A 144,179-nucleotide genomic window follows, 5' to 3' on the forward strand; every position below is an offset into this window, starting at 1 on the left:
TATACCGATCCCCATGCTGTACCTGTCAGGGAATGGTGGCTGATCAAAGAGGGCCTGGTGGACTGAAGTGCATTTGCTTCAATGCGAAATGTTTTGCAGGTGAGACAGATGAACTTAGAGCTTGGATTATTATTTGGAACTTTGATGTTGTTGCCATTCCAGAGACTTGGTTAAGGGAAGGACAGGATTGACGATTTGACATTCGCGGATACAGATGCTTAAGGCTGGACAGAGGGGCATGTAAAAGGGGTGGTGGAGTTGCACTACTGGTTAGAACAAAGAACAGTACAGCACAGGAAACAGGCCCTTCGGCCCTCCAAGCCTGTGCCGCTCCTTGGTCCAACTAGACCAATCGTTTGTATCCCTCCATTCCCAGGCTGCTCATGTGACTATCCAGGTAAGTCTTAAACGATGTCAGCGTGCCTGCCTCCACCACCCTACTTGGCAGCGCATTCCAGGCCCCCACCACCCTCTGTGTAAAAAACGTCCCTCTGATGTCTGAGTCATACTTCGCCCCTCTCAGCTTGAGCCCGTGACCCCTCGTGATCGTCACCTCCGACCTGGGAAAAAGCTTAAGGGGAATGTCGCAGCTGTAGTGCAGGAGGACAACTCGGAGTGCTCAGACAGCGAAACAATGTGGGAAGAGCTCAGGAATAGGAAGAGTGTAATTACAATGTTGGGAGTTTCCTACACGCCCCCCAAGGGCCTGCGGGAGATAGAGGAACAGATATGGAGGCAGATTTCGGCAAGGTGTAAAAGTAACAGGGTTGTTGTGATGGGTGATTTTAACTTCACCTGTATTACCATGACTCACTTCGTCCTGGGGTAATGGGGCAGAGTTTGTAAGGACCATCTAGGAGGGCTTCATCAAACAGTATGTAGATAGTCCAACTAGAGAAGGGGCCATACTGGACCTGCTATTGGGGAATGAGTCCAGCCAGGTGGTCGAGGTTTCAGCAGGGGAGCAGATCAGGAACAGTGACCACAACAGTAAGCTTCAAGGTACTGATGGATAGAGATAAGTGTAGTCCTCAAGTGAAGATGCTAAATTGGAAGAAGTCTAATTACAACAGTGTTTGGCAGGAACTGAAGGATGTAGATTGGGGGCAGATGTTTGAGGGCAAATCAACGTCTGGCATTTCGGGAGATCGAATGTAAAGGGGAGCTATACAATAAATGGCAGAACCATCAGGAGTCTCGACACACAGAGGGACCTGGGTGGACAAGTCCACAGATCCTTAAAGGTGGCAGCACAGGTGGAGAGGGTGGTCAAGAAGGTATATGGCATGCTTGCCTTTATTGGACGGGGCATAGAATGTAAAAGTTGGCATATGATGTTGCAGCTGTATAGAACGTTGGTTCGGCCACATTTGAAATACTGCGTCCAGTTCTGGTCGCCACACTACCAGAAGGACGTGGAGGCTTTGGAGAGAGTACAGAGAGTACTCGGATGTTGCCTGGTATGGAGGGTCTTAGCTATGAGGAGAGATTGGGTAAACTGGGGTTGTTCTCCCTGGAAAGACAGAGGATGAGGGGCGACCTAATAGAGGTGTATGAAATTACGAAGGGCATAGATAGGGTGAACAGTGGGAAGCTTTTTCCCAGGTTGGTGGTGACGAACACAAGGGGTCACGGGTTCAAGGTGAGGGGGGGCAAGGTTCAACACAGATGTCAGGGGGACGTATTTTACACAGAGGGTGGTGGGGGCCTGGAATGCACTGCCGGGCAAGGTGATTGAGGCGGACACGCTGGGATTATTTAAGACTTATCTAGATAGCCACATGAACAGACTGGGAGTAGAGGGATGCAACCGAATGGTCTAGTTGGGCACATGAGCGGCGCAGGCTTGGAGGGCCGAAGGGCCTGTTCCTGTGCTGTTCTGTTCTTTGTTCTTTGTTCATGTGGGTGACATTGAAGTGTAAGTTGATAGGAATTGAGGACCGACACATTCCTGTAAGGATGAAGGATCAATATTGCACGTTTCGGGAACGTTCCGTAATGGGAGACATTTTGAGCCTCTTCAAAGGGAAAAGAGAAGCATTTGTCAAGGTTAGGAGGCTGGAAACACACGAAGCAAGTGTGGAATACAAGGAAAGCAGAAAGAAACTGAAGCAAGGAGTCAGGAGGGATTAAACGGATCATGAAAAATCATTGGCCTGCAGGATTCAGGAAAAACCCAAGGTTTATATAATATATATATATATATATATATAAATCCATACGTGGAGCCGGACGAAATGGGTGAGGTGTTAAATGAATACTTTGCGTCAGTATCCACCAAAGAAAAGAGCTTGGTGGATGATGAGTGTGGGAAAGGGTGTGTAGGTAGTTTGAGTCATGTTGAGATCAAAAAGGAGGAAATATTGCAGGTCTTGAAAACATTAAGGTAGACAAGTCCCCAGGGCCTGATAGGATCTACCCCAGAATACTGAGAGAGGCAAGGGAGGAGGCTGGGGCCTTGAGAGAAATATTTGTATCCTCACTGGCTGCAGGGGAAGTCCCAGAAAATTGGAGAATAGCCTATGTTGTTCCTCTGTTTAAGAAGGGTAGCAAGGATAATCCAGGTAATTACAGTCAGATGACCATTATGTCAGTGGTAGAGAAATTATTGGAGAGGATTCTTCGAGACAGTTTTACTGCCAATTGGAAATAAGTGGACGTATTAGCGACGGGCAAGATGGTTTTCTGAAGGAAAGGTCGAGCCACAAGATCTTGATGTAGTTTTTCGAGCAAGTGACGAAGATGATAGATAAGGCAAAGGCTGTGGATGTTGTGGACATGGACTTCAGTCAAGGCTTTGACAAGATACCTCATGCTGGAATGGCAAAGAAATGGTGAAGTCACACGGAATCGGAGGAGAGCTGGCAAGATGGATACAGAATTGGCTTGGCCATAGAAGGCAGGGTGTAAGAGTAGGTGGTGGCTTTTCTGATTGGAAGGCTGTGACTAGCGGTGTTACACAGTTCTGGGGCCTTTGTTCTTCGTTGTTTATTGCAAATGATTTGGAGGAAAATGCAGCTGGTCTGATTGGTAAGTTCGCAGACGACGCAGAAATTGGTGGAGTTGCAGGAGTGAAGAGGATTGTCAGAGGATACAGCAGGATATAGACTGGTTGGAAACTTTGGTGGAAAAATGGCAGATGGAGTTTCATCCACATAAATGTGAGGTGATGCAATTTGGAAGGTTTAATACATGTAGGAATTATACAGTTAACAAAATAACCATTTAGGAGTATTGACAGCAGAGAGACCTGGGCGTATATATCCCCCGATCAATGAAAGTGGTAACACAGGTGGATAAGGTCGTCAAGAAGGCAGACGGCAAGCTCGCCTTCATCGGTCGGGGCATTGAGTTTACAAATTGGCAGGTCATGCTGCAGCTGTACAGAAACTTAGTTCGGTCACACTTAAAATATTGATGTAGAATTCTGGTTGCCACACCACAGAAGGATGTGGATACCGTGGGGAGGGTACAGAAGAGGTTTACCTGAATGTTGGTTGCTCTGGATGGTATTAGCTATGAGGAGAGATTGGATGAACTCGGTTTGTTTTCACTGGAACAACGGAGGTTGAGGGGCGACCTGATAGAGGTTTACAAGATTATGAGTGTCATGGATCGAGTGGAGAGTCAGATGCCCTTTCTGAGGGTAGAGACGGCAAGTACGAGAGGACATAGGTTTAAGGTGCATTCTTGTTTTTCCCCAGAGTAAAAAAAATGCCAGGCAAGATGTTGGAATGCTCCTCCTGCAGGATATGGGAGATCAGGGAGACCTCCGGTATCCCTGATGACAGCACCTGCAAAAGATGCATTCAGCTGCAGCTGCTAGCAAAGCGGGAACTGGAGAAGGAGCTTGATGACCTCCATCTAATTCGGGAGAATGAGGAGTTTATAGACAGTAGCTTTAGGGAGATAGTTACACCTAAGCGGCAGAGCACAGGAAATTGGGTTACTGTAAGGAGAGGAAATGGAAATGTGAAAGGACAGACAGAGCAGGGTTCCCCTGTGGCCATACCCCTCCACAACAGGTATACTGAATTGGATACTGTTGTAGGAGATGCTTTACCTGGGACAAGCTGCGACAGCCGGAACTCTGATACTGAGTCTGGTTCTACAGCGCAAAAGGGTGGGATGAAGAAGAGGAGAGCAGTAGTGATAGGGGACTCAATGGTCAGAGGTACGGACAGGAGGTTCTGTGGTCGGGACAGAGACTTCCGCATGGTTTGTTGCCTCCCAGGTGCCAAGGTCAGCGATGTCTCTGATCACGTGCACAGCGTTTTAAAGTGGGAAGGTGATCAGCCAGATGTCGTGGTACACGTCGGTACAAATGACGTGGGAAGGAAGAGTGAGGAGGTCCTAAAGAGTGAGTACAAAGAGCTTGGAAGGAAGTTAAAAAGCAGGACCCCGAGGGTAGTAATCTCAGGATTGCTACCTGAGCCACATGCCAGTGAGGGCAGGAGTAGGATGCTCGGGCGGATAAACACGTGGCTGAGGAACTGGTGCAGGGGGCAGGGTTTCCAATTCTTGGATCATTGGGACCTATTTTGGGGCAGGTGGGACCTGTACAAGAGAGACGGGTTACACTTAAACTACAAGGGAACCAATATACTTGCAGGGAGATTTGCTAGTGTTATTGGGGAGCGTTTAAACTAGATTTGCAGGGGGGTGGGAACCAGAGTGCCAGAGCAGATAGTGGAGCAGGGGTCAAAAGACAGGTTAGTTCAAGCAAAATCACAAATGGAAGAGTAGAGTGTGGTGGAAGTAATATTTTGAGGTGTGTCTATTTCGATGCCAGGAGTATTGTGGGGAAGGCAGATGAGCTGAAGACGTGGATAGACACGTGGAAATATGACATTATAGCCATTAGTGAAACTTGGCTACAGGAGGGGCAGGACTGGCAGCTCAATGTTCCAGGGTTCCAATGTTTCAGGCGGGATAGAGGCAGAGGGATAAAAGGTGGGGGTTTGGCATTGTTGGTCAAGTGACACAATCCCCAAGGATCACTCTAAATCGTGACACAATCCCCAAGGATCATTCTAAATCGTTACACAATCCCCAAGAATGACTCTAAAAAGTGACACAATCTTCAAGGATCACCCTAAATAGTAACACAATCCCAAAGGATCACTCGAAATCGTGACACAATCCACATGGATCGTTTTAAATAGGGACACAATCCACAACGATCACTCTAAATCGTGACACAATCCCCAAGGATCACTCCAAATAGTGACACAATCCCCAAGGATCACTCTAAATAGTGACACAATCCCCAAGGATCACTCTAAATAGTGACACAATCCCCAAGGATCACTCACAATAGTGACAAAATCCCCAAGGATGACTCTAAATAGTGACACAATTCCCAAGGTTCACTCTAAATAGTGACACAATCCCCAAGGATCACTCTAAATGGTTACACAATCCCCAAGGATCACTCTAAATAATGACACAATCCCCAAGGATCACTCTAAATAGTGACACAATCCCCAAGGATCAATCCAAATGATGCCACAATCCACAAGGATCACTCTAAATAGTGACACAATCCCCAAAGATCACTCTAAATAATGACACAATCCACAAGGATCACTCTAAATAGTGACACAATCCCCAAGGATCACTCTAAATAGTGACACAATCCCCAAGGATCACTGTAAATGGTGACACAATCGTCAAGGATCACTGCAAATAGTTACACAATCCCCAAGGATCACTCTAAATAGTGACACAATCCACGAGGATCACTCGAAATAGTGAAACAAACCACAAGGATCACTCTAAATAGTGACACAATCCCCAAGGATCACTCTAAATAGTGACACAATCCCCAAGGATCACTCTAAATAGTGACACAATCCCCAAGGATCACTCTAAATAGTGACACAATCCCCAAGGATCACTCTAAATAGTGACACAATCCCCAAGGATCACTCACAATAGTGACAAAATCCCCAAGGATGACTCTAAATAGTGACACAATTCCCAAGGTTCACTCTAAATAGTGACACAATCCCCAAGGATCACTCTAAATGGTTACACAATCCCCAAGGATCACTCTAAATAATGACACAATCCCCAAGGATCACTCTAAATAGTGACACAATCCCCAAGGATCAATCCAAATGATGCCACAATCCACAAGGATCACTCTAAATAGTGACACAATCCCCAAAGATCACTCTAAATAATGACACAATCCACAAGGATCACTCTAAATAGTGACACAATCCCCAAGGATCACTCTAAATAGTGACACAATCCCCAAGGATCACTGTAAATGGTGACACAATCGTCAAGGATCACTGCAAATAGTTACACAATCCCCAAGGATCACTCTAAATAGTGACACAATCCACGAGGATCACTCGAAATAGTGAAACAAACCACAAGGATCACTCTAAATAGTGACACAATCCCCAAGGATCACTCTAAATAGTGACACAATCCCCAAGGATCACTCTAAATAGTGACACAATCCCACAGGATCACTCTAAATAGTGACACAATCCCCAAGGATCACTCTAAATAGTGACACAATCCCCAAGGATCACTCTAAATAGTGACACAATCCCCAAGGATCACTGTAAATGGTGACACAATTCCCAAGGATTACTCTAAATCGTGACTCAATCCACACGGATCACTCTCAATAGTGACACAATTCCCAAGGATCACTCTAAATAGTGACACAATTCCCAAGGATCACTCTAAATAGTGACACAATCCCCAAGTATCACTCTAAATCGTGACACAATCCCCAAGGATCACTCTAAATAGTGACACAATACCCAAGGATCACTCTAAATAGTGACACAATCCCCAAGGATCACTCTAAATAGTGACACAATCCCCTAGGATCACTCTAAATAGTGACACAATCCACAAGTATCACTCTAAATTGTGACTCAATCCCCAAGGATCACTCTCAATAGTGACACAAGTCCCAAGGATCACTCTAAATAGTGACACAATTCCCAAGGATCACTCTAAATAGTGACACAATCCCCAAGTATCACTGTAAATAGTGACACAATCCCCAAGGATCGCTCTAAATAGTGACACAATGCCCAAGGATCACTCTCGATAGAGACACAATCCCCAAAGATCACTCTAAATAGTGATACAATCCACAAGGATCACTCAAAATAGTGGCACAATCGCCAAGGACACTCTAAATAATGACACAATCCACAAGGATCACTCTGTATAGTGACACAATCCCCAAGGATCACTCTAAATAATGACACAATCCACAAGGATCACTCTAAATAGTGACACAATCCCCAAGGATCACGCTCAATCGTTACACAATCCACAAGGATCACTCTAAATAGTGACACAATCCACAAGGATCATTTTAAACTGTGACACAATTCACAAGGACCACTCAAATTAGTCACAAATTCTCCAAGGATCACTCTCAATATTGAAACAATCCCCATTGATCACGCAGAATAGTGGCACAATCCCCAAGGATCACTCTAAATAGTGACACAATACCCAAGGATCACTCTAAATAGTGACACAATCCCCAAGGATCACTCTAAATAATTACACAATCCCCAAGGATCACTCTAAATCGTGACACAATCCACGAGGATCACTCTAAATAGTGACACAAACCCCAAGGATCATTCTAAATAGTGACACAATCCCCAAGGATCACTCTAAATAGTGACACAATCCCCAAGGATCACTCTAAATGGTGACACAAACCCCAAGGATCACTCTAAATAGTGACACAATCCCCAAGGATCACTCTAAATAGTGACACAATCCCAAAGGATCACTCTAAATAGTGACACAATCCCCAAGGATCACTCTGAATAGTGACACAATCCCCACGGATCACTGTAAATGGTGACACAATTCCCAAGGATTACTCTAAATAGTGACACAATCACCAAGGATCATTCTAAATAGTGACACAATCCCCAAGGATCACTGTAAATAGTGACACAATCCCCAAGGATCACTCTAAATAGTGACACAATCCCCAAGGATCATTCTAAATAATGGCAAAATCCCCAAGGATGACTCTAAATAATGACACAATCCTCAAGGATCACTCTAAATAGTGACACAATCCCCAAGGATCACTCTCAATATTGAAACAGTCCCCAAGGATCACGCAGAATAGTGACACAATCCCCAAGGATCACACTATTTAGAGTCATCCTTGGGGATTGTGTCACTATTGTGAGTGATCCTTGGGGATTGTGTCACTATTTAGAGTGATCCTTGGGGATTGTGTCACTATTTGGAGTGATCCATGGGGATTGTGTCACTATTTAGAGTGATCGTTGTGGATTCTGTCACTATTTAAAACGATCCTTGTGAATTGTGTCACGATTTCGAGTGATCCTTTGGGATTGTGTCACTATTTAGGGTGATCCTTGAGGATTGTGTCACTTTTTAGCGTCATTCTTGGGGATTGTGTAACGATTTAGAGTGATCCTTGGGGATTGTGTCACTTGACCAACAATGCCACCCCCCCACCTTTTATCCCTCTGCCTCTATCCCGCCTGAAACATTGGAACCCTGGAACATTGAGCTGCCAGTCCTGCCCCCCCTGTAGCCAAGTTTCACTAATGACTATAATGTCATATTTCCACGTGTCAATCCACGCCTTCAGCTCATCTGCCTTCCCCGCAATACTCCTGGCATTGAAATAGACACACCACAAAAAATTATTTCCACCACACTCTACCCTTCCATTTGTGATTTTGCTTGAACTAACCTGTCTTTTGACCCCTGCTCCACTATCTGCTCTGGCACTCTGGTTCCCATCCCCCTGCAAATCTAGTTTAAACGCTCCCCAATAACACTAGCAAATCTCCCTGCAAGTATATTGGTCCCCTTGTAGTTTAAGTGTAACCCGTCTCTCTTGTACAGGTCCCACCTGCCCCAAAAGAGGTCCCAATGATCCAAGAATTGGAAACCCTGCCCCCTGCACCAGTTCCTCAGCCACGTGTTTATCCGCCCGAGCATCCTACTCCTGCCCTCACTGGCATGTGGCTCAGGTAGCAATCCTGAGATGACTACCCTCGGGGTCCTGCTTTTTAACTTCCTTCCAAGCTCTTTGTACTCACTCTTTAGGACCTCCTCACTCTTCCTTCCCACGTGTACCGACGTGTACCACGACATCTGGCTGATCACCTTCCCACTTTAGAACGCTGTGCACGTGATCAGAGACATCGCTGACCTTGGCACCCGGGAGGTAACAAACCATGCGGGAGTCTCTGTCCCGACCACAGAACCTCCTGTCCGTACCTCTGACCATTGAGTCCCCTATCACTACTGCTCTCCTCTTCTTCATCCCACCCTTTTGCGCTGTAGAACCAGACTCAGTATCAGAGTTCCGGCTGTCGCAGCTTGTCCCAGGTAAAGCATCTCCCACAACAGTATCCAATTCAGTATACCTGTTGTGGAGGGGTATGGCCACAGGGGAACCCTGCTCTGTCTGTCCTTTCACACTGCCATTTCCTCTCCTTACAGTAACCCAATTTCCTGTGCTCTGCCGCTTAGGTGTAACTATCTCCCTAAAGCTACTGTCTATAAACTCCTCATTCTCCCGAATTGGATGGAGGTCATCAAGCTCCTTCTCCAGTTCCCTAACACGCTTTGCTAGCAGCTGCAGCTGAAAGCATCTTTTGCAGGTGCTGTCGTCAGAGATACCGGAGGTCTCCCTGATCTCCCACATCCTGCAAGAGGAGCATTCCAACATCTTGCCTGGCATTTTTTTCTTACTCCTCAGCCTGCTCCTGTGGAACACAGAGGTGGACACAGGGACACAGCGAGAGAATCACAGATACACACAGGGACACACAGAGAGAGAATCACAGATACACACAGGGACACACAGAGAGAGAATCACAGATACACACAGGAACGCAGAGAAAATCACAGAAACACACAGGGACACAGAGAGAGAGAATCACAGCTACACACCAGGGCACACAGAGAGAGAATCACAGATATACGCAGGGAGACAGAGGGTGAATCACAGATACACACAGGGACACACAGAGAGAGAATCACAGATACACACAGGGACACAGAGAGAATCACAGATACACACAGGGACATACAGAGAGAGAATCACAGATACACACATGGACACAGAGAGAAAATCGTTGATGCACACAGGGACACAAAGAGGGAATGACACATACACATAGGAATCGCATGTGAAAATGGTATGGTGAATGGGAAATCTATTTGCACGGCGATTGTGGGAGTGCGGGAGATTCACAGATACAGACTGGGGAGAGAGACAGAATGCAACCGAGAGGCAAAGATGGACTGAGAGAAAAGCAAACACAGCTAACCACAGGTACAGAGGGGAACTAAAGTGTCACCCATCACATCTAATAAACATTAACCTCCTCCATCACCATTGTACAGGGACTGCAGTCTGTCACACTAACAAGATCCACTGCACGAACTCACCAAGACTCCTTCAACAGCACCTTCCTAACCAGTAAACACTATTCCTAGACAGAGCAGAAACTGAGAACATCACCAGCAGCATCACCTCCAATCCACACACCATGCTGACTTGGAACGCTATCACTGTTCCATTGCTGTCACTGAGTCAAATCCAGACACTTCCTCCACAACATCCAATGGACAGCAGCAATGTCAAAAAGCAGCTCACCATCACATTCTCAAAGGCAATATGTGATGGTTCATTCCTGCTGGCCTTGCAGTTCAGGAGGGATTTACTGGATTTGACTCAGCGACAGTGAAGAAACGACGAGATAGATTCCAAATCAGGATGGTGTGTGATTCGGAGATGAACTTTCAGGTGGTGACGTTGTAATGTTTCTCACATCCTTGTCCTTCCAGGTTACAGATTGGAGGTGTGTAAGGAGCCGTCACAGGAGGGAAATGCTTCTTCCCTGCAGTTTGTAGACAGTACACATTGCTGGAAACCTGCACAGAGGTGGACAGAGGGAATGTTTAAGGCGATATCCGCATCATTCATTCAGTTATCTTTGCTTTTAAAGAACTGTTCAGGGACAGAAAGGGAAAGAAAAACACAGATACACACAGGGACACAGAGAGAGAATCACAGATACACACAGGGACACAGAGAGAGAATCACAGATACACACAGGAACACAGAGAAAATCACAGAAACACACAGGGACACAGAGAGAATCACAGATACACACAGGAACACAGAGAGAGAATCAGAGATACACACAGGGTCACAGAGAGAGAGTGGGAGTGTGAATGTGAAAGTGGGAGTGTGAATGTGAGAGGGGGAGTGTGAATGTGAGAGTGGGAGTGTGAATGTGAGAGTGGGAGTGTGAATGTGAGGGGGGGAGTGTGAATGTGAGAGTGGGAGTGTGAATGTGAGAGGGGGAGTGTGAATGTGAGAGGGGGAGTGTGAATTTGAGAGGGGGAGTGTGAATGTGAGAGGGGGAGTGTGAATGTGAGAGGGGGAGTGTGAATGTGAGAGGGGGAGTGTGAATGTGAGAGGGGGAGTGTGAATGTGAGAGGGGGAGTGTGAATGTGAGAGGGGGAGTGTGAATGTGAGAGGGGGAGTGTGAATGTGAGAGGGGGAGTGTGAATGTGAGAGTGGGAGTGTGAATGTGAGAGGGGGAGTGTGAATGTGAGAGGGGGAGTGTGAATGTGAGAGGGGGAGTGTGAATGTGACGGGGGAGTGTAAATATGGGAGTGTTGATGTGTGTCGGGGTGTGCTGAGTTCAGGGGGGGGGGGGTTTGCGAGAGAGGGGAAGTGTTGAGGGGAGAGAGAGTGTGTGGAGGGGAGAGGTAAAGTTTACTGATTAGTCACAAATAAGGCGTACATTGACACTGCAATGAAATTGCTGTGAAATTCCCCGAGTTGTCAGACGCCGGCACCTGTACGGGTCAACTCACCTCGACAGTAAGTCTCTGAGACATTGCGAGGGGACTGGAGAACAACAGGAAACCCACGCAGACACGGGGGAAACACAGAGAGTGACCCAAGCCCGGAATTGAACCCGGGCACGTGACGCTGTGAGGCAGCAGTGCCAACCACTGTGCCACCGTGCCACCCCTGGGAGAGTGCTGAGGGGACAGGGAGAGGGTTGAGGGGAGAGGGAGAGGGTTGAGGGGAGAGGGAGAGTGTTGAGGGGAGAGGAAGAGGTTTGAGGGGCGAGGGAGAGGGTTGAGGGGAGAGGGAGAGTGTTCAGGGAGAGGGAGAGTGTTGAGGGTGGAGAGGGAGAGGGTTGAGGGGAGAGGGTTGAGGGGAGAGGGAGAGTGTTGAGGGGGAGAGGGAGAGTGTGGAGGGTGGAGAGGGAGAGTGCTGCGTGGAGAGGGTTGAGAGTGGAGGGGAGAGGGAGAGAGCTGAGGGGAGAGGAAGAGTGTTGAGGGGAGAGGTGAGTGTTGAGAGGGGAGAGCGAAAGGGTTGAGGGGAGAGCGAGAGGGTTGTGGGGTGAGCGAGAGGGTTGAGGGGAGAGCGAGGGTGCTGAGGGGAGAGGGAGAGGGTTGAGGGGAGATCAAGAGGGTTGTGGGGTGAGGGAGAGGGTTGAGTGGAGAGCGAGGGTGCTGAGGGAAGAGGATTGATGGGTGAGGGCGAGTGTTGAGGGGGAGAGGGAGCGTGTTGAGGGGAGAGGGAGCGGGTTGAGGCGTGAGGGAGAGGGTTGAGGGGGAGGGAGAGGGTTGAGGGGAGAGGGTTGAGGGGAGGGAGCGTGTTGAGGGGAGAGGGAGAGTGCTGAGGGGAGAGGGAGAGTGCTGAGGGGAGAGGGTTGAGGGGAGAGGGGGTGGGCGGAGGGGAGAGGGAGAGGGTTGAGGGGCGAGGGAGAGGGTTCAGGGGGGAGGGAGCGGGTTGAGGGGAGAGGGTTGAGGGGAGAGGGAGAGGGTTGAGGGGGAGGGAGAGGGTTGAGGGGGGAGGGAGATTGCTGAGGGGAGCGGGAGAGTGCTGAGGGGAGAGCGTGGGTGCTGAGGGGAGAGGTTTGAGAGTGGAGGGGAGAGGGAGAGTGCGGAAGGGAGAGGGAGAGTGTGGAGGGGAGAGGGAGAGCGTTGAGGGGGGAGAGGGAGAGGGTTGAGGGGTGAGAGAGAGTGTTTAGCGGGGAGGGAGAGTGCTGAGGGTTGAGAGTGGAGGTGAGAGGGAGAATGTTGAGGGTAGAGGGTGAAGGTTGAGGGGAGAGGGTTGAGGGCAGAGGGAGAGAGAGAGGGTTGAGGGGAGAGGGAAAGGGTAGAGGGGAGAGTGTTGAGGGGGAGGGAGAGGGTTGAGGGGAGAGGGAGATTGTTGAGGGGAGAGGGAGAGGGTGGAGGGGAGAGGGAGAGGGTTGAGGGGGAGAGGGAGAATGCTGAGGGGAGAGGGTGGGTGCTGAGGGCAGAGGTTTGAGAGTGGAGGGGAGAGGGACAGTGCGGACGGGAGAGGGAGAGTGTTGAGGGGAGAGGGAGAGTGTTGAGGGGTGAGGGAGAGGGTTGAGGGGTGAGGGAGAGGGTTGAGGGGTGAGGGAGAGGGTTGAGGGGAGAGGGGGAGGGTTGAGGGGGGAGAGGGAGAGGGTTGTGGGGAGAGGGAGAGTGTTGAGGGGAGAGGGAGAGGGTTGAGTGGAGAGGGAGAGGGTTGAGGGGAGAGGGAGAGTGCTGAGGGGAGAGAGTTGAGGGGGGAGGGAGAGGGGTGAGGGGAGAGGGAGAGGGTTGAGGGGAGAGGGAGAGGTTTGAGGGGAGAGGGAGAGGGTTGAGGGGAGAGGGAAAGGTTTGAGGGGAGAGGGAGAGTGCTGAGGGGAGAGGGTGGGTGCTGAGGGTAGAGGGTTGAGGGGAGAGCGAGAGGGTTGAGGGGAGAGCGAAAGGGTTGAGGGGAGAGGGAGAGGCTTGAGGGAGAGGGTTGAGGGGAGTGGGAGAGGGTTGAGGGGAGAGGTTGAGGGTTGAGGGGAGAGGGAGAGGGTTGAGGGGGGAGGGAGAGGGTTGTGGGGAGAGGGTTGAGGGGAGAGGGAGATTGCTGAGGGGAGCGGGAGAGTGCTGAGGGGAGAGCGTGGGTGCTGAGGGGAGAGGTTTGAGAGTGAAGGGGAGAGGGAGAGTGCGGAGGGGAGAGGGAGAGTGTGGAGGGGAGAGGGAGAATGTTGAGGGGGGAGAGGGAGAGTGTTGAGGGGGAGAGGGAGAGGGTTGAGGGGGTGGGAGAGTGCTGAGTGGGGAGGGTTGAGAGTGGAGGTGAGAGGGAGAATGTTGAGGGTAGAGGGAGAGGGTTGAGGGGAGAGGGTTGAGGGGAGAGGGTTGAGTGGAGAGGGAGAGGGTTGAGGGGAGAGGGAGAGGGTTGAGGGCAGAAGGAGAGGGAAAGGGTTGAGGGGAGAGGGAAAGGGTAGAGGGGAGAGTGTTGAGGGGGAGGGAGAGGGATGAGGGGAGAGGGAGAGTGTTGAGGGGAGAGGGAGAGGGTGGAGGGGAGAGGGAGAGTGTTGAGGGGGGAGAGGGAGAGTGCTGAGGGGAGAGGGTGGGTGCTGAGGGGAGTGGTTTGAGAGTGGAGCGGAGAGGGACAGTGCGGAGGGGAGAGGGAGAGTGTTGAGGGGAGAGGGAGAGTGTTGAGGGGAGAGGGAGAGTGTTGAGGGGTGAGGGAGAGGGTTGAGGGGTGAGGGAGAGGGTTGAGGGGAGAGGGAGAGTGTTGAGGGGAGAGGTTGAGGGTTGAGGGGAGAGGGGGAGAGTTGAGGGTGGAGGGAGAGGCTTGAGGGGAGAGGGAGAGGGTTGAGGGGAGAGGGTTGAGGGGAGTAGGAGAGGGTTGAGGGGAGAGGGAGAAGGTTGAGGGGAGAGGGTGAGGGCTGAGGGGTGAGGGAGAGGGTTGAGGGGAGAGGGAGGGTGTTGAGGGGAGAGGGTTGAGGGGAGAGGGTTGAGGGGAGAGGGAGAGTGTTGAGGGGAGAGGGTTGAGGGGAGAGGGAGAGGGTTGAGGGGAGAGGGAGGGAGTAGAGGGAGGGGGTTGAGGGGAGAGGGTTGAGGGGAGAGGGCTGAGGGGAGAGGGAGAGGGTTGAGGGGAGAGGGTTGAGGGGAGAGGGCTGAGGGGAGAGGGCTGAGGGGAGAGGGTTGAGGGGAGAGGGCTGAGGGGAGAGGGAGAGGGTTGAGGGGAGAGGGTTGAGGGGAGAGGGCTGAGGGGAGAGGGAGAGCGTTGAGGGGAGAGGGTTGAGGGGAGAGGGCTGAGGGCTGAGGGGGGAGGGTTGAGGGGTGAGGAAATGGAATGCATGATTATTAACTGTCCTTTGGTTCAATGGCAAACACATTCCTGAATGACAGTTTATTGGTGTGAATAATGGACAGCTTGAAATTCCACCTCCTGTTTATAATAATGCTGATCATATCCGATAGGGTCTGGTGATTTTAATGATGAATTCAATAATTCTGTATTTGAGAACTTCCTGCAAATGGAATATCAGAAAAGCAGCATAATACATATTTCTGGGATTGAGTGCTCTGTGCTGTGTTGGGGCTTTGAGAAAGTCACGTACTCGCTCCCGAAATGTATCTATAAAAACTCAGTGACTAACGTGTTGGTCTGGAAATGCAAAAGGTTTTTTCTTTACATGTTTGAACCTGCCTCACTGAGGTTCTGGTTTTTGACAATGTCCATCCAGATATTTTCTCTGGGAGGATATTTGACACTTCAGTCACGGTTTCATACGGAGCCAAGAGTTAGTTTTGGAAAAGCTGATTTATGTCCCTCCTGCAGGCTCAGAGTTAGTTTAAAATTATTAATTCAGCAAAGGACCTGCTAAAACTGACCGCTCAAACAACACAATGTGAAACAAATGTTATTCAGTCGGTCTCGGGGGCAATAAACTCGCTGGTGTCCAGGGAATTGGAAAGCGTCACAAACAACAGATGGAGCAAGTTGGCGTCAGGCTGTTTAACCACAGAGGAGACACAACCCAGATTGAAAATGTTCCTTTGTCAGCAAAGTTAAAGCTGCTGTTATAAAGTGTATAATACAACACAATCTAGGAGCCCGTGCGGGAGACAGACACTGGGACAGAGAACTTCAAACACTGTTCATCAACTCACAGAGAGAAAAAAAATCAACAAATAATTAAACACCCACCTCACTCAAGAAAAGCGTTGAGCATTCTGCCGTTCCAGTCTCTCCACTGAATTTTCTGTATCTCAGTCTGCTTGCTGTATCTCAGCCGCTAACACACTCTCCTTTAATTTCCAAGGTTCAAACAATCCGACAACTTCTGACCCGATTTTTCTCATTGCAGTCTGTTCCCGTCTCCTGCACGGAATTAAACAGCGGCGTTTACCTGTGTGTCTGTTTCCAGGGAATCAGCTTCTTCATCCTGCAACAGAATGGTCCTGGAAACAAACAGTGTCGGTTTTAAGTGGATAGCAGGTGAGGATCCGCCCCTATTGACAAAGGAAGTTAGAACCATAGAACCATAGAAAATTACAGCTCAGAAACAGGCCTTTTGGCCCTTCTTGTCTGTGCCGAACCATTTTATGCCTCGTCCCACTGACCTGCACTTGGACCATATCCCTCCACACCCCTCTCATTCATGAACCCGTCCAAGTTTTTCTTAAATGTTAAAAGCATTTACCACTTTATCCGGCAGCTCATTCCACACTCCCACCACTCTTTGCGTGAAGAAGTCCCCCCTAATATTCCCTTTAAACTTTTCTCCTTTCACCCTTAACCCATGCCCTCTGGTTTTTTTCTCCCCGAGCCTCAGCGGAAAAAGTCGAAGTCACTCTCCTTGTACTAGCGTTCAGGTGAAGAGCAGGTAATGTTTATTTTGACACTGAAATTTTTAAACATTACGTTTTAAATATGTTTAACACTTGTTTCAAATTCACTAAATTAAATTCTAATGCGTACAATTAAAATCCATCAAATTATCATTGGAACATCCTATCATTGTCCCTAGTTGAAAATGTAGCGACTGTTCCTTGGTAATATGTTTTTTAAAAAATATCTGAATCAGTTTGGAATGTATTCGAGGATTAGCGCCATTCCTACCACTCTCCCCTGTCCCCACCCCCACCCCAAAATCCCCAACGCCCCCAACGCCCCCAATCCCCAACGCCCCCAATCCCCAACGCCACCACCTCTCTCTGAAAACAGAAACCAACAGGCTACTGACGCACTGAGAGTGGAAATTCGAACTCATCATCATTTTAAATAGTCTTATTCTCTGACGTTGCCCCAAGTTCTTGATCCGCGCCTGTCCAAAAGGGGAAATATTACCTGAGAATTCTCCCTGCTCGATAGGAAAGTTTTATTTCGTTTATCGCTCGTTAATAATTTGTTTGATTGCAGAAACAAGGTGATGACATTAAATATCAGCAGAGGTTCGAGCGTTGGACAAATACATTCTGCTCCGACATTCCCATTTTTTTCATCTTACATCAAACATGTGTTCAGATTGTCGACAGTTTCGGATTTTTTTTGGCCTTTCTTCATGCATTAAACCTACATCTGGAGAGAATATAAACTGAATACATTCTCTTATTGAAAACTTAATTCGATCCTTAATAACAACCTCTGATTCAAAGCTCCAATCTATTCCATTAGTCTGTTCCCAGTAACTCTCATAGAGTTACAGAGTCAGTCAGCACATAAACAGTCCCTTCGGCCCATCATGTCCATGCTGGCCATCAATTACCAATCTGCAATCATCTCATTTACCAGCACTAGATCCGTATTGGATTATGCCTTGACTATTAAAGTGCTAGTCCAGGCGCCTGTTCCATATTCCCACCATTCTGTGTGTGAAATAACATTTCCTCATATCCCCTCTTAACCACTTTCCCCTCTCCATGTTCCCATGCCCACCTGCCAGAGACACATGAAGTAAAAGTTTACTTCATCGTCACTAGTAAGGCTTACGTTAACACTACAATTAATTACTGTGAAATTCCCCCAGTCGCCACACTCCGGCGCCTAATCGGGTCAATGAACTTAACCAGCACGTCTTTCTGACTGTGGGAAGAAACTGGAGCACTCGGAGGAAACCCAGGCAGTCACGGGGAGAACGTGCTAACTCCACACATACAGTGACAAACGCCAGGAATCTGAGCGGATTCCTTGGTGCTGTGACACAGCAGCGCTAACCACTGTGCCACGCTTCTGCCATTGGGAGAGATTCTGACAATATACCGTGTCTACCTTTCTGATAATTTTGTGTATCTCTATGAAGTTTTCCCTCAGCCTCCGTGCCTCCAGTGAAAGTGAACCCCGATTACCCTGTCTCTCCATAATGGCTGCAATTTCCCGTTCCAGACAACTCCTTGCTGAACCTCACTCTCAGCCCTCTCCAGTGGAATTATTCCATCCAAGAGTTTGGCGACCAGACTTTACACAATATTCCATCTGTGGATTAACTAATGATCTGAGATGGGCCTGGACCCCACTGCTCCTATAGCCTGTGTCTTGGATAATGAAGGCAAGCATTCAGTATGTCTTCTAAACTAACATATCTAGCAGCACCGGCTCCATCAGGGATCAATGGACTTGCACCCCAGGTTCACGTTAGTCCTCAGTACTCCCTGCTGCCATTCTTGAATAAAGGGTTCACATTAGATATCCCACGGTCACTTCGGCGAAGATGTCGATATCTCCCTCAGTGTGTCCCTGCAATCTCCCTCCGTGACTTCCACAGAAGACTGAGGTATAATTGCTTCAGGCCCTGGGGGTTTATGCACCAATATTCCCGCTAACACATCCAATCCCTCCTTCTTATTGATCTTAACGTGTTCTTGAATCTTACTGTTCCTGCTGAAATCTCCAGGTTTAAAATGTTTCCCCCTCTGTGTATAAAGATGAAAAAATAATGTTCGGCCTCAACCACGTCCTCTGACTCCTCGCACAGAGGTTCCTTTGTGCTCTGATGGGCCCCACTTTTCCCTGGTCATCCTCTCGCACCCAACATACTGAGAAAATGCCTTGCGGTTTTCCTTAGTGTGGTCTGCCAATTATATGTTGTGGCCCCTCTTTTCCCTCCTGATTGGTTTTTCAGCAGCTTGCTGAGACCCTCCCTCATTTTGCGTGCTCTGCACATACCACTTACTCCTTTTCCTCCCTTTTATGGAACCCTCGATACCTCTTGACTTCCAGGATTCCCTGGACTTGCCGAACTTACTCTTCACTCTGAGAGAAAACCAACGGGCCCTGCATTTTCACTCTGGCACTTTAATAGACATCCATTTTCCAAATATATATTGACCTGTAGGGAACTGATCCCAGTCTACGTTTGCTGGAAACTGTCTTATGATATTGAAATCGTCTTTCCCCCAATTCAAGTACTTGTTCACTGAACTCTCTTTATTCCTTTCCATATAACTGAGAAGCTGAGAGATTTCTGGCCATTGTTCCTAAAATGCCCGCCTCCTGACACTGCGACCAATTGCCTGGCTTCATGCCCTTTGATTAGGTCTGGGACAGCACTTGCCCCATTCCAAACTGATTCAGAAATTTTAAAAAGCATATTACCAGTGAACAGTCGCTACATATTCAACAAGGGACAATGATAGGATGTTCCAATGATAATTGGATGGATTTTAGTTGTTCGCATTAGAATTTAATATAATGAATTTGAAACAAGTGTTAAATGTATTCAAAACGTAATGTTTAAACATTTCACTGTCAACGTAAGCATTTCCTGCTCTTCACCTGAACGCTAGTATAAGGAGAGTGACTTCAACTCCCTTTGTCAATAGGGGCGGATCCTCACCTGCTATCCATTTAAAATCGGCACTGTTTGTTTCCAGGACCATCCTGCTGCAGGATGAAGAATCTGATTCCCCAGAAAACAGACACACAGGTAAACGCCGCTGTTTGTTTCCAGGACCATCCTGCTCCAGGATGTCGGACCTGCTTTCCCTGCAAACAGACACAACGGTAAACGCAATTCAGGTTCAATTCAGAGCATTAGACATGGTCCCATAATTCACCTTCAGACTACATCGCCCACAAGATTGCGCCCATCAAACACTTACAAGGATAAGCTCCCTCGACATTGTCCACCAACTGCAATGAGTGCAGAGGTAGCACAGGCTGAGATACAAAGATATTGTCCTTCTGCACAGTCCAAACACTAAACTTCAGTGCAGTTGTAGTAAAGTCTCTCAAACTCCAAATCACCCTGAGTGAGCAGTATGTACACTGCACCCCCCTGAGTCTCTGTCATCTTTAAATCTCTGTCTCTCCATTGAAATATTCATGTGGGACAACTATCCATTGTGCCAGTCGCCATCTTCATTTTTTGTTTCAGATCATTTTCAAGCTGCCTTTCCCCCGTTGGCCGTGTTCCTTTAATTCTCAAAACCGGACTTTGACACAAGGCCCTAAAATCCTTGCAACCAGTCGCCATACTACAGGGACTGGAAAGAGAATCCGGAACGGATCTCACTGAGGATTGGCCATATCCAATTTTATAAGATGATGCGACAGCGTGGCGACTCTTTGCGAGCTCTGCACGATATGATTAGAATGGATAACCCGCAAAACAATACTTCACATCAACCAATCAGATCAGTGACCACCCTTGCAGCACATGTTCAGAAGTGGAGGTGTTCGCTGATATCTGTACAATCTTCAGCATCATTTGTGAATCATTAGATGCTGAAACAGTGCGTGTCCAAATGCAGAAAGACCAGACCAGTTTCCAGGTCTGGTAGTCACTTCAGAAACAGAATCCGTGCGAGAAAATCAATAAAGATTAAACACTCACCTCAACCAACAGAAGAGTGGAACGTTCTGCTTTCCCGGTCTGGACACTGAATCCTCTGAATCTCAATCTGTGTGTAATACCTCAGCCGCTGGTGCACTCTCCCTTAATGTCCAAGGTTCAAACAATCCGACAGTTTATGACACCGTTTTCCAGAGTTCTGTCTTTTGCCGCCATCTGAAGCAGCGGCGTTTACCTGCCTGGCTGTTTGCAGAGTCATGATGTGGAGATGCCGGCGTTGGACTGGGGTAAACACAGTAAGAAGTTTAACAACACCAGGTTAAAGTCCAACAGGTTTATTTGGTAGCAAAAGCCACACAAGCTTTCGGAGCTCCAAGCCCCTTCTTCAGGTGAGTGGGAATTCTGTTCACAAACAGAGCATATAAAGACACAAACTCAATTTACATGAATAATGGTTGGAATGCGAATACTTACAACTAATCAAGTCTTTAAGAAACAAAACAATGTGAGTGGAGAGAGCATCAAGACAGGCTAAAAAGATGTGTATTGTCTCCAGACAAGACAGCCAGTAAAACTCTATTTGGCCTCTGATATTCGGGTAAGCGTTCTCCAAGGCGGCCTTCGCGACACACGACAGCGCAGAGTCGCTGAGCAGAAACTGATAGCCAAGTTCCGCACACACGAGGACGGCCTCAACCGGGATATTGGGTTCATGTCACACTATTTGTAACTCCCACAGTTGCGTGGACCTGCAGAGTTTCACTGGCTGTCTTGTCTGGAGACAATACACATATTTTTAGCCTGTCTTGATGCTCTCTCCACTCACATTGTTTTGCTTCTTAAAGACTTGATTAGCAGTAAGTATTCGCATTCCAACCATTATTCATGTAAATTGAGTCTGTGTCTTTATATGCCCTGTTTGTGAACAGAATTCCCACTCCCCTGAAGAAGGGGCTTGGAGCTCCGAAAGCCTGTGTGGCTTTTGCTACCAAATAAACCTGTTGGACTTTAACCTGGTGTTGTTAAACTTCTTACTGTGTTTGCAGAGTGACCATCATCTTCATCCTGCAGCAGATTTGTCCTGGAAAGAAATAAACATCGACTTTCAGCACAGCGGACAGCAGGTGGGGATCCGGCCCTATTGAAAATGGAAGGTGAAAACATACCAAAACAGCTATGATTCAGGACAAGAGCAAGTTTAAACATAGAAACATCGAGACAGCAGCAGGAGGAGGCCTTTTGTCCCTTCGAGCCTGCTCCGCATTTCATTTCGATCATGGCTGTTCTTCCAACTCAATAGTCTAAATCTCTCTTTAGTGCTTATTCAGATAGATTTAGAGAAAAGTCCACTGAATTTCTGTTATAAGAACTGTTTCCTTTAACTTGCAAATGTTCTTAATAACACTAAGTTTGAACCTGCGAACAAGTCCGTGTCCTTTGATTGTCTCGCAGCAGCACCTGGGTAAAGGCGTTTTTCAGCAACAAACTGGTGGAAAGTCTGTCTGTGAGTTGCCACTGACAACACATGTTTCCAGAATCTGAACAAATCTGGATTCTGTGTCGGCTAAAGGCAGTTCTTCCCCCGTTCTTTAAACAGGAATTAAATCACATCACAACAAAATAACACAGAAAGCTGGACCTTCAAAAACAGGTCAAACCAAATCCGCCGATACAGCAACACAGAAAGCGATTCTGTTCCAGGATCAGTCAACAGACCTGGGAATAAACATAGATGCAAAAGGATGTCAGGTGGTTCAAATGGGTGTCCATGGACTGGTGGAAGGGGTTTCAGTGGAACGAATAAACACACACAAGATTGGAAGGCAGGTGATGGGATAGGCGAAGGCAGACATTTCACCAACATGTGAGTGACAAAACACTTCGATGAACACGTCTTCAGAAAATGTCCATAATCCTCCATTACAAACAATACACGTTCAAATGGAATGCATTATTATTAACTGTCCTTTGGTACAATGGCAAACACATTCCTGAATGACAGTTTATTGGTGTGAATAATGGACAGCTTGAAATTCCACCTCCTGTTTATAATAATGCTGATCATATCCGATAGGGTCTGGTGATTTTAATGATGAATTCAGTAATTCTGTATTTGAGAACTTCCTGCAAATGGAATATCAGAAAAGAGGCATAATACATATTTCTGGGATTGAGTGCTCTGTGCTGTGTTGGGGCTTTGAGAATGTCACATACTCGCTCCCGCCGAAATGTATCTATAAAAACTCAGTGACTAACGTGTTGGTCTGGAAATGCAAAAGGTTTTTTCTTTACATGTTTGAACCTGACTCACTGAGGTTCTGGTTTTTGACAATGTCCCCCCAGCTATTTTCTCTGGGAGGATATTTGACACTTCAGTCACGGTTTCAACCGGAGCCAAGAGTTAGTTTTGGAAAAGCTGATTTATGTCCCTCCTGAAGTCTCAGAGTTAGTTTAAAATTATTAATTCAGCAAAGGACCTGCTAAAACTGACCTCTCAAACAGCACAATGGGAAACAAATGTTATTCAGTCGGTCTCGGGGGCAATAAACTCGCTGGTGTCCAGGGAATTGGAAAGCGTCATAAACAACAGATGGAGCAAGTTGGCGTCAGGCTGTTTAACCACAGAGGAGACAAAACCCAAATTGAAAATGCTCCTTTGTCAGCAAAGTTAAAGCTGCTGTTATAAAGTGTATAATACAACACAATCTAGGAGCCCGTGCGGGAGACAGACACTGGGACAGAGAACTTCAAACACTGTTCATCAACTCACAGAGAGAAAAAAAATCAACAAATAATTAAACACCCACCTCACTCAAGAAAAGCGTTGAGCATTCTGCCGTTGCGGTCTCTCCACTGATTTTTTGAATTTCAGTCTGCTTGCTGTATCTCAGCCGCGAACACATTCTCATTTAGCTTGGAAGGTTCAAACAATGTGGTTGCAGGGATGGTGTCGGAGGGAGGGTTTCAGCTATGTGGATAATTGGAACACTTTCTGGGGAAGGTGGGACCTGTACCAACAGGACGGGGTGCACCTGAACCAGAGGGGCAACAATATCCTGGGAGGGAAATTTGTTACGGCTCTTCAGGGGGGTTTAAACTAATTTGTCCAGGGGGTGGGAAAAGGAGTGGTAGTCTGGAAGTCAGTGTTGAGGGTAGTGAGGTATTGGGGAAGGTATCAAGGTCAAGGGTGGGTACCAGTAGACAGGAAGGCGGGTTGAAGCGTGTCTACGTCAATGCAAGGAGCATCCGGAACAAGGTAGATGAACTTGGGGCGTGGATTGGTACTTGGGACTACGATGTTGTGGCTATTACGGAGACATGGGTAGAACAAGGACAGGAATAGTTGGACGTTCGGGGTATAGATGTTTCAGTAAGTGTAGGGAAGCTGGTAAAAGAGGTGGAGGAGTGGCATTGTTAATCAAGGATAGTTTAACGGCTGCAGAAAGACACTTCGAGGGGGATCTGTATACTGAGGTAATATGGGCTGAAGTTAGAAATAGGAAAGGAGCGGTCACGTTGTTAGGAGTTTTCTATAGGCCCCCAAATAGTAATAGAGATGTGGAGGAAGAAATTGCTAAGCAGATTATGGTGAGGTGTGGGGGTCACAGGGTCGTTATCATGGGGGACTTTAACTTTCCAAATATTGATTGGAACCTTTGTATGTCGAATAGTTCAGATGGGGCAGTTTTTGTGCAGTGTGTGCAGGAGGGTTTCCTGACACAATATGTGGATAGGCCGACAAGAGGTGAGGCCACATTGGATTTGGTAGTGGATACACACAGGGACACAGAGAGATAGAATCTCAGATACACACAGGGACAGAGAGAGAGAATCACAGATACACACAGGGACACAGAGAGAGAACCACAGATACACACAGGGACACACAGAGAGAATCACAGACACACACAGGGACACAGAGAGAAAATCACAGATACACATAGGGACACAGAGAGAGAATCACAGATACACACAGGAACACAGATAGAGAATCACAGATCCACAATGGAACACAGAGAGAGAATCACAGATACACACAGGGACACATAGAGAGAGAATCACAGATACACACAGGGACACAGATAGAGAATCACAGATCCACAATGGAACACAGAGAGAGAATCACAGATACACACAGGGACACACAGAGAGAGAATCACAGATACACACAGGGACACAGAGAGAGAGAAGCATAGATACTCACAGGGACAGAAACAAGAATCACATATTTACAAAGGAACAATGCTTGGGTATTATATTTACACACAGAGTAATGACGTGTGGCAGAATCACAGACTGAGAATCACAGACTGCCGTGCATATCACCAACAAGATCCACTGCAGGAACTCACCAAGACTCCTTCAACAGCACCTTCCTAACCAGTAAACACTATTCCTAGACAGAGCAGAAACTGAGAACATCACCATCAGCAACATCACCTCCAATACACACACCATGCTGACTTGGAACGCTATCACTGTTCCATTGCTGTCACTGAGTCAAATCCAGACACTTCCTCCCCAACACCCAATGGACAGCAGCAATGTCAAAAAGCAGCTCACCATCACATTCTCAAGGGCAACATGTGATGGCTCATTCCTGCTGGCCTTGCAGTTCAGGAGGGAGTTACTGGATTTGACTCAGCGACAGTGAAGCAATGACTACATAGATTCCAAGTCAGGATGGTGTGTGACTCGGAGATGAACTTTCAGGTGGTGATTTTATAATCGATCCAATGTCCTTGTCCTTCCGGGTTACTCATTGGAGGTGTGTAAGGAGCCGTCACAGGAGGGAAAATGCTCCTTCACTGAAAGAACACTCAGTTGGAAAACTGCACAGAGGTGGACAGAGTGAATGCTTTAGGTGATATCCGAGAGGTGCACTAAGTTATATTTGTTTTCAAAGATACTATACATGGACAGAGAGATGGGAAATTAAATAGAGAAACACACAAGAACACACAGTCACAGGAACACACAGGGACACAGAGAGATAATCACAGACACACACAGGGACACAGAGAGACAATCACAGACACACACAGGGACACAGAGAGAGAATCACAGATACACACAGGGACACAGAGAGAGAATCACAGATACACACAGGGACACAGAGAGAGAATCACAGATACACACTGGGGCATAGGGAGAATCGGAGGCAAACAAAGTGATTGTGAAATAGAATCACAATTAAACACAGATATTGTGAAAGATTAGCATGAATAGACACCACAACAGAAATGTTCACCCATACACACTGAGACATTGAAATAGACCTTCAGAGGGACACAGATTTGAATTTCCACAGTGCTTTGGAAGTGTGTCAGAATTCATGTGTTTTGCCCTTTATATCGTGATAGCAGTTTTGCCTTGAGTATTATTTCTGGCATTTGATCAATAAATATCTGTAAGAGATAATTGACAATAAATTAGCAGGGGGGCAGTAGGGTAAATATGTGGGGTTATGGGGATAGGGCCTGGGTGGGAATGTGGTCAGTGCGGGCTCGATGGGCCAAATAACCTCCTTCTGCACCGCAGGGATTCTATGAATACTATGGAATACAGAGTACTGGGCTAATGGTAAGATACTTGGTCGTGTGGATGAACAGAGGGATCTGGGTGTCCATGTGCACAGATCCCTGAAAGTTGGCACCCAGGTTGATAGGGTTGTTAAGAAGGCGGACGGTGTGTTAGCTTTTATTGGTAGAGGGATTGAGTTTCGGAGCCAGGAGGTCATGCTGCAACTGTACAAAACTCTGGTGCGGCCGCATTTGGTGTATTGCGTACAGTTCCGGTCGCCATATTATAGGAAAGATGTGGAAGTGTTGGAAAGGGTGCAGAGGAGATTTACCAGGATGTTGCCTGGTATGGTGGGAAAATCGTATGAGGAAAGGCTGAGGGGCTTGAGGTTGTTTTCGTTCGAGAGAAGGAGGTTAAGAGGTGACTTAATAGAGGCATACAAGATGATCAGAGGATTAGATAGGGTGACAGTGGGAGCCTTTTTCCTTGGATGGTGATGGCTAGCACGAGGGGACATAGCTTTAAATTGAGGGGTGAGAGAGATAGGACAGATGTTAGAGGTAGGTTCTTTACTCAGAGAGTACTAAGGGCGTGGAATGCCCTGCCTGCAGCAGTGGTGGACTCGTCAACGTTGAGAGCGTTCAAGTGGTTATTGGATAAACATATGGATGATATTGGAATAGTGTAGATTAGAGGGGCTTTAGATTGGTACCACTGGTCGGCGCAACATCGAGGGCCGAATGGCCTGTACTGCGCTGTAATATTCTATGTTCTATGATTCTATGAAAGTGCTTATAAGACAATTCTCACCAACTGGAATTTGAATAAGACTGTTGATAGAATCCTGACAGTGCAGAAGGAGGCCATTCGGCCCATGGAGTCTGCACGACAACAATCCCACCTGGACACTATCCCCGCAACTCCATGCATTTACCCGACTGATTCCCCTGACACTAACCGGCAATTTACCATGGCCAATCCACCTAACCTAAGCATCTTTGGAGTGTGGGAGGAAACTGCAGCACCTGGAGGAATTCCACACGGACATGGGAAAAACATGCAGACTCTGCACAGACAGTGTCCCAAGCCGGGAATTGAAACCAGGTCTCTCGCAACAGTGCTGCCCACTGTGCCGCCCCCGGTGTAACTGTGTAGCTGTATTCTTCAGAGTCTCAGCTTTCTGTTCCCCTTTTTACTGAATTCTTACTTAGGTCCAAAAGGTTAAAATTAAATTATTTCCACGCTGTTTTTGTATAAAAGATAATGGAAAAGTCGACACAGATTCCAGCCTTCATCCCAACAGGTCTGGCTGAAAACCAAGGTGACGCCATGTTTCTGTTATACAGCGTCTTAGCCAAAGGCTGCTCAAAGAACTGATTAACGTTTTACGCACTCCACCTCACGTCGGCCTCCTCAGCCTTGGACGGAATGGTACACACATGCAGCAGAAAGATAATGGGGTTCACCCTGTCAATTCTGAGAATTTACAGTCTCTGTACTCTGGCCCTTTACCAAATAAACCTGTTGGACTTTAACCTGGTGTTGTGAGACTTCTTACTGCCTTTACTGGAGCCATTCACTGAGTTCTCCAATGTCTCTGTACTCTGTACTCTGGCCCTTTACTGGACCCATTCACTGAGTTCTCCACAGTCTCTGTACTCTGTACTCTGGCCCTTTACTGGACCCATTCACTGAGTTATCCACAGTCTCTGTACTCTGTACTCTGGCCCTTTACTGGACCCATTCACTGAGTTCTCCACAGTCTCTGTACTCTGTACTCTGGCCCTTTACTGGACCCATTCACTGAGTTCTCCACAGTCTCTGTACTCTGTACTCTGGCCCTTTAATGGACCCATTCACTGAGTTCCCCACAGTCTCTGTACTCTGTACTCTGGCCCTTTACTGGACCCATTCACTGAGTTCCCCACAGTCTCTGTACTCTGTACTCTGGCACTTTACTGGACCCATTCACTGAGTTCTCCACAGTCTCTGTACTCTGTACTCTGGCCCTTTACTGGAGCCATTCACTGAATTCTCCACAGTCTCTGTACTCTGTACTCTGCCCCTTTACTGGAGCCAATCACTGAGTTCTCCACAGTCTCTGTACTCTGTTCTCTGGCCCTTTACAGGACCCATTCACTGAGTTCTCCACAGTCTCTGTACTCTGTACTCTGGCCCTTTACAGAACCCATTCACTGAATTCTCCACACTCTCTGTACTCTGTACTCTGGCCCTTTACTGGAGCCATTCACTGAGTTCTCCACAGTCTCTGTACTCTGGCCCTTTACTGGACCCATTCACTGAGTTCTCCACAGTCTCTGTACTCTGTACTCTGACCCTTTACTGGACACATTCACTGAGTTGTCCACAGTCTCTGTACTCTGTACTCTGGCCCGTTACTGGACCCATTCACTGAGTTCTCCACAGTCTCTGTACTCTTTACTCTGGCCCTTTACTGGACCCATTCACTGAGTTCTCCACAGTCTCTGTACTCTGTACTCTGGCCCTTTACTGGAGCCATTCACTGAGTTCTACACAGTCTCTGTACTCTGGCCCTTTACAGGACCCATTCACTGAGTTCTCCACAGTCTCTGTACTCTGTACTCTGGCCCTTTACTGGAGCCATTCACTGAGTTCTCCACAGTCTATGTACTCTTTACTCTGGCCCTTTACTGGAGCCATTCACTGAGTTCTCCACAGTCTCTGTACTCTGTACTCTGGCCCTTTACTGGAGCCATTCACTGAGTTCTACACAGTCTCTGTACTCTGTACTCTGGCCCTTTACTGGAGCCATTCACTGAGTTCTCCACAGTCTCTGTACTCTGGCCCTTTACAGGACCCATTCACTGAGTTCTCCACAGTCTCTGTACTCTGTACTCTGGCCCTTTACTGGACCCATTCACTGGGTTCTCCACAGTCTCTGTACTCTGTACTCTGGCCCTTTACTGGACGCATTCACTGAGTTCTCCACAGTCTCTGTACTCTGGCCCTTTACTGGAGCCATTCACTGAGTTCTCCACAGTCTCTGTACTCTGTACTCTGGCTCTTTACGGGACCCATTCACTGAGTTCTCCACAGTCTCTGTACTCTGGCCCTTTACTGGACCCATTCACTGAGTTCTCCACAGTCTCTGTACTCTGTACTCTGGCCCGTTACTGGACCCATTCACTGAGATCTCCACAGTCTCTGTACTCTGTACTCTGACCCTTTACGGGACCCATTCACTGTGTTCTCCACATCTCTGTACTCTGGCCCTTTACGGGACCCATTCACTGAGTTCTCCACAGTCACTGTACTCTGTACTCTGGCCCTTTACTGGACCCATTCACTGAGTTCTCCACAGTCTCTGTACTCTGTACTCTGGCCCTTTACTGGACCCATTCACTGAGTTCCCCACAGTCTCTGTACTCTGTACTCTGGCCCTTTACAGGACCCATTCACTGAGTTCTCCACAGTCTCTGTACTCTGTACTCTGGCCCTTTACTGGACCCATTCACTGAGTTCTCCACAGTCTCTGTACTCTGTACTCTGGCCCTTTACAGGACCCATTCACTGAGTTCTCCACAGTCTCTGTACTCTGGCCCTTTACTGGACCCGTTCACTGAGTTCTCCACAGTCTCTGTACTCTGTACTCTGGCCCTTTACTGGAGCCAATCACTGAGTTCTCCATAGTCTCTGTACTCTGTACTCTGGCCCTTTTTGATTTTTGTCTTCGGTTTTTCTGTCTTCCACTTTTCCTTTTGCTGCCTTTAGTTTCTGTCCCCACTTTACTTCCCTCTGACTTCCTGCGTCGGTCCCCATCCCCGCGCCACATTAATTTAAAGCCTCCCCAACCGCACGAGCAAACACTCCCCTCAGGACATTGGTTCCAGTCCTGCCCAGGTGCAGACCGTCTGGTTTGTACTGGTCCCATCTCCTTCAGAACCGGTTTCAATGTCCCAGGAATTTGAATCCCTCCATCTTGCACCATCTCTCAAGCCACATATTCATCTTGGCTCTCCTGACATTCCTACTCTGACTAACACGTGGCACTGGAAGTAATCCTGAGATTACTACCTTTGAGCTCCTACATTTTAGTTTAACTCCTAACTCCTTAAATTCAGCTTGTCGGACTTCATCCCATTTTTTACCTACAGTGTCGGTGCCGATATGCCCCACGACAGCTGGTTGTTCACCCTCCCCCCTCCAGAATGTCCTGCAGCTGCTCCGAGACACCCTTGACCCTTGCACCAGGGAGGCAACATACCATCCTGGAGTCTTGTTTGCATCCACAGAAACACCCGTCTATTCCCCTTACAATTGAGTCCCCTATCACTGTCGCTCTGCCACTCTTTTTCCTGCCCTCCTGTCCAGCAGAGCCAGCCAGGGTGCCATGAACCTGGCTGCTGCCACCTTCCCCCGGTGAGCCATCTCCCCCAACAGTATCCAAAATGGTATATCTGCTTTGGAGGGAGATGATTGCAGGGGACCCCTACACTGCCTTCCGACTCTTCCTCTGTCTGGTGGTCACCCATTCTCTATCTCCCTCAGTAACTGTTATCTGCGGTGTCACCAACTCACTGAACGTGATATCCACGACTTCTTCAGCATCGTGGATGCTCCAAAGTGAATTCACCCACCGCTCCAGAGCTGTCAAGCCGTCTAACATGTGCGTCAGTTGGACACACATGATGTGACTGACTGTGGCACTGTGGTATAGGAAGCTGTTCAGTGGGCCGTGGGGGGAGGTGAGGGGCTGGGATGGGAGAGGCACAGAGTAAATTAGTGGGAGTAAGTGACAGTATAGTGAGAGGCATTGATGATGTGAAGATGCCGGCGTTGGACTGGGGTGGGCAACGTAAGAATTCTCACAACACCAGGTTCAAGTCCAGCAGGTTTATTTGGTAGCACGAGCTTTCGGAGTGCTGCTCCTTCATCAGAGGGTTTGACAATTTTCTCTGTAACAAGGAGTCAGAGTGCTGTTGACTGTGTTGCCTGCCCCATGCCAGAGTTCAGGACATCTGGCTGGAGATGACCGTGGTTGTGAGGAGGATCCCACTGTTGTGGACCATGTCGGTACCAGTGACATAGGTAGAATGAAGAAGCAGCTTCTGCACAGACATTATCAGGAAATGGACACTGAATTAAACAACAGAACACACAAGGTTATAATCTGGAGATGATTACCTCAACCACGTGCAAATTAGCATAGTGCACATCACATTAGAGAGATGAATACATGGTTTGAAAGACTGGTGGAAGAGGTAAGTTTCAGCTTGTGGGACATTAAAATCAGTTCTGGAGAAAGTGGGGGCTGTACCGTTGGGATGATCTACATCTCAACCTGCTGCCAGCAACGTTCTTGCAAACTACATAACTAGGGAAGGAGAGAGGGCTTTAAACTCAATAGAGGAAGGGATGGTTCCGGAGCGGAGGATATGATCACCACACCAACCTAACACATATTTTAATGAATTAGTTATCCTTTAACTGTTCCACAATTAAGGCTGTCTGTTGAACTAATCTGTCTGCTTTCCAATGATGTGGAGATGCCGGCGTTGGACTGGGGTAAACACAGTAAGAAGTTTAACAACACCAGGTTAAAGTCCAACATGTTTATTTGGTAGCAAAAGCCGAAAGCTTGTGTGGCTTTTGCTACTAAATAAACCTGTTGGACTTTAACCTGGTGTTGTTAAACTGCTTTCCAATATGGCAGGTTTCGTTTTTGTTTTAAATGGCTTTTGTTAATTCAGCTACAATATGTAATACCATTAATTCAAACTACATGAAGATAGTCACACTAAAACAACTGATTTTGAAACTACCAACAATGGTGAAATATGCTTCAAGCATAAAAACTTCTTAAGGTCAATAGACGGCGGTGAGGAATCCCATTGCTGTCATTGTCCGCACTCCCTGTTCTCTGCGACGTGACCACATGGACACCTTGCACTGCAGCACGGGTAAGTCATTGTCATTTAAATGCAGCCCAAGGATTTGCCAAACAAAATGTCACCACTCACTTCATTAGTCCCCATGCGGAGTTTTGAGTTCCAGCCTGAACATCACAACTCAGGATATATTGGCCCTGGAGGGGGGTGCAGGAGGATATCAGAGAACTAACAGGTCAAATTATCACAACATGTGTTGCATAGATGATTAGTCTAGTGTTGAAAATGTTTTTTCAAGATGATAGATTCGACAGGGAGAATTTGTTCCCTCTGTTGAAGGAATCCAGTACATGGGCAATTTTTTTTAAATTCGAGGGACACGGATCGAAGATGGGGGATGTGTTCTTTGATTTATTTCATTGGATGTGGGTGTCAGTGGCAAACCCAGAACTGTTGCTCACCCCTCATTTCCCAGTCGCTTGCCTCGGCCATTTCACACAGCAGTTGAGAGTCAACCACATTGCTTTGAGTCTGGATTCACATTGGGCAGATCAAGATAAGACCAGGTTGATGGCAAATTTCCTTCCCTAAAGGGAATTGGTGAACCCAATGGAATTTGTAGCAGCCTGCGACTGCTCGAGTAAAGTAGAATCATTGGAAGGGAACCCACTGCAGACAGCCACGAGGCCAGAAACACAAGCACAGGGAGCTGACATAAGAACTGACACAAGGGCACAGAAAGTGGCCTGAATGAAAGGTAGAGTCATAGAGGTTTACAGCATGGAAAGAAGCCCTTCGGCCCAACTTGTCTATGCCGCCCGTTTTTAAAAAACCCCGAAGGACAGGAGTGGGAACTTGTACATGGAGTCAGAAAAGATAGGAGAGGCTTTGAATGAATACTCTTCTTCAGTGTTCAGCAAGGAGAGGGGCCATGTTTTTGAGGATGAGAGTGTGATACAGGCTGATAGGCTGGAGGAGGTAGATGTTCTGAGGGCAGATGCATTAGCAATTTTGAAAACACTGAGGGTCGATAAGTCCCCTGGGCCAGCTGAGATATATCCTAGGATTCTTTGGGAGGCAAGGGATGCGATTGCCGAGCCTTTGGCTTTGATCCTTGGGTCCTCACTGTCCACGGGGATAGTGTCAGAGGACTGGAGAGTGGCGAATGTCGTTCCTCTGTTCAAGAAAGGAAATAGGAATGACCATGGTAATTATCGGCCGGTTAGTCTTACTTCAGTGGTCGGGAAGCTCATGGAAAATGTCCTGAGGGATAGGATTTATGACCATTTGGAAAGATGCAGCTTAATCCGGGATAGTCAACACGGATTCGTGAAGGGTAAGTCTTGACTCACAAACTTGATTGAATTCTTTGAGGAGGTAACTAAGTGTGTTGATGAAGATAGAGCAGTTGATGTCAAATACATGGATTTTAGTAAGGCGTTTAATAAGCTCCACCATGGTCGGCTCATGAAGACAATAAGGAGGTGTGGGATAGAGGGGAATTTGGCCGATTGTATACGTAACTGGCTATCTCATAGAAGACAGAGGGTGGTGGCGGATGGAAAATTTTCAGACTGGAGACGAGTTACCAGCGGAATACCACAGGGATCAGTGCGGGGTCCCCTGCTTTTTGTGATTTTTATCAATGACTTGGAGGAGGGGGCTGAAGGGTGGATCAGTAAATTTTCTGATGACACCAAGATTGGTGGAGTAGTAGATGAGGTGGAGGGCTGTTGTAGGCTGCAAAGAGACATTGATAGGATGCAAGGCTGGGCCGAAAACTGGCAGATGGAGTTTAACCCTGACAAATGCGAGGTGATTCATTTTGGTAGGACAAATTTGAATGTGGATTACAGGGTCAACGGTAGGGTTCTGAGGAATGTGGAGGAACAGAGAGATCTTGGGGTTCATATCCACAGATCTCTGAAGGTTGCCACTCAAGTGGATAGAGCCGTCAAGAAGGCCTATAGTGTGTTAGCGTTTATTAACAGGGGGTTTGAGTTTAAGAGCCGTGGAGTTATGCTGCAACTGTACAGGACCTTGGTGAGACCACATTTGGAATATTGTGTGCAGTTCTGATCACCTCACTATAAGAAGGATAGAAAAATAGAAAACTAAAGCACAAAACAGGCCCTTCGGCCACACAAGCTGTGCCGAACATATCCCCACCCTTCAGGCCTACCTATAACCTTCCATCCTATTAAATCCCATGTACTCATCCAGGAGTCTCTTAAAAGACCCTATTGGGTTTGCCTCCACCACCACTGACGGCAGCCGATTCCACTCGCCCACGACTCTCTGTGGGAAAAACTTCCCCCTAACATCTCCCCTGTACCTACCCCGCAGCACCTTAAACCTGTGTCCTCTCGTAGCAGCCATTTCCACCCTGGGAAAAAGCCTCTGAGAGTCCACCCGATCTATGCCTCTCAACATCTTATATACCTCTATTAGGTCCCGTCTCATCCTCCGGCTCTCCAAGGAGAAAAGACCGAGCTCCCTCAGCCTATCCTCATAAGGCATGCCACTCAATCCAGGCAACATCCTTGTAAATCTCCTCTGCACCCTTTCAATCTTTTCCACATCCTTCCTGTAAGGAGGCGAACAGAACAGAGCACAGTATTCCAAGTGGGGTCTGACGAGGGTCTTATATAGCTGCATCATTATCCCCGGACTCCTAAACTCAATCCCTCGATTGATAAAGGCCAGCACACCATACGCCTTCTTAACCACCTCCTCCACCTGCGGGGCCGATTTTAGAGTCCTATGGACCCGGACCCCAAGGTCCTTCTGATCCTCTACAGTACTAAGAGTCTTTCCCTTTATATTGTACTCCTTCATCCCATTCGACCTGCCAAAATGGACCACGACGGATTTATCTGGGTAGAAGTCAATCTGCCACTTCTCCGCCCAGTCTTGCATCTTATCTATGTCCCTCTGTAACTTCTGACATCCCTCCAGACTATCCACAACCCCACCAACCTTCGTGTCGTCAGCAAACTTACCAACCCATCCCTCCACTTCCTCATCCAGGTCATTTATGAAAATGACAACCAGTAAGGGTCCCAGAACAGATCCCTGGGGCACACCACTGGTGACCGACCTCCAATTAGAAAAAGACCCATCTATAGACACTCTCTGCCTCCTTTGGGCAAGCCAGTTCTGGATCCACTGGGCAGAAGCCCCTTGGATCCCATGCCCTCTCACTTTTTCGAGAAGCCTTGCATGGGGGACCTTATCGAACGCCTTGCTAAAATCCATATAAACCACATCGATCGCTTTCATTTCGTCAATGTGTTTCGTCACATTTTCAAAGAACTCCACCAGGCTCGTAAGGCACGATCTGCCTTTGACAAAGCCATGCTGAGTATTCTTGAGCATACTAAACCCCTCTTAATGCTCATAAATCTTGTCCCTCAGGATGTGGAAGCTTTGGAGAGGGTGCAAAGGGGGTTTACCAGGATGCTGCCTGGTTTGGAGGTTAGGTCTCATGAGGAAAGGTTGAGGGTGCTGGGGCTTTTCTTTTTATAGAGGAGGAGGTTGAGAGGCGACTTAATAGAGGTTTATAAGATGATCAGGGGGATAGATAGAGTGGACGTTCAGAGACCATTTCCTCGGATGGATGTAGCTGTTTGCGAGGGGGCATAACTATAAGGTTCATGGTGGGAGATATAGGAGGGATGTCCGAGGTAGGTTCTTTACGCAGAGAGTGGTTGAGTTGTGGAATTGACTGCCTGCTGTGATAGTGGAGTCGGACACTTTAGCAACTTTCAAGCTGTTCTTGAATAGGCACATGGATCACACCAGAATGATAGGGAGTGGGATAGCTTGATCTTGGTTTCGGGGAAAGCGTGGCACAACATCGAGGGCCGAAGGGCCTGTACTGTGCTGTACTGTTCCATGATCTCAGCTCATCCCAATTGCCCGCATTTGGCCCATATCCCTCTATGCCCATCTTAACCATGTAACTGTCTAAATGCTTTTTAAAGCACAAAATTGTACCCGCCTCTATTACTACCTCTGGCAGCTTGTTCCAGACACTCACCACTGTCTGTGTAAAGAAAATTGCCCCTCTGGACACTTTGGATCTTTCGCCTCTCACCTTAAACCTGTGCCCTCTAGTTTTAGACCACCTCCCCCCCCCCCCCCGCCCCCCATCAACTTTGGAAAAATATATTGACTATCAAGCTGATCTGTGCCCCTCATCACCCCTCAGCCTTCTACGCTCCCAAGAAAAAAGTCCCAGTCTATCCAGCCTCTCCTTATAACTCAAACCATCAAGTCCGGGTCGCATCCTCGTAAATCTTTCCTGCACTCTTTCTTGTTTAATAATATTCTTTCTACAATAGGGTGACCAAAACTGTACACAGTATTCCAAGTGTGGTTTTGTCAATGTCTTGTACAACTTCAACAAGACGTCCCAAATCCTTTATTCAATGTTCTGACCGATGAAACCAAGCATTCCGAATGCCTTCTTCACCGCTCTGTCCACCTGTGACTCCACTTTCAAGGAGCTATGAACATGTACCCCGAGATCTCTTTGTTCTGTAACTCTCCCCAGTGCCCTACCATTAACTGAGCAAGTCCTGCCCTGGTTCAATCTACCAAAATACATCACCTCGCATTTATCTAAATTGAAATCCATCTGCCATTTGACAGCCCAATTGATCAAAATCCTGTTGCAATCGGAGATAACTTTGTTCACTGTCCAATATGCCACCAATCTTGGTATCATCTACAAACTTACTAACCATGACTCCTTTTTTCTCATCTAAATCAATAATATAAATGACAAATAACAGTGGACCAGCACTGATCTGAGAGGCACACCGCTGGTCACAGGCCTCCCGTTTGAAAAACAACCCTCGACAACCACCCTCTGGCTTCTGTCATCAAGCCAATTTTGTATCCACTGAGACACCTCACCCTGGATCCCGTGAGATTTAACCTTATGCAACAACCTACCATGCGGTACCTTTTCAAACGCCTTGCTAAAATCCATGCAGACAACAACAACTGCACTGCCATCATCTACCTTCTTGGTTACCCATTGAAAAAAACTGAATCAAATTTGTGAGACATGATTTTCCACTCACAAAGCCATGCTGACTGTCCCTAATCAGTCCTTGTGTCTCTAAATGCCTGTCGGTCTTGTCTCTCAAAATGCTTTCCAACAACTTACCCACCACAGATGTGAGGCTCACTGGCCTCGGTAAGCTGCGATTACCTCAGTCCAAATGCACAGAGGCAATTCTGCCGAGAGACAGGCTTTTTGCAAAATTCAAGATCAGACAATTCGAAACCAGAGATGCACCAGGACACATTAGCAACTGTAAAAGGGCAGTTATACATTTCCCGACAAACAAGTCACCACTAGATACATGGGGCAGACTTGTTTCAGTCAAACAAAATACTTGATGCCTATATATAGAACATAGAACATAGAACATTACAGCGCAGAACAGGCCCTTCGGCCCACGATGTTGCACCGACCAGTTAAAAAAAAAAACTGTGACCCTCCAACCTAAACCAATTTCTTTTCGTCCATGAACCTATCTACGGATCTCTTAAACGCCCCCAAACTAGGCGCATTTACAACTGATGCTGGCAGGGCATTCCAATCCCTCACCACCCTCTGGGTAAAGAACCTACCCCTGACATCGGTTCTATAACTACCCCCCCTCAATTTAAAGCCATGCCCCCTCGTGCTGGATTTCTCCATCAGAGGAAAAAGGCTATCACTATCCACCCTATCTAAACCTCTAATCATCTTATATGTTTCAATAAGATCCCCTCTTAGCCGCCGCCTTTCCAGCGAAAACAGTCCCAAATCCCTCAGCCTCTCCTCATAGGATCTCCCCTCCATACCAGGCAACATCCTGGTAAACCTCCTCTGCACCCTCTCCAAAGCCTCCACATCCTTCCTGTAATGTGGGGACCAGAACTGCACACAGTACTCCAAGTGCGGCCGCACCAGAGTTGTGTACAGTTGCAACATAACGCTACGACTCCTAAATTCAATCCCCCTACCAATAAACGCCAAGACACCATATGCCTTCTTAACAACCTTATCTACTTGATTCCCAACTTTCAGGGATCTATGCACACATACACCTAGATCCCTCTGCTCCTCCACACTATTCAAAGTCCTCCCGTTAGCCCTATACTCAACACATCTGTTATTCCTACCAAAGTGAATTACCTCACACTTCTCCGCATTAAACTCCATCCGCCACCTCTCGGCCCAACTTTGCAACCTGTCTAAGTCTTCCTGCAAACTACGACACCCTTCCTCACTGTCTACCACACCACCGACTTTGGTGTCATCAGCAAATTTGCTAATCCACCCAACTATACCCTCATCCAGATCATTAATAAATATTACAAACAGCAGTGGCCCCAAAACAGATCCCTGAGGTACACCACTTGTAACCGCACTCCATGATGAATATTTATCATAGAATAGAATCATAGAATCCCTACAGTACAGAAAGAGGCCATTCGGCCCATCGAGTCTGCACCGACCACAATCCCACCCAGGCTCTACCCCCATATCCCTACATATTTTACCCACTAATCCCTCTAATCTACGCATCTCAAGATACTAAGGGACAATTTTAGCATGGCCAAATCAACCTAACCCGCACATCTTTGGACTGTGGGAGGAAACCGGAGCACCCGGAGGAAACCCACGCAGACACAGGGAGAACGTGCAAACTCCACACAGACAGTGACCCAAGCCGGGAATCGAACCCAGGTCCCTGGAGCTGTGAAGCAGCAGTGCTAACCACTGTGCTACCGTGCCGCCCGTACTATCAACCACCACCCTCTGTTTCCTATCCGCTAGCCAATTCCTGATCCAATTTCCTAGATCACCCCCAATCCCATACATCTGCATTTTCTGCAGAAGCCTACCATGGTGAACCTTATCAAACGCCTTACTAAAATCCATATATACCACGTCCACTGCCTTGCCCCCATCCACCTCCTTGTTCACTTTCTCAAAAAACTCAATAAGGTTAGTAAGGCACGACCTACCTGCCACAAAACCATGCTGACTATCACCTATCAATTCATTACTCTCCAAATAACTATAAATCCTATCCCTTATAATTTTTTCCAACATCTTGCCGACAACAGAAGTGAGACTCACCGGTCTATAATTCCCGGGGAAGTCTCTGTTCCCCTTCTTAAACAATGGGACAACATTCGCTAACCTCCAATCTTCTGGTACTTTCCCAGAGGCCAACGACGACCTGAAGATCAGAGCCAGAGGCTCTGCAATCACTTCTCTTGCCTCCCAGAGAATCCTTGGATAAATCCCATCCGGACCAGGGGATTTATCTATTTTCAGACCCTCCAGAATATCCTGCACATCCTCCTTATCAACTGTAATACTGTCTATTCTACTCCCCTGCAACCCAGTGTCCTCCTCAGCTATATTCATGTCCCCTTGCGTGAACACCGAAGAGAAATATTGGTTCAATGCTTCACCAATATGGCTGAAACTAGACATTTTGGTGCACATCACACAAACACAAAGGGTCCATAATTAAAACACATTAACACCCATTGAAACCCATCAAAAATGCTGTGAAACAAATCAGACCAAAACACATGATAGACCGAATCTTCAGAAGCTTCGAGAAGGTAGCCAGAAAGGTATAGTTGTATTTTAATTTTAATTTTCTTATTAACCCAACAAATTCAGTTAAACGGCTGCAAGATGAAATAGTTGTGTTTTGTTGCCTTGTTCTGTATTGGATTCATCTCCTATAGGATTGGCTGTGAGATTTCTAGTGCTTGGCAGAAATGTTCAATGTTTGCTCGATTCACTGTAAAGTTCCAGGTAGATATCTGTCCCCTGCTCACTGAATCTACACAATGGAGCTCAATGGAAATGATTCATCTTCCACAGCCTTTCTCTCGGTTGAACTCGTTGTGAATCCTCGGCTACAACAACACATATATTCCAGCAAGATTTTGGTTCAGCTTCTCCCAACAGCACTGATTGGCTCCTCTGCCCCTGGTACCAAGCCAGCACCAATGGATCATGACCAATGTTCGCTGGCACCACTGATTATCCCGAGTATTCTGCCCTTCAGTGCTCCATATCCCAGAAACCACAAACACTGATTCAAAGGATATCGAAGCAATTTTAAACATGGTTTACCCAGTAGGAGGACATGGAGAAGGCCATCAATCCCATCACCATTGCCCTACCTGCCATGTCCACTGGGTTGTATCCATATGGAAAGGTTATATTTTAGCTGATACCAACATATGAATTAGGAGTAGAAGTGGCCCATTCGAGCGCTCGAGCCTGTTCTGCCATTCAGTAAGATCACAGCTGATCTGAATGTGCCTTATCTCTGCCGACCTCTGAGAACCATTGACTCCCTTGTTAGTCAGGAATCTATCTACTTCTGTCTTCAAAATGTTCATTGACCCTGTCCTCCACAACTTTCTGGGGAAGAGAGTTCCAAACATTGCGCAACCTGTCGGACAGAATATATCAGATAATCTTCTCACTCTGATTGTGACCCAAATGAAACCCAAGGGTATTTGTCCATCAAGCCAAGGCCCTTGGTTGGTTGATGTTTCATGATATTACAGAGCAAGCCTCGCTCTCACACTGAGCATCACCTTGAGATTAAACATCAGAGTCGGTTCATCAGCACAACCAGTTCCAGTGGAACTCACAGGCTCTTCCTAACGGCCTGATCTATCTCGGAGTGAAGGTGGGCGGGTAAGAAGTGATTGGTTTGTCTCAATATCATTACCTTGTAATGTAATGTGTGAACATGATAATGAGCAATGTGATGATTACAACAGAGCCAGTAATATTGATGCAGAGTAGGATGGATTAGTTGAAGTTGTGGTTGCGAATAAATCTTCAATATTGTTGCTCATAGATAGTCTGGGTCCTGGAACTTGGGTAAAGATGGTCACACAGCCCAACTCTCAGGTATGTCTCTCACTGACTGGCTGCTACCTGTCCTTGAATTTGGTGCTCACTCCGTGCTGTGTGAATGTTTGCAGCTGTATTACTGGCGCCAGTCTGAAGTGTGGGCATTAGTACCTTCCTTTACTGTGCCTCACACTAAAGGTTCAGGAAGGCATTTACCACCTTCTCCACTCTCCCCTCCACTGTACATAATAAATCTGAACAGAAGCGGTTCATCAACTATTGCCCTTCTCTTGGGCAGCGACTTATTGAAAAGTCTTGATCTAAACAACATGTATAGTGCAGTCTGAATTGGAATCGGCTCCATGTCAACCTTCCCATTGGCAGCAATCAATTCCCCAGCCAATGATTAAAGCCCAGCCTCAGTGGGTCCTGATCAATGTCTCCGGCATCATTGATGATCTGGAGCATTCAGCTCTACAAACTCAACAGGATGTTGGAACATTGGGTTCATCCTTCACTCGGGGAATGTGGCAGGGAGAAGGCTGATATTCTTATTAAGTAAGAAGTTTAACAACACCAGGTTAAAGTCCAACAGGTTTATTTGGTAGCAAAAGCCACACAAGCTTTCGAGTACCAAATAAACCTGTTGGACTTTAACCTGGTGTTGTTAAACTTCTTACTGTGTTTACCCCAGTCCAACGCCGGCATCTCCACATCATTCTTATTAAGGCCAGTCCCTCCTCTTATTCGCTGAATTTGTTTTTACATTCTAGCTCCTTCTATCATGACGGCCAAAGTGAAACCCAGGGATGTTTCCCCAAGACCCGCATCAGGATGAGGCCCTTTAACTGGATGAGGGAAACTGTGGTATCACAGTGAGATCACACATTTCATTGGGTTTGTAAACTGGATAAAGTAGAGACAGGAGGCTTCACACCCCGTTCCAGTGACAGAAATGGAGCTGCACCGACCCTTACTCTCTGGTTGTCCGCTTTAGGAGTGAAAGCGGATGTGCAGAAGGTCTGAACATCTTTGTTTTGCGAAGGGAGCTTGAACAATGGAACATTGGTAGCCAGCTGGCACTCACAAGGTTGGTGCTGTAAAATGTTTATTTTTACAGCTAGTTGAGAACCTTCCTCTTGAGGCGACTGATTGATATTGAGTGCAGTGTCGGGATGGAAGGAATGATTAAATTAGGGCAGAGTGAACACATCAACATTCAGCTGCTCAGATTTTCCACCAACACCGAGCACTCAGACGTGAGAAAGGAAGTGTGGAGAGTTGAAGAAATTCTTCACTCAGACACTTAGCACGAAAAGTTTTGGAGGCAGAAACTGGGAAATAGTTTGAAGAAGTTGTAAGTTGTTCAACTCCAGAACTTATGGAATCTTCTGCTTTTCGTGCTGAGCTGACACCAGTAAAATTACAAGAAATGTAACAAACCAGTCAGTTTTACACTCAGAATCTTCAGTATTTATGGGGTGAATGGTTTTACTATTTGAGGGAAGCTATAAAATACCTGTTGTTAAACTTGTTACTGTCCAGTATTTTCTGTGTCTAATTGCTTCTTCTGCTACAGGTACATGGTTCGTGTCAGGGTGAATGTGCAGAAATAGGGTTTTGACCAAACTGCCACAGAGTGAAATCATGAGAAATGAAGTATCAAAGGCAAGTGGATTAATTACAAGAGAGATCGAATCCCAACCCAAGACCAATCATTGTCTGTAGAAAGCTAAGGAGGAATGGAGGACAATTGAAATTCTCCTCACGTCATCATCCTCTGTGTCCCAGTCTTTTTCTCAGTGCCAGCTCTACATCCTTTAATTTATTTATAATTGACGGTCTGTAGCTACCTTCCCACCGACCTCTATCTAAATGCTGTGTCACTGGGAATGGTTGAGGGATGAGAACATTGCAAATTTTACAGGAAAGTTAGATAAATATGTGAAGTAGTAGAACTTGTTAGTCAAACTGAAAGGGATGGGAATAGAGAATTGTGAGAGTGAGAAATGCATTGAGTGGAGTGAAAACAAAGTCAGTGTTAGTGCAGGGTGAGAGTGAGACATGGCTGTGATGACACAATGATGTGGCTGGGTGAGCACTTGGCTTTTCAGATTAGGATGTGAGGAAGTGTCTGGAGAGACAGGAATGAATGCAGGTGTAAGGGGTGTTGTTTTGTGGAGTTCATAGAATCATAGAAACCCTACAGCACAGAAAGAGGCCATTCGGCCCATCGAATCTGCACCGACCACAATCCCACCCAGGCCCTACCCTCATATCCCTACACATTTACCCACTAATCCCTCTAACCTACGCTTCTCAGGACACTAAGGGCAATTTTAGCGTGGTCAATCAAACTAACCCACACATCTTTGGACTGTGGGAGGAAACCGGAGCACCCGGAGGAAACCCATGCAGACACGAGGAGAATGTGCAAACTCACACACAGACAGTGACCCAAGCCGGGAATCGAACCCAGGTCCTTGGAGCTGTGAAGCAGCAGTGCTAACCACTGTGCTACCGTGCCGCCCTGCTATCCAGTTGTGCTGGGAAATGCTGGGAAAATAAGAGTGTGAGTCTCGGCTCCTGAGCGAGTTACGTCACGCACTTTCCTGACCTCCTGATGTCCATGAACTTCTTGACACACTTTTCCCATGTCCCACAATGTTCCTGCTCACTTTCTCAGCCCCTTCCATTCATGCCTGCTGGTTTTACGAGGCTGGCCGTTTCCTTCCATCCTTGGCAAATGTGACCTCATTTCAATCACCAGATCCCACAGCAAGAGCTCCATCTGAGTGTCTGAGCCATGCGGGATGTGAGGGGAAATGTGGACACGGCATTTCCAGCTCTCCTCTCCATTCCTGTAGTTGCTGAAGCCTCAGGAGAGGATTGTACAATTCAGCCATCAGAACCTCTGGCTGGTCAAACGTTATCCAGCTGATGCAGATCTCAGCAATGACCTGCTGTGAAATCCAAATCCTCTTGAGAAATGTTTCCTTTCAAAGATTCAGTGAATCAATGCCAGACTCAGAATCAGGGTGCTGATGCCTTGGTTGAATTAAATGTGTTAAATGCTGCCATTCTGACCTCAGAGACATAATCGAGAATCCCAATTCATTTCAAGAATAAGGATAACCCTCCTTTAATTTAGGGAATCATAATTTTCCCAAACACGATCCAATTGTTACTCTGGGTAATGAAGCTTGATACTGCGAGGCCAAGTATATCAATGGAGTGTTGTTGATGGACAACCCTCCTTTAATTTAGTGAATCATAATTTTCCCAAACACTGGGCTGGATGTTGAGGTAGAATTCTTATCAGATTATTGTTCACCAGCAGTGCAATAACAGGAAAACTACAGACACTCCATCTGCTGCAAATACACCGGCAGCATGTGTCACACTTGTAGCTCAAGCTGATTTAACTCTTCACGCTGGATCCATTGGCTAATATTTCATCAGCTGATTTAAGTCACCATTCCCACACAAGTGTCTCCACCATCTTTGACCTCAGCACTACTTGGCTACTTCCTAGAATTCTGTGCAGTATATTTGAATGAGAATCATCCCCCTTGTAAACTGGTAAAGGTACTGGACCCCTTATCCAGCGTCCCAGAAACAGGAGGGTCTCAAAAACCTATTACACTTGACGCTGACGCCACATGATACAATTTGTAACTGACGCACAGAGTATTTTGTCAAGTCCCAGATTCCCATATCCATAACCAGCACACGCAGTTTAACCATTGCTCGAACATGTCTCTCTCTGTATAACTCCAGACTTTATTACGAGTGTTTTCATGTCAAAAGTCCCGTGGCTGGCAGGAGCACCAAGATAAAAGGTCACTGACTATAAAGCAGAAAGTAGAGTTACTGATGCGTCTGGAGAAAGGCACCTCAGGGAAAAGGTTAAGCAAATAGAATGGTGTTGGGACATCACCCATTTATGATCTGAAGAAGCAAATGGAGAAATTAAATGTTATTCTGACAGTGATGTGCCCAAATTAATGGATAATAGGAAAACCCTCCATCAGTTAAAGACTGTCCATGCAGACAAAGTGTTATTAGAGTGAATCATACACTGTCAGAGTGCAACATATCCATTACCATGGCCAAAGTGAAAGTGTCCCATAAAGAGCTAGGCCTAACAACACCATGTTATTGAGCGTCAGGGTGGCAGAACAAGTTTACAAACTGCCATGGTGTGTGTGTGCTGAAAGTATATGGTGAAGGAACCTTCGCTGGCCATGAAGCTGCAGAGACATACTTGGATGAATTTTCCATGATAATGTTGGAAGAAGGTCAAAGAGCAGGGCATGTGTACATGTGTTATTGGTGACAGTCAGAAGATTACATTGTTCAAAGGGATCAGAGTCTTCCCTGTTGTTTACAAGGCCAATCAATCAGTGCACATGGATGACTCAACCAATTTCCCTTGATTGGTCCGAGAGCCATTTTGTCCCTGAAGCCAGGGCTCAGTGTCGGTGTCTGGGGGTTCCTGAGAGCTGCATGGTTATTTTCTCCTAATCAGGAACATTGTTTTCAGAACTTATTTTCTGCCAAATGTGTGTCCTCCATTCAGCCCAAGGATCAATGCATTTTGCGGGCAATCGCGACCAGATACAAGGCTGAATTCATGCACAAAATGCTCATTGCATTGAACAGAGGCTTGGGTGGGAGGGAATTCCAAGTAGTATTCAATGTTAACCATGCACTCTGCAGTGCTGCCAAGGCTGGGCCAATGGTACCCCAAGGTAGTTTGATAAATGGAAGGCACAACCTCAAGCCATTTCCCATGTTCCTAAATGGTGATGGTGAAATTAAACCTGAATTTAGAGTTTTTCATCTCTCTGAGGAGAAAACGTTGCTAAAGATCTATTAGCAGATGTGAAAGACCTGCTTTCTCTTCCTCAGATGATATGCAATTTGAGTTGTAAAATTATGAAATAATAAAAGTACAATAATGAAATAAAAGTATTTATTTCTCATTCATTCTCCGTGTTTTATCAGCATGCCATCCAGAAACCAGAATCCATAAACTACAGGACATGTTTAAACGGTGTAGTCAGTGCCTGAACCTTCAATATTCACAGCCTGTCTCAGTACGGTAGATATCTCATCCTCGGTGGTTATGTAATTTGAGTTGTAAAATTATGAAACAATAAATGTAAAATAATGAACTAAACGCCTTGTCGTCTCTATTTCTCATTCCTTCTCCATGTTTTATAAGCACGCCACAAAGAGCCCAAAATCTGCCAAGTCCACAAGACCAGAACATGTTGGATCCCAGACATCCCAGGTATGGGGTCTGGTACCTGTACATTGTAAAATCCTCTCCCATCTGTGAGAAATGCAGCATTTTCCTGCCAGCTTCGAGAAATTTCCTTGATTGGTGATGATGAAATGAAACCTGAATTTAACGGTGTCCGTGTGTCCGAGAAGAAAGATATTTTGTAAATATTGCTGGTATTTTTGAAAGACTTTCCTGTGCTGAAGCCCAGCTGTTGGATGAAGAAGATGTTGAGGATTCTGTAATATCGGCAACAATGCTGAAATTCACTGCCAAGTTCCACACAATGGAATAGACACCATGGTCTTGACCAAGAATAAAGAGAATGAGAGCGGTGATGATGAAGATGAATCTGTCTATTGACAGGTGAATAAGGATCACGGAGGAACTGATTCATGGCATCGATCAGAAGAGCTTCATGACAGAGCAGCATATTATGTGGGTCTAAAAGGTACAAGAGGTGTTTCGGAAAGAAAACCCCATGTACTTGAAACAATTTAAGCTGCAGGACATGTTTAAAAGACACACATTAAACCCTGAACTGTCAACATTCACAGCCTGTGTCTGAATGGCAGCTGTCTCTTCCTCAGTGGATCTGTAATTTGAGTTGTAAAATGATGAGATAATAAATGTACAATAATGAGCTAAAAGCCTTGTCGTCTTTATTTCTCATTCCTTCTCCATGTTTTATCAACCCAGCAGATAGGGCACAAAATCTGCCAAATCAGCCCGAACCTTCAATTTTCACAGCATCTGTCAGTGTGACAGCTGCCTATCCCTCGGTTGCAATGCAATATGTAAAATTATGAAATAATAAAAGTATAATAATTAAATTAGAAAAGCCTCAGGGTCTTTATTTCTCACTGATTCTCTGTGTTTTACAAGCACGCGATCCAGAACTCCAAATCCACAATTCTGGAACAGGTCCAGTGCCCAACGCCTCCGATACGGGATCCAGTACCTGTACATTGTAAAACCCGGTTCATTCTGCTGCTAATGCAGCATTTTCCTCTTACCTGCCTCAGCCCCGGTGATTGGGGGATTATTTGCTTGATTTCTGTATTTAATGCTGAGTTATATTTCGGTGTCAACAAGCTGAGTGCGAGGCTGCTAAAAATAACCAATCAATAGAGGCACACGGGTTGTGGAAACCAAATCGATGTGATCTACAGAGTTTTAGTATCAAAATAAATGTCTGACAATTGTATCAGGCCTGAAGATATTTTACTGAGACAGATGTCCAGGGCATCACTCACCTTGATATGCACTTCCCGACTGTCTCACCACACCACGGATGCACCTTGAACCTCTGATGATGACATGTGTGAGCACCAGGTCCACACAATCAAGCTGAATCAAGAGGCTCAGACTTTCATGGCAGGTCTTGCTGATGTCTGCAGCCCCTGGTAACAAGGCCTCCCCCACAGTGGAGCAGGAGGACATGCATTGCCAATGCTTGTTAAGGTGCCTGTCACTGGAGGATCACATCCTGTCCTCTTCCTTCCCTGCAGTTCTGCTCACTCTTTATTGAAAGGGTTGAAAATAGTGAATTGTGAGAGTGGGAAATGCATTGAGTGGAGTGAAAACAAAGACAGTGTTTGCGCAGGGTGAGAGTGAGACATGGTTTTGAAGGGACAACAGTGAGACTGACTGAGCATTTAGTTTCGAGATGAGGATGTAAGGTAGTGCTGATAAACTGATACGTTGTAAAACTCTATTCATTCAGCATCCAGTAGTTCCCTGTTGTCTGTTTGTCGGTCCTTGTGGGGAGTATGTTCTAACGTTTTTTCCTGTGGGAATTGGTTTCTGCTTTTCAACAGGGGAGGTGGCGAGCTGTTGGTGAATATCTAGTAAGTGGTCAAGGTCCATTTTCCCAAGGTTGAAATTTGTCCTGCACTTTGCGATAAGATTTATTAATATCTAAAATAAATAACTGAATAAAATAATTAAGTCATTAGTTTAAGATCAGAAGTATATCAGGACAGTTGATGTGTGATGACTGCAGTATGTGGGTGCTCATGGATACTGGTGTTATTCAGAGCAAGTATTTCGGCAGTAAGTATCTGCGGCTTGAGGAGCTTCGGCTCAGAGATATTCAGCTAGAGTTTGACACTGCAACATATCAGGGAGGGAGAGTTTTACCTGGAAGCTTAGTTTCAGGAGACGGTCACACGGCTTCTGAAAAAACTTTCCAGTTTGGAAAGTGGTCAGGGACAGGAGGATGTGACGGCTGCTGAGGTAGGTAAGGGAACCCAGAGGACAGGAGTGCAGAAGTGTCAGCTACTGCAAATGTACAACAGTGCTACCAAATAAACCTGTCGGACTTTCACCTCATGTTGTGAGACTTCTTGCTGTATTGTCCAACAGGTTTGAGGTTCTTTCAGCTGGTTTGGATGAGAGTGGAGAATAAAGGGTGGATGAGTCATCGAGGTTTACAGCATGGAAATAGGCCCTTTGGCCCAACTTGTCCATGCCGCCCAATTTTTACCATTAAACTAGCCCTAATTGCCCGCATTTGGCCCTTATCCCTCTATACCCATCTTATCCATGCAACTGTCTAACTGTTTTTTTTTAAATACAAAATTGCACCCGCCTCTACTACTGCCTCTGGCAGCTTGTTCCAGACACTCACCACCCTCTGAGTGAAAACGTTGCCCCTCTGGACACTTTTGTATCTCTCCTCTCTCACCTTAAACCTATGCCCTCGAGTTTTTGACTCCCTCACCTTTGGGAAATGATGTTGACTCTCTTGCTGATCTATGCCTCTCATTATTTTATCAACCTCTGTAAGATCACCCCTAAACCTACTGCCTTCCAGGGAAAAAAGTCCCAGTCTATCCAGACTCTCCTTATAACTCAAGCCATCAAGCCTCGGGAGCATTCTAATGAATATTTTCTGCACTCTTTCTAGTTTAATAATATCCTTCCAATAATAGGGTGACCAGAACTGTACACGGTATTCCAGGTGTGGCACGGTAGCACAGTGGTTAGCACTGCTGCTTCACTGCTCCAGGGACCTGGGCTCGATTCCCGGCTTGGGTCACTGTCTGTGAGGAGATTGCGCATTTTCCACGTGTCTGCGTGGGTTTCCTCTGGGTGCTCCGGTTTCTTCCCACAGTCTAAAGATGTGCGGGTTAGGTTGATTGGCCATGCTAAAATTGCCCCTTAGAGTCCTGGGGTCCGTAGATTAGATGGATTAGCGGGTAAAATATGTCGCAATATGGGGGTAGGGCCTGGGTGGGATTGTGTTCGGTGCAGACTGGATGGGTCGAATGGCCTCTTTCTGTACTGTAGGGTTTCTATGTTTCTATGGTTAATGTCTTGTACAACTTCAACAAGACGTCCCAAATACAGTATTCAACGTGGTGGCCAATGAAACCAAGCATGCGGAATGCCTTCAAAGAACAGTACAGCACAGGAAACAGGCCCTTCGGCCCTCCAAGCCTATGCCGCTCCTTGGTCCAACTAGACCAATCGTTTGTAACCTTCCATTCCCAGGCTGCTCATGTGACTATCCAGGTAAGTCTTAAACGATGCCAGCATGTCTGCCTCCACCACCTTACTTGGCAGCGCATTCCAGGCCCCCACCACCCTATGTGTAAAAAACATCCCTCGAATATCTGAGTTATACTTCGCCGCTCTCACCTTGAGCCGGTGACCCCTCGTGATCATCACTTCTGCTCTGGGAAAAACCTTCTTCACTACCTTATCCATCTGTGACTCCACTTCCAAGGAGCTATGAACGTGTACCCCGAGATCTCTTTGTTCTTTCACTCTCCCAAACACCCTATCATTAACTGAGTAAGTCCTACCGTGGTTCAATCTACCAAAATGAATCACCTCGCATTCATCTAAATTAAACTCTATCTGCCATTCGTCAGCCCACTGGCCCAATTGATCAAGATCTCGTTGCAATCTGAGAGAACCTTCTTCACTGTCCACTGTGCCACCAATCTTGGTGTCATCTGCAAACTTGCTCACCATCCCTCCTAAATTCTCATCCAACTCATTGATATAAATGACAAATAACAGTGGACCCAGCACTGATCCCTGAGGCACTCCGCTGGTCACAGGCCTCCAGTTTGAAAAACAACCCTCTACAAACTCAGGCTTCTGTCATCAAGCCAATTTTGTACCCATGTAGTTACCTCACCCTGGATCCCGTGAGTTTTAACCTTATGCAACAACCTACCACGTGGTACATTGTCAACGGTGTTTGCTAATGTCTATAGATAACATCAACACCACTGACCTCATCTACCTTCCTGGTTACCCCTTCAAAAAATTCAACCAAATTTGTGAGACAGGATTTTCCACTCACAAAGCCATGCTGATTGTCCCTAATCAGTCCTTGCGTCTCTAAACGCCTATACATCCTGTCTCTCAAAATACCTTCCAACACCTTACAGATGTGAGGCTCGCTGGCCTGTAGTTAAAAGGTTTTTCCCAACAGCCCTTTTTAAACAAAGGCACACCAGTTGCCACCCTCCAACCTTCAGGCACCTCACCTGTGACAATCGATGATTCAAATATTTCTGTTAGGGGACCCGCAATTTCCTCCCTAGCCTCCCACAATATCCTGGGATACACTTCATCACGTCCCGGGGATTTATCTACCTTGATGCGCTTTAAGACTTCCAGCACCTTCTTCTCTGTAATGTGTACACTCCTCAAGACATCACCATTTATTTCCCCAAGTTCCCGAACATCCATGCTTTTCTCAACTGTAAATACTGATGAGAAATATTCATTTAGGATCTCACCCATCCCTTGTGGATCCGCAAATAGATGACCTTGTTGATCTTAAAGACGCCCTACTCTCTCCCTTGTTAGTCTTTTGCCCTTTATGTACTTGTGGAAGCACTTTGGATTCTCCTTTGCCTTATCTGCCAAAACAATCTCATGCACTCTTTTTGCCCTCCTGATTTCTCTCTTACCTCTACTCCTACACCCTCTATACTCTTCAAAGGGTTCATTTGATCCCAGCTGTGTATGCATGTCAAATGCCTTCTTCTTCTTGACCCGGGCCTCAATATCCCAAGTCATCCAGGATTCCCTCCTTCTACCAGCCTTGCCCTTGGCTCTCCGAGGAATGGACTTACACTGAACCCTGGTAAACACACTTTTGGAAGCGTGCCACTTACCTGACGTCCCTTTGCCTTCCCACAAACTCCCCCAATTAACTTTTGAAAGTTCCTGCCTGATACCATCAAAATTGGCCTTGCCCCAATTGAGAATTTTAACTTTTGGACCAGACATATCATTCTCCGTAGCTATCTTAAAACTAATGGAATTATGGTCACTGGTCCCAAAGTGATCCTTCACTAACACTTCTGTCACCTGCCCTTCCTTATTTCCCAAGAGGAGTTCATGTTTTGCCCCCCCCCCCCCCCCTCTATTTGGGCCATCCACACACTGAATGAGAAATTCCTCCTGAATACACTCAACAAATTTCTCTCCCTATCCCCGTAAGCCCATATATTTACCCTGCTGGTCCCCCTGACACTAAGTGTCAATTTGACAAGGTCAACTAACCTACCTGAGACATCTTTGGACTGTGGGGGAAAACAGCAGCATTCGGATGAAATCCACACAGACACGGGGAGAACGTGCAAACTCCACATAGACAGAGACCCAAGCCAGGAATTGAATTTGAGTCTCTGACGCTGTGAGGCAGCAGTGTTAACCACTGTGCCACCGTGCCAACTATTAATCCTATACAATCCTGACAATCCCTCTATCATTCTGGTGAATCTCCAGTGTCCCATCTGAAGGTCAGTCGGTATTCATCATGAGGTTTGTGCCCTGGAGAGAAGGGAGACAGTTGCTGTGAAAGTTAACCAGAGCTCTAGGCTCCGAAATTAGCAAAATGCTGTTAAACGATGAAGTATATTTATTACTCACAAATAGGCTTACATTGACACTGCAATGAAGTTACTGTGAAAATCGCCTGGTCGCCACACTTTGGCGCCTGTTTGTGTACTTTGAGGGAGAATTTGGCATGGCCAATGCACCTAACCAGCTCATCTTTGGATATTAAGGGACAATGTAGCATGGACAATCCACCTCACCGAAACATTTTTGGACTGTGAGGAAGCCGGTGCATCCGGAGGAAACCCACGCAGACACGGGGAGAACGTGTGAACAGACAGTGACCCGAGGCCAGAATTGAACTCGGGTCCCTGGCGCTGTGAGGCAGCAGTGCTAACCACTTTGCCACTGTGCCAAGCCATGCTGGGAATGTGTGTGAGGGTGGGGAAGAGGACGGTGCGGGGCAACATCTGACTAACCTTCAGAAGAATGATAAAGCAGCTCCAATTATATGGGACACATTTTGTACACTTCCTGTATGAAATCAAAGAGCTGCAAAAAGCCGATGTTAGATTTGCTTTCGAATTCATGATTGTTATTTGTGTTCACAAGTTAAAATTCATCACCCCGACCACAGCTCTCCCTCCCAACGCCCACCACAAGGAAGAATGATTCCTCAAGCGAGGGGAAACAGCAGGTGAATCAAGTTCACAGAATCACAGAATCACAGAATACCACAGAGCAGAAGAGGCCCTTCAGCCCATCGAGTCTGCACCGACGCATGAACTGCCCTGACCTGCCCACCCAATCCCACTTGCCAGCAGTCCCATAGCCCTGAATGTTATGACGCACCAAATTCTCATCCAGGTACTTTTTAAAGGATGTGAGGCATCCCACCTCCACCACCCTCCCACGCAGCGCATTCCTGACCATCAAAACCATTTGAGTAAAAACGTTTTTCGTCAAATCCCCCTGAAACCTCCCACCCTTCATTTTTAACTTGTGTCCCCTTGTAACTGACCCTTCAAATAACAGGAACAGCTGCTCCCTCTCCACCCTGTCCACATCCCTCATCATCTTCAACACCTCAATCGGGTCGCCCCTCAGTCTTCGCTGCTACAATGAAAACAACGCAAGCCTATCCAACCTCTCCTCCTACATTAAATGTTCCATCCCAGGCAGTATCCTGGTGAATCTCCTCTGCACCCCCCACAGTGCAGTCACATCCTTCCTATAATGTGGTGACCAGAACTGCACACAGTACTCCAGCCGTGCCCTCGCCAACGCTCATCCATCTAATACAACTCCATCATGACATCTCTGCTTTTGTAATCTATACCTCGACTGACAAAGTTGAACAGTAATATTCCAGCAAAGACTAATCACTGGCAACCCCTCATCACACCTCAGTAGCTATAGAAGCTGGTCGGGTCTGTGGTCCCATGAGCTGTCACTCTGGTCAGGAGGGAACCACTGCCGTTCCATCAGCCCAGGTGTTCTGCTCCGGGGAGAAACTTCACTCTCTCCAAAGTTAGGAGGTGATGGGAGGGAGCCTCCTCATAGCAGACGTCATGTATCCTCTTTTTTGGGTGGAGCGGTATCACAGTGGACAGCGCTGCTGCCTCAACAACAAGGGACCGGGTTCAGTTCCCGGCTTGGGCCACTGCCTGTGCAGAGTCTGCAGGTTCTCCCCATGTCTGCGTGGGTTTCCTCCGGTTTCCTTCCACAGTCTGAAAGACGTCTGGTTAGTTGCATTGGCCATGCGAAATTCTCCCTCAGTGTACCCGAACAGGAGCCGGAGTGTGGTGACTAGGGGATTTTCACAGTAACTTCATTGTAGTGTTAATGTAAGCCTACTTGTGACACGGATAAATATATTTTAATCGGTTGCAATCACCGACCAGGAACTCAATTGGCAGCGAGAATAGGATAGTAACTGGCTCCAGCTTGACCGATAGTGGATCAGTGTGTTTTCTGAGAGAAGCGATGGTGTCTGCCTCTGGCATAAACCATGGCCATTTACTGAGGTCTCACACTGAATGTCTTCTCTTTAATAAACAGCAGAAACACTCCTGAGACTCGGCAGAGCAACCTATTAGAGTAATCAATTACAGGTGAGAAAACAAACAACACACTGCAATGCTGGTGCTGAGAAGGAGCAATGATTGGATTTGATTTGATTTATTATTGTCACATGTATTAGTATACAGTGAAATACATTGTTTCTTGCAAGCTATACAGACAAAGCATACCCTTCAAAAAGGAGAGGATGCAGAATGTAGTGTTACCATCATAGCTAGAGAAATATCAACTTAATATAATAATAAGGTATTACATTATATATATATATATATATATTATATATGGTTACCTAATTAATATAAGATGGATCCATTCAAAAGTCTGATGGCAGCAGGGAAGAAGCTGCTCTCGCATCCGTCGGTACATGGCCTTAGACTTTTGTATCTTTTCCCCGATGGAAGTAGGTGGAAGAGAGAATATCCGGGGTGCGTGGGGTCCTTGATTATACCGGCTGCCCCCGGAGGAAACCCATGCAGACACGGGGAGAATGTGCGGACTCCACACAGACAATGACCCGAGGTCGGATTCGACCCAGGATCCCTGGCGCTGTGAGGGAGCACTAACGAGATGGTGACTGTGCCAAGGCTGCATTTCCTGCCCACAAGTTACTGTTTAGCATGAGGTGCTTGGATTTCCTTTTGAATGTGTGGCCCCTTTGAGAATGTTACTGATACAATGGTGTAAGGCAGGCATTCTCTGCTTTTCACACAGCGCTGGTCAAGTTTCTAAAGCTTATTTATTCATGTAACAAGTAGGCTCACATTAACAGTGCAATGACGTTGCTGTGAAAATCTCCCAGTTGCCACACTCCGGCGCCTGTTCGGGTTCACTGAGGGAGGATTTAGCATGATCAATGCAACTAAGCAGCACGTCTTCTGGTCTGTGGGAGGAAACCGGGGCACCCGGAGGAAACCCATGCAGACACGGGGAGAACGTGCAGACTCCACACAGACAGTGACCCAAACCAGGGATCAAACCCGGGTCTCTGGCACTGTGAGGCAGCAGTGCTAACCACTGTGCCACCATGTCACTCATACATACAAAGAACAAAGGAAAGTACAGCACCGGAACAGGCCCTTCGGCCCTCGAAGACCCTACCCCCCCCCCCCACCCCATGACTGTATCCAGCAGTCCAAACAGAAGGATGATGCTCTGGAATGTCCACATTATGGTAAATTATCAAGCTCAGCGTCTCCTGTATTGTGAATTCTCGCTTTATAAACAAGTGTGCTGCTCCCAACTGGTTCTCTGGCTCTTGGCTTCATGTGGAGCCTGTGACCTGGCAGAGGAATGAGCCAAGGTGACGATACTCTTGGCGAGGATGAAGAAAGGGTTGTTGCAATCTATAGGAGAGACGTAAAGGACGGGGGAGCTGGTGCGAGATGGATTGAAGAATGATGTATTTTTCCGGGACTTGCCTTAATATTTCCCGGAATTAACCAGCAGTTTGCTGAACATTTCAACATTTACATGTCAACTGAACATGAGAACGCTGCGTGGGAATGAAAGCAAATGGAGTCAGTAAATGAATACAAAAACAGAAAATGCTGGGAGATCTCAGCAGGTCTGACAGTATCTGTGGAGAGAGAATAGAGCCAATGTTTCACGTCTGTGTGACCCTTCCTCAGGGTCCATTCGTGAGACCATTTTGATGATAATGTAAGCAAAGTTGTCAGTAAAGGAGACTATATCCTGAGGGTGTCATCCAAGGTAATCAATAATCAACAAAGAACAAAGGAAAGTACAGCACAGGAACAGGCCCTTCGGCCCTCCAAACCTATGCCAATCATGATGCCCTAACTAAACTACAAAAAACAACTTCTGCCCTTACCCGGGACTGTCTGGGGTGAGGACCTTTAAACGATCACTATTACTAAAGAGGTAGTGCTCGGTAGGCTAATGGGACTAAAGGTAGACAAGTCCCCTGGTCCGGATGGAATGCATCCCAGGGTTCTAAAAGAAACGGCAGAAGTAATAGCAAATTCATTAGTTGTAATTTATCAAAATTCACTGGACTCTGGGGAGGTGCCAGCTGATTGGAAAACAGCTAATGTAACGCCACTGTTTAAAATAGGAGGTAGACAAAAGGCAGGTCACTACAGGCCGGTTAGCTTAACATCCGTAGTTGGGAAAATGCTGGAATCTATCATTAAGGAAGACATAACAGGACACCTGGAAAAGAATGGTTCAATCAAGCAGACGCAGCATGGATTCTTGAAGGGAAAGCCATGTTTGACTAATTTACTGGAATTGTTTGAGGATACGACGAGTGCAGTTGACAGAGGGGAACCGGTGGATGTTGTGTAAATTGATTTCCAGAAGGCATTCGATAAGGTGCCTCACAAAAAGGTTGCTGCATAAGATAAAGGTACACGGAGTTGGGGGTAAAGTGTTAGCGTGGATTGAGGATTGGCTATCAAACAGAAGGCAGAGAATCGGAATAAATGGGTGCTTTTCCGGTTGGCAATCAGTGACTAGTGGCGTGCCGTAGGGATCGGTGCTGGGGCCTCAACTATTTACCATATACATAGACGATCTGGAGGAGGGGACCGAGTGTAGGGTAACAAAGTTTGCGGATGACACAAAGATGAGTGGGAAAGCAAATTGCGTGGAGGACAAAGAGAGTCTGCAGTGAGATTTGGATCGGCTAAGTCAGTGGGCAAGGATCTGGCAGATGGAGTATAACGTTGGTAAGTGTGAGGTTATCCACTTTGGAAGGAATAATAGTAAAATGGACTCTTATTTAAACGGTGAAGAATTACAACATGCTACTGTGCAGAGGGACCTGGGGGTCCTTGTGTATGAATCACAAAAACTCAGTTTGCAGGTGCAGCAGGTGATCAAGAAGGCAAATGGAATGTTGGCCTTTATCGCGAGAGGGATGGAGTATAAAAGCAGGGAGGTCATGCTGCAACTGTACAGGGTACTGGTGAGGCCGCACCTAGAGTACTGGGTACAGTTTTGGTCCCCTTATTTAAGAAAGGATATATTAGCTATGGAGGGGGTACAGAGAAGGTTCACCAGGTCGAATACGGAGATGAGGGGGTCAGCTTATGAGGAGAGATTGAGTAGACTGGGCCTGTACTCATTGGAGATTAGAAGGTTGAGGGGAGATCTTGTGGAGACATAAACGATAATGAAGGGGCTAGACAGGGTAGAAGAAGTGAGGTTATTTCCACTTACAATGTAAACAAGAACTAGGGGGCTTAGCCTCAAAATATGGGGGAGTCAATTTAGAACAGAGTTGAGGAGGAACTTCTTCTCCCAGAGCGGAGTGAATCTTTAGAATTCTCTGCCCAATGAAGCAGTCGATGCTACCTCGTTAAATGTGTTTAAGTCACAGATAGATAGATTTTTAACCATAAGGGAATTAAGGGTTATGGGGAGCGGGCGGGTAAGTGGAACTAAACCCACTATCAGATCAGCCATGATCTTATTGAATGGCGGAGCAGGCTTGAGGGGCTAGATGGCCTACTCCTGCTCCTAATTCTTATGTTCTTATGTTCCAACATTACAGTCTACTGTTGTCAGATTCTGATCCAGTATTGTAACATCCCATTCTATTATTCCCAGATCGTGATCCAGTATTGGAACATTACAGTCTATCGTTCTCAGATTCTGATACATTATGGGAACATTACAGTCTATCGTTCTCAGATTCTGATACATTATGGGAACATTACAGTCTATTGTTCTCAGATTCTGAACCAGTATTAGAACATTACCGTCTATTGTTCTCAGATTCTGATCCATTACAGGAAAAGTGCAGTCTATTTTTCTCAGATTCTGAACCAGGATTGGAACATTACAGCCTATTGTTCTCAGAGTCCGATCCATTATTCGAACATTGCAGTCTGTTGTTCTCAGATTCTGATCCAGTATTGGAACATCCCGGTCTATTGTACCCAGATTCTGATGCCGCATTGGAAACTGACAGTGTATTGATCTCTGATTCTGATCCAGTATTGGAACATTGCAGCCTATCGTGCTCTGGTTCTGAGCCAGTATTATAACATCCAGGACCACTGTTTCCAGATTCTGCTCCATTATTGGAACTTTTCATTCCATTGTTCTCAGATTCTGACCCATTATTGGAAAATTGCAGTCTGTTTTTCTACGGTTCTGAACCAATATTGGGACAATCCAGTCTATTGTTCTCAGATTCTGATCCATTACAGGAAAATTGCAGTCTATTTTTCTCAGATTCTGAACCAGGATTGTAACATTACAGCCTATTGTTCTCACAGTCCGATCCATTATTCGAACATTGCCGTCTGTTGTTCTCAGATTATGATCCAGTATTGGAACATTCCAGTCTGTTGTTCTCAGATTCTGATCCAGTATTCGAACATTGCAGTCTATTGTTCTCAGATTCTGATCCATCATTGCAACATTAATGTCCTTTGTTCTCGGATTATGATCCTTTATTGGAACATTACAGTCCATTGTCCTCAGATTCTGAACAATTATTGAAACATTACCATCTTTTGTTCTCAGATTCTGATCCCGTATTGAAACTTTAGAGTACTGTTCTCAGATTATGATCCTTTATTGGAACATTGCAGTCCATTGTTCTCAGATTATGACCCAGTCTTGGAACATTTCAGTCTATTGTTCTCAGATTCTGGTCCAGTATTATTAAATCCATGTCTATTGTTCCCAGATTCTGATCCAGTATTGGAACATTGCAGTCTCTTGTTCTCAGATTCTGATCCAGTATTGGAACATTCCGGTCCATTGTTCCCACATTCTGATCCAGTATTGGAACATTGCAGTCTCTTGTTCTCAGATTTTGATCAAGTTTCGAAACATTGCCGTCTATTGATCTGAGATTCCGATTCATGATTGGAATGTTAGAGACTATTGTTCTAAGTTTCTGATCCATTATTTGTACATTGCAGTCTATTGTTCTCAGATGCTGATCCAGTATTAGATCATGACTGTATTTTTATCGGAATCTAGTCTGTATTGTAACATTACAGACTATAGTTCTCAGATTCTGATCAATTATTGGAACATTGCAGTCTGCTGTTCTCAGGTTCTGATCCAGGATTGGAACATTACAGTGTATTGTTCTTCGAATCCTATCCATTGCTGGAACATCCCGGTCCATTGTTTCCAGCTTCTCATCCATTATTGGAACATCCCAGTCTATTGTTCCCAGATTCTGATCCATAATGGAACATTGCAGTCTATTGTTCTCCGATTCTAATCCAGTATTGGATCATTACAGTGTATTGTTCTCAGATTCCGATCCAGTATTGGAACATTACGATCTATTGTTCTCAGATTCAGATCCATTATTGAACCATTGCAGTCTATTGTTCTCAGATTCTGATCCATTATTGGAACATCCCTTTCCATTGTTCACAGACTCTGAACCAGGATTGGAACATTACAGTCTATTGTTCTCAGAATCTGAGCCAGTATTGGAACATTGAAGTCTATTGTTCTCAGATTCTGATCAATGATTGGAACATTACAGCCTATTGTTCTCAGAGTCCGATCCAGTATTCGAACTTTGCAGTGTATTGTTCTCAGATTCTGATCCAGTACTGGAACATTACAATCTCTTTTTCACAGAAACTGATCCATTATTGGAAATTTGCAGTCTGTTTTTTTCTCAGAGTCTGAACCAGTATTGGAACATTACAACCGCTAGTTCCCAGAATCCGATCCAGTATTCAAACATTGCAGTCTATTGTCCTCAGATTCTGATCCAGTATTGGAACATTATAGTCTACCGTTCTCAGATTATGATCCAGTATTGGAACATTGCAGTCTACTGTTCTCAGATTATGATCCAGTATTGGAACAACCCGGACCATTGTTCCCACATTCTGATCCAGTATTGGAACTTGCGGTCCCTTTTTCTCAGATTCTGATGCAGGATTGAAACTTTGCAGTCTATTGATCTCAGATTCTGATCCATTATTGGAACATTGCAGTCTATTGTTCTCAGATTCTGATCCAGTATTGTAACATTACAGAGTATTGTTCTCAGAATGTGATCCATTATTGGAACATCCCGGTCTATTGGTCCCAGATTCTAATCCAGTACTGGAACATTGCAGTCTCTTGCTCTCAGCTTCTGATCCAGTTTAGGAATATTACATTCTATTGTTCTCAGATTCTGATCCAGAATTGTAACATCCCGGTCATTTGTTCCCAGATTCTAATCCATTATTGGAACATTACAGCCTATTGTTCTCAGACTCTGATCAATTATTGGAACATTGCAGTCTACTGTTCTCAGGTTCTGATCCAGTATTGGAACATTACAGTGTATTGTTCTTAGAATCCAATCCATTATTGGAACATCCCGGTCCATTGATTCCAACTTCTGATCCATGTTCTGCCGGGCGGCATGGTAGCACAGTGGTTAACACTGCTGCTTCACAGCTCCAGGGACCTGGGTTCGATTCCCGGCTCGGGTCACGGTCTGTGTGGAGTTTGCACATTCTCCTCGTGTCTGCGTGGGTTTCCTCCGGGTGCTCCGGTTTCCTCCCACAGTCCAAAGATGGGCGGGTTAGGTTGATTGGCCATGCTAAAAATTTCCCTTAGTGTCCTGAGATGCGTAGGTTGGAGGGATTAGTGGGAAGATATGGGGGTAGGGCCTGGGTGGGATTGTGGTCGGTGCAGACTCGATGGGCCGAAAGGCCTCTTTCTGTACTGTAGGGTTTCTATGATTTCTATGATTATTGGAACATTCCAGTCTATTGTTCTCAGATTCTGATCCAGTATTGGAACATTGCAGTCTGTTGTTCTCAGATTCTGGTCCAGTATTGGAACATTGCAGTCTGTTGTTCTCAGATTCTGGTCCAGTATTGGAACATTGCAGTCTGTTGATCTCAAATTCTAATCCTGTATCGGAACATTAAAGTCTATTTGTCTCAAATTCTAATCCTGTGTTGGAACATTGCAGTCTATTGTTCGTAGATTCTGATCAATTATTGGAACATTACAACCTATTGTTCTCAGATTCTGATCCCGTATTGGAACTTTACAGAGTATTGTTCTCAGATTCTGATCCATTATTGGAAAATTGCAGTCTATTTGTCTCAGAAACTGAACCAGTATTGGAAAATTACAGTCTATTGTTCCCAGATTCTGATCCATAATGGAACCTTGCACTGTATTGTTCTCAGATTCTGATCCTTTAGTGCAACATTCCAGTCTGTTGTTCTCAGATTCTGATCCAATATTCGAACATTGCATTCTCTTGTTCTAAGATTCTGATCCATTATTGGAACATTACAGTCCATTGTTCTCAGATTCTGATCAACTAATGAAACATTACCGTCTTTTGTTCTCAGATTCTGATCCCGTATTGGAACCTAACAGAGTATTGTTCTCAGATTATGATCCTTTATTGAAACGTTACAGTCCATTGTTCTCAGATTCTGATCAATTATTGAAACATTACCCTATTTTTTTCTGAGATTAGGATCCTTTATTGGAACATTACAGTCCATTGCAGTCTATTCATAGAAATCATAGAAACCCTACAGTGCAGAAGGAGGCCATTCGGCCCATCGAGTCTGCACCGACCACAATCCCACCCAGGCCCTACCCCCACATATTTTTCCCGCTAATCCCTCTAACCTACACATCCCAGGACTCTAAGGGGCAATTTTTTTTAACCTGGCTAATCAGCCTAACCCGCACATCTTTGGACTGTGGGAGGAAACCGGAGCACCCGGAGGAAACCCACGCAGACACGAGGAGAATGTGCAAACTCCACACAGATAGTGACCCGAGCCGGGAATCGAACCCGGGACCCTGGAGCTGTGAAGCAGCAGTGCTAACCACTGTGCTACCGTGCCGCCAATTGTTCTCAGATTCTGATCCGTTATTGGAACATTGCAGTCTGTTGTTCTCAAATTCTGATCCGTTATTGGAACATTGCAGTCTACTGTTCTCAGGTTCTGATCCAGTATTGGAACATTACAGTGTATTGTTCTTCGAATCCTATCCATTATTGGAACATCCCGGTCCATTGTTCCCACATTCTGATCCAGTTTTGAAACATTGCCGTCTATTGATCTGAGATTCCGATTCATTTTTGGAATGTTAGAGACTGTTGTTCTCAGATTCTGATCCATTATTTGAACATTGCAGTCTATTGTTCTCAGATTCTGATCCATTATTTGAACATTGCAATCTATTGTTCTCAGATTCTGATCCAGTAATAGAACATGACAGTGTATTTTTCTCAGATTCTAATCCGTATTGGAACATTGCAGCCTATAGTACTCAGATTCTGATCAATTATTGGAACATTGCAGTCTACTGTTCTCAGACTCTGATCCAGTATTGGAACATTACAGTGTATTGTTCTTCGAATCCTATCCATTATTGGAACATCCCGGTCCTTTCTTTCCAGCTTCTCATCCATTATTGGAACATCCCAGTCTATTGTTCTCAGATTCTGATCCATTATTGGAACATTGCAGTCTATTTCTCTCAGATTCTAATCCAGTATTGGAACATGATAGTGTATTGTTCTCAGATTCTGATCCATTCATGGAACATCCATTTCTATTGTTCTCAGATTCCAATCCAGTATTGGAACATTGCAGTCTATTGTTCTCAGATTTCGATCCAGTATCGGAACAATTCAGTATATTGCTCTCAGATTCTGATCCATAATTGGAACATCCCTTTCCATTGTTCCCAGACTCTATATGGTTGGGTCTTTTTCTAAATGGAGGTCGGTCACCAGTGGTGTGCCCCAGGGATCTGTTCTGGGACCTTTGCTGTTTGTCATTTTCAGAAATGACCTGGATAATGAAGTGGAGGGATGGGTTGGTATGTTTGCCGATGACACGAAGGTTGGTGGGGTGGTGAATAGTCTGGAGGGATGTCAGAAGTTACAGAGGGAGATAGATAGGATGCAAGACTGGGCGGAGAAGTGGCAGATGGACTTCAACCCAGATAAATGCGTAGTGGTCCATTTTGGCAGGTCAAATGGGATGAAGGAGTGCAATCATAGAAATCATAGAAAATCATAGAAACCCTACAGTGCAGAAGGAGGCCATTCGGCCCATCGAGTTTGCACCGACCACAATCCCACCCAGGCCCCACCCATTTTACCCGCTAATCCCTCTAACCTACACATCCCAGGACTCTAAGGGGCAATTATTAACCTGGCCAATCAACCTAACACGCACATCTTTGGACTGTGGGAGGAAACCGGAGCACCCGGAGGAAACCCACGCAGACACGAGGAGAATGTGCAAACTCCACACAGACAGTGACCCGAGCCGGGAATCGAACCCGGGACCCTGGAGCTGTGAAGCAGCAGTGCTAACCACTGTGCTACCGTGCCGCCCTACGTGTTTCCCAATAAAAAGGGAAAGATTCTTAGTACTGTAGAGGATCAGAAGGACCTTGGGGTCCGGGTCCATATGACTCTAAAATAGGCCCTGCAGGTCGAGGAGGTGGTTAAGAAGGCGTATGGTGTGCTGGCCTTTAACAATCGAGGGATTGAGTTTAGGAGGCCGGTGATAATAATGCAGCTATATCAGACCCTCGTCAGACCCCACTTGGCGTACTGTGCTCAGTACATGGAGAGAACATGCAGATTCCACACAGGCAGTGACACAAGCCGGGAACCGAACCCGGGTCCCTCACTCTGTGAGGCAGCAGTGCTAACCACTCCGTCACGGCTACACCCTTTATAGATTGGACATAACGTCTGCTATGAGGAAGCTTCCTCCCACCACCTCCTAACTTTGGAGAGAGTGAAGTTGCTTCCCCGCAGCAGAATACCTGGGCTGATGGAACGGCAGTGGTTCCCTCCTGACCAGAGGGACGGCTCACGGGACCACAGGCCCGACCAGCGTCTATAGCTGCTGAGGTGTGATGAGGGGTTGCCAGCGATTCCTCGTTGCTGGAATATTACTGTTCAACTTTGTCAATCGTGGTATAAATTACAAAAACGTAGAGGTCATGATGAAGTTGTATAGGAGCGTTGGTTTGGCCACAGCTGGAGTACTGTGTGCAGTTCTGGTCGACACATTATAGGAAGGATGTGATTGCACTGGAGGTGGTGCAGAGGAGATTCACCAGGATACTGCCTGGGATGGAACATTTAAGCTATGAAGAGAGGTTGGATAGGTTTGGTTTGTTCTCTCTGGAGCAAAGACTGAGGGGTGACCTGATCGAGGTGTACAAGATTATGAAGGACATGGACAGGGTGGAGAGAGAGCAGCTGTTCCCCTGAGCTGAAGGGTCAGTTACGAGGAGGCAAAATTTAAAAATGAGGTGTGGGAGATTTAGGTGGTATACTATGGACAGTCTTATTAAAATTCCAGTTGGTGACAATAGTCTTATAAGCACTTTCATAGATAGAACATAGAACAGTACAGCACAGAACAGGCCCTTCGGCCCACGATGTTGTGCCGAGCTTTATCTGAAACCAAGATCATAGAATCATAGAATCCCTGCAGTGCAGAAGGAGGTTATTTGGCCCATCGAGTCTGCACTGACCACATTCCCACCCAGGCCCTATCCCCATAACCCCACATATTTACCCTGCTAACCCCCTGCTAATTTCTTGTCAATTATCTCTTACAGATGTTGATCGATCAAATTCCAGAAATAATACTCAAGGCAAAACTGCTATCACAATATTCAAGGCAAACCACATGAATTCTGACACTCTTCCACTGCACTGTGGAAATCCAAAATATTCAGAAACAGGGGTGTATTTTGAAACATAAATCTTTCTTGGTTTCTGGAAGGACACTTCAAGTTTTACAACTTCACTCAGCAGAGTGCTAGTCACAGAATATCTCCTCACGCAGCCTATATCGAGTCACAGAGCAATACAGCATGGAAACAGGCCCTTCGGCCCAAACAGTCCATGCTAACCATGGTGCCCTCCCAGTTGGTCCCAATTGCCCGCGTTCAGTCCATATCCCTCTAATCCTTTCCCTCGATCCAAATGCTTTTTAAATGTTGGTACTGAACTTGCCTCAACCACTTTCTCCGGCAGCTCATTCCATGCACACACCACCCTCCGTTTGAAGAAGTTGCCCCTCAGTTCCCTTTGAAATCTTTCCCCTCTCACCTCTATCTCTAATCATATAACTCAGCTCAGTGACTTTCTTTACATTTCCTCCTTCCCTCCCATCCCCCATTTCATTGTCTCTCGCACCTCTTTGAACTCCACTGTTCCAAGATATTAAGATCGTCCAGTTTCGATCAGGAATGGCTGCCTCCCACTTCGGGTCAAACAAAATGTACTAAGGTCCCCTCATTACTGATGAAACCTTTCCAAGTGATAAGAATCTTTTTATCTATGATTCTATGAAAATCCCACAGAGTGTCTGGAGTATTGTGTCCAGTTGTGGTCTCTTTATTTGAGGAAGGATGATGCTGCATTGGAGGCAGTTCAGAGGAGGTTCACCAGATTGATTCTGGGGATGAGAGGATTGACGTATGAGGAGAGATTAATCACTTTGGGCTTGTACTCACTGGAGTTCAGAGGGATGAGAGGGGATCTGATGGAGGTATATAAAATTTTAACAGGGATTGATAAAGTAACTGTAGACCAAATGTTTCCTCTTATGGGGCAATCTCGAACAAGAGGTCACAGGGTATAGGTTGAGAGGCGATAGATTTAAAACTGAGATGAGGAGGAACTACTTCTCGCAGAGGGTGCTGAGTTTGTGGAACTCGCTGCCCCATCGCGCGGGGGAGTCTGAATCATTGAATGGTTTCAGGAAGGAGATGGATATATTTCTAATAAAAAAGGGATTAGGGGGATATGGGGAACAGGTGGGGGGGTGGATTTGAGAACAGGGAGAGATCAGCCATGATCTGATTGAATGACGGATCAGGCTCGAAGGGCTGAATTTGCCGACTTCTGCTCTTAATTCCTGTTCCTATGTTATCGAGTCATTGAGGTTTACAGCATGGAAACAGGCCCTTCGGCCCAACGTGTCCGTGCCGCCCAGTTTTTACCTTTAAGCTCGTCCCAATTGACCGCATTTGACCCATGTCTCTCCATACCCATCGTACCCATGTAACTGACTAAACGCTTTTTAATATAGAAAATTGTACCCCCCTCTCCTACTGCCTCTGGCAGCTTGTTCCAGACACTCACCACACTCTATGTGAAAGAATTCCCCCTCTGGACCCTTCTGAATCTTTATTTTGAGGGTTCTGTATTCTGCATCTGTTTTCAAAGTGGAACACGTCATTTCCATAGCAGGAATAGGGGATAACCAATGGACTTACTCATAAGAGCAAGGAGCTCTCAATATCTGGAGTGGAAGTATAAGTATAAGTCGAGGGATTTAAACCATATAACATCGCCAAAACTTAAAGCCGACTTTAGTGCACTGAAATAGATAACTGCTGATATAGTAAATGTGCTGTTTTTATTACTGTCACAAGTAGGCTTACATTAACACTGCAATGTAGTTACTGTGAAAATCCCCTAGTCCCCACACTCCAGTGCCTGTTTGGGTACACAGAGGGAGAATTTAACATGGCCAATGCACCTAACCAGCACGGCTTTCAGACTGTGGGAGACAACTTGGGCACCCGGAGGAAACCCATGCACACACGGAGAGAACATGCAGACTCCGCACAGACAGTGATCCAAGCCAGGAATCGAACCCGGGTCCCTGGCACTGTGAGGCAGCAGTGCCAACAACTGTACCACCGTGCTGCCCATTTCAGTTCACCACTCAAAGAACAAAGAACAGTACAGCACAGGAACAGGCCCTTCGGCCCTCCAAGCCTGCGCTGATCATAATGCCTGCCTAAACTAAAACCGTATGCACTTACAGAATCCGTAACCTTCCATTCCCATTCTATTCATGTATTCATCGAGATGCCCCTTAAATGCCGCTATCGTACCTGCTCCCACCACCTCCTCGGGCAGCGCGTTCCAGCCATTCACCACCCTCTGTGTAAAAAACTTGCCGCACAGATCTCCTCTGATCTTTTCCCCACGCACCTTAAACCTATGGCCCCTAGTACTTGACTTTTCTACCCTAGGAAAGAGCCTCTGACTATCCACTCTGTCTGTGCCACTCTTGGCCAAGGTGTGGAGACAATATTTACAAATCACTGCAGCCTGTAGGGAGATTGAACTCACATCATTGGTAGTATACTGAATCACACCCTTGTCATGTTGGCAAGTGAGTTCACCGCCCTACACGATGGGGCCAGTTGATGTCATAGATTTGGATTACAACAATCCCATAGCATGCAGCACAAAGAGTCGAGGTGTCCGATTGTGGCTCAGGTTGTCAGCCTGGATTGGATAGATAATTCGTCAGCAGGCACGGAACAGTGAGTCGGGATACTGAAGCACATTCAGGCTGGTTGGCTGTAACTTATGAAATATTGCAAAAAATTGTATTGGGGATGTAGCTGTTTATGTTTTTTTATTATTTGTTCGTGGTACATGGGCGTCGCTGGCTGGGCCAACATTTATTGCCCATCCCTACTTGCTCGAGGGCAGTTGAGAGTCCACCACATTGCTGCGGCTCTGGAGTCACATGTGAGCCAGACCGGGTCCGCACGGCAGATTTCCTTCCCTGAAGGACATTCGTGAACCAGATGGGCTTTTCCGACAGTCGACAATGGTTTCATGGGCATCAGTAGATTCTTAATTCCAGATATTTTTTATTGCATTCCAATTCCATCGCCTGTCGTGGCGGGATTCGAACCCGGGTCCCTGGAACATTAGCTGAGTTTCTGGATTAATAGTCTGGCGATAATACCACTCGGCCAATATATGTCAACAAAATAACTGAAGATGCTGGGAGTAAGCTACCAGATTTCCAATATGATTCTAAACTAATTGTGAATTAAAGCTATGAGGAGGATTCAAAGGGTCTGCACAGAGATATAGACAAAAGAACAGAATGGGGAACAAGTTGGCAGATGGAGGAATAAATTAAATTATTTAATTTTGTGATGATTTGTTTTGATTTGATTTGATTCTTGTCACATGTATTAGTATACAGTGAAAGGTATTGTTTCTTGCACGCTATACAGACAATGCATATTGCACAGTGGTGAGCAGCACAATGGCATGGTGGTTAGCACTGCTGCATCACAGCTCCAGAGAACTGGGGTTGATTCCCGGCTTGGGCCACTGTCTGAGTGGAGTTTTCACATTCTCCCTGTGTCTGCGTGGGTTTCCTCCGGATCTGGTTTCCTCCCAAAGTCCAAAGGTGTGCGGGTTAGGTGCATTGGCAATGATAAATTGCCCCTTAGTGTCCTGGGATATGTAGGTTAGAGGGATTAGCAGGGTAAATATTTGGGACGATGGGGATAGGACCCGGGTGGGATTGTTGTCAATGCAGACTCGATGGGCCGAATGGCCTCTTTCTTCACTGTCGGGTTTCTATGATTCCAGGGAAAGGAGAGGGTGCTGAATGTTACAGTCATATCTAGGGTGGAGAGAAAGGTCAACTTAATGCGGGGTAGGTCCATTCAAAAGTCTGATGGCAGCAAGGAAGAGGCTGTTCTTGAGTTGGTTGGTACGTGACCTCAGACGGAGGTCACCTGATGGAAGAAGGTGGGAGGGAGAATGCCCGGCGTGTGTGGGGTCCTTGATTATGCCGGCTGCTTTTCCGAGGCAGCGGGAAGTGTAGACAGAGTCAATGGATGGGAGGTGTGGATAGAGATGCGCAAAGAGACATATTTAGAACGTATATCTCTGTGAATGGAAAAGTACTGAAGGACCACAATCGATATGTCGATATATTATCCTGTGAATAGGGAGTCACTGAAATTCTGTATCTCGAGTGTAGATGTTTCCCTGTAGGTGGAGAGGCTGTTAGGGTGCAGGGCACTAATCAAGAAAGGTTGTCTTTAATAAAAATGTTAGTTTAAAAGTTTATTTATTAGTGTCACAAGTCGGCTTACATTAACATTGCAATGAAATTGCTGTGACATCTTACCGTTCAACTGAACTCAACCGTCCAACCTGCTTTGAGCTCAGCTCAAGTCATGCCATGGAATGTAAAGCTGTATAAACTCGATCCGCTTGAAGCCAATGCAAAAACAGAACTGAACCACTGGATTCCATTCAACCCAAAATAATGCAACATTTAACAAGGCAAAACCATCATGTGGCCACCGGGATTTACTGGATGGTTTCAGAATGAGAAATGAGAAGGGAGCCTGACGGACAAAGCATCGTCATGAATAACTCCCGTGCAATGTTTTTTTTAGCTCCCATGTTTCACAGAATGGCGATGTTTAAAATGAGAAGGAACGTCTTTTTTTATTCCGCACGACATTATAAATAAGAGATTTTTCGGCCAGATTCCCCCGTTAAAACAGCAATGTCATGATGCTAATTTGCTGTCAGCTCAATGATGTGATGCACAGTGTAATGTTTCAGGAATGAATCTTCTGTTTTCTGTTGAGGAACTAGTAAACCTTACAATGAGGCTGCTTGAAATATTCAAATCCTGAAATAAAATGCAGTTTCCACGACAGTTTGGCTCATTGTTCTTCAAAGACTTTTACAAAAAGAAGTTTCAACAAATGCCGGAGGTCGAATGTCTCCTTAAGATTTTAAAAATGTTGACAGTTTACAATCGCACTCTGGTCTTCATTTCTCAGAAGGTGATGCTGCTCTAGTTGCTTCATGTGATATTCAGCTGCAATGAAGCTCGCAGGAAGTGGGTTGATGTCCTCTACAATGATATATTCGGTGTTACTGCTTATGCAACGACTGGGTTGATGTTACATCAAGTGCTGAAGCAGATTCTAAGCGCAAACAACAACCACGCCCCGAAAGACCAGCCAGGAAAGAACGTGTTTGTCTGGGGAGGAAAACAGAAATAATGTTTCAAATTCACTTCTGTGTTAAACATCAAATCACAGAATCCCTGGTGTGCAGAAGGAGGCTATTCGGCCCATCAAGTCTACACCGACCACAATCCCACCCAGGCCCTATTCCCATAACCCCACATATCCCTGCTAATTCTCCTGACACTAGGGTCAATTTAGCATGGCCAATCAACCTAACCCACACATCTTTGGAATGTGGGAGGAAATCGGAGCACCCGGAGGAAACCCACGCAGACACAGGGAGAATGTGCCAACTCTACACAGTCAGTGACGTGAGACCAGAATTGAACCCGGGTCCCTGGTGCTGTGAAGCAGCAGTGCTAACCACTGTGCCACTGTGCCGCCCCAGATAGTCCACATCTTTTCCCGAAGGTAGGGGACTCCAAACGTAGAGGACATAGCTTTAAGGTGAGAGGGGAGAGATGCAAAAAGGCCCAGAGGGACAATTGTTTCACACAGAGGGCGGTGAATGTCTGGAAGAAGCTGCCAGAGGCAGTAGCAGAGGCGGATACAATTTTGTCTTTTAAGAAGCATTTAGACAGTTACATGGGTAAGATGGGTATAGAGGGATATGGGCCAAATACAGGCAATTGGGAGTAGCTGAGTAGTTAAAAAAAGGTGGCATGGACCAGTTGGGCTGAAGGGCCTGTTTCCATGCTGTAAACCTCTCTGACTCTATGACATGGGGGACAACAGTCAGACTCCGCACAGACAGTAACCCAAGCCGGGAAGCGAACCCTGGTCTCTGACGCTGTGAGGGAGCAGCACTAACCACTGTGTCACCTAGTCTCAGACTATCTGATCTTATTATTGTTGGGTAAACAAATATAGAGAGAGAGAATGAATGATATGAATTAAAAGAGTTTCCACAGCTGGAATCGTGGTCTGTGTGGATGAGCAATCCAAATTAAGATGATTTGCAGAGATACAATTTAAAATTCACTTTGTTATATGACTGCATCATGTAACCACGATTTTGCAAATTATGGGTCTGTGTGAATTATGGAAAAAGCTATTCGATTTCCCATTCATCTGGTTTTCTTGTCGAATTACCTTTCTTTTTACTGAGTTACCTTTTAGATCAACACTAAATCTCAGATCCTGGCAACAAGAAGGTCATTTATTCTTGTTTTCTTTTGAATATTAATGTCTCAAACGGATAAGTAGCGACCGTTTGGTAAATAAGACAACTGCAAATGACTTGCTGGGACTGAAAGGGCTTCACAAAATTGATGTGAGCTTAATTTTCAGCTTATCTGGATTTGATTTGATTTATTATTGTCACATTTATTAATATATAATGAAAAGTATTGTTTCTTGCGCGCGATACAGACAAAACATAGAGAAGGAAAGGAGAGAGTGCAGAATGTAGTGTCACAGTCATAGCTCGGGTGCAGAGAAAGATCAACTAAATGCGAGGTAAGTCAATTCAAAAGTCTGACAGCAGCAGAGAAGAAGCTGTTCTTTCGTCGATTGATACGTGACCTCAGATTTTTGTATCTTTTTCCCGAAGAAAGAAGGTGGAAGAGAGAATGTCCCGGGTACGTGGGGTCCTTAATAATGCTGGATGCGTAGCCGAGACAGCGGGAAGTATAGACAGAGTCAATGGATGCGAGGCTGGTTTGCGTGATGGATTGGGCTACATTCAAAACCTTTTGTACTTCCTTACAGTCTTGGGCAGAGCAGGAGACATACCAAGCTGTGACCCAACCAGAAAGAATGCATCTGTAGAAGTTACTGAGATTCGGAGCTGACATGCCAAATTTCCTCAGTCTTCTGAGAAAGTAAGAGGCGTTGGTGGGCTTTCTGAACTATAGTGTTGGCATGTGGGGATCAGGACAGGTTGTTGGTGTTCTGGACACTAAAAACTTGAATTTCTTGACCCTTTCTTCTTCGTCCCCATTGATGTAGACAGGGGCATGTTCTCCTTTACGCTTCCTGAAGTCGATGACAATCTCCTTCATTTTGCTGACATTGAGGGAGGGATTACTGTGGCTGCACCAGTTCACCAGATTCCCTATCTCATTCCTGTACTCTGTCTCGTCATTGTTTGAGATAAGTTTATTTATTCGTGTCACATGTCGGCTTACATTAGCACAGCAATGACGTTGTGAAAATCCCATAGTCGCCACACTCCGGCACCTGTTCGAGTACAAAGAACAAAGATCAGTACAGCACAGGAAACAGGCCCTTCGGCCCTCCAAGCCTGTGCCGCTCCTTGGTCCAACTAGACCATTCGTTTGTATCCCTCCATTCCCAGACTGCTCATGTGACTATCCAGGTAAGTCTTAAATGATGCCAGCGTGTCTGCCTCCACCACCCTACTTGGCAGCGCATTCCAGGCCCCACCACCCTCTGTGTAAAAAACGTCCCTCTGATGTCTGAGTTATACCTCGCCGCTCTCACCTTGAGCCCGTGACCCCTCGTGATCGTCACCTCCGACCTGGGAAAAAGCTTCCCACTGTTCACTCTATCTATACCCTTCATAATTTTGTACACCTCTATTAGGTCTCCCCTCATTCTCCGTCTTTCCAGGGAGAACAAGCCCAGCTCACCAAATCTCCCCTCATATCTAAGACCCTCCCTACCAGGCAACATCCTGGCAAACCTTCTCTGCACTCTCTTTAAAGCCTCCACGTCCTCCTGGTAGAAATCATAGAAATCATAGAAACCCTACAGTGCAGAAGGAGGCCATTCGGCCCATCGAGTCTGCACCGACCACAATCCCACCCAGGCCCTACCCTCACATATTTTACCTGCTAATCCCTCTAACCTACGCATCCCAGGACTCTAAGGGGCAATTTCTTTAACCTGGCCAATCAACCTAACCCGCACATCTTTGGACTGTGGGAGGAAACCAGAGCACCCGGAGGAAACCCACGCAGACACGAGGAGAATGTGCAAACTCCACACAGACAGTGACCCGAGCCGGGAATCGAACCCAGGACCCTGGAGCTGTGAAGCAGCAGTGCTAACCACTGTGCTACCGTGCCGCCCCAGTAGTGTGGCGACCAGAAATGGATGCAATATTCCAAATGTGGACTAACCAGCGTTCTGTACAACTGCCACATCAGACTCCAGCTTTTATACTCTATACCCCGTCCTATCAAGGAAAGCATGCCATATTCCTTCTTCACCACCTTCTCCACCTCTACTGCCGCCTTCAAGGATTTGTGGACTTGCACACCGAGGTCCCTCTGTGTTTATATACTCTTGATGGCTCTGCCATTTATTGTATACGTCCCCCCTACATTTGTTCTTCCACTGAGGGACAATTTTGCATGGCCAATACATCTAACCAGCACGTCGGTCGGACTGTGGGAGGAAACCAGAGCACCCGGAGGAAACCCATGGAGACACAGACATGGGGACAACGCGGCACGGTGGCACAGTGGTTAGCAGTGCCGTCTCACAGCGCCAGGGACCTGTGTTCAATTCCAGCCTTGGGTCGCTCTCTGTGCGGAGTCTGCATGTTCTCCCCCTGTCTGTATGGGTTTCCTCCGGGTGTTCCGCTTTCCTCCCACACGCCAAAGATGTCTGGGTTACGTGGATTGGTCACGCTACATTACCCCTGAGTGTCAGGAGGACTAGCAGAATAGATATGTGGGGTTGCGGGGACAGGGTCTGTGTGGGATTGTGGTCGGTGCAGATGTGATGGGCTGCATGGCCTCCTTCTGCTGTGTAGGGATTCTATGACTATTCTATATCAACATGCAGATTCAGCACAGACACTGACCCAAGCCAAGAATCAAACCCAGGTCCCTGGCGCTGTGATGCAGCAGTGCTAACCACTCTGGGATAGCAGCATTTGATGCACAGTTTGTGATAAATCTTTTAGAATGTGATTTATTGTTTACTGTATCAGACAGGTTCTGATTACATTGCAAGGTCTCAAGCGCCAGTGAATGACTGGACCATACCGTGACACAATGGTTAGCACTACTGCCTCACAGCACAGGAACCCGGGTTCAACTCCCAACTTGGATCACTGTCTGTGTGATGTCTGCACGTTCTCCCCGTGTCTGCGTGGGTTTCCTCCGGGTGCCCCAGCTTCCTCCCACACTCCAAAGATGTGCGGGTTAGGTGGATTGGCCATGCCTAAATTCCCCCTCAGTGCCAGGGGGCACTAGCAAGGGTAAAGAGGGATTACCGGCATGGGGGCTGGGTGGGTTTGTGGTCAGTGCAGGCGTGAAGGGCCGAATAGACACCTTCTGCACTGCAATCGGCACGTCTTTCATACTGTGGGAGGAAACCGGAGCACCCGGACAAAACACACGCTGATATGGGGGAGAACATGCAAACTCCACACAGTGACCCAAGCCGGGAATCGAACCTGGGTCCCTGGCGCTGTGAGGTAGCAGTGCTGACCACTGTGCTGCCCCAATGAAGTCCCCAGTGATTTTGCACTCTATGTTTCAAGTATTCTCAAGCTTGAAACAAATTTAGTGAATTATTTTAGCGCTTAATCAATCACCTCACGAATTTATTGGAGGAGATGAATGGCAAAAAGTTCAATGAAGTTTGTTATCCTCACTGTAATATTTAGGGACATATCCTGATACAGAACAAACAGATTTATGTTAAAGTTTGCAGGAAATGATGTTGAAACGAACAATATTTGTGCATTGAGAGGCGTTCAGGTCTTCACATTTAAATATTAACTTTGGTCTTAAAAGAAAACATGTACCCGGATCATTCCAATGCAGGTAAGATGCTCTGTCAGAGAGTCAGTGCAGACTCGATGGGCCGTAGGGCCTCCTTCTGCACTGCCGTGGGTTCGATGGTTCACGGGAATGCTGTGATCTTGGAATTCAGCATGTATAATGCACTCTTTATGATACATCTCTTAGATTGTGACTCGCTTTTGCTAAGTGAATATTTGCTGGTCACATTGTAGTCTTTTCACACTCCAGTACCAGTCAATTAAAGGAAACTGAGTAGTTTACAGAGATTATGATGCCGTTTATATTTCTTCACTGTCTGTCTGAATGTTGTATAATCAATATTGTGTCATCAGTATTGTGTAATCAATGTTGTCAAATCAATATTGTGCAACAAATATTGTACAATCAGTATTGTGTAATCAATGTTGTGTAATCAATGTTGTCGAATCAACATTGTGTAATCAATGTTGTGTAATCAATGTTGTGTAATCAATATTGTGTAATCAAAGTTGTGTAATCAAAATTCTGTAATCAAAGTGCTGTAATCAATACTGTGTAATCAAAGTTGTTTAATCAATATTGTTTAATCAATATTGTGTAATCAATGTTGTGGAATCAATATTCTGAATATTCCGGGGTACAAGTGTTTTAGGCGAGACAGAGGAGGGACCAAAAGAGGTGGGGGAGTAGCAGTATTAGTTAGAGAATATAGTACAGCGGTGCAGAGGGGGGACAATTCAGAGGGGTCGTGTAACGAGTCACTGTGGGTGGAGCTTAGAAACAGGAAGGGCACAGTCACGATGTTGGGGGTATGCTACAGGCCCCCCAACAGCCCAAGGGAAGTGGAAGAACGGATATGTCAGGAGATAATGGATAGGTGCAGGAAAAATAGGGTTGTTGTAGTGGGAGACTTCAATGTCCCTGGCATAGACTGGAAATCGCGTAGGGCTGGGAGTCTGAATGGGGAGGAATTTGTAAAATGTGTACAGGAAGGTTCTTTGGAACAATATGTAGATAGCCCGACTAGAGAGGGGGCTATACTGGACCTAGTACCGGGGAATGAGCCCGGTCAGGTTTTCAAAGTTACGGTAGGGGAACATGTGGCAAAAATAACCACAATTCTGTTAGCTTTAGGATAGTGATGGAAAAGGATGAGTGGTGTCCCAAGGGTAAGGTGTTGGATTGGGGGAAGGCTAACTTAAGTGGGATTAGGCAGAAATTGGCAGCTGTTGATTGGGAGAGGCTGTTTGAGGGTAAATCCACATCTGGCATGTGGGAGTCTTTTAAGGAACATTTGATAGGGCTGCAGGATAGGCATGTGCCTGTAAAAAAGAAGGATAGGAAAGGTAGGAATCGAGAACCATGGATAACCAGGGAAATTGAGGGATTGGTGAAAAAGAAAAGAGAGGCGTACGTTAGGTCCAGGCAGCTAAAAACAGAGGGAGCTCCGGAGTAATACAAAGTCGGAAAGAACTCAAACGAGGAATTAGAAGGGCAAAAACGGGTCACGAAATGTCATGGCAGACAGGATTAAGGAGAATCCCAAGGCATTTTATTCATACGTTAGGAACAAAAGGGTTGTCAGGGAAAAAATCGGACCTCTCAGGGACAAAAGTGGGGAATTATGCTTCAGAGCCCAAAGAAGTAGGGGAGATACTAAATGAATACTTTGCATCGGCATTCGCAAAGGAGAGGGATGTGTTGACTGGGAGTGTCTCGGAGGGGAGTGTTGACCCATTAGAGAAAATCTCCATTACAAAGGAGGAATATAAAGACTGACCAATCCCCAGGGCCTGATGGAATCTATCCAAGGCTGCTCATGGAGACGAAAGATGAAATCGCTGGGCCTCTGACGCAAATCTTTGTCTCGTCACTGGACACAGGTGAGGTCCCAGATGATTGGAGGATAGCTGATGTGGTCCCGTTATTTAAGAAGGGTAGGAAGGATAACCCGGGAAATTATAGGTCGGTGAGCTTGACGTCTGTGGTAGGGAAGTTGTTGGAGAGGATTCTTAGAGCTAGGATGTATGCGCATTTAGAAAGGAATAAACTCCTTAACGATAGTCAGCATGGTTTTGTGAGAGGGAGGTCATGCCTCACTAACCTGGTGGAGTTTTTTGAAGAAGTGACTAGAATGGTTGACGAGGGAAGGGCCGTGGATGTCGTCTATATGGACTTTAGTAAATCGTTTGACAAAGTCCCTCATAGTAGGTTGGTGCAAAAGGTTGGATCTCATGGGATAAAGGGGAAGGTGGCTAGATGGGTGGAGAACTGGCTTGGTCACAGAAGACAGAGGGTGGTAGTGGAAGGGTCCTTTTCCGGCTGGATGCCTGTGACTAGTGATGTTCCGCAGGGCTCTGTATTGGGACCTCTGCTATTTGTGATAGCATAAACGATCTGGAAGAAGCTGTAACTGGAGTGATCAGTAACTTTGCGGACAACACGAAAATGGCTGGACTTGCAGATAGTGAGGAACATTGTCAGAGGCTACAGAAGGATATAGATGGGCTGGAAATTTGGGCAAAGAAATGGCAGATGGAGTTCAATCCAGATGAATGCGAAGTGATGCATTTTGGTAGAACTCACGTAGGGAGGAGCTATACGATAAATGGCAGAACAATAAAGGGTGTAGATACGCAGAGGGACCTGGGTGTGCAAGTCCACAGATCCTTGAAGGTGACGTCACAGGTGGAGAAGGCAGTGAATAAGGCATATGGCTTGCTTGCCTTCATAGGATGGGGCAGAGAGTATAAAAGTTGGGGTCTGATGTTGCAATTGTATCGAACGTTGGTTCGGCCGCATTTGGAATACTGCGTCCAGTTCTGGTCGCCACACTACCAGAAGGACGTGGAGGCTTTAGAGAGAGTACAGAGGAGGTTGACCAGGATGTTGCCTGGTATGGAAGGGCTTAGTTATGAGGAGAAATTGGGTAAACTGGGGTTGTTCTCACTGGAAAGACGGAGGATGAGGGGTGACCTAATCGAGGTGTATAAAATTATGAAAGGCATAGTTAGGGTGAACGGTGGGAAGCTTTTTCCCAGGCCGGCGGTGACGTTCACGAGGGGTCATAGGTTCAAGGTGAGGGGGGGGAAGGTTTAACACGGATATCAGAAGGACGTATTTTACACAGAGGATGGTGGGAGCCTGGAATGCGCTGCCGGGCAAGGTGGTGGAGGCGGATACACTGGGAACCATTAAGACTTATCTGGTTAGCCACATGAACGGAGTGGGAATGGAGGGATACAAAAGAATGGTCTAGTTTGGACCAGGGAGTGGCGCGGACTTGGAGGGCCGAAGGACCTGTTCCTGTGCTGTTTTGTTCTTTGTAATATTGTGTAATCAATGTTGTGTAATCATTACTGTGTAATCAATGTTGTGTAATCAATACTGTGTAATCAATATTGTGTAATCAATGTTGTGTAATAAATATTGTGTAATCAATATTGTGTAATCAATGTTGTGTAATCAGTATTGTGTAGTCAATACTGTGTAATCAGTATTGTGTAATCAATGTTGTGTAATCAAAATTGTGTAATCAATGTTGTGTAATCAATATTGTGTAATCAATGTTGTGTAATCAGTATTGTGTAATCAATGTTGTGTAATCATTACTGTGTAATCAATGTTGTGTAATCAATACTGTGTAATCAATATTGTGTAATCAATGTTGTGTAATAAATATTGTGTAATCAATATTGTGTAATCAATGTTGTGTAATCAGTATTGTGTAGTCAATACTGTGTAATCAGTATTGTGTAATCAATGTTGTGTAATCAAAATTGTGTAATCAATGTTGTGTAATCAATATTGTGTAATCAATGTTGTGTAATCAGTATTGTGTAATCAATGTTGTGTAATCAGTCTTGTGTAATCAGTATTGTGTAATCAGTATTGTGTAATCATTATTGTGTAATCAATATTGTGAATTGAAGGTATTTGACCCAGATTATTTTAACGTGTGTCACTGAACACAGTACTTTAATTTAACAGCAAAGTTCCTTTTCTGACTGTCGATTCTGGGCAGTGGTTCGAGAATCGCCATTTTGTTATAAAATAAGGGACCTTCTGTTTCCACTGTCTGTTTACTTTGGGAGGTATAACTTTATCAAAAACAGAAAATACTGGAAAATCTCAGCAGGTCTGACAGCATCTGTGAATCATAGAATCCCTATAGTGCAGAAGGAGGCCATTTGGCCCATCGAGCCTACACCAACAACAATCCCACCCAGGCCCTATCCCCGTAACCCCACATATTTACCCTGCTAGTCCCCCTGACACTAAGTGCCGATTTATCATGGTCGATCCACCTAACCTGCAGATCTTTGGACTGCGGGAGGAAACCGGAGCACCCGGAGGAAACCCACACAGACACGGAGGGAATGTGCAAACTCCACACAGACAGAAGAGAGAATAGAAACAACGCTTTGAGTCTGACGAAGGGTCATCCAGAGTTGAAACATTTGCTCTATTCTCTCAGATGCTGTCGGACCTGCTGAGTTTTTCCAGCATTTCCTGTTTTTATTTCAGATTCCAGCATCCACGGTATTTTGTTTTTATCTTACTCTTCATCAAAGATGGCACCGTTTACAGATTAAAGTTTATTTATTGGTCACAAGTAGGCTTATATTAACTCTGCAATTAAGTTAATTTTGTTGAAAAGTCACTTATTGCAAACGAGCTGCCAGAGGCAGTAGTGGAGGCGGGTAAAATTTTGCCTTTCAAAAAGCATTTAGACAGTTACATGGGTAAGATGGGCTGCACAGTGGCACAGTGGTTAGCACTGCTGCCTCACAGCGGCAGGGACCCGGGTTCAATTCCAGCCTCAGGTCTCTGTCTGTGTGGAGTCTGCACATTCTCCCCGTGTCTGCGTGGGTTTCCCCCGGGTGCTACAGTTCCCTTCCACAGTCCAAAGGTGAGCAGGTTAGGTTGATTGGCTATAGTAAATTGCCCCTTAGTGTCAGGTGGACGAGCATGATAAATGGGTGGGGTTACAGGGATAGGGTCTGGGTGGGATTGTGATTGGTGCAGACACGATGGGCCAAATGGCCTCCTTCTGCACATTAGGGATTCTATGATTTCTACAGGTATAAAGGGATGTGGGCCAAATGCGGGCAATTGAGACTAGCTTATTGGTGAAAACTGGGATGTGTGGACAGTTTGGGCCAAAGGTCCTGTTTCCATGCTGTAAATCTCTATGAATCGACTGTGAAAATCCCCGAGTCGCCACACTCCGGCACCTGTTCGCATGTACTTAGGGAGAATTTAGCATGGTCAATGCACCTGACCAGCATGTCTTTGGACACTAAGGGGCAATTTAGCATGGCCAATCCCCCGAACCTGTACACCTTTGCACACTAAGGGCCCGATTTTACCATTTTGATTTCATGCACTGAATCTGGACGCAATTCAGATCTGACTTGGAAATCTGTTCTCCGGGGGCCCCATACGCACTTACCCTGGAAAAAACATTGTGAGTGTGAATCGCTCTGTGGGCGGGGCTTCTCGCTCTCGAAACGCTGCAACTCCGATCGGAGCTCTGAACTGCACGTGCGCAGTGAGAAATACATCTGAAATGGGCGCCCCTGTCACATCGCTCCCGGGCAGCAACAAGCGGATCAAGTGACCTGGGAGCGAAAGGTGGGAGTGATGGCCCCCACAGACATCGCCCCACCCCACAACATAACTATCCCCCTTTACACCCACCTCCCCCACTACCCAGACCGATCGCGACCCCCCCCCCCACCAATCACCCGCAGAATGGCAACAGCAACCCTCCCACCCCTGCCCCCTTCACCAGAGAATGATCTGATCCACCTCCCTCCCCTCCCCCCATGACCAGAGAATGATCTGATCCACCTCCGGCCTCCCGCACCCACACCCCCTCTCCCCCCACCACTGATCTGAGTCAGAGAGCCGCCAGAAGCTCTGATCTTACCTCCTCAGAGCTGGACTGCCCGAAACAGACCTTTGCCGAGCACATCTGTTCCGCGCCGAATCTGGACGGGCGAACGCGATGGTAAGGGGGGAAATGCAGGTAAGATTGGGCATCCAGCTCATTAAGTCAATTTAAATGCATCACCCATTTCGGGCGCGGTTCGGATCGCGGCCATTTTCGGGCCTTGGTAAAGTGGACATCTGCACGGATTGTACTAATCGCCTCACACCTGACTTTACCAAGTTTTCGCGCCCGTTAAGGCAATTTAACATGGCCAATCAACCGATCCTCCATATCTTTGGACACGAAGGGGCAAGTTAGCATGGTTAATCCACCTGTCCTTCTCATCTTTGGACACGAAGGGGCAATTTAGCATGGCCAATCCACCCAACCTGCACATCTTTGGACACTACACAACCTGCTGGTCTGAGGCTTTATCCCGCTGGCAAATCAGACCATGAGGCCCTTAGTGTGGTGTAACATAACCGATGTTTCGTGCCAAAATCAGTATTGTTCATTCTCAGTGTGTGGGCATTGCTGACTTTAGTGTCCATCCTTGGAAATTCATCGTTGGAGCTTTCTTACAAACACAGGGCAGACTCAGTCACTTCAGAGGACAGTTGAGTCAACCACATTGGTGTGGGGCTGGAGTCACGTAGAGCTGAGCCTGGGTAAGGACCTCTCCTGAAGTACATCAGTGAACTGGTCAGGCTTTTAAAACAACCCATCAACTTCACCGCTATTTTCACTGACTTATTTCCAGATTTTACAAACTGAATTGAAATGTTTAAAGCCCCGTTCTCTGGCCCAGCTCAACACGAAGGTGCCCGAAAATCCTCTTATTCTGCTCACACTCTGTACCCCCAACATTAATTAATCTTCATATTCAGAAATAGATTGATACTTCGTGGGGTGGCACAGCGCCAGGGACCCTGGTTCGATTCCTGGCCTCGGGTCACTGTCTGTGTGGAGTTTGCACGTTCTCCCCGTGTCTGCGTGGGTTTCCTCCGGGTGCTCCGGTTTCCTCCCACAGTCCAAAGATATGCAGGTTCGGTGGATTGGCCATGCTAAATTGCCCCTTAGTGTCAGGGAGACTTGCTAGAGTAAATGCATGGGGTTACAGGGACAGGGCCTGGGTGGGATTGTGGCCGGTGCAGACTCGATGGGCTGAATGGCCTCCTTCTGCACTAGAATTATACGATTCAGCGTGGCATGAGTGCTAAATTTAGCATGACCAATTCACCTAACCTGCAAATCTTTGGATAGTAAGGGGCAATTAGCATGGCCAATACACCTAACCCGCACATCTGTGGACACTGAGGGGCAATGTAGAATGGCCAATCCACCGAACCAGTACATCTGTGGACACTAAGAGGCAATGTAGAATGGCCAATCCACTGAACCAGTACATCTGTGGACACTAAGGGGCAAGGTAGAATGGCCAATCCACCTATCCAGTACATCTGTGGACACTAGGGGGCAATGTAGAATGGCCAATCCACCTATCCAGTACATCTGTGGACACTAAGGGGCAATGTAGAATGGCCAATCCACCTATCCAGTACATCTGTGGACACTAAGGACACTTTAGCATTGCCAATCCACCTAACAGCACGTTTTTCAGACTGTGGGAGGAAACCGGAGCAGCCGGAGGAAACCCATGCAGACATGGGGAGAACATGCAGACTCCGCACAGACAGTGACCCAAGCCGGGAATCGAACCTGTGTCCCTGGTGCTGTGAGGCAACATAGCTAATCCAATTAGCCAGGCAGCAGGTTATTTTAGTCTTGGCATTCTGCAATGTGATCGGATTCATTGAACTGTCATGATTTTTTCACTATCTGTTTAAATTTCCAAGGATTATCACATTAAAAGCATCTGAGGGAAATGTCTGAGTGAATACCCATCGCCCCCATGACTGTTTTGGAGGAGTTGAACAACAGGAACTGAACTGAAGGATGTTTTTCTGACCATAAAAGTGAGATCCATAACCTGATGTGAAGAAGATTTATGTTAAATCTTGGATAAAATTATTTCCAAATCAACATGCTTAAAGATGCCTTAAGAACAAAGAAAAGTGCTGCAGAGGAACAGACCCTTCGATGTTCACTCTCCCATGTATCTCTTGGAATGGGATTGATTTTGCTGTGTAAACAAGTGCTGATTGTATCGGGAGGTTTAACACTCAAGCATCAGTGAATAAGTATAAAGGTTATTTATTCGTGTCACAAGTAGGCTTACATCAACACTGCAATGAAGTTACTGTGAAAATCCCACAGTTGCTACACTCTGGCGCCTGTTTGGATAACACTGAGGGAGTATTTAGCATGGCCAATGTACCTAACCAGCACTTCTATGGGACTTTGGAAGGAAACCGGAGCGCCCGGAGAAAACTCATGCAGACACGGGGAGAACGTGCAGACTCCACACCGACAGTGACCCGAGCCGGGAATCAAACCCAGGTCCCTGGAGCTGTGAAGCAGCAGTGCTAACCACTGTGCTACCGTGCCGGATTCACCACCCTCTGGCTGAAGAAATTCCTCCTCGTCTCAGTTCTGAACTAAGAAGTCTCACAACAGCAGGTTAAAGTCCCACAGGTTTATTTCGAATCACGAGCTTTCGGAACGCTGCTCCTTCATCAGGTGAGTGGGAAACTGGTGTTGTGAGACTTCTTACTGCGCACACCCCAGTCCAACACCGCCATCTCCACATCACATTTCTAAAGGGCCGTCCCTTTCCTCTGAGTCTGTGCCCTCGGGTCCAAGTCTCCCCAACTAATGGAAACATCTTCCCCAAGCGCACTCTATCCAGGCCTTTCATTATTCTGTAAGTTTCAATGTTATCCCCTTCCTCATACTTCCAAACTGCATCGAGTGTGGACCCCCAGACATCAGACGCTCCTCATGCGTCAAGTCTTTCATTCCCCGGATCATTCTTGTGAACCTGCTCTGGACCCTCTCCAAGGCCAGCACATCCTTCCTTAGATACGGGGACCATAATTGCTGACAATATTGTGAATGCGGTCAGACCAGTGTCTTATAAACCCTCAGCAGTACACCCCTGCTTTTGTATTCTCGTCGTCTCGAAATTAACACTAGCAGAGTGATCTCTGCTGTATCGAATTAATATTGACCCTACATTATTTCCAACTTTCCATCCCTCCCTGACCCTCAACACCCCATCGAGGCTGTAACTGTTCTACGTTGGGTATAAAAAGTATTGGATTGAAGGGGGTTAAGTGAAGCTGTTTGTTTAGTGACTGGAATTGATGTGAGTCTCCATGGATCTGATTAGTGTGCCTGGAGGGATTCCCCTCTTCTATTAATAAGGGATTCCGTTCAATGTGTTGTCCCATTGGGTCAGCGGGAGCGGCAACTCCGACAGCAACAGAGATCAGCGGCTGTGGAGAGAGAGGGAGGGAGAGGAGAGATCAGAATCTGGGAGCAATGGATTGGAGTCTTCCAACAATGGATCAGAATCTGGGAACAATGGATTGGAATGTTACGACAATGGATCAGAATCTGGGAACAATGGATTGGAATCTTGCAACAATGGATCGGAATCTGGGAACAATGAACCGGAATGTTCCAACCAAGGACAGGAGTTTATTCTATTGGATTTCTGTGTTTACTGATTATTATTGGATTATGACATCAGCTGATCGGATTCAATATCGACTGAGGGTGATTCAATGTTTTTACTATCCCCTCCTGGCGATTGTTGGTGTTCCGGGTAAGTCTCTGGCTGGAATTGGACCGGCCCGACCGCCACGGGAATCGGAGCAGGCGAGGGGCGGAGAATGGGAAGGTCTGTTGAACACGGGTGGGATTTTGCAGCTTGGGGAAGAGTGAGGCTGGAAAGTCCCGTCCCCTGTGTCCAGTTCCTAATTCTAGAAAGGCTGTTTAACTGTATTGATTTTCTTGTCATTTCCTGTACTGGGTTTGCTGCTCTTGTTGAATCTCTGTATCCGGTTATTAATTCTTTCAGCCACTGACAATTGTCTCAGGGTCTATGGGCTGGGATGTCTTCTGAGTGCTGTGACTTTCCATAGACATGTGACCTCAAACACTATTCCTTCATGCGTAAAATATTGAGACAGAATCCTTTTCACCCTCTGCATATAACACCAGTTCACCCACCCAATCACCAGGCCACAGAATTAATTTTATTGGTCATATCTGCACAGCAGGATCTCACAGAGAGAAAACATATTTCATTAAATTTGAAATTTATTCATCAGTGTCACAAGTATGCGAACATTAACATTGCAATGAAGTTACTATAAAAATCCCCGAGTCACCACACTCCAGCGCCTGTTCAGGTACACTGAGGGAAAATTTAGCACGGCCAATGCACCCAACCAGCACAACTTTCAGATAGTGGGAGGAAACTGGAGCACTCGGAGGAAACTCACGCAGACATGGGGAGAACATGCAGAATCTGCACAGACAGTGGCCAAACCTGCAATTGAACCAGGACCTCTGCTGCTGTGAGGCAGCAATGCTATCCCCTGTGCCACCACAAGCTCTCCGAGAGCAACAGGAATACAAACACACAGACACACCCAAACACACATACATTAAAACACACATTTGTTGATAGAAGCAATCAGATTTAGATACTCCCACTCACACACAAATTCAAGAACCAAAATTGCTGCAACACTCCAGAATAACGCACACTTAGGAACACTCGTCAGGTACTCTGTTGCTCACACACAAACACGCACACACACACATGCATACTGGTACAGACAATATAGACACACGCAACACACACACGATAGGGGGGCAGGATAACAGCTACTCCCTGTCCATTGATGGTGGGGTGATCAAGTAAAACCGCGTGACAGCCTGGAACTCAGGTCCACGTCCCATTTCTCACCTCTTGCAACCTTCACCGGCAATGGATAAACAGCGGATTCAGTCTCCTGCCCATTTCCGGCAAGAGGCTGAATAAATTATTTCAATCTATTTTAAAACAAATTTAAATGAAATTAGTGAGCCTGGGATGGAATTGTGCGCCACACTTGCCTTTGCAGCCTCACCGGGAGAGGTTGGGTCCGGTGAGGAAAACAGCTGGCCACATGTATGAGGACGAGTCATGATGACCTCGCCGGGAGAACTGAAGGCCATTGAGGACACCGGGCAAGGTCGAGGGCAAAGGTAGGTGCCCCTTGGGCAATGCCCACCGGGCAGTACCAGGGAGTGGGGCATGAGGTGGTGGGGTCTACAGGGGCGGAGCCTGAAGGTAGCGGGGCCGACTCTGAACGTAGTTGCTGGGTGGGAGAGGGTGCCGTTACCACACTGCCCGCTGTCTGTGGGGTGGGGTGGTCCCCGCTGCCACTCTGCACGTGATTGGTGTTGGTAAGGAGGGGGGCATCACTGCCTCTCTGCATGCACATTGGGGTAGGAAGGGGGTCTCGCTGCCACACCGAACGTGATTGGTGGAGGCAGGGAGGGGGGCATCACTGCCTCTTTGCATGCACAGTGGGGTAGGGAGGGGGTTTCGCTGCCTCTCTGCATGCACAGTGGGGTAGGGAGGGGGTCTCGCTGCCTCTCTGCATGCACAGTGGGGGTAGTGTGGGGGTCTCGCTGCCTCTCTGCATGCACAGTGGGGTAGGGAGGGGGTCTCACTGCCTCACTGCATGCACAGTGGGGTAGGGAGGGGGTCTCGCTGCCTCTCTACATACACAGTGGGGTGGGGAGGGGGTCTGGTTGCCTCTCTGCATGCACAGTGGGGTAGGGAGGGGGGCATCACTGCCTCTCTGCATGCACAGTGGGGTAGGGAGGGGTCTCGCTGCCTCTCTGCATGCACAGTGGGGTAGGGAGGGGGTCTTGCTGCCTCTCTGCCTGCACAGTGGGGTAGGGAGGGGGATCTTGCTGCCTCTCTGCCTGCACAGTGGGTTAAGGAGGCGTGCCCTGCTGACACTCTGCATGCAATTGGTGTGGGGGAAGGGGCGGTGATTGGTCCAGGTGGTGGGGAGGGGGCTGGGTCTATATCTGGTCGGGGGCTGCTCAGAAAGAGCTGAGGACCCCCGGACTACCTGGGGGCAGCTGCTGTGTTGAGGCTCGCTGCAGCAGCAGAGAGCTGACAGATGTCTCTCTCAGACCAGGCAGCTCACTGCTGGCTGCAATTGCGCATTTGCAACCAGATAGGTTTGGGAGGTAGTGGGTATCCCAGCCAGCGCTGTGAGAGCTGCAAGTGATGGGGCCACTGCTGTGGGTGGTCCAACAGCCATCGAGTTTTAACAGCACAAAATGAGGCCCTTCGACCATTATGTCTGAATAGGTCATCAAACACCTATCCAATCCAATCCCATTTTCCAGCACTCGATCCATAGCCTTGTCATAGAGTTTACAGAATGGAAACAGGCCCTTCGGCCCATCTTATCCATGCTGCCCTTTCTTTTTAAACCCCTAAACTAATCCCAATTGCCCACATTTGCCCCATATCCCTCTATACCCATCGTGCCCATTTAACTATCTAAACGCTTTTTAAAAATAAAATTGTACCCGCCTCTACTACTGCCTCTGGCAGCTCGTTCCAGACACTCACCACCCTCTGTGTGATAAAATTGCCCCTCTGGACACTTTTGTATCTTTCCCCTCTCTCCTTAAACCTGTGCCATCTAGTTTTAGACTCCCCTACCTTTAGGAAAAGATATTGACTATTGAGCTGATCTGTGCCCCTCATTATTTTATAGACCTCTAGAAGATCACCCCTCAGCCTCCTACGCTCCAGAGAAAAAAGTCCCAGTCTATTCAGCCTATCCTTATAACTCAATCCATCAAGTCCCAGTCGCATCCTCGGAAATCTTTTCTGCACTCTTTCTAGTTTAATAATTATATGCTCTGGCGTTTGAGTTGCTGATCTAAATGCCTCTTGTGGTTTTTCCCGCTTCTACCATCCTTTCAGGCCGTGAGCTGCAGATCCCATCACCCTGTGGATGAAAACATTTTCCCTCAAATCCACACAAACACCTGCCCTTTACCTTAACTCCACGCCCCTCTGGTTATTGACACCTCTACTAAAGGGAAAAGGTTTCTTCCTATCCGTGTGCCACATAATTGTGTTCATATCACTCAGCTCCCCCCCCCCACCCCCCGCCCCCACCTGAAAGCATTCCCCACCACCACCCACTACACCCACTCCACCTCCAGCCGTCTCTGCTCTAAGGTAAAAAACCCAGCCTAACCAGCCTCTCCTCATAGCTGAAACTCTCCAGCCCAGGTAGCATCCTGGTGAATCTCCTCTCCACCGTCTCCAGTGTAATCACATCCTTCCTGTAGTGTGATGACCAGAGCTGTGCACAGTTCTCTTGCTCTGGTCTAACCAGCATTTTATACACTTCCATCATCACCTCCCAGCTCTTATATTTTATGCTGCGGCTGCTAAAGGCAAGTATCCTACATGTCGTCTTAACCACCTCATCTACCTGTCTTGCTGCTTTTAAGGATCCACATATCTGCAGCCCAAATTCATTCTGGTCCTCTGCACTTCCTCACCCTCGACCGGACATGGTGCATTTCCTTGCCCGGATAGTCGTCCCAAATGCATGGCCTCACATTGGTCAGGTGTAAATTACATTTGCCCATTTGCCCAGCCTTTCAGTTTCCTCAGCACGGTGGCACAGTGGTTAGCACTGCTGCCCCACAGCGCCAGGGACGTGTGTTCAATTCCTGGCTTGGACCACATCTGTGTGGAGTTTGCACATTCTCCCCGTGTCTGCATGGGTTTCCTCTGGGTGCTCCAGTTTCCGCCCACAGTCGGAAGACTTGTGGGTTAGGTGGATTGGCCAGGATATACTGGACTTACTGTCAGGGAGAATTGCTTGGGTAAATGCATGGGGTTCAGGGGATATCGCCTGGGTGGGATTGTGCTCAGTGCAGACTCGATGGGCTGAATGGCCTCCTTCTGCACTGTAGGATTCTATGATTCCTGAAATCTAAGGCTTTCCTCCTCAATATTTACCACACCACCAATTTTTGTATCATCTGCAAACTTACTGATCACACCTCACACATTCATGTCCAGACCATCAATGTACACTACAAACAGCAAGGGACCCAACATCGATCGCTTTGGAACCCCACTGAACACAGGCGAGCAGTCACAAAAACAACCTTCCACCATCACCCTCTGCCCTCTGCCACTCAGCCATTTTGAATATAATTTACCAAATTGACCTGGTTCCAATCGGAATCACTTCCTTGTTCAGTCTTCCATATTTGTCAAAAGCTTTTCTGAAGAACACGTAGGCTACATCGACTGCACTTCCCTCATCTCCTCATCCAGTCACCTCCTCAATATATTCCAGCGAATTGTTAGACATGATCTCCCCCTGTCAAAGGCACGCTGACTATTGTTCATAAATCCTTACCTCTCGAAGTGGAGATTAATTCTGTCCCTCAGGTTGTTTTCCAATCATTTCCCGAACACGGAGATGGTGATGGTGGTGTCCTGGCCGTGATCTTGGGTATCTCCAGGGCACCTTGCAGGATGGCAGTATGGCACAGTGGTTAGCACTGCTGCCTCACAGCATCAGGGATCCCATTTCAATTCCTGGGATTCCATCAGCACCAGTGAAGCTTCTTTTTAAACTTTGTTCCATTCTCACATCTCGCCTGTTGGGATTTCTCCTATTACAAGAACGTGTGGTGTTCCTCTGGAAAGAATCCACTGTGAGCAAGTCCAGTTTCTCGCAGCTCCCCAATGTCCACATTCAGCCTTGTCAATTCAGTCTCGATCACAGCCGTCCCGTCTACATCATCAACCTGCATAAGTTCATTGGTAAGGTCAGGGCACATCGTGCTGATGTTTCAGCTTGAGATGCGAAAGACTGATTTGATTTGGTTTATTATTTTCACATATAATAAATATGTGATCCAAGCCGGGAATCGAACTCAGGTCCCTGTGAGACAGCAGTGCTAACCATTGTGCCACCATGTTGCCGACTCAAGAACAGCTTCTCTGCTGCCATCTGACGTTTTAATGGACCCACATCGCATTCAGATGATCTTATTCTACACCCCTGCTCTGAGTCCAACATTACATTGTGCACTCGCTCCTTCTCTATATTCGGGGTTACAGTGTTACAGAGTTCAGTGTTGGGCCAGGGAGATGGTGTCTGTGGACCTGTTGGGGAGGTAGGTGAACTGTAGTGTATCCAGGCAATCTGGGAGGCCGGAATTGATTCATGCCATGACTAACCTTTTGATGCATTTCATAACATTGGATATACAGTGAAAAGTGTTGTTGCTTGAGTGCCATACAGACAAAGCATACTGTACATAGAGAGGGAGAGAGGGCAGAATGTAATGTTGCAGTCATAGCTCGGGTGTACTAAAAGATCATCTTAATGCAATGTGGGTCCATTCAAACGTCAGATGGCAGCAGAGAAGCTGTTCCTGAGTCGGCAGCATGGTGGCACAATGGTTAGCACTGCTGTCTCACAGGAACCTGAGTTCGAATCCCGGCTTGGATCACTGTCTGTGTGGAATTTGCACATTCTACCCGTGTCGGCATGGGTTTGCTCTGGATGCTGCGGTTTTCACCCACAGTCCAAAATGTGCAGGTTAGGTTGATTGGCCATGTTAACTGCCCATTAGCGTCCTGGGATATGTATGTTTGGGGGATTAGCAGGCTACATATGTGGGATTTCGGGGATAGGGCCTGGGTGGGATTGTTGTCGGTGTTGACTCGATGGGTCAAATGGCCCCCTTCTGCACTGTAGTGTTTCTATGATTCTATGAGTCGGTTGGTCCATGTCCTCACACATTTTTTATCTTTTTCTCCAATGGAACAAGTGGGAAGAGTTGATGTCTGTGTTGCGCTATTCCTGAATTAGGCTGGTTACTTTTGTGAGGCAACGGGAAGTTTAGACAGAGTTAATGAGTGGGAGGTTGGTTTGAGTGATGGACTGGTCTGCATTCATCAAGCTTTGAAGTTTCTTGCAGTCTTGGACAGAGCAGGAGCCATACCAAGCTAGAATGTTATTTATGGTGCATCTGTAAAAGTTGGTGAGAGTCGCAGCTGACATGCCAAATGTCTGTAAACCTCTGAGAAAATAGAGACGTTCGGATACTTTTTTAATGATAGGGACATCATGGAGGAACCAGGAAAGGTTTTTCGTGATGTGGACCCTAAAACGTGAAGCTCTCGACTATTTCAACTTCATCCCATTGATGTAGATAGTGGCATGTACTCCACTAGGCTTCCAGAAGTCAATTTGCTTTGTTGACATTGAGGAAGAGATTGTTGTTGTCGCCCCAGTTCACCAGATTCTCTGTCTCTTCCTCCGACCCACTGCAGGTGTCATCAGCAAACTTGGAAATCGAGTTGGAGGGGAATTTGGCCACACAGTCACCAGTGTATAAGGAGTACAGTAAGGGGCTGAGGACGCAGCCTTACGGCGACCGCTGTTCAGGATGATTGTGGAGGAGATGTAGTTGATTGTCCTTAATTTTGCTGTCTATGGATTCGGAAGTTCAGGATCCAATTGCAGAGGCAGGAGCCAAGCCCAGGGCCACGGACTTTGGACATGAGTTTCGGAGGACTAATGGTGTTGCAGGCTGAGCTGTAGTTGATAAACACGAGTCTGTGTTCCAGGATTCACTGTCGGGCCAGGGAGATGGCATTGTGGACCTGTTGTGGATGTCGGTGAACTGTCGTGGATCCAGGCAATCTGGGAAGCCGGAACTGATTCATGCCATGACTAACCTTTTGCTGCATTTCATAATATTGGACATCAGAGTCACCGGACGATAGGCATTAAGGCAGCCTGCTTGGCTTTTCCTTTGGTACTGGCCTTTGTTTGAGTTTTACCTGGTGCATAGATTGGCAACCTTCCTGCCGAGAGAGGACTGATGCAGCTGCACTGGTCCAGTAGACCAACGTGGGACAGCAGTAATCGCACTGAGCATTATGGACGATAGCGATTCGCTGAACCCTGAAGCTTTCTCCCACTCTTGAAAGCAAACACTGGAAGTTGTGTTCTGTGCCAATCGAGTGTGAGATTACTAATTTTTCCTGTGTTGTGCTAACAGTGGCCACAATGCTGTGATCTCCTCTCCAGGGTACAGTTCTGTGTAAATATAATAGAGATTATGTGCTGTCAAGGCATCAGGATCTCCCTCTGCCAATTGTTAGTATTGTCCAGAGGCAAGGGTCAAACCAGCCCTCTTTGGTCCCAGCTCTGTTGCAGGGGTTGTCAGTAAACTGTCTGAGAGACGACAGATTACCATCTACTGGACTCCAGTCTGGATTTTCTGTCAGGGTTTACTCCTTCATCCTTGTAGCTGAGTGAGGGTCAATGTTGTGGACTCTCCGGAAAGCTCTCTCCCAAATATATACCACTGTGTTGCTACCATGGAGCAGCACGATGACACAGTGGTTAGCACTGCTGACTCACAGCGTCAGGGACCTGGGTTCAATTCCAGGCTTGGGTCACTGTCTGTGTGGAGTTTGGACCTTCTCCCCGTGTCTGTGTGGGTTTCCTCCGGATGCTCCACTTTCCTCTCACACTGCAAAAGACTTGCTGGATTTTTAAAAACATATTTCAGTGATTTTATGTGTGTACATTCTTTTTTATTTTAACCCATCCTCAGTCCAAATGGTAACTTCTTTCCCTGAATCCTGTCTAATTTTATTCTTTATTTCCCTTCCTGACAGTGAACATAATCACAATTGTGACACTGACGAGCAGAAACTGTGGTCTGTCCAAATGTGTGACTCGTTACCTGGTGGCCATGTCAGCGGGGGATCTGCTGGTCGTTATCCTCGACCTGATATTCAGACACATTCCCATTCTTTATCGGGAACAGTTTGATTTCCTGCTGTCGCTCCCCGTGTGTAACATCCACGCCGTCCTGCTTTATGCAGCCACTGACTGTTCTGTCTGGTTCACCGTCACTTTCACCTTTGATCGATTTGTGGCCATTTGCTGCCCCAAGCTGAAGAGTAAATATTGCAGTGAGAAACCGGCGGCTGTGGTTCTGGGAACAGTGACGGTGCTGAGCTGTTTAAAGAACATCTTCTGGTATTTTATGTTATTAAATGGATATCGGCTGGGGAACGTCCCCTGGTTTTGTGATGTCACAATGGATGTGATGTTATCTCCGGTCTGGGGAACAATCGAGTTCCTCCACAACATTCTAACCCCGACTGTCCCGTTCGTCCTGATTCTGCTGCTCAACGTTTTCACCGTCAGACACATTTTAAGGAGCAGCAGAGCCCGCAGGAGACTCCGGACTCACAGCAGTGGGGAGAATCCCAGAGACCCAGAGATGGAGAGTCGCAGGAAATCCATCATTTTACTGTTTGTTATCTCAGCCAATTTCATCCTCTTATGGTCGACATTAATGGTTTATTCTATATGGCGTCGGATGTATTATTTGGGCTATAAGTCGGTATGGTTAGATTACTATGTTATGGAACTTGGTTTCATGTTGCAACTCACAAGTTGTTGTACAAACACTGCCATTTATGCTGTGACACAGACTCACTTCAGGCAGCAGCTCATCAATCTGCTGAAAGCTCCCCTTACTTCAATTCTTCAACTCATTAGACCCTGAGAGGAAACTACAACTACAAGACCCCTGACTCTTTCTATTGGACTTTCAAATATAAATAACAAACAGTTGCCATGTCTGGTGGCCAGGTATGGATACGAATATTTGCCCGTGGGTCAGTGTTGACAATATCAACAAGGGCAGAAGTACCACCAATCACTACTCTTCACACTTGGGAATGGCCAGGACATCCGGAGACGTGGCTGCACACGGAGAGTGCCGGTCCGTTCATGGGGTCTATGTTCCTGAAATGGTAGATGCTGATTCAAAATGGATGGCCGTTCACAGGGTGAGTTACTCAAACACAAGGACAAGAGTGGAGAAACTTCACACCTCTTTCATGACACCCGGGATCCCGGAAATGTTAGTTCCTGAAAATAAACCACTCTTCATCAGCCAGGAATTTGTGCATTCGATGAAGTTGGACAGAATTTGACACGTTTGGGCAGTGTCATATTATGATGTGGAGATGCCGGCGTTGGACTGGGGTAAACACAGTAAGAAGTTTACAACACCAGGTTAAAGTCCAACAGGTTTATTTGGTAGCAAAAGCCACTTTTGCTACCAAATAAACCTGTTGGACTTTAACCTGGTGTTGTTAAACTTCTTACAGTGTCATATTACCCATCATCCAATGGCCTGGCAGAAAGAGCGGCCCAAACAGTAAAAGCAGGTTCAAAATACCATCCCTCAGTCTCTTTGGACACCAAACCATCCAGATTTCATCTTCAATTACAGAATGACACCCTCCAACCTCCCCCCGACCTCCCCTCTTCAACAACTGGAATAGCCCCAGCAGAGTTGGTCATGGGAAGTTCACTCCGCCCAATGTTAAGTCTGACCTTCTGAAGGTGGGAGCTAACACCCAGTGCCGTTCCCACCAGCCGGGAGAGGCACCTAAAGGCAGGTGATAGGTTATTGGTAAAGAATCATGGCAATGGGTCCACGTGGTTATGAGGCACGGTCGAGTCTGGAACAGGGCCAGTTTCCTATCAAGTCCGCTTGGGAGATACCATCCTATGGGAATGCTTCAATCATCTACAAGCCATGAAGCCCCAAGCCGTGCAGGAAAAAGCAATTCCCAGCAGACCGGGAACTTTGGAAAGAATTCCAGGCACTCCGGCTCCTGTTCCTCATCTCCGCCAGTGGGAACCTCGGAGTCTGAAATGGACACAGTGGGTTTAGCCTCTCGACCACATTGTCACCCGATAAAGGGAACTCGGGCCACACGCTCATGGTGGAAGAGGCGAGCTCCGGTCTGCTGAACCCCACTCACTTCCGAGGCTGAGCAGCAGGAACCGGACCCAGCATTGAAACTCCAAAAAATGCTTCCAAGGTGGTCAGCCCTCGGCGGTTACTCAGACCTAGAGGGGGAGGGGGGGCAGTGACTTCAATCAGGTTCATGTGTTGGACACGGGCAAATATAAACTACCAAACTGAGGCCTGTGAAATGTGCCCACTCAGGGAGCTCCACAGAGTGCAAGCTGCAGAGAGTGAAGCACTGAGAGCTGGGCTAAGTGTGGGAGTTTAGGGAAGTGGTGGAGAGGTATTGCTGTGTCTTGTGTCCCTTACTGCCCGGTCCCTTACGGCCAGGTCCAGGGCGGGTAGGTGTCCCCCAGACATTACTGTTCAGAAAGTGACGTGAGCAGATGTGTTTATTGAGACTTTCAGAAGGCTTTCGACAAGGTCTCACATCGCAGACTGCCATGTAAAGTGAAAGCACATGGGATTACAGGCAATGTTTTGAGACGGATAGAAAGCTGGTTCACTGATAGAAAGCAAAGAGTTGGCAATAAATGGGCCTTTTTCTGATTAGCAGTCAGTGTCTAGTGGGGTTCTGCAGGAATCTGTGCACGGACCCCAACTGCTCACATTATATATTAATTATTTTGAAAATGGAACTAGATGTATCATCTCCAAATTTGCAGATGATAAAAGGTGTGTGAGGGTGAGCTATGAGAAACATGCAGACATGCTTCAGTGTGATTTGAACAGGCTCAATGTGTGGGGATGTGCAAAGCAGTTGCAGTAAAATGTGGATCAATGTGAAGTTATCCAATTTAGCAGCAATAATAGGAAGACAGATTATTATTTGAATGGGTGTAAATTGAGAGAGGTGGATACTCAGCGAGGCCTTGGTGTCCGTATGCATCAGTAAGTGAAAGTCAGCGCGCATGTACAACAGGCAGTAAAGAAGACAACTGTAATGCTGCCCTTCATAGGGATAAGATTGGAGTACAGGAAGAGAGATGTGTCATTGCAGTTGTACAGGGCATTGCTGAGGCCACATTTCGAGTATTGTGTGCAGTTTTGGTGTCCTTATCTGAGGAAGGATATCCTCGCTATAGAGGGAGTACAGCGAATGTTTACCAGGCTGATTCCTGGGATGGCAAGTCTGTGATATGAAGAGAGACTAAGTCGGTTAGGGCTTTATTCATTGGAGTTCATTCGAGTGAAACATATAATATTGGACCATGTTTAGACAGGGTAGATTCAGAAAGAATGTTCCTGATGCTCAGGGAGTTGAGGACGAGTGTTCATGGTTTGAGGATAAGCATCAACCTTTTAGAACAGAGGTGAGGAGAAATTTCTCCACTCTGATGACCTATGGACTTCGCTACCACAGAATGTAGCTGAGGCCAAAACCTTTCGTGATTTCAGGAAGAAATTATGTATCGCTCTTGGGGCTAAAGTGATCACGGGATATGGGAGCAAGGGATGGTCAGGATATTGAAGTTGATGATGATCCCTGATCAAACTGAATGTCGGAGCTGGGTCGAAGGGCCGAATGGCCTGCTCCTGCTGTTCCTATATTTCAATGTTTCTATGATTGTGAAGCTGAGGTGAGTCTGTACACGGTGTGAATCTGAACATGATCCGAGTCCGAACCTTGTGTGAATCTGAACAGCGTCTCTGTCTGAACCTGGGTGGGTCTGAACCTGGTGCGGGGCCTCTCGACATGATTGCCAGTATTCCACTTGCCTTCCTAACTGCCGATTGAACCTGCAGGTTAACCTTTAGAGAATCTTGAACAAGGCCTCCCAAATTCCTTTGTGCATCTGATTTTCTAAGCATTTCCCCATTTCGAAAATAGTCTCTGCCTCCATTCCTCCTTCCAAAGTGCATAACCTCACACTTTTCCTCCTTGTATTCCATCTGCCCCCTCTTTATCCACTGTCCTAACCTGTCCAAGTCCTTCTGCAGCCCTCCTCCTCCCCCTCCTCCCTCCCACTTCCGCAATACTCCCTGTCCCTCTGCATATAATTGTATCATCACCAAACTTAGCAACAGCGCCTTCATTTCGTTTTTCCAAATTATTAATGTGTATTGTGAAAGGTTGTGGTCCCAGGACCGACCCCCGAGGCACACCACTTGTCACCGGCTGCCATCCTGAGAGAAGATCCCTTCATCCCCACTCTCTGCCTTCTGCCAGTCAGCCAATCCTCTATCCATGCCAGGATCTTACCCTCAACACCATTGGCACTTAACTTATATAACAGTCTCCTATGCTGCGCCTTATCAAAGAAAGATCACCACCAATGCCACCACAATTTCCTCAGCTATGTCTTTAAGAACCCTGGGGTGTACTCCATCCGGTCCAGGTGATTTACCACCCACAGACCTTTCAGTTTCCCCAGAACCTTCTCCTGAGTGATGGCCACTACACCCACCTGTGTCCCCCGACTCTCCTGGAGCTCTGGCATCCCACTGGTGTCTTCCACCGTGAAGACTGATGCAAACTATTCAGTTCCTCTGCCATTTCTTTGTTTCCTATTATTCCTTCTCCAGCCTCATTTTTTAGTGATCCAATGGCTATTTTTGCCTCTCTCTTAACTTATATTGGAAAACCTTCTCCTCTCCTCTTTTATAATACAAGCTTGCTTACACTCATATTTCATCTTCTCCCCTCTTATTGCTTTTTTAAGTTGTCCTCTGCTTGCTTTCAAAAGCTTCTCAATCTTCTGCCTTCCCACTAATCCTTGCCACTAAGGATGCTTTCCCTTTTGTGTTTTTGCTGCCCTTGGCTTCCCCGTCAGCCATGGATTCCTCGTCCTCCCTGTGGCATGTTTCCTCCTCCTTGGGATGAATTTCTGTTGTGCCTCGCAAATAACTCTCAAGAACTCCTGTCATTGCTGTTCCACTTTCTCCCCTGCTCGGCTCCCTTTACAATCAACTCTGGCCAGCTCCACCTTCATGTCCTTGTAGTTATCTTTATTTAATTCAAATACCTTTACATCTGATTCCAGGTTCTTCCTCTCAAACTGCAGGGTAAATTCTATCATATTGTGGTCACTGCTCCCTAAGGGTTCCTTCACCTTAAGTTCCCTTATCAAGTCTGCCTCATTACACATCGCCAAATCCAGAATTGCCTGTTCCGTAGTAGGCTCTGTCACAAGCTGCTCCAAAAACCCTCTCTTAGACATTCCACAAATTCCTTTTCTTGGGATCCACGACCTATCTGATTTTCCCAGTCCACCTTAGAATCTTAGAAACCTACATATTGAAGTCCCCCATGATGATTGTAACATTGCCTTTTCTATCTCCTGATGTATTTTCTGCCCCTCATTCTCTCACTATCCTCATCCCTACCCTCAGACTGTACTTTACCCTTTACCTCCGCCAATCAGACACGATGTTTACATTTGAAGGCCAGTTTCCAATATTCAAAGTCTCTCTATTTTTCCCTTGCCTCCTTTTTCCCTTTTGCCTGTAATTCAGATTGATTCAATTATTTTGCTTGCTGTTCCTCCCTTTCCTTTTCTTTTCCCTGTAATTCAAATAGTTTTAATTATTTTTTATATTGAGTCACTTTCATTTGTAACTGAATTTCCAACGATTCTGACTGAGCTTCTGACAATTCCAAATGTTGTGCTATTGCCACAATGATCTCTCCTTTCTGTACTCTGTCAGGCAATGTCAACTGGAATGTGTTTCCAATTCCAAAAGCTTTGCTTTCGTCACTATCTGTCAGGTAACTTGCGTGACTTCCTCCACCCGCAGAAACTTCTGAGCCTCTGAAAGAGACATTAATCCAAACCACACTCCCTATTTAAACTGGAATACAACACCTGAAAAGAAAACACAAATCTGCTCAGCGCTCACTGTCTTTGAGTTCACTAATCCAAAATCAATCAAGAAATACAGGTTTCAATCCCGGAGCCCCCAGTTGTTCTCAGTCAGGTTGGATACTCCCAGTTGTTCCATGAAGCTCGAGTGACCTGTAACTCTTTACCTTGAATCTGGCTCGAAGGAGCACGAGAGGTTTCACTTCAGGTGGGAGTGACCTGACCCACGAGGAACTCTTATTCAATACAAAGTTTAATTGAGAATATTGTTGACATGTGTAGTAAGACAATTAGCAAGAACATTTAACAATAACAAACAAGAAACACAACAACCACAATAATGTACAACTCTGAAGGAAATATCTCTAGTGTGTTCCAACCAAAGCCAACATCCAATCCACAAAACCCTCCAAATCACCACAATACAGCAGAGGTTAATGCCGAATTATTACACGTGTCCAGCCTCCTGGGCTGAATGCTCAAAATCCCTTGAGAAACTCAGCAGAGGTTGCAGTCGAGTCTGTTCCACAAAACACAGCCTTTTCAAAAGAGAAGGACAGGGAGAGGGAGAGAGATTGCTTCTGAGCTTGCTGCTAAACTGCTTCCCAAAACTAAACTAAAAGACCAAAAAAAAACCACCACCTGACTGCCACAGCTTAGCTCCACCTCCATGTAAGCTGCATGATTTAAACAAAATTGCTGAAAGGTCCACTCACATGACAACATTAACACCCTCACTCTCAACTCAGCACTCCCCATTACCCCAACACTCTCTCTCTCTCACCAACACTATCCTGTCACGTCAACACACCCCCTCACCTCAACACACCCCCGCTCACCTCAATACTCCCCTTCCCCTCTCTGCACAATCTCTATCACACAGACATTACACCCTTTCTCCTCAACACTAGCCGTCTCGCTTCTAAGTTCCCCCTCTCACATTTACATTGTCCCATAGAGGGTTAACATCAATTCCTCTCACCAGAACACGCGCTCTCAATTCAACACTCCCCCAATCAACACAACTCTCCCCCTCTCACCTTAACATGTTCCCCCCCTCACATCAATCCTCCCACTCACTTCTACATTCCCCCACGCACCACAACACTACCCATCTCATCTCGACGCTCCTCACCTCAAGATCCCCAAGATATGAATTTCCCGTCCCACACCGCATGGGAGTCGGAGCAGATGGGCACAGACCGTGTCAAGATCCAATTACCTCTGGTGGGATTATCCGAATTTGGGGAGAGCGCGGGGCCAAATCCGACACTCTGTCTCACATCAACATTCTCCCTCTCTCATATCAGCTCTCTCTTCTCATCTCAGCACTCTGTCTCGCCTCAGCTCCCGCCATCTCCTTTTAACTTTCCCCCTCACCTCAACAAACTCCCCCTCATCTCAATACACCGCCTCTCAACTCATCACTCTCCCCCTCACTTCCATAATAAACTTTCACTCCACACACAGCCCCCCACTCCACACAACTCAAACATCCGCCCGTTGTCCCTGCCCTGGGTGTGTTTGCTGGGGAAATTGCAGATGGAGTTTTATCTTGTGTTTCCCCGATGCTACACCTGTCCCTGCAGATGCAGAAAGAACCTGATTCTTATTGGAACCAGGTATTTAGGAACAGCAGTGACCGCACTCTCCTTTCACAACCTGCACAGATACATTACTGAATTGCTCTGATTGTCAATACACATCCAGGTGCATGGCTAACCTCATCCCTACTGCCTTTACCTTCCAGGTGTATCACCGACTTCATTCTTATTACCAACTGACAAACAGATACATCACTGACCTCACTCTTATTGTCGCTACTGATTCCCTGCGACCCCCATGTTACAAAACGAATAAAGGCAACACAGCAGCAGCGTCACACAAACTGTCTCAAAAACCTTCAGCTCCTTCAATCATTCTGATCCTGGGCTGATCTCAACAACATAAAGTTTGAATGCAGAATGTAAGTTTGTTCCTCCACGAATACACTTGGTTTCAATAATTGCGGAACAGAGCATCTATTTCAGGTCAAGCAGAGGTGGCAGTGTGGGAGCATGGTGCTAACTATCAAAGTTATCAATATCTGACTGCTCAGAGACCGGAATTAGAATAAATATATTCACTGCATGTGAAACATTTATAAAATGATATGCATTAAAAAGTTACTGCTGGTGTTCAGTGACTGGAACTAATGTTATTCACCTTGAGATCTCTATAAATGTACCTCTTCTGTTCTGTACAGTCAGTTGGAGAAACGGATTTCGAAATGTTTTTCAATTAGATTGTATAAGATCTCCACATGCATTTTCACAAATTCCCTCAATAAATCCCCAGCTGAATTTAACTTGGCAATCCCCACCAATTGAATTCTGGTTTTCACTCTGCGTGAGATGTCAGCACCTCCCGGAATGTCACCCCGCTTGGTTAACGCTGACACACAGGCTCACTGTTACTGGGAGATATTGCAAAGTGTTCTTGTGTTGGATCGGGTCATCTCACTGTCCCAATACTGCAAACAATCACAATATGGAACGGGTTCTCACTTCTACACAGGACAATGATTCCCCATTTGGCATTGATTGCAATCAGTTGGTCAATCTGATTTACTTTACTGGGGCAGTTTTCACCTGGCCTTCATCAATCGAGGGATTGAGTTTCGGAGTCCGGGGATAATGATGCAGCTTTCTATGACCCTCGTCAGACCCCACTTGGAGTACTGTGCTCAGTTCTGGTCGCCTCATTACAGGAGGGACGTGGAAATTATTGAAAGGGTGCAGAGAAGATGTACAAGGATGTTGCCTGGATTGGTTGGCATGCCTTATGAGGATATGTTGAGAGACCTCGGTCTTTTCTCCTTGGAGAGAAGAAGGATGAGAGGTGACCTGATAGAGGGATATAAGATGTTGAGTGGTATAGATCAGGTGGACTCACAGAGGCTTTTTCCCAGGGCTGAAATGGCTGCTACGAGAGGACACAGGTTAAAGGTGCTGGGGAACAGGGACAGAGGAGATGTCAGGGGGAAGTTTTGCACTCAGAGGGTGGTGGGTGAGTGGAATCGGCTGCCGTCAGTGGTGGTGGAGGCAAACTCAATGGGGTCTTTTAAGAGACTCCTGGATGAGTACATGGGACTTAATAGGATTGAGGGTTCTAGGTAAGCCTATATATAAGCCTAGGTAGGTAGGGACATGACCGGCACAACTTGTGGGCCGAAGGGCCTGTTTGTGCTGTAGCTTTTCTATGTTCTATACAACAGAAAATGTTTGCAATTAATTCATTCGAATTCCCAAGTGTCTGAACTGTATTTAGGAAAGATCTGAAGGAGTAATTCACAAACTATAACAACAAATTAACAGAAGACAGTTATTATAAAAGCACAAATGGAAAATATCAATATCAGTGGGGCTGTTTTGGGATTACTTCATGGACAGTGATGGAAACGTGTTTGATACAGAAGATACACGCCCCTTTTATCAGCCTGTTTGAATTGGCAGTGCAGCAAGACCATATACTTTACCCAGTGCTGTCCCTATCCTTGGAAATGTTCAATCGAAGCACAATTTACAGTAACCCAATGGCAAATACAGAAACATGGTTCAGAATGGGGTTCGACACAGAGTAAACACCCTTTGCAGTGAACTATTCAATGGGACACTGCAGAGTGAGCTTTGCTCTGTCTGCAATCCCGTGTGTAACTGTTCTGGGAGGGTTTCAGAGGGCAGTATCAAGAGGAGATGTATCTGTATTGAACTTTGCTTCACCCATATCTGGGATTTTGTTCTGGCAGTATACAGGGAGAGCAGAACTATATGTATCTCTGTGTCCACCTGCGCTCGAGTTCCTGATGGGACAGTGTCGAGAGATTTTCTGTGTACCTTACCCTGTGCTGCTCTTGCTCAGGTCTTTAGTGTTTGGACAGTCGATGCAGACATTTTTTGTGCATCTCACCCTTGCTACACCTTCACTGGAGTTCTTGGTGAAACAGTGTGATGGGAGGTTTCTGGAAATCTCAACCTCAGCTGCATCTGAACTCACACTAGTTGCATCTGTCTTGGGAGAGTTTGATGGGGACATTATAGAGGGAGATTTATTCTACATTTAACCACGTACTGTCCCTATCCTGGGGTATCCTGGGAGAGTTTGATGAGGACACTGTCGAGAGAGGTTTATTATGTATCTACCCCCCCCCCACCCCGGCCAATGCTGTAGCTGTTCTGGGTGGAGCAGAGGGAATTTTACCGTGTGAATGTTTGATGGGCACAGTCTTAAATTTACTCTGTGTCTATCCCCATGCTGTACACGTCCTGGGAGTGTTTGATGGGGACATTGATGAGGGACATTTACTCCGTATCTAACCCCGTCCAGTACCTGTTTGAGTTTAGAAGGATGAGGGGTGATCTTATAGAGACATATAAGATAATAAAGGGGCTGGATAGGGTAGAGGTGGAGAGATTCTTTCCACTTAGAAGGGAAACCAGAACTAGAGGGCACAGCCTCAAAATAAGGGGGGGGGGGGCATTTCAGAACAGAGTTGAGGGGGAATTTCTTCTCTCAGAGGGTAGTGAATCTCTGGAATTCTCTGCCCTTTGAAGTGGTGGAGGCTTCCTCATTGAATATGTTTAAATCACGGGTAGATAGTTTTCTGATCTATAAGGGAATTAGGGGATATGGGGAGCAGGCGGGTAAGTGGAACTGATTCGCTTCAGATCAGCCATGATGTTGTTGAATGGCGGGGCAGGCTCGAAGGGCCAGATGGCCTACTCCTGCTCCTATTTCTTATGTTCTTATGTTCTTATGTACCTGCCTGTACGTTGCCCGTCTCCTCAAGTTAGCATGGCTAATCCAACTAACTCCCACATCTTTGGAGTGTGGGAGGAAATGAGAGCACACAGAGGATTCCCACGCAGACAGGGGAGAACGTGCACATTCCACACAGAGAGTGACCCGAGGCTGGAATCAAACCCGGGTCTTTGGCGCCATGAGGCAGCAGCGCCAACCAGTGTGTTACAGAACCGCACCCCCACCACAAAATTCCCCTCTCACCTCCACACTCCCACTGTCACCTCAACACTCCCCCTCTTGCCTCAACGCTCTCCCCCTCTCGCCTCAGCACTCTCCCCCTCTCACCTGTACACACTGTGTATCTCACCCTCTGCTATACCTGCACTGGAGATTCGTGTTTGGACAGTGTAGAGGGAGATAGTTTGTGTATCTGGGCCTGTGCTGCATCTACAATGAGGGTATATGATGGGAGTGTCGAGGCAGCTTATCCTTGTAAAGGTCTGATGGGCGCAAGCTTACGGATATCGAGCCTGAAGGTTGCCTGACTAAGTTGAACCTTCACTTTAGCAGCCATGAGACAGCCTGGTCACACAGTTAAGATGGGGTGGGAGTGACACTGGACCTCTGTAGCGACATTGGAGTTTTTGATGGGATGTTGCAGATGATGTTTGCTCCGTGTTTAAGGGCTGTCACCGTTCCCTCCGCACTCTGGCTGGCAGCGTGAGGGGACAGACTGACTTCGCACCTAATCCCTGCAGTAAATATCCTGGGAGTGTTTGTTGGATCAGTGTGTATTGATATAACACCATGTTGTTCCCCTCTCATCTGAAAGCTCCCTCCTCACATCAACACACTCCCTCTCACCTCAGTAACCGCCTCTCACCTCAACTCCCACCGTCCACAGCAACACCCCTCACCTCAACACTGACCCTCTCACCTCAAAATTCCCCTTCACCTCAACACTCTCTCTCTCACCCCACTCACATCAAAAATAGGATTGACCTTGTGAGTTCCTTCAATCTTTCTGATTCTAGGCTGCCATCAACAGCATAAAGTTTCACTGTGCACCGTCCGTCTGTTCCTCCAGGAATACCCGAGTGTTAAATAATTTCTGAATAGAGCATCTATTTCAGGTCAGGGAAAGGTAGCGGCGTTGAAGCATGATGCTAAATACCAGCATTAACTATACCAATGTCTGATTTCTCCATGCCCCGTGTTACATTGATTTGGGTGAGAATTTAGGAGGCATGGTTAGTAAGTTTGCAGATGACACCAAGATTGGTGGCATAGTGGACAGTGAAGGTTATCTCCGATTGCAATGGGATCTTGATCAATTGGGCCTGTGGGCTGACAAATGGCAGATGAAGTTCAATTTAGATAAATGCGAGATTATGCATTTTGGTTGATTGAATCAGGGCAGGATTTACTGAGTTACCCTTACTGTGTCGTGAGTTGGGGAGAGTTACAGAACAAAGAAATCTAGAGCGGTGGTAAGGGAAATACAGACATCGACAGCAAAACAGAGGTGTGGGTTGAAGTGAGATGGTGGGATGAGACACAGGATCTGCGGGGGGGGCGGATGTCCAGTGTGGGCTCAGAACAAAGAACAATAAAGCACAGGAACAGGCCCTTCGGCCCTCCAAGCTTGCCCCAATCTATTCCCAGTCTGTTAGAACCGAGAACCAGAGAACATTACAGCACAGAAACAGACCTTTTGGCCCTTCTTGTCTGTGCCGAACCATTTTTCTGCCTGCACCTGGACCATATCCCTCCACACCCCTCTCATCCATGTACCTGTCCAAGTTTTTCTTAAATGGTAAAAGTGAGCCCGCATTCACCACTTCATCTGACAGCTCATTCCACACTCCCACCACTCTCTGTGTGAAGAAGCCCCCTCCCTGATGTTCCCTTCAAACCTTTCCCCTTCACCCTTAACCCACATCCTCTAGTTTTTTTCTCCCCGAGCCTCAGTGGAAAAAGCCTGCTTCCATTCACTCTATCTATATCCATCATAATTTTATACACCTCCATCAAATCTCCCCTCATTTGTCTCTGCTCCAGGGAATAAAGTCCCAACCTATTCAACCTTTCTCTGTCACTCAGTTTCTCAAGTCCCGGCAACATCCTTGTAAACCTTCTCTGCACTCTTTCAACCTTATTAATATCCTTCCTGTAATTAGGTGCCCAAAACTGCTCACAATACTCTACATTCGGCCTCACCAATGTCTTATACAACCTCACCATAACATTCCAACTCTTATACTCAATACTTTGATTTGTAAAGGCCAATGCACCAAAAGCACTCTTTACGGCCTTAACTACCTGTGACGCCACTTTTATGTATTATGCATCTATATTCCCAGATCCCTCTGTTCTACTGCACTCTTCAGTGTCCTACCATTTACCTTGTATGTTCTACCTTGGTTTGTCCTTCTAAAGTGCAATACCTCACACTTGTCTGCATTAAATTCCATCTGCCATTTTGCAGCCCATTTTGCGAGCAAATCCCTCTGCAAGCTTTGAAAACCTTCCTCACTGTCCACGACACCTCCAATCTTTGTATCGTCAGCAAATTTGCTGATCCAATTTACCACATTATCATCCAGATCATTGATTTAGATGACAAACAACAATGGACCCAGCACTGATCCCTGCGGCACACCACTAGTCACAGGCCTCCACTCAGAGAAGCAATCCTCCACTACCACTCTCTGGCTTCTTCCATTAAGCCAATGTCTAATCCAATTTACGACCTCTCCATGTTTCCCTAGCGACTGAAACTTCCTAACTAACCTCCCATGTGGGACTTTGTCAAAGGCCTTACTGAATTCCATGTAGGCAACATCCACCGCCTTCCCTTCATCCACTTTCCTGGTAACCTCCTCGAAAAACTCTAATAGATTGGTCAAACATGACCTACCACGCACAAAGCCATGTTGACTCTCCCTAATAAGTCCCTGTCTATCCAATTATTTGTAGATCCTATCTCTTAGTACTCCTTCCATTAATTTACCTCCTGCTGACGTCAAACTTACCGGCCTATAATTTCCCGCATTACGTTTTGAGCCTTTTTTAAACAAAGGAACAACATGAGTTATCCTCCAATCATCCAGCCACTCACCCGTGGATACCAACATTTTAAATATATCTTCCAGGGCCCCTGCAATTTCAATTTCCCTCGGACCTTGACTCCTTCAAGGTCCGAGGGAATGCCCTGTCCGGTCCTGGGGATTTATCTACTCTGATTTGCCTCGAGACAGCGAGCACCTCCTCCCCTTTAATCTGTATAGGTTCCATGACCTCCCTACTTGTTTGCCTTATTTCCATAGACTCCATGCCAGTTTCCTTAGTAAATATGGATGCAAAAAACCCATTTAATATCTCCCCCATTTCTTTTGGTTCCATACATAGCCGACCACTCTGATCTTCAAGAGGACCAATATTATCCCACACTAACCAGCTGCCTTTCCTGAACTCCAACTTGTAAACACGCAAATTTAAAATGGAACTGGCTCAGTGACTGTAAAACACTTGGGAAGGAGGAGGGAGGGATGAAATTAAAATTCCCCGGCCTTGGAAATGACTTGTTCCCAATTCCAGAGTCCGGATTGTGTTTTTAGATGGGGTGGTGTGAATTGGAGAATGGCCAGGGGCAGGGGGTCAGGACAGGGGTTTAATATCACTGCCTCTGTCACTCCAGCTTTCAGGATTGTTGTGTTTCACTGGAGTGGAACGATTCCTGCTCTTTGCCCCAAGGTTTAATGCAGCCTCTGTGACTAGGCCTCAATTCAAGCCCTAATCTCACAGGGCCCTCAGGAAGCCTCCTCCATTTGCTTCATCCCCAAACAGTGTCTGTGCTAAATTGGATGGGATGAATGATTCAATAAAAACTGTAGCAGCCTCTTTAATTCTTCTTTTGGGATGTTATTGAGGGTTTTACTCGCTCTCTCTCTCTCTGCGTCCCTTTATGTATCTTTGTGATTGAAGGAAATGAAGGAAAGGTGACAGAGAGAGAGATTGTGAAAACAGTGGTGGAAATGTGGTTTCTTCACAGATTCCAACATGACAACAAATGCAGCAGAAACAGCTGGAGAGAGAGAGAGAGAGAGAGGAGAAACGAGGCGGATGTGGAAACAGCTGGATGTGGTGGGTTAAACTGAGGCTGTTAGTGGGAGGGGGCTTCAATGAGGGACACACCCTCCATTTTAATTCTGAGGGTCGTGTTGGGATCGTGTCTCAGTCTCTTTTTCCCACGCTCTCTCAGACTGATTCTCTGTCAGTCTCAGTCTCTCTCTCTCTCAGTCTGATTCTCTGTCAGTCTCAATCTCTCTCAGTCTGATTCTCTGTCAGTCTCAATCTCTCTCAGTCTGATTCTCTGTCAGTCTCAATCTCTCTCAGTCTGATTCTCTGTCAGTCTCAATCTCTCTCTCAGTCTGATTCTCTGTCAGTCTCAATCTCTCTCAGTCTGATTCTCTGTCAGTCTCAGTCTCTCTCTCAGTCTGATTCTCTGTCAGTCTCAGTCTCTCTCAGTCTGATTCTCTGTCAGTCTCAGTCTCTCTCTCAGTCTGATTCTCTGTCAGTCTCAATCTCTCTCTCAGTCTGATTCTCTGTCAGTCTCAGTCTCTCTCTCAGTCTGATTCTCTGTCAGTCTCAGTCTCTCTCTCAGTCTGATTCTCTGTCAGTCTCAGTCTCTCTCTCAGTCTGATTCTCTGTCAGTCTCAGTCTCTCTCTCTCAGTCTGATTCTCTGTCAGTCTCAATCTCTCTCTCAGACTGATTCTCTGTCAGTCTCAGTCTCTCTCTCAGTCTGATTCTCTGTCAGTCTCAGTCTCTCTCTCAGTCTGATTCTCTGTCAGTCTCAGTCTCTCTCTCAGTCTGATTCTCGTCAGTCTCAGTCTCTCTCTCAGTCTGATTCTCTGTCAGTCTCAGTCTCTCTCAGTCTGATTCTCTGTCAGTCTCAGTCTCTCTCAGTCTGATTCTCTGTCAGTCTCAGTCTCTCTCTCAGTCTGATTCTCTGTCAGTCTCAGTCTCTCTCAGTCTGATTCTCTGTCAGTCTCAGTCTCTCTCTCAGTCTGATTCTCTGTCAGTCTCAGTCTCTCTCTCAGTCTGATTCTCTGTCAGTCTCAGTCTCTCTCTCAGTCTGATTCTCTGTCAGTCTCAGTCTCTCTCTCAGTCTGATTCTCTGTCAGTCTCAGTCTCTCTCTCAGTCTGATTCTCTGTCAGTCTCAGTCTCTCTCTCAGTCTGATTCTCTGTCAGTCTCAGTCTCTCTCTCAGTCTGATTCTCTGTCAGTCTCAGTCTCTCTCTCAGTCTGATTCTCTGTCAGTCTCAGTCTCTCTCTCAGTCTGATTCTCTGTCAGTCTCAGTCTCTCTCTCAGTCTGATTCTCTGTCAGTCTCAGTCTCTCTCTCAGTCTGATTCTCTGTCAGTCTCAGTCTCTCTCTCAGTCTGATTCTCTGTCAGTCTCAGTCTCTCTCAGTCTGATTCTCTGTCAGACTCAGTCTCTCTCTCAGTCTGATTCTCTGTCAGTCTCAGTCTCTCTCTCAGTCTGATTCTCTGTCAGTCTCAGTCTCTCTCAGTCTGATTCTCTGTCAGTCTCAGTCTCTCTCTCAGTCTGATTCTCTGTCAGTCTCAGTCTCTCTCTCAGTCTGATTCTCTGTCAGTCTCAGTCTCTCTCTCAGTCTGATTCTCAGTCAGTCTCAGTCTCTCTCTCAGTCTGATTCTCTGTCAGTCTCAGTCTCTCTCTCAGTCTGATTCTCTGTCAGTCTCAGTCTCTCTCTCAGTCTGATTCTCTGTCAGTCTCAGTCTCTCTCTCAGTCTGATTCTCTGTCAGTCTCAGTCTCTGTCTCAGACTGATTCTCTGTCAGTCTCAGTCTCTCTCTCAGTCTGATTCTCTGTCAGTCTCAGTCTCTCTCTCAGTCTGATTCTCTGTCAGTCTCAGTCTCTCTCTCAGTCTGATTCTCTGTCAGTCTCAGTCTCTCTCTCAGTCTGATTCTATCTCTGTCTGTCACATTCTCTTTCTCTCTGCCTCATTCTCTCTGCCTGTCGATGTCTGTAAACATTTACTCAAAAATAAAATATTTCCAATTTATATGCCTGCTGTCAGTTTCGACATTACAGCAATCCTGCAGAAACTGAGAGAGGTAAGATCCACTGTGAGAAAGCTGAATTTTAATAATCCCACTATTTTGGTGATCTTTGTGTACGCAGGGTGATTGCAGAATTCCAAAATTACAATACTGAGGTCACATTATACGCTGCACCCGGAGGAAACCCCTGCAGACACGGGGAGAACGTGAAAACTCCACACAGACAGTGACCAAAGCCGAGAATCGAACGCAATACACTGGCGATGTGAGGCAGCAGTGTTAACCTACTGTGCCACCGTGTCACTGTGAGACAGCAGTGTTAACCCACTGTGTCACCGTGTCACTGTGAGGCAGCAGTGTTAACCCACTGTGCCACCGTGTCACTGGGAGACAGCAGTATTAACCCACTGTGTCACCGTGTCACTGTGAGGCAGCAGTGTTAACCCACTGTGTCACCGTGTCATGATGAGGGAGCAGTGTTAACCCACTGTGCCACCGTGTCACCGTGAGGCAGCAGTGTTAACCCACTGTGTCACCGTGAGGCAGCAGTGTTAACCACTGTGTCACCGTGTCGCTGTGAGGCAGCAGTGTTAACCCACTGTGTCACCGTGTCACTGTGAGACAGCAGTGTTAACCCACTGTGTCACCGTGTCACTGTGAGACAGCAGTGTTAACCCACTGTGTCACCGTGTCGCTGTGAGGCAGCAGTGTTAACCCACTGTGTCACCGTGTCACTGTGAGACAGCAGTGTTAACCCACTGTGTCACCGTGTCGCTGTGAGGCAGCAGTGTTAACCCACTGTGTCACCGTGTCACTGTGAGGCAGCAGTGTTAACCCACTGTGTCACCGTGTCATGTCGAGGGAGCAGTGTTAACCCACTGTGTCACCGTGTCACTGTGAGACAGCAGTGTTAACCCACTGTGCCACCGTGTCACTGTGAGGCAGCAGTGTTAACCCACTGTGTCACCGTGTCATGTCGAGGGAGCAGTGTTCACCCACTGTGTCACCGTGTCACTGTGAGGCAGCAGTGTTAACCCACTTTTTCACCGTGTCGCTGTGAGGCAGCAGTGTTAACCCACTGTGTCACCGTGTCACTGTGAGGCAGCAGTGTTAACCCACTGTGTCACCGTGTCACTGTGAGACAGCAGTGTTAACACACTGTGCCACCGTGTCACTGTGAGACAGCAGTGTTAACCACTGTGTCACCGTGTCACTGTGAGACAGCAGTGTTAACCCACTGTGTCACTGTGAGGGAGCAGTGTTAACCCACTGTGTCACCGTGTCACTGTGAGGCAGCAGTGTTAACCCACTGTGCCACCGTGTCACTGTGAGGCAACAGTGTTAACCCACTGTGTCACCGTGTCACTGTGAGACAGCAGTGTTAACCCACTGTGTCACCGTGTCGCTGTGAGGCAGCAGTGTTAACCCACTGTGTCACCGTGTCACTGTGAGACAGCAGTGTTGACCCACTGTGTCACCGTGTCACTGTGAGGCAGCAGTGTTAACCCACTGTGTCACCGTGTCACTGTGAGGCAGCAGTGTTAACCCACTGTGTCACCGTGTCACTGTGAGGCAGCAGTGTTAACCCACTGTGTCACCGTGTCACTGTGAGGCAGCAGTGTTAACCCACTGTGTCACCGTGTCACTGTGAGGCAGCAGTGTTAACCCACTGTGTCACCGTGTCACTGTGAGGCAGCAGTGTTAACCTACTGTGTCACCGTGTCGCTGTGAGACAGCAGTGTTAACCCACTGTGTCACCGTGTCGCTGTGAGACAGCAGTGTTAACCCACTGTCACCGTGTCGCTGTGAGACAGCAGTGTTAACCCACTGTGTCACCGTGTCACTGTGAGGCAGCAGTGTTAACCCACTGTGTCACCGTGTCACTGTGAGACAGCAGTGTTAACCCACTGTGTCACCGTGTCGCTGTGAGACAGCAGTGTTAACCCACTGTCACCGTGTCGCTGTGAGACAGCAGTGTTAACCCACTGTGTCACCGTGTCACTGTGAGGCAGCAGTGTTAACCCACTGTGTAACCGTGTCGCTGTGAGGCAGCAGTGTTAACCCACTGTGCCACCGTGTCGCTGTGAGAGAGCAGTGTTAACCCACTGTCACCGTGTCGCTGTGAGACAGCAGTGTTAACCCACTGTGTCACCGTGTCACTGTGAGGCAGCAGTGTTAACCCACTGTGTCACCGTGTCACTGTGAGGCAGCAGTGTTAACCCACTGTGTCACCGTGTCACTGTGAGGCAGCAGTGTTAACCCACTGTGTCACCGTGTCACTGTGAGGCAGCAGTGTTAACCCACTGTGTAACCGTGTCGCTGTGAGACAGCAGTGTTAACCCACTGTCACCGTGTCGCTGTGAGACAGCAGTGTTAACCCACTGTGTCACCGTGTCACTGTGAGGCAGCAGTGTTAACCCACTGTGTCACCGTGTCACTGTGAGGCAGCAGTGTTAACCCACTGTGTCACCGTGTCGCTGTGAGGCAGCAGTGTTAACCCACTGTGCTACCGTGTCACTGTGAGGCAGCAGTGTTAACACACTGTGCCACCGTGTCACTGTGAGACAGCAGTGTTAACACAGTGTCACCGTGTCACTGTGAGGCAGCAGTGTTAACCCACTGTGTCACCGTGTCACTGTGAGGCAGCAGTGTTAACCCACTGTGTCACCGTGTCGCTGTGAGGCAGCAGTGTTAACCCACTGTGTCACCGTGAGGCAGCAGTGTTAACCCACTGTGTCACCGTGTCACTGTGAGACAGCAGTGTTAACCCACTGTGTCACCGTGTCGCTGTGAGGCAGCAGTGTTAACCCACTGTGTCACCGTGTCAGTGTGAGGCAGCAGTGTTAACCCACTGTGTCACCGTGTCACTGTGAGGCAGCAGTGTTAACCCACTGTGTCACCGTGAGGCAGCAGTGTTAACTCACTGTGTCACCGTGACACTGTGAGGCAGCAGTGTTAACCCACTGTGTCACCGTGACACTGTGAGGCAGCAGTGTTAACCCACTGTGTCACCGTGTCACTGTGAGGCAGCAGTGTTAACCCACTTTTTCACCGTGTCGCTGTGAGGCAGCAGTGTTAACCCACTGTGTCACCGTGTCACTGTGAGGCAGCAGTGTTAACCCACTGTGTCACCGTGTCACTGTGAGACAGCAGTGTTAACCCACTGTGCCACCGTGTCACTGTGAGGCAGCAGTGTTAACCCACTGTGTCACCGTGTCACTGTGAGACAGCAGTGTTAACCCACTGTGTCACCGTGTCACTGTGAGGCAGCAGTGTTAACCCACTGTGTCACCGTGTCACTGTGAGGCAGCAGTGTTAACCCACTGTGTCACCGTGTCACTGTGAGACAGCAGTGTTAACCCACTGTGTCACCGTGTCACTGTGAGGCAGCAGTGTTAACCCACTGTGTCACCGTGTCACTGTGAGACAGCAGTGTTAACCCACTGTGTCACCGTGTCACCGTGAGGGAGCAGTGTTAACCCACTGTGTCACCGTGTCACTGTGAGGCAGCAGTGTTAACCCACTGTGTCACCGTGTCACTGTGAGGGAGCAGTGTTAACCCACTGTGTCACCGTGTCACTGTGAGACAGCAGTGTTAACACGCTGTGCCACCGTGTCACTGTGAGACAGCAGTGTTAACCACTGTGTCACCGTGTCACTGTGAGACAGCAGTGTTAACCCACTGTGTCACTGTGAGGGCGCAGTGTTAACCCACTGTGTCACCGTGTCGCTGTGAGACAGCAGTGTTAACCACTGTGTCACAGTGAGGCAGCAGTGTTAACCCACTGTGTCACCGTGTCACTGTGAGACAGCAGTGTTAACCCACTGTGTCACCGTGTTACTGTGAGGGAGCAGTGTTAACCCACTGTGTCACCGTGTCACTGTGAGGCAGCAGTGTTAACCCACTGTGTCACCGTGTCACTGTGAGGGAGCAGTGTTAACCCACTGTGCCACCGTGTCACTGTGAGACAGCAGTGTTAACCCACTGTGTCACCGTGTCACTGAGAGGCAGCAGTGTTAACCCACTGTGTCACCGTGTCACTGTGAGACAGCAGTGTTAACCCACTGTGCCACCGTGTCACTGAGAGGCAGCAGTGTTAACCCACTGTGTCACCGTGTCACTGTGAGGGAGCAGTGTTAACCCACTGTGCCACCGTGTCGCTGTGAGGCAGCAGTGTTAACCCACTGTGCCACTGTGTCACTGTGAGACAGCAGTGTTAACCCACTGTGTAACCGTGTCACTGTGAGGCAGCAGTGTTAACCCACTGTGCCACCATGTCACTGTGAGGCAGCAGTGTTAACCCACTGTGTCACCGTGAGGCAGCAGTGTTAACCCACTGTGTCACCGTGTCGCTGTCAGACAGCAGTGTTAACCCACTGTCACCGTGTCACTGTGAGGCATCAGTGTTAACCCACTGTGTCACCATGTCATGATGAGGGAGCAGTGTTAACCCACTGTGTCACCGTGTCACTGTGAGACAGCAGTGTTAACTCACTGTGTCACCGTGTCACTGTGAGACAGCAGTGTTAACCCACTGTGTCACCGTGTCGCTGTGAGGCAGCAGTGTTAACCCACTGTGTCACCGTGTCACTGTGAGGCAGCAGTGTTAACCCACTGTGTCACCGTGTCACTGTGAGGCAGCAGTGTTAACCCACTGTGCCACCGTGTCACTGTGAGACAGCAGTGTTAACCCACTGTGTCACCGTGTCACTGGGAGACAGCAGTGTTAACCCACTGTGCCACCGTGTCACTGTGAGACAGCAGTGTTAACCACTGTGTCACTGTGAGGGCGCAGTGTTAACCCACTGTGTCACCGTGTCGCTGTGAGACAGCAGTGTTAACCACTGTGTCACAGTGAGGCAGCAGTGTTAACCCACTGTGCTACCGTGTCACTGTGAGGCAGCAGTGTTAACCCACTGTGCCACCATGTCACTGTGAGGCAGCAGTGTTAACCCACTGTGTCACCGTGTCACTGTGGGTTAACACTGCTGCCTCACAGTGACACGGTAGCACAGTGGGTTAACACTGCTGCCTCACTGTGACACAGTGGTTAACACTGCTGTCTCACAGCGACACGGTGACACAGTGGGTTAACACTGCGCCCTCACAGTGACACAGTGGTTAACACTGCTGTCTCACAGCTCCAGGGTCCTGGGTTCGATTCCCGGCTCGGGTCACTGTCTGTGTGGAGTTTGCACATTCTCCTCGTGTCTGCGTGGGTTTCCTCCGGGTGCTCCGGTTTCCTCCCACAGTCCAAAGATGTGCGGGTTAGGTTGATTGGCCAGGTTAAAAATTGCCTCTTAGAGTCCTGGGATGTGTAGGTTAGTGGGATTAGCGGGTAAAATATGTAGTGATAAGGGGGTAGGGCCTGGGTGGGATTGTGGTCGGTGCAGACTCGATGGGCCGAATGGCCTCCTTCTGCACTGTAGGGTTTCTATGTTTCTATGTTTCTATGTCACTGTGAGGCAGCAGTGTTAACCCACTGTGTCACCGTGTCACTGTGAGGCAGCAGTGTTAACCCACTGTGTCACCGTGTCGCTGTGAGACCGCAGTGTTAACCCACTGTGTCACCGTGTCGCTGTCAGACAGCAGTGTTAACCCACTGTGTCACCGTGTCACTGTGAGGCAGCAGTGTTAACCCACTGTGTCACCGTGTCACTGTGAGGCAGCAGTGTTAACCCACTGTGCCACTGTGAGGCAGCAGGGTTAACCCACTGTGCCACCGTGTCACTGTGAGGCAGCAGTGTTAACCCACTGTGTCACCGTGTCATGTCGAGGGAGCAGTGTTAACCCACTGTGTCACCGTGTCACTGTGAGGGAGCATTGTTCACCCACTGTGTCACCGTGTCACTGTGAGACAGCAGTGTTAACCCACTGTGTCACCGTGTCGCTGTGAGGCAGCAGTGTTAACCCACTGTGTCACCGTGTCACTGTGAGGCAGCAGTGTTAACCCACTGTGTCACCGTGTCATTGTGAGACAGCAGTGTTAACCCACTGTGCTACCGTGTCACTGTGAGGCAGCAGTGTTAACCCACTGTGCCACCGTGTCACTGTGAGGCAGCAGTGTTAACCCACTGTGTCACCGTGTCGCTGTGAGGCAGTGTTAACCCACTGTGTAACCGTGTCACTGTGAGGCAGCAGTGTTAACCCACTGTGTAACCGTGTCACTGTGAGGCAGCAGTGTTAACCCACTGTGCCACCGTGTCACTGTGAGGCAGCAGTGTTAACCCACTGTGTAACCGTGTCACTGTGAGGCAGCAGTGTTAACCCACTGTGTAACCGTGTCACTGTGAGGCAGCAGTGTTAACCCACTGTGCCACCGTGTCACTGTGAGGCAGCAGTGTTAACCCACTGTGCCACCGTGTCACTGTGAGGCAGCAGTGTTAACCCACTGTGTCACTGTGAGGCAGCAGTGTTAACACACTGTGTCACCGTGTCACTGTGAGACAGCAGTGTTAACCCACTGTGTCACCGTGTCACTGTGAGGGAGCAGTGTTAACACACTGTGTCACCGTGTCACTGTGAGACAGCAGTGTTAACCCACTGTGTCACCGTGTCACTGTGAGGCAGCAGTGTTAACCCACTGTGTCACCGTGTCGCTGTGAGGCAGCAGTGTTAACCCACTGTGTCACCGTGTCACTGTGAGGCAGCAGTGTTAACCCACTGTGTCACCGTGTCACTGTGAGGCAGCAGTGTTAACCCACTGTGTCACCGTGTCACTGTGAGACAGCAGTGTTAACCCACTGTGTCACCGTGTCACTGTGAGACAGCAGTGTTAACCCACTGTGTCACCGTGTCACTGTGAGGCAGCAGTGTTAACCCACTGTGTCACCGTGTCGCTGTGAGACAGCAGTGTTAACCCACTGTGTCACCGTGTCGCTGTCAGACAGCAGTGTTAACCCACTGTGTCACCGTGTCACTGTGAGGCAGCAGTGTTAACCCACTGTGTCACCGTGTCACTGTGAGGCAGCAGTGTTAACCCACTGTGCCACTGTGAGGCAGCAGTGTTAACCCACTGTGCCACCGTGTCACTGTGAGGCAGCAGTGTTAACCCACTGTGTCACCGTGTCATGTCGAGGGAGCAGTGTTAACACACTGTGTCACCGTGTCACTGTGAGGGAGCAGTGTTCACCCACTGTGTCACCGTGTCACTGTGAGACAGCAGTGTTAACCCACTGTGTCACCGTGTCGCTGTGAGGCAGCAGTGTTAACCCACTGTGTCACCGTGTCACTGTGAGGCAGCAGTGTTAACCCACTGTGTCACCGTGAGACAGCAGTGTTAACCCACTGTGCTACCGTGTCACTGTGAGACAGCAGTGTTAACCCACTGTGTCACCGTGTCACTGTGAGACAGCAGTGTTTACCCACTGTGTCACCGTGTCACTGTGAGGCAGCAGTGTTAACCCACTGTGTCACCGTGTCAAAGTGAGGCAGCAGTGTTAACCCACTGTGTCACCGTGTCACTGTGAGACAGCAGTGTTAACCACTGTGTCACCGTGTCACTGTGAGACAGCAGTGTTAACCCACTGTGCCACCGTGTCACTGTGAGGCAGCAGTGTTAACCCACTGTGTCACCGTGTCAGTGTGAGGCAGCAGTGTTAACCACTGTGCCACCGTGTCACTGTGAGGCAGCAGTGTTAACCCACTGTGTCACCGTGTCACTGTGAGACAGCAGTGTTAACCACTGTGCCACCGTGTCACTGTGAGGCAGCAGTGTTAACCCACTGTGTCACCGTGTCACTGTGAGACAGCAGTGTTAACCCACTGTGCCACCGTGTCACTGTGAGGCAGCAGTGTTAACCCACTGTGCCACCGTGTCACTGTGAGGCAGCAGTGTTAACCCACTGTGTCACTGTGAGACAGCAGTGTTAACCCACTGTGTCACCGTGTCATGTCGAGGGAGCAGTGTTAACCCACTGTGTCACCGTGTCACTGTGAGGCAGCAGTGTTAACCCACTGTGCTACCGTGTCGCTGTGAGACAGCAGTGTTAACCCACTGTGTCACCGTGTCGCTGTGAGGCAGCAGTGTTAACCCACTGTGTCACTGTGAGACAGCAGTGTTAACCCACTGTGTCACCGTGTCACTGTGAGGGAGCAGTGTTAACCCACTGTGTCACCGTGTCACTGTGAGGCAGCAGTGTTAACCCACTGTGCTACCGTGTCGCTGTGAGACAGCAGTGTTAACCCACTGTGTCACCGTGTCGCTGTGAAGCAGCAGTGTTAACCCACTGTGCTACCGTGTCACTGTGAGACAGCAGTGTTAACCCACTGTGTCACCGTGTCACTGTGAGGCAGCAGTGTTAACCCACTGTGTCACCGTGTCACTGTGAGACAGCAGTGTTAACCACTGTGTCACCGTGTCACTGTGAGGCAGCAGTGTTAACCCACTGTGTCACCGTGTCACTGTGAGACAGCAGTGTTAACCACTGTGTCACCGTGTCACTGTGAGGCAGCAGTGTTAACCCACTGTGTCACCGTGTCACTGTGAGGCAGCAGTGTTAACCCACTGCGTCACCGTGTCACTGTGAGGCAGCAGTGTTAACACACTGTGTCACCGTGTCACTGTGAAACAGCAGTGTTAACCCACCGTGTCACTGAGAGGCAGCAGTGTTAACCCACTGTGTCACCGTGTCACTGTGAGGCAGCAGTGTTAACCACTGTGTCACCGTGTCACTGTGAGGCAGCAGTGTTAACCCACTGTGTCACCGTGTCACTGTGAGACAGCAGAGTTAACCCACTGTGTCACCGTTTCACTGTGAGACAGCAGTGTTAACCCACTGTGTCACCGTGTCACTGTGAGGCAGCAGTGTTAACCCACTGTGTCACCGTGTCACTGTGAGGCAGCAGTGTTAACCCACTGTGTCATCGTGTCGCTGTGAGGCAGCAGCGTTAACCCACTGTGTCACCGTGTCGCTGTGAGGCAGCAGTGTTAACCCACTGTGCCACCGTGTCACTGTGAGACAGCAGTGTTAACCCACTGTGTCACCGTGAGGCAGCAGTGTTAACCCACTGTGTCACCGTGTCACTGTGAGGCAGCAGTGTTAACCCACTGTGTCACCGTGTCACTGAAAGGCAGCAGTGTTAACCCACTGTGCCACCGTGTCACTTTGAGGCAGCAGTGTTAACCACTGTGTCACCGTGTCACTGTGAGGCAGCAGTGTTAACCACTGTGTCACCGTGTCACTGTGAGGCAGCAGTGTTAACCCACTGTGTCACCGTGTCACTATTAGGGAGCAGTGTTAACCACTGTGCCACCGTGTCACTGTGAGGCAGCAGTGTTAACCCACTGTGTCACCGTGTCACTGTGAGGCAGCAGTGTAAACCCACTGTGTCACCGTGTCACTGTGAGACAGCAGTGTTTACCCACTGTGTCATCGTGTCACTGTGAGGCAGCAGTGTTAACCCACTGTGTCACCGTGTCACTGTGAGGCAGAAGTGTTAACCCACTGTGTCACCGTGTCACTGTGAGGCAGCAGTGTTAACCCACTGTGTCACCGTGTCACTGTGAGGCAGCAGTGTTAACCCAATGTGTCACCGTGTCGCTGTGAGACAGCAGTGTTAACCCACTCTGTCACCGTGTCGCTGTGAGGCAGCAGTGTTAACCCACTGTGTCACCGTGTCGCTGTGAGACAGCAGTGTTAACCCACTGTGTCACCGTGTCACTGTGAGACAGCAGTGTTAACCCACTGTGTCACCGTGTCACTGTGAGGCAGCAGTGTTAACCCACTGTGTCACCGTGTCACTGAGAGGCAGCAGTGTTAACCCACTTTGTCACCGTGAGACAGCAGTGTTAACCCACTGTGTCACCGTGTCACTGCGAGGGAGCAGTGTTAACCCACTGTGTCACCGTGTCAACCCACTGTGTCACCGTGTCACTGTGAGACAGCAGTGTTAACCCACTGTGTCACCGTGTCACTGTGAGACAGCAGTGTTAACCCACTGTGTCACCGTGTCACTGTGAGACAGCAGTGTTAACCCACTGTGTCACTGTGAGGGAGCAGTGTTAACCCACTGTGTCACCGTGTCGCTGTGAGGCAGCAGTGTTAACCCACTGTGTCACCGTGTCACTGTGAGACAGCAGTGTTAACCCACTGTGTCACTGTGAGGGAGCAGTGTTAAACCACTGTGTCACCGTGTCACTGTGAGGCAGCAGTGTTAACCCACTGTGTCACCGTGTCACTGTGAGGCAGCAGTGTTGACCCACTGTGTCGCTGTGAGACAGCAGTGTTAACCCACTGTGTCACCGTGTCACTGTGAGGCAGCAGTGTTAACCACTGTGTCACCGTGTCACTGTGAGGCAGCAGTGTTAACCCACTGTGTCACCGTGTCACTGTGAGACAGCAGAGTTAACCCACTGTGTCACCGTTTCACTGTGAGACAGCAGTGTTAACCCACTGTGTCACCGTGTCACTGTGAGGCAGCAGTGTTAACCCACTGTGTCATCGTGTCGCTGTGAGGCAGCAGCGTTAACCCACTGTGTCACCCGTGTCACTGTGAGGCAGCAGTGTTAACCCACTGTGTCACCGTGAGGGAGCAGTGTTAACCCACTGTGTCACCGTGTCACTGTGAGGCAGCAGTGTTAACCCACTGTGCCCTTGAACAAAATGGCTTGCTATGCAATTTGGGAGGACAGTTAAGAGTCAGACATGTTGCTGTGGCCATGGAATGGCATGTAGACCAGACCAGGTAAGGACGGCAGATTTCCGTCTCTGAAGGGCATGAGTGAGGCAGGGGGAGGATAAAAGTCTGGAGAGAGAAATTGAGAGTGCGTGGGAGTGATAGTGAAGAGAGTGATGGGGACAGGAAAGAGTGCGGGGGAACACAATAAATTGATTGAAAGCAAAGCAAAGCAAGGGGGGGGGGGGCGGTGCAGTGAAAAAAGACACAGAGTCTCCAGTGTGAGCTCAGTTCTCAGCTCCCACTCTTTGGAAAAAAGCCTCAGCCACAACCCACTGGGATTCCTGAATCATAGAAATAAACAAATGAATGGTGGGAGGCTGATTTCCAGACCAGACCACATCCTGGTAAATCTTTTCTATTCCCTCTCCAAAGCCTCCACATCCTTGTGCTGGTGTGGCGACCAGAATTGAACACTATATTCCAAGTGCGGTCTAACTAAGCTTCTATAAAGCTGCAACACGACTTGCCAATTTTTAAACTCAATGTCCCGGCCGATGAAGGCAAGCATGCTGTATGCCTTCTTGACTACCTTCTCCAGCTGCATTGCCGCTTTCAGTGACCTGTGTACCTGTAAACCCAGATCCCTCTGCCTATCAATACTCTGAAGGGTTCTGCCATTTACTGTAAGTTTCCTATCTGTGTTAGACCTTCCAAAATGCATTACTTCACACTTGCCCGGACGGAACTCCATCTGCCACCTCTCTGCCCAAGTCTTGGACTGATCGATATCCTGCTGTATCCTCTGATGGTCCTCATCGCTATCCACAAATCCACCAACCTTTGTGTTATCAGCAAACTTACCTTCCCCCACCACCCCTCATCCCTTGCCCCCCGCAACCCCTCACCCCCTCCCCACAACCTTCAACCCCCCCCACAACCCCTCACCCCCTCCCCACAACCTCTCGCACCCTTCAACCCCTCCCCCTTGCCCCACTTCCCCCCACAACTCGCCCCCTCAATACCAATTGAGTCCAATCAATGTACTTGGACTATCAGCGACGATACCTTGTGTATTGATGTGTTTGTCCAGAAGCTTCTTCAATCAGAGAGTCCCTGCCTCCAACAGCCACTCAGGCAGCGAGTTCCAGATTTGCAACACAGTCTGCTCAACAATCTGTCATGATGTGGAGATGCCGGCGTTGGACTGGGGAAAACACAGTAAGAAGTTTAACAACACCAGGTTAAAGTCCAACAGGTTTATTTGGTAGCAAAAGCCAAACAAGCTTTCGGAGCTGCAAGCCCCTTCTTCAGCCCCCCTCAACATTGTCCCCACATCCCCATTGAAACACTCTCACCTTTAACCTCTGCCCTTTGGTCAAACCCAGACCAAGATGGCACTGGGCATGCGCTCTCCTGACATTGCCCCTCACAAACATGGCACTAGGCATACGCTCACTTCACATTGCCCCTCACAAAGATGGCGGCGGCGCAGGCGCACAGCCCCGCTGGAAACATGGCGGCGGTGAACTCGGGGCAGAAACGGGGAACAATACTGGGCTCCCGCTGGGTACAAACGGGGAATCGGGGATTCCATTCTCTGAGTTTCCGCTGTACACAAACCTGGTTATGAATCCTCTCCGCCCACCCGCCGGATCCATCGCTCCCCCGAGCCGCCATTCCACTGACTGACATCAAATCACCCATTGCCATCCCGCACACTGCGCATGCTCCACTCCCAGCCCCGCCCCTCATTCACTCCGATTGGTTGGAGGACTAGCCCCTCCTGCTCGGTAATCCAGCCCCGCCCCCTTCTCCTCCTATTGGTCCGGAGCTGCCGTCAATCAGCCGGGCATTGTGACGGTGTGAGATGGTGGGCGGGGCCACAGCACCAGGTTAAAGGTCAACAGGTCTATTTGGCAGCACAAGACACGAGCTTTCGGAGCACTGCTCCTTGATCAGGGGAGTGGGAGATGTGTTCACAAACAGGGCCGACAGAGACACTAACTCAATTTACACAATAACGGTTGGAATGTGAGTCTTCGGGGAAGCGTTCTCCAAGGCTGCCTTCACCACACACGCCAGCGCAGAGTCACTGAGCAGAGACTGATAGTCAAGTTCCACACACATGAGGACGGCCCCAACCGCCATCTTGGGTTCATGTCACACTATCTGGATGACCTGGATGAGGAAGTGGAGGGATGGGTTGGTAAGTTTGCCGACGACACGAAGGTTGGTGGGGTTGTGGACAGTCTGGAGGGATGTCAGAAGTTACAGAGGGACATAGATAGGATGCAACACTGGGCGGAGAAGTGGCAGATGGACTTCAACCCAGATAAATGCGTCGTGGTCCATTTTGGCAGGTCAAATGGGATGAAGGAGTACAATATAAAGGGAAAGACTCTGAGTACGGTAGAGGATCAGAAGGACCTTGGGGTCCGGGTCCATAGGACTCTAAAATTGGCCCCGCAGGTGGAGGAGGTGGTTAAGAAGGCGTATGGTGTGCTGGCCTTTATCAATCGAGGGATTGAGTTCAGGAGTCCGGGGATAATGATGCAGCTATATAAGACCCTCGTCAGACCCCACTTGGAGTACTGTGCTCAGTTCTGGTTGCTTCATGACAGGAAGGATGTGGAAAAGATTGAAAGGGTGCAGAGGCGATTTACAAGGATGTTGCCTGGATTGAGTGGCATGTCATTTGAGGTTAGGCTGAGGGAGCTCGGTCTTTTCTCCTTGGAGAGACGTAGGATGAGAGGAGACCTAATAGAGGTATATAAGGTGTTGAGAGGCTCAGAGGCTTTTTCCCAGGGTGGAAATGGCTGCTATGAGAGGACACAGGTTCAAGTTGCTGGGGGGGGGGGGGGGGTAGGTACTGGGGAAATGTTAGGGGCAGTTTTTTCACACAGAGGGTGGTGGGCGAGTGGAATCGGCTGCCGTCAGTGGTGATGGAGGCAAACTCAATAGGGTCTTTTAAGAGACTCCTGGATGAGTACATGGGACTTAATAGGATGGAGGGTTATAGGTAGGCCTAAAAGGTAGGGATATGTTCGGCAAAACTTGTGGGGCCGAAGGGCCTGTTTTGTGCTGTAGTTTTCTATGTTTCTATCTGTAACCCCCACGACTTGCCTGGCCTTGCAGAATCTCACTAACTGTCCTGTCTGGAGACAATACACATCTTTCACCGCTGCTTAACCCTCTCTCCACTCACATTGTCTGTACCTTTCAGACTTCCTTACCTGTAAAGACTCACATTCCAACCGTTATAATGCACTGGCTAAAGCCATACACAGTAAGATGTTTAACAACACCAGGTTAAAGTCCAACAGGTTTATTTGGTAGCAAAAGCCACACAAGCTTTCGGAGCTCCAAGCCCCTTCTTCAGGTGAGTGGAAATTCTGTTCACAGACAGGGCTTATAAAGACACAGACTCAATTTTCATGAATAATGGTTGGAATGCGAATACTTACAGCTAATCAAGTCTTTAAGATACAAAGAACGTGAGTGGAGAGAGCATTAAGACAGGCTAAAAAGATGAGTATTGTCTCCAGACAAGACAGCCAGTGAAACTTTGCCGGTCCAGGCAAGCTGTGGGGGCTACAAATAGTGTGACATGAACCCAATATCCCGGTTGAGGCCGTCCTCGTGTGTGGGGAACTTGGCTATCGTTTTCTGCTCAGCGACTCTGCGCTGTCGTGTGTCGTGAAGGCCGCCTTGGAGAACGCTAACCAGAAGATCCAAGGCTGAATGCCCGTGACTGCTGAAGTACATAAACATTAGGAGAGAAACAGTCAGTAACACAGGGTGCTGGGGGAGAGGGGTTACTGAGTGACAGTGTGAGGGAGCTGTATTAACATCAGTAGAGATACAGTCAGTAACACAGGGTGCTGGGGAGAGGGGTTACAGAGTGACAGTGTGAGGGAGCTGGATTAACATCAGTACAGATACAGTCAGTAACACAGGTGCTGGGGGAGAGGGGTTACTGAGTGACAGTGTGAGGGAGCTGGATTAACATCAGTACAGATACAGTCAGTAACACAGGGTGCTGGGGGAGAGGGGTTACTGAGTGACAGTGTGAGGGAGCTGGATTAACATCAGTACAGATACAGTCAGTAACACAGGGAGCTGGGGGAGAGGGGTTACTGAGTGACAGTGTGAGAGAGCTGGATTAACATCAGTACAGATACAGTCAGTAACACAGGGTGCTGGGGGAGAGGGGTTACTGAGTGACAGTGTGAGGGAGCTGGATTAACATCAGTACAGATACAGTCAGTAACACAGGGTGCTGGGGGAGAGGGGATACTGAGTGACAGTGTGAGGGAGCTGGATTAACATCAGTACAGATACAGTCAGTAACACAGGGTGCTGGGGAAGAGGGGTTACTGAGTGACAGTGTGAGGGAGCTGGATTAACATCAGTCGAGATACAGTCAGTAACACGGCGCTGGGGAGAGGGGTTACTGAGTGACAGTGTGAGGGAACTGGATTAACATCAGTAGAGATACAGTCAGTAACACAGGGTGCTGGGTGGAGAGGGGTTACTGAGTGACAGTGTGAGGGAGCTGGATTAACATCAGTAGAGATACAGTCAGTAACACAGGGTGCTGGGGGGAGAGGGTTACTGAGTGACAGTGTGAGGGAGCTGGATTAACATCAGTACAGATACAGTCAGTAACACAGGGTGCTGGGGGAGAGGGGTTACTTGGTGACACTGAGGGAGCTGGATTAACATGAGTAGAGATACAGTCAGTAACACAGGGTGCTGGGGGGAGAGGGGTTACTGAGTGACAGTGTGAGGGAGCTGGATTAACATCAGTACAGATACAGTCAGTAACACAGGGTGCTGGGGGGAGAGGGGTTACTTGGTGACACTGAGGGAGCTGGATTAACATGAGTAGAGATACAGTCAGTAACACAGGGTGCTGGGGGGAGCGGGGATACTGAGTGATAATTTGAGGGAGTTGGATTAAGATCAGGAGAGATACAGTCAGGAACACAGGGTGCTGGGGGAGGGGGTTACTGAGTGACAGTGTGAGGGAGCTGGATTAACATCAGTACAGATACAGTCAGTAACACAGGGTGCTGGGGAGAGGGGTTACAGAGTGACAGTGTGAGGGAGCTGGATTAACATCAGTACAGATACAGTCAGTAACACAGGTGCTGGGGGAGAGGGGTTACTGAGTGACAGTGTGAGGGAGCTGGATTAACATCAGTAGAGATACAGTCAGTAACACAGGGTGCTGGGGGAGAGGGGTTACTGAGTGACAGTGTGAGGGAGCTGGATTAACATCAGTACAGATACAGTCAGTAACACAGTGTGCTGGGGGAGAGGGGTTACTGAGTGACAGTGTGAGGGAGCTGGATTAACATCAGTACAGATACAGTCAGTAACACAGGGTGCTGGGGGAGAGGGGTTACTGAGTGACAGTGTGAGGGAGCTGGATTAACATCAGTACAGATACAGTCAGTAACACAGGGTGCTGGGGGAGAGGGGTTACTGAGTGACAGTGTGAGGGAGCTGGATTAACATCAGTACAGATACAGTCAGTAACACAGGGTGCTGGGGGGAGAGGGGTTACTGAGTGACAGTGTGAGGGAGCTGGATTAACATCAGTACAGATACAGTCAGTAACACAGGGTGCTGGGGGAGAGGGGTTACTGAGTGACAGTGTGAGGGAGCTGGATTAACATCAGTACAGATACAGTCAGTAACACAGGGTGCTGGGGGAGAGGGGTTACTGAGTGACAGTGTGAGGGAGCTGAATTAACATCAGTACAGATACAGTCAGTAACACAGGGTGCTGGGGGAGAGGGGATACTGAGTGACAGTGTGAGGGAGCTGGATTAACATCAGTACAGATACAGTCAGTAACACAGGGTGCTGGGGGAGAGGGGTTACTGAGTGACAGTGTGAGGGAGCTGGATTAACATCAGTACAGACACAGTCAGTAACACAGGGTGCTGGGGGGAGAGGGTTTACTGAGTGACAGTGTGAGGGAGCTGGATTAACATCAGTACAGATACAGTCAGTAACACAGGGTGCTGGGGAGGAGGGTTACTGAGTGACAGTGTGAGGGAGCTGGATTAACATCAGTACAGATACAGTCAGTAACACAGGGTGCTGGGGGGAGAGGGTTTACTGAGTGACAGTGTGAGGGAGCTGGATTAACATCAGTACAGATACAGTCAGTAACACAGGGTGCTGGGGAAGAGGGGTTACTGAGTGACAGTGTGAGGGAGCAGGACTAACATCAGTAGATATACAGTCAGTAACACAGGGTGCTGGGGAAGAGGGGTTACTGAGTGACAGTGTGAGGGAGCTGGATTAACATCAGTAGAGATACAGTCAGTAACACAGGGTGCTGGGTGGAGAGGGGTTACTGAGTGACAGTGTGAGGGAACTGGATTAACATCAGTAGAGATACAGTCAGTAACACAGGGTGCTGGGTGGAGAGGGGTTACTGAGTGACAGTGTGAGGGAGCTGGATTAACATCAGTAGAGATACAGTCAGTAACACAGGGTGCTGGGGGAGAGGGGTTACTGAGTGACAGTTTGAGGGAGCTGGATTAACATCAGTAGAGATACAGTCAGTAACACAGGGTGCTGGGTGGAGAGGGGTTACTGAGTGACAGTGTGTGGGACCTGGATTAACATCAGTACAGATACAGTGAGTAACACAGGGTGCTGGGGGAGAGGGGTTACTGAGTGACAGTGTGAGGGAGCTGGATTTACATCAGTACAGATACAGTCAGTAACACAGGGTGCTGGGGGAGAGGGGTTACTGAGTGACAGTGTGAGGGAGCTGGATTCACATCAGTACAGATACAGTCAGTAACACAGGGTGCTGGGGGGAGAGGGGTTACTGAGTGACAGTGTGAGGGAGCTGGATTAACATCAGTACAGATACAGTCAGTAACACAGGGTGCTGGGGGAGAGGGTTACTGAGTGACAGTGTGAGGGAGCTGGACTAACATCAGTACAGATACAGTCAGTAACACAGTGTGCTGGGGGAGAGAGGTTACTGAGTGACAGTGTGAGGGAGCTGGATTAACATCAGTACAGATACAGTCAGTAACACAGGGTGCTGGGGGAGAGGGTTACTGAGTCACAGTGTGAGGGAGCTGGACTAACATCAGTACAGATACAGTCAGTAACACAGTGGCTGGAGAAGGGGGGGCGACTGAGTGTGAGGGAGCTGGGTTAACATCAGTTGAACAAAGAACAAAGAACAAAACAGCACAGGAACAGGCCCTTCGGCCCTCCAAGCCCGTGCCGCTCCCTGGTCCAAACTAGATCATTCTTTTGTATCCCTCCATTCCCACTCCGTTCATGAGGCTATCTCGATAAGTCTTAAACGTTCCCAGTGTGTCCGCCTCCACCACCTTGCCTGGCAGCGCATTCCAGGCCCCCACCACCCTCTGTGTAAAATATGTCCTTCTGATATCTGTGTTAAACCTCCCCCCACTTCACCTTGAACCTGTGACCCCTCGTCAACGTCACCACCGACCTGGGGAAAAGCTTCCCACCGTTCACCCTATCTATGCCTTTCATAATTTTATACACCTCTATTCAGTCTCCCCTCATCCTCCGTCTTTCCAGGGAGAACAACCCCAGTTTACCCAATCTCTCCTTATAACTAAGCCCCTCCATACCAGGCAACATCCTGGCAAACCTCCTCTGTACTCTCTCCAAAGCCTCCACGTCCTTCTGGTAGTGTGGCGACCAGAACTGGACGCAGTATTCCAAATGCGGCCGAACCAACGTTCTATACATCTGCAACATCAGACCCCAACTTTTATACTCGATGCCCCGTCCTATAAAGGCAAGCATGCCATATGCCTTCTTCACCAGCTTCTCCCCCTGTGACGTTAACTTGAAGGATCTGTGGAATTGCACACCCAGAGATACAGTGAGGAACACAGGGTGCTGGGGGAGAGGGGATACTGAGTGACAGTGTGAGGGAGCTGGATTAACATCAGTACAGATACAGCCAGTAACACAGGGTGTGTAAGGGAAATTGTACTGGATATTGTATGAGTTTAGTATGAAATTCAGATTCACTTGTAAGGGAAATTGTACTGGATATTGTATGAGTTTAGTATGGAATTCAGATTCATAGGTTTTAGTGAAATAATAAAGCAGATTTAGATAAGTAGTGAAAATGGATATGTAACCTAAAATAACTTCGTGTGACCTAATATAATCAAGTGTAGTCGATATGATCAAAGTGGAGAAACTAGAGAAGTAATATAGCAATCACTAATTAAGGAAAGCAGACAATAGTCACTTAAGAAAACAAGGAAGACTGCTCGGTGGTTCAACTTAATAGTGGACCATAAATCAGCAGAGAGAATGTCTTTTCTTCTAAACACATTAGTGGACCATAAATTAGCAGAGAGAATGTCTTTTTCTTCTAAACACATTCGGCCTTAGCTTACAAAACCACGATTATTGTACAAACAGAAAAGTTCAGATAAGAGCAAGAGTTATAACCACCATGGTTTAAGAGACAACGAGATATAACAGGGAGCGACCAATTGCAAAGAAAACAGATAAAGGGTCAACTAAAACTAATGGTGGCCAAAGAAAGGTCGGGCTGTAGGGTAAGATAACAACCAAGGACAGGCTGTAAAAGGGAGAGGAGGATCTTGAGATATGAGGCTGAAATGTACATAAAAGAGTGTAAGCCCAAGGGCTCTTTGGAGTGTTCCGGACGTTCCCGACTTTATCTCTTGTGCTGAGAAATAAAGTCTATTGCTTGGAAGATCGCTGCTCAGACTCTCTGTTTTAATTGATGTGAATAAATTGTCGTCCTGGGGAACCACGACAAAATTGGCGCTGCTTAGCAGGGTTGGTGAGAGATCGCCCAGAAAAGCATCTGGAAGGAGTGGCGGAGACGGTGGTCCAACCGGAACCGAGAAGTCCCCAGCCGGCCTTCTGTCAACAAGGTAAGCAGACTTGCATGCATGTAAATCCTTGTTGTCAGAAAGGGGTTTTCTCGAGGCCCGGTGCGCCCGGCTCTCTGCTGGTCCTGGATCTCCCCAACCCAAAAAGATATCCTGCACAGGTAAAACCAAATTGTGTAAAAATTTTGAGAGACTGAGTCTGATCCGAAGAGCAGAATTTTTGCATGCAAAAGCGCGCTGCGAATACTGTATTGTCTGTGAGTGGGTAAAAAGTGAGACGGGAAAAAGGCCGAAAGCTAAAGTAATGCAATTAGGTTAAGTCAAGCGGTTTGGAGCGGGTTTTTCAGGTCACGACTTGCCCAGAAGAGAGTAAGTGTGGGAAAATCTGCCAGTCCAAACCTACCCAGGACCTCGGGTAAGGGACGTCAACCGAGAGGGAGAGAGATCAGTGAGAGATCACTCTCTGACCTAATACAGTAGCCAAAAGCACAGGAGTGGATTTTAACCACAGGAAAGGGGAGTAGCAGCTAGAATAGAGGAAGTAAAAGACCAATTTGAACAAACTGGTCTGAGAAAACAGCGTGAAGGACAGAAATAAGAGAGAGAGTCGGAATATAGGTAGGGTAATAACTAACAACTTGAAAAATTACCCTGACAAAACTGCCTGGTGACAAGATTGAAAATAACTAATCTTTGAAAAATAACAAAAACGGAAGCAACACTGGATTGGAAAAAGATTACACACATAATTAACTTAGAGGAGATAAAGAATGAGTGGCCGTATGTAAATTGGGAAAGAGTAGTCGATAGGAATTGGATAGACGAAATAAAATTGGAAACCCTAGAGAAATTAATAAAGGGATCTGACCGATACAGGATTCTCATACACATAGACGAGCAAGTGAAAACCTACTACCCTCTGGCCCGGGAGAGGAAGATAGTGCCGGGACAGGGGACTACGGGGAAGTGGATATCAGGACCCCGGTTAGAATTACAGATATTGGCAAAAGAAATCCAAAGGAAAGGTAAACAGGGGACTGAGCACGGAAAAACAATACAGCAAGTAATAATCACTGTGATACCTAACTCTGACGGACTAAGTGACAAAAATTGCGACAGTGATCCAAAAAGACGAGTAATGGCGCACCAAGTTAAGACACCAGTGGAGATATTAGGGGATAAGTTCCCAGCCCTTAGGGGAGATATAGAACACGTCTCTAAAAAATGGGCCAAAAGAACAAATAAGACCAATACACAGTGGCCGGAGGAAGGCACATGGTCCATAGAGAGGTGTGAGGACCAGAAGGGAATGATAAAGAACTATAAGATTAAGGATAAATCGAGCAAAAGAAGGGAGAAGCGAGAAAAGGAGTTAGAGATATTAGCCCTATTCCAACAAGAAGGGAAAGAGAGAAGAGGGGTATGGAGGGGAGGTAGAATGCAGATGCCAGTACAACTTGAGGAAAAAGCAAAATTGGAAGATCCAAACGTAGCCCCACCCCCATACTTAGAGAAACAGAGCTCCACGGGACTGTACCCAGTTATATCAGGCACAATGAATTTTGAGGGAGAATATGACATAGAACAGATGACGAAGGAGGAATGGGCACGAAAGGAGGGAGAAAAGAAACAAGGTATAGAGGAAGCAGCTAGGAAAACAGAAGAGGTTTTGGAGGAGCTGAATCTCAGGAGGAAGGAGTTAGAGGATGAAGTAAAGGTGGTAGAACTTTTGGAATGGGCAAAGAAGGTAATGGAAAAGGAAAAAGAACGAGAAGAGGGAGGAGAAAATGTTAGAAATAAATATGAGGGGAAAACAGGAAATGATTTTTGCGAGTATGCAAGTGAGACATCACAAGGATGGAGGTGGAAGCACCCAGAGGAAGGTAGAATGGCGAGAGAGACGGAAGGAGAAACAGAAGAGAGTAGTGAAGACGAAGGGAGGCAATCAATGTTAGGGGTGCAAAGAAAATCAAGGCGGGAAAGGCACCCACCTGTAAAGTTTCCAGATGTGGATAGGAGAGGGAAAAGGGTATTCCCGGTGATTCTGAAGGGTGGCAGACCGCAGTATATCCCTTGGTCAGGTCAGGATTTGCCTAATTTAATTAATGAATTACCCAATATTTTGGATGGGGCTGGAAGGTGGATTGGACAGTTGGAGGCGGGAATGGTGGGAAAAAGGATGGCACTGGGCGACATCAAAGCTCTCCTGACAAAGGTGCTAGGAATGGACCAAATGGCGGAAGTAATGAGACGTGCTGGCATCCCGACCGCAGCTTATGACCCAGCGGTGGATGGGACACTAATGGACCAGTACCGCCAAGTCATCTGGCAGGCACTGCGGGATATGTACCCCAATCGAATGGATGTAAAAACCCTAAAGGGAGAGCCACTGGGTGAGGAGGAGAATGCAGCGGTGTATGTGGAGAATCAATTAAAAAGGTGGAGAAGGGACACGGAGAGGGACATTCTAATAGACCCACTGACCAACTCCATGTTCCGGGCTGCAATCCTAGAGGGCTTGCCAGCCCCAGCTAAGACAAGGCTGGAGGAAGTGGTGGGCTTGGACTCAAAAAATTACCGAGAGTTTGTGGATTATGTTGCCCATGCAGTAGAGAGACATCGCAAAGATGAAAAGAATGCAGACAAACAGCTGAAGGAGGTACAACGTAAACTCCTTCAGGCACAGTTGGAGGAGATCAAAAGCAAGGATAAACTGAAGGCAAAAGAGGATCTCGCACCCAGAAAAATAGCACCAATGATGGTGGAGCAAAAGCCAGAGGAAATACCTGCACTAATCAAAGGGGGGAGCGGAGATGGAGGCCAGCCCGTCATAACCTATAACATTTCTGCCTTCCCACTGTCCATGAACCCAGGAGCCTATGGCCTAAATTATCAAAACCCATACGCCCTGCAAAGTCAGACTGACTGGAATAGAAATGGGAAAGGACAGGGAGGTGGTAGGCCACCCTATCAGAATCAGAGAGGACAGGGACAGGTTAATCATCAGACTCCGAGACAGGGACCACTGCCTGGCCCTTCAGGTGTGTGTTGGGGGTGCGGGGAGGCAGGGCACATAAAAAGGAATTGCCCGCGGAATTTCCCCAGACAGGGAGAAAACCAGCAGCAGACAGGCCAACAACTGATCCAAGGATCGCCAAACAGCATCCCGATGTTTCAAGGGCCGGTAAACCATCAGAATTCCCCATAGGGAGGCCCAGAGAACCCCGAAATGGTAGGACAGTACGTACAGATAACAGAAACTGCAGAGCAGGAACCTATAGTTAACGTTAGAGTAGGAGGGATCGAGGTCCCCATGATGATAGACACCGGCGCCACATGTACGTGCATGCAAACGAAATATGCGGATCACTTACCATTGTCAAACCAGTTTGTAAAAACTGTGGAGTTCTCGGGGAAAGTAACATTAGCTCGAATGACGACGCCGGTGCCTGTTACCATTGGAAATAAGACAACCCATGTACCTATTTTAGTATGTGATAAAACTCCTTTAAATCTATTGGGAAGGGATGCAATCCTAGGTTTAGGACTGAAATTAGAATGCACTGAACAAGGAATTGATTTGATGGGAATGTATCCACTTGAAATACCAGGAAAGGAAGGGGTTAATGTATATTGATTGGGAGATATAGAGGAACAAGTTAAAAAACAGATATGGGAAGTTTGGGGAAAGCTTATAAACACTTGGGTTCCACAAGCCAAATGGCCAAGAACAGAATTACACAGTACAATGATATTTGATGAAGGGCAGGAACCTGAGATACAGGAGAAATGGGAAAGGGAGGCAGGACGAGAACAGGAAATAAAGTCAGGAAGTATTTTAATCGGACTAGAGGGAGTAGCCCTCACAATTGTTAGGAATGAATGGGTTAACAAATGGTTCTCTGTATCTGGGGCGGAGCCACATGTCACATTGAAAGTGAATCCGGGATACAGATCAAAAGACCTAGGACCAATGGTGTTGAGAGCACAAGATTTAGAATTTGTCCAGACAGACAATGTAGATATTTGGACGTCCAGCAATGGACAAATGACGAAAATAATTTTGGATGTTAAAATGCTTGGGAAACCGAAGCAGATAACAATAGGAGTGCAAATTGAGAAACAGGAACTGGAGTGGAGAGAGAGGTTAGAGCAGGATTTGAACTCCCTCCCGCAGGAGTTGTGGTCCAGACAGGACACGGATGTAGGGAGGGTCAAAAACGCTAATCCAGTTGAAGTCAGATTAAAGATAGGATGCCAGGGGCCGTATAGGCCGCAGTACCCAATCAAGACAGAAGCAATTGAAGGAATTAGAGGGACGATTAAGGGATTGATAGAAGCAGGGGTATTAAAAGAAACCCGGAGCAGGTGTAATACACCGCTACTACCAGTGAAAAAGGCGGACGGAGAAAAATGGAGATTGGTGCATGACCTAAGGGCAATTAATGAGGTAGTGGAAGATATGCCAGTAGAGGTTCCAAACCCTTATACCTTGATGACAAATATACCACCTGAAAGTAGATGGTTTACTGTAATAGACCTATGTTCGGCATTTTTTAGTGTGCCACTAGCTCAAGAAAGTCAGTATCTCTTTGCATTTACGTACGAGGGGAAACAATACACATACAATAGGATGCCCCAAGGATTTAAACATTCCCCACATGTATTCAATCAGGTGTTGAGAGCAGATTTAGAAGGAATACAGTTGGAAGGAACACTAATACAATATGTGGATGATTTATTATTATGCACAGGAACACAAGAACAATGCAGGAAGGATAGTTTAAAACTATTGAAAAGACTAGCAGAAGGGGGCCATAAAGTTTCCAGGAAAAAGCTGCAGCTGTGCCAGAAAAAGGTAGAATACTTGGGAAGAGAAATATCAGCAGGACAGAAGGAGATAGCTTCACAGCAAATAGAAGCAGTACTAAATGTTCCGAAACCACAGACGGTGGGACAAATGATGACATTTTTGGGAATGACAGGATTCAGTTCAGAATGGGTGGAAAGCTATGCCGAAAAAACGCAGGCACTACGAAAGATAATGAAGGAGGCAGGGTGTGACGAATTAAAAGCCAAACTAAAATGGGATAAAGATGCTTCAGACGCATTTGAAAACGTGAAAAGAGAAATGGCACAGGCACCAGCCTTGGCTTTACCGACCTATGACAAGCCCTTTGACTTATTTGTGAGTAACAGAGAAGCCGGATTTGCTACAGCAATGTTAATGCAGGAAAATTGCAAGGGTAGACGAAGGCAGGCTGTAGCATATTACAGTACCAAGCTAGACGACGTAGCAATGGGATACCCTCCGTGCTATCAAGGCCTGGCAGCAGCTTGGTGGGCGTACGAAAAGGCAGCCACGGTCACAATGGGATATCCGATAAGCATACATGTATACCATAAGGTAGCTGAATTGATTGAGCAAGGAAAATTTGTGCTGACACCTGCTAGGATCCATCATTATCGAATGCTAACTACATTTCCAGATATCACGATTATAAAGTGCAACAGAGTAAATCCAGCTGATTACATGCCATTACCTCATGAAGGAGAAGAACATGAATGCTTAAGAGAAGCAAAAACATTAATGAAACTGAGAAAAGATTTAAGAGCAGAGGGACTAGTGACAGAAGGGAAAAGGATACTGTATGTAGATGGCTCATGTTACAGGGATCACTTAGGAAACCACGCAGGCTATGCCATAGTTGAACAGAAAGGGGAAACACTTGAAGTCATAGAAGCAGAGAAATGTGAACAGCCCTGTTCAGCCCAACTGGCAGAGCTTAAAGCATTGACCAGAGCATGTGAGTTAGCAAACGGGGAAGCAGTGGAAATTTATACTGATTCGGCCTATGCCCACGGGGTCTGCCATCTGTTCGGGGCAATATGGAAGCAAAGGGGATTTATGAAAAGCGGAGGAGGACCAATACAACACGAAGGTCAAATCAGGGCTTTAATAAGGGCCATGATGGGTCCAAGGGAATTAGCCATAATTAAGTGTCAGGCGCATAAAAAGGGAGCAGACAGCATCACACAGGGAAACACCAAAGCCGACAAGGCAGCTAAAGAAGCGTCAGGATGCATTGAGGCTACGATAGCCCCAGTAGAAATAGCAAGGCCGCACCCAGGGCCAGGTACGGGGGATATCGAACCTCACATCACATTAGAGGATGTAGCACAGTTACAGGAGGAAACCTCTGTAGCTGAAAAGGCAATGTGGAAAGATAGAGGAGCACTACAGGGACAACAGGACAGGATATGGAGAAATGGGGAGGGATTAGTCATAGCACCCACATCATTACTAACCGTACTAATTAGCGAAGCGCATGGAGTGGACCACTGTGCAAGAGGAGAAGTGGCTAGAAAGATCAAGAAGGAAGGATTCTGGTCACCATACCTGCAAAACTCGATTGACTACATACTAAGTCAGTGTGAGGTGTGTGCTCAGAATAACATCAGGAAGGGCATTACTGCCCCAATAGGGCATATACCCATTCCTGAAGGACCATTTAAACATCTATGCATGGACTATGTGGATATGGGAAAGGTGGTAAGAGGGAAAAGATACATGTTAGTGATTATTGATAGATTCAGCAGATGGATAGAAGCAACGCCATCCAAAGATCAAGGATCTGGAACGGTGATTAACTTCCTGTCAAAAGAAATTATCCCAAGATTTGGCATACCCACGCAATTAAGTTCAGACAATGGATCTGCTTTTATAGGAAGGGCACTGAGAGAGACACTCTCGGCACTCCGAGTAAAGCAGAAGTTTGGATGCGTATATCACCCTCAATCCCAAGGAATGGTGGAGAGAGCAAACGGGACCCTTAAGGCTAAAATAAGCAAAATTTGCAGTGAAACAGGGAAAAACTGGATAGATGCTCTGCCATTGGCTCTAATGCAATGCAGGAGTCAGGAAAACAGAATCACACATTTGAGCCCACATGAAATGATGACAGGAAGAGTAATGCCGGTACCTAAGATCAGGGGATCAGGAGGTCCTACGCTAGAATGTTTAGATCAAAGCACAAAAGAATATATACAACAATTAACTGTTATACATAGAACTATATTTGAACAGGAAAAAGCCAAGGAGGAGGAGAATCCGGTAACAGAACATCAGATCAAACCTGGAGATCGAGTATACATCAGAAAGTTCCGGAGACGTTGGAACGAACCGAGACGAGAAGGACCGTTTGAAGTCACCAAAGTGTCTCCCACGGCGTTGCAAGTAGAAGGCAGTACACTGTGGTATCACTTGAACCATTGTACCAGAACGGTACCAGGGGTGGGGGAGAGAAGGGAAATTGAAGAAGTACACAGAGTGGACAGAAGTGATAGCGAGGAAGAAATAGAAATACACGGGGAGAATCGTGGGGAGGAGGAACAGAGCCAAGGAAGAACAAAAAGAATAGAGGATGATGAAAGTAGTTCTGTACATGAGCTGGCTGATGATACAAATGCCCAGCCTGAGCCTATTAGTCAAGGTGCCGAGGGAGGTGAGGACAGGGAAGGGGCCCCATTCCCCACCTGGGACTTGGAAACTATTTCCCTTAGGACTTCCGTGACCTCTAGAAAAGGAGAATGGGATACAGAAGACATAAGGGTGCAGAATCAGGAAGATAGAGTATTAAGACGAACAAAACGTGAACGATTAGTGAGCACAAATACTATTTGGGAAAAAGCGCAGAAAAACAAATGGTGGAAATGGGCTGAGTATACAGGTCAGAGAAACAGTGATGGGAAAGAGTGTGTAGTATGTGCATCAGAGAAACCTAACACCCAAGTAACTGATATACCATGGGGATCAGGAGACTGTAGAACCAGGAAACAAAGCTGGAGAAAGGAAAATTGCCGTCCATATACCACATATATACGGTATCATATGATAGGGAATCGGAACTACTCGTATGAGAAGATAAACTGTTCCGGATCCGCATGTGATAACCTTTGTAAAGGTGAGCCGCCGTTGTGTCAATACCACTGCATCCTGTTTGCTGGGGTAAAAAAGGGCATCTACAACTTGACCCACAGATGTCCGAAGTGGCCAAAAACGGCAGTAGACGCGGTCCCAAAGGAATGGAGTGTAGAGCCCAACTTACAAATCCAAGATTGCTATTGGAAGGAAAGTAGCACAGGAAGTAGTGTGGGAAATTACACAGGAAAGTGTGAAAGGATTTGGAATATAACCGATGCTCTTAATCTGATCCTCTCAGGAGGGGGATGGGCACCCCCTCCTTATGTGTTAGACTATCAAGAAAATCAACTGGCCGATCTCTGGTGGCTTTGTGGCCCGGAGAAAGGGCTATTGGCAAAACTACCACAGAATTGGAAGGGACTATGTGCCCGAGTTATGCTTGCCCAGAGCACTGTGATACTACCGGTGGAAAGAAAAATTAAATCACAAAGAATTAAGAGGGCATATACCCCTGACCCTACGATAAAATTGGACGCAATCGGACAGCCCCGCGGCATCCCGAATGAGTTCAAAGCTAGGAACGAAATAGCTGCAGGGTTTGAATCCCTCTTTGTTTGGATCACACCCAGCAAGAATACTGAGTGGATCAATTACATCTATTATAATCAGCAGAGGTTTATTAATTATACGAATGATGCCCTGGAGGCCTTAGGAGAGCAGTTGGATGCGACTAGCAAAATGGCGTGGCAAAATCGACAGGCGTTAGATTGGCTCCTGGCAGAGAAAGGAGGGGTGTGTGTTATGTTTGGGGATCAGTGCTGCACATTTATCCCTAATAACACTAATCCAGAAGGGTCATTTACACAAGCCATGAATAAGTTAAAACATCTTAAGAAAGAAGTGAAAGAAAATGCTGGGTTTGGGCATGAGGTATGGAGTTGGCTGGACAGAATATTAGGAAGATGGGGGGCGTGGTTTGCCAAAGCTGGAGCTGTAGCAATCGCAACAATAATCATTCTGGGATTGATATTTTGTTGTTTTTTACCCGCCCTGAGATCCTTCCTTACCAGAGTGGCAGCGCGGCAGATGGTGACGCGGGTGCTAAGCAGCTCACGCTCGAGAGAAAAAACAGAGGAATGGGAAAATCTTGAGCCGCCCCCGCTGAGTGGATTCACAATGACCTTGGTCGAAGTTGAAACTCGTCACTCTGTAAAATAACTACAATAGTGAAAGATCACCTTGTGGAAACAACAGCACCTTGCTGAAGTCCGCACGAAACCAGGAGAACTTAGTCTGTACACAGGAATCAGTCTTTTTCCCTTCCCTAGACAAGAGTGGGAAGGTTTTTGGCTGATGACTGTCAGGGGCAGGCAATCTGGAGGAGCAACCCAAAAATCAGAACCAGGATAGACAAATTATGATAAAGTTAGAATAGGGACACTGATCCCTGACCAAAATATTCGGCTCCTCCACATCGCCTGCAAAAAGTGATTAAAATAAAATACAAATGGGATTGAGCGAGGGGATTATTTGAGCTTGGTAATTGGGATGAGGCTAGGGAATAGCCTCAAAGGGGGGACTTGTAAGGGAAATTGTACTGGATATTGTATGAGTTTAGTATGAAATTCAGATTCACTTGTAAGGGAAATTGTACTGGATATTGTATGAGTTTAGTATGGAATTCAGATTCATAGGTTTTAGTGAAATAATAAAGCAGATTTAGATAAGTAGTGAAAATGGATATGTAACCTAAAATAACTTCGTGTGACCTAATATAATCAAGTGTAGTCGATATGATCAAAGTGGAGAAACTAGAGAAGTAATATAGCAATCACTAATTAAGGAAAGCAGACAATAGTCACTTAAGAAAACAAGGAAGACTGCTCGGTGGTTCAACTTAATAGTGGACCATAAATCAGCAGAGAGAATGTCTTTTCTTCTAAACACATTAGTGGACCATAAATTAGCAGAGAGAATGTCTTTTTCTTCTAAACACATTCGGCCTTAGCTTACAAAACCACGATTATTGTACAAACAGAAAAGTTCAGATAAGAGCAAGAGTTATAACCACCATGGTTTAAGAGACAACGAGATATAACAGGGAGCGACCAATTGCAAAGAAAACAGATAAAGGGTCAACTAAAACTAATGGTGGCCAAAGAAAGGTCGGGCTGTAGGGTAAGATAACAACCAAGGACAGGCTGTAAAAGGGAGAGGAGGATCTTGAGATATGAGGCTGAAATGTACATAAAAGAGTGTAAGCCCAAGGGCTCTTTGGAGTGTTCCGGACGTTCCCGACTTTATCTCTTGTGCTGAGAAATAAAGTCTATTGCTTGGAAGATCGCTGCTCAGACTCTCTGTTTTAGAACATAGAACATTACAGCGCAGAACAGGCCCTTCGGCCCACGATGTTGCACCGACCAGTTAAAAAAAAACTGTGACCCTCCAACCTAAACCAATTTCTTTTCGTCCATGAACCTATCTACGGATCTCTTAAACGCCCCCAAACTAGGCGCATTTACTACTGATGCTGGCAGGGCATTCCAATCCCTCACCACCCTCTGGGTAAAGAACCTACCCCTGACATCGGTTCTATAACTACCCCCCCTCAATTTAAAGCCATGCCCCCTCGTGCTGGATTTCTCCATCAGAGGAAAAAGGCTATCACTATCCACCCTATCTAAACCTCTAATCATCTTATATGTTTCAATAAGATCCCCTCTTAGCCGCCGCCTTTCCAGCGAAAACAATCCCAAATCCCTCAGCCTCTCCTCATAGGATCTCCCCTCCATACCAGGCAACATCCTGGTAAACCTCCTCTGCACCCTCTCCAAAGCCTCCACATCCTTCCTGTAATGTGGGGACCAGAACTGCACACAGTACTCCAAGTGCGGCCGCACCAGAGTTGTGTACAGTTGCAACATAACGCTACGACTCCTAAATTCAATCCCCCTACCAATAAACGCCAAGACACCATATGCCTTCTTAACAACCTTATCTACTTGATTCCCAACTTTCAGGGATCTATGCACACATACACCTAGATCCCTCTGCTCCTCCACACTATTCAAAGTCCTCCCGTTAGCCCTATACTCAACACATCTGTTATTCCTACCAAAGTGAATTACCTCACACTTCTCCGCATTAAACTCCATCCGCCACCTCTCGGCCCAACTTTGCAACCTGTCTAAGTCTTCCTGCAAACTACGACACCCTTCCTCACTGTCTACCACACCACCGACTTTGGTGTCATCAGCAAATTTGCTAATCCACCCAACTATACCCTCATCCAGATCATTAATAAATATTACAAACAGCAGTGGCCCCAAAACAGATCCCTGAGGTACACCACTTGTAACCGCACTCCATGATGGATATTTACTATCAACCACCACCCTCTGTTTCCTATCCGCTAGCCAATTCCTGATCCAATTTCCTAGATCACCCCCAATCCCATACATCTGCATTTTCTGCAGAAGCCTACCATGGTGAACATTATCAAACGCCTTACTAAAATCCATATATACCACGTCCACTGCCTTGCCCCCATCCACCTCCTTGGTCACTTTCTCAAAAAACTCAATAAGGTTAGTAAGGCACGACCTACCTGCCACAAAACCATGCTGACTATCACCTATCAATTCATTACTCTCCAAATAACTATAAATCCTATCCCTTATAATTTTTTCCAAGATTGATGTTTTAATTGATGTGAATAAATTGTCGTCCTGGGGAACCACGACAGGTGCTGGGGGAGAGGGGATACTGAGTGATAGTGTGAGGGAGCTGGATTAACATCAGTACTGATACAGTCAGTAACACAGGGTGCTGGGGGAGAGAGAGGTCACTGAGTGACAGTGTGAGGGAGCTGGATTAACATCAGTAGAGATACAGTCAGTAACACAGGGTGCTGTGGGAAGAGGGGTTACTGAGTGACAGTGTGAGGGAGCTGGATTAACATCAGTACAGATACAGTCAGTAACACAGGGTGCTGGGGGAGAGGGGTTACTGAGTGACAGTGTGAGGGAGCTGGATTAACATCAGGACAGATACAGTCAGTAACACGGTGCTGGGGGAGAGGGGTTACTGAGTGACAGTGTGAGGGAGCTGGATTAAGATCAGTACAGATACAGTCAGTAACACAGGGTGCTGGGGGAGAGGGGTTACTGAGTGACAGTGTGAGGGAGCTGCATTAACATCAGTACAGATACAGTCAGTAACACAGGGTGCTGGGGAGAGAGGGGTTACTGAGTGACAGTGTGAGGGAGCTGGATTAACATCAGTACAGACACAGTCAGTAACACAGGGTGCTGCGGGGAGAGGGGTTACTGAGTGACAGTGTGAGGGAGCTGGACTAACATCAGTACAGACACAGTCAGTAACACAGGGTGCTGCGGGGAGAGGGGTTACTGAGTGACAGTGTGAGGGAGCTGGATTAACATCAGTACAGATACAGTCAGTAACACAGGGTGCTGGGGGAGAGGGGTTACTGAGTGACAGTATGAGGGAGCTGGACTAACATCAGTAGAGATGTAGTCAGTAGCAAAGGGTGCTGGGGGAGAGGGGTTACTGAGTGATAGTCTCAGGGATCTGGATTAACATCTGTACAGATACAGTCAGTAACACAGTGTGCTGGGGGAGAGGGGTTACTGAGTGACAGTGTGATGGAGCTGGATTAACATCAGTACAGATACAGTCAGTAACACAGGGTGCTGGGGGACAGGGGTTACTGAGTGACAGTGTGAGAGAGCTGGATTAACATCAGTACAGATACAGTCAGTAACACAGGGTGCTGGGGGAGAGGGGTTACTGAGTGACAGTGTGAGGGAGCTGGATTAAGATCAGTACAGATACAGTCAGTAACACAGGGTGCTGGGGGAGAGGGGTTACTGAGTGACAGTGTGAGGGAGCTGCATTAACATCAGTACAGATACAGTCAGTAACACAGGGTGCTGGGGAGAGAGGGGTTACTGAGTGACAGTGTGAGGGAGCTGGATTAACATCAGTACAGACACAGTCAGTAACACAGGGTGCTGCGGGGAGAGGGGTTACTGAGTGACAGTGTGAGGGAGCTGGACTAACATCAGTACAGACACAGTCAGTAACACAGGGTGCTGCGGGGAGAGGGGTTACTGAGTGACAGTGTGAGGGAGCTGGATTAACATCAGTACAGATACAGTCAGTAACACAGGGTGCTGGGGGAGAGGGGTTACTGAGTGACAGTATGAGGGAGCTGGACTAACATCAGTAGAGATGTAGTCAGTAGCAAAGGGTGCTGGGGGAGAGGGGTTACTGAGTGATAGTCTCAGGGATCTGGATTAACATCTGTACAGATACAGTCAGTAACACAGTGTGCTGGGGGAGAGGGGTTACTGAGTGACAGTGTGATGGAGCTGGATTAACATCAGTAGAGATACAGTCAGTAACACAGGGTGCTGGGGAGAGAGGGGTTACTGAGTGACAGTGTGAGGGAGCTGGATTAACATCAGTACAGACACAGTCAGTAACACAGGGTGCTGCGGGGAGAGGGGTTACTGAGTGACAGTATGAGGGAGCTGGATTAAGATCAGTACAGATACAGTCAGTAACACAGGGTGCTGGGGGGAGAGGGGTTACTGAGTGACAGTGTGAGGGAGCTGGATTAACATCAGTACAGATAAAGTCAGTAACACAGTGTGCTGGGGGAGAGGGGTTACTGAGTGACAGTGTGAGGGAGCTGGATTAACATCGGTAGAGATACAGTCATTAACACAGGGTGCTGGGGGAGAGGGGTTACTGAGTGACAGTGTGAGTGAGCTGGATTAACATCAGTACAGACACAGTCAGTAACACAGGGTGCTGGGGGAGAGGGGTTCCTGAGTGACAGTGTGAGGGAGCTGGATTAACATCAGTACAGACACAGTCAGTAACACAGGGTGCTGGGGGGAGAGTGGATACAGAGTGACTGTGTGAGGGAGCTGGATTAACATCAGTTCTGATACAGTCAGTAACACAGGGTGCTGGGGGGAGAGGGTTTACTGAGTGACAGTGTGAGGGAGCTGGATTAACATCAGTACAGACACAGTCAGTAACACAGGGTGCTTGGGGGAGAGGGGTTACTGAGTGACAGTGTGAGGGAGCTGGATTAACATCAGTACAGACACAGTCAGTAACACAGGGTGCTTGGGGGAGAGAGGTTACTGAGTGACAGTGTGAGGGAGCTGGATTAACATCAGTACTGATACAGTCAGTAACACAGGGTGCTGGGGAGAGAGGGGTTACTCAGTGACAGTGTGAGGGAGCTCATTGTTCCATAGGAGCTGGCTGAGGGTGAGGGAGCTTGTTTGTGCATTATTTTTATTTATTTATTTTTCAGTTAAATTTGTGAAAAAATTCAGAGGGTTTTTTCAAAACAGGAAGTAGGCCCAGCAGCATCCTGGGAAGGTTTTGGAGAGTTTAAAAGTAGGCCGCACATTTGAACGGGCAGCGTTGTTAGCGGGCAGCGGACTGAGCAGGGGGCAGAGTGAGAGCTGAAGGACTTTGGCTCAAAACAGGCTTCGGCGAGAACAGGCAGAGGCGAGAGTAGGTTTTTTTCTTTTTCAGAAAGTTTATTCCTGTTTTTCCCCAGAGTTAAAAAAAATGCCAGGCAAGATGTTGGAATGCTCCTCCTGCAGGATGTGGGAGATCAGGGAGACCTCCGGTGTCCCTGACGACAACACCTGCAAAAGATGCATTCAGCTGCAGCTGCTAGCAAAGCGTGTTAGGGAACTGGAGAAGGAGCTTGATGACTTCCATCTAATTCGGGAGAATGAGTAGTTTATCGACAGTAGCTTTAGGGAGGTAGTTACACCTAAGCAGCAGCGCACAGGAAATTGGGTTACTGTAAGGAGAGGAAATGGCAGTGTGAAAGGACAGACAGAGCAGGGTTCCCCTGTGGCCATACCCCTCCACAACAGGTATACTGAATTGGATACTGTTGTGGGAGATGCTTTACCTGGGACAAGCTGCGACAGCCGGAACTCTGATACTGAGTCTGGTTTGACAGTGCAAAAGGGTGGGATGAAGAAGAGGAGAGCAGGAGTGATAGGGGACTCAATGGTCAGAGGTACGGACAGGAGGTTCTGTGGTCGGGACAGAGACTCCCGCATGGTTTGTTGCCTCCCGGGTGCCAGGGTCAGGGATGTCTCTGATCACGTGCACAGCGTTCTAAAGTGGGAAGGTGATCAGCCAGATGTCGTGGTACACATCGGTACAAATGACGTGGGAAGGAAGAGTGAGGAGGTCCTAAAGAGTGGGTACAAAGAGCTTGGAAGGAAGTTAAAAAGCAGGACCCCGAGGGTAGTAATCTCAGGATTGCTACCTGAGCCACATGCCAGTGAGGGCAGGAGTCGGATGCTTGGGCGGATGAACACGTGGCTGAGGAACTGGTGCAGGGGGCAGGGTTTCCAATTCTTGGATCATTGGGACCTCTTCTGGGGCAGGTGGGACCTGTACAAGAGAGACGGGTTACACCTAAACTACAAGGGATCCAATATACTTGCATCGAGATTTGCCAGTGTTATTGGGGAGCGTTTAAACTAGATTTGCAGGGGGATGGGAACCAGAGTGCCAGAGCAGATAGTGGAGCAGGGGTAAAAAGACAGGTTAGTTCATGCAAAATCACAAATGGAAGGGTTGAGTGCGGTGGAAATAATTTTTTGAGGTGTGTCTATTTCAATGCCAG

The 144,179-nt window shown here is 47.3% G+C and overlaps 1 long non-coding RNA gene across 2 annotated transcripts; it reads right to left on the reverse strand.

Moving 5' to 3' along the window:
- Positions 1–68,000: 68,000 nt before the first annotated feature.
- LOC144486845 (uncharacterized) lies at positions 68,001–121,394 on the reverse strand. 2 transcript variants are annotated; one of them, XR_013496343.1, is made up of 4 exons: positions 121,274–121,394; positions 120,719–120,857; positions 72,018–72,069; positions 68,005–69,899 (listed from the first exon to the last, which is right to left on the reverse strand). It is a non-coding gene; the product is annotated as an uncharacterized LOC144486845 (long non-coding RNA). The 2 variants fall into 2 exon arrangements; XR_013496344.1 differs by lacking the exon at positions 72,018–72,069 and having other exon boundaries at positions 68,001–69,899; positions 121,274–121,389.
- Between the last annotated feature and the right edge of the window lie 22,785 nt (positions 121,395–144,179).

The sequence above is a fragment of the Mustelus asterias genome, unplaced genomic scaffold (assembly GCF_964213995.1).
Source record: "Mustelus asterias unplaced genomic scaffold, sMusAst1.hap1.1 HAP1_SCAFFOLD_489, whole genome shotgun sequence".
In the NCBI taxonomy this organism is placed as follows: Eukaryota; Metazoa; Chordata; class Chondrichthyes; order Carcharhiniformes; family Triakidae; genus Mustelus; species Mustelus asterias.